This window comes from Bos taurus, chromosome 28 (genome assembly GCF_002263795.3).
Source record: "Bos taurus isolate L1 Dominette 01449 registration number 42190680 breed Hereford chromosome 28, ARS-UCD2.0, whole genome shotgun sequence".
Taxonomy (NCBI): Eukaryota; Metazoa; Chordata; class Mammalia; order Artiodactyla; family Bovidae; genus Bos; species Bos taurus.
In genome coordinates, this window is record NC_037355.1 from 26640635 (window position 1) to 26764735 (window position 124101).

The 124101-nt window shown below is 51.5% G+C and overlaps 2 protein-coding genes across 11 annotated transcripts in view; one reads left to right on the top strand and one right to left on the bottom strand.

Moving 5' to 3' along the window:
• The window catches only part of NODAL (nodal growth differentiation factor), a 7093-nt gene extending 3844 nt beyond the window's left edge, over positions 1-3249 (bottom strand). Inside the window, exon 1 of the mRNA NM_001205982.1 lies at positions 3054-3249. Coding sequence (NP_001192911.1) covers positions 3054-3249 — 196 coding nt within the window. The remainder of the gene's footprint in view (positions 1-3053) is intronic.
• Positions 3250-36555: 33306 nt separating this feature from the next.
• On the top strand, positions 36556-120669 carry PALD1 (phosphatase domain containing paladin 1). Of its 10 annotated transcripts, none has more exons than XM_024986676.2 (22): positions 36556-36847; positions 42885-42993; positions 43863-43895; positions 79409-79622; positions 82181-82283; positions 83520-83699; positions 84705-84869; positions 85728-85888; positions 86090-86165; positions 86859-87010; positions 87354-87453; positions 87657-87749; positions 89644-89739; positions 90148-90276; positions 90755-90871; positions 90951-91106; positions 91417-91599; positions 92892-93032; positions 93273-93344; positions 97712-97852; positions 116880-117035; positions 118852-120669. In XM_024986676.2, the coding sequence occupies exons 4-22, from the start codon at positions 79438-79440 to the stop codon at positions 119002-119004; spliced, it is 2559 nt and encodes an 852-aa protein (XP_024842444.1). In that variant the 5' UTR covers positions 36556-36847; positions 42885-42993; positions 43863-43895; positions 79409-79437; the 3' UTR covers positions 119005-120669.
• Positions 120670-124101: the final 3432 nt, after the last annotated feature.

The window sequence follows — 124101 nt, forward strand, 5'->3', positions numbered from 1 at the left end:
CTGACATTACCCACTGCCCATCTCAGCACCACCTGGCCACCAGGGGATTAGGTGGGACATGTAGCAACTCCTCTACAACTCCACCTACACCAGGACTTAAAACTTATTATCTCAAGTACCCACAAATGGCTTTCTAGAGGAAGATATTCCAGCTCAGTGTTTAAGAGCAGGGGCCTGGTGTCTCCCATGATGGATTAAATTCTGCCACTTGCTGTTTAAGACTGGGCTGCAATCTTTGGGCCTCTGTTTCCCTCTGGGCAAAAGGGAGATGGTGACAGTATCCACCTCACAGGAGTGTTGAGATTTACTGAGATAATGTGTGTAAAGTGCTCTGCCCAGTGCAACCACCAAAGTGCAATAAATGGCCATCATCAACTGTCTCATTACTCAGGTCCCGGTTAGAAATGAAGATGTCCAGGCAGTGAGGGGCCAGGGCAGGGGAACAGAATCATCTGTTGCTGGGGTGGTAGTGCAGATGCAGGGGTGGGGAGGAGTACATTCCTTCCGCTGGAAGAGTCTGCAACCCCACAACCCTACCCGCAGCCAAGAGCTCCCCAGGATTGGCTTTGGTTCATCTTAGAAGAGTGGGGTGTCTAATCTTTGAGGATCACCAATGCCTGATAAAAGCTAAGAATGCTGTCCCCAGAACAAACTGTATTTCCTACTTACACAATAAATGTGATTGGAGGGTGATTATAAAGAAGGGGTTCATGGACACCCTGAAATTGAACACAGACTTGGCCACACGGGCTCCAATTCCTTGGAATTGGAAATCTTGACCCATTTCCCATTCTAAAGAAAGAAGTGGTTGCGTTCATCACCTTGGGTGTTGAGTTAGACTTAGGGGCTCTGTAGAAAAAGAGGGTGGGTGTGACACCGAGTTCCCACCCTACATTATTATAAATTGTGAGGCCAATTACTATTAACTGCTTCCCTCATGCCAAGTATTTTACAAGCATTGTCTCCTTAAATCCTCCCCACCATTATCACCATTTTGCAGATGAAGAAACTAAGGTCCAAGGTGAAGATGGTTAAACAGTGAAAGATCTAATTTAGTTAGACTCCAACACCCATTTCCTCTTATCCTGTGCAGCTTACAAATAAACCCAAGATGGAAAGGAGCCAGTGTGGGACATCCCTTCTCCATCAGGCTCCCTCCAGGCAGGCTCTTGCTGCTTTTGAAAAACAAGCCAATTCACAACTCTGTGTATATAGTTAAGGTCACTGTACACATAATAAAATTTGTGATTTAACCCTTTTTATGTACTTTACTCCACACTCACACAAATGAGGTAGAAAGAAAGCCAGGCCCTTTATTTTTACAAAAGGATAAACTAGAAAAGTCAACTGATAGGCCAGGAACACAGGGGTAAGTGAGGAAGCAGGGTTTGTGGGACCAGAATCTAGTTTTCTATACTCCCAGACTGTCACATTACTACCAATCTTCTGGAACTCTGGAAGGAGGGAGAGATCGGGTAAAGTGCACCTCTCACTTTGCGGCCACCAACCCCACCCCCACCTTTCTGGCGGGGTGGAACACGCCAGTAATTTTCAGACTGCTCCACCCCCGGGGTGTCCCCAGTCTGGCTGGTCCCCAGACGACCCTTCTAGAGAGGGTCACTGGCCGTCTGACCCCAGACGCGGCAGGCCAGCGAACTAGGAGCCCCCATCCTCGGATCACAGAGGGCCGGCGGGTGGCCGTCAAATCAGATTATCGGATGTGGATTTCGCCGGAACTCTCGGGAGGACCGTCTGGCCCCAGCAGGCAGAGCGAGGTGCAGGGAGGCAGGGGCCACCCCCCGCGCTAGGATGTGGATTGCCCAGCATAGAGGAGCCGCGCGGGAAGGGCTCCCTGTTCTCAACATCTACCTGCATCCAGTGCGCAGAAGGCATGCTGCCCCATCTCCGAGGGGCGTACTCCCAAAGTCACCATGGGAGTGACCTCAATCCCTCCAAATCTAGGCCCTGAGCTCTGTGTCGCCTGGGATACTGACACCTACCTACCAAGCCTGCCTCAGTTCTCGATTTCGGGGCACCTCATCTCTAATCCCTAACTTCTGAAACCTAATCCCTGATGTTCATGCTTGACATCCTGTTTCGAAACTCGGTCTCAGCCTGAGAAACTCTCCACGGCAGACCTAGGGGCGCATTCACCTTCACTAGTGAAAAGGAAAAAAAAAAATTCAACAAAATAATTGTAGCAATAATAAGGACGATTTGTTACTGTGCCTGGTTATGTGTTAAGCATTTTCTGTGCATTGTCAGTAGCCCTTGCACGCCTGTAAATGAAGTGAAGTCGCTCAGTCGTGTCCGACTCTTTGCGACCCCATGGACTGTAGCCTTCGGGCTCCTCTGTCCATGGGATTCTCCAGGCAAGAATACTGGAGTGGGTTGCCATTTCCTTCGCCAGGGGAACTTCCCGACCCAGGGATCGAACCCGGGTCTCCCGCATTATAGGCAGACGCTTTACCGTCTGAGCTAGGAGGCACTCTTGTTCCTATTCTGTGGTCGACGCTTTCGCGACCTGTCAGGCTCCTCTGTCCATGGGATTTCCCAAGCAAGGATACTGGAGAGGGTTGCCATTTCCTCCTCCAGGGGATCTTCCTTACCCAGGGATGTCTCCTGCCTTGGCAGGCGGATTATTTATCTCTGAGCCACATGGGAAGCCCTATCACTGTTCTACAGATGTGCAAACCGAGGTGCCCGGAGATTACAGTAGTTTAAGACCGCAGAGATAAGAAGTGGCACAATCAGGCTCCCAACCTATAGTCCGCACTCTACCCGCCCTAAACAAGACCGGAACGCTGAGCTCTCGGTCCGGGACACACCCCGGATACCACCAACCCTGTGCCTCGAGACAACGTGGACGCCGAGAGACCCTCAAGCCCAGCCCCTGGACGTGCCCTTCAAGCGTGCGGGTACGTCCTCAAATGGCAAGTCCCCGGCACCGAGCCGCAGCCCCTGCTGATCAAGCGCCCTCCCGGAGTCTGGGGGAGGGAGCGCCCGAGGCACCCCGGGTGTTGAAGGGAGCAGGGAGGGGCGGGGCTGCCTACCTTGCGCCTGCAGGCTACGGATGATGTCCGCCCGGGGCAGGGGTTCGCGGTATAGACTCAGCATATAAGCGAGGGGGGATGGCGACGACGGCTGCCCCCACGGTCGAAGGGGCACCGGGGCCACCATCGCGGCGCCCGCCTGGAGGAGAGCCCACCAGGCGTGCAAGAGGAACAACCACAGGCACTGGGCGTGCATGGTAGGCTGGCTGAGCCCCAAAGGCAGCCTCCTCCTCTTATATCCTGGGCCTTCGCAGCCGCCCCGCCCCTGCCCTTCCTCCCTGGGGGAAGCTCTGAGATCATATAACACCCCTACCCCACCCCCCCCCACCCCCCGACACTGTCACCCGGGGTGGCCCCCCACAGGGACCACCTTCTGAGGGCGGGTGAGACCTGAGACTGGTAGGGAGGAGGAGACTCCAAAAGTGTAGGAGCTGTTAGGTTCAGGGTCTGTCTAGTTTGCCTAGTATGGGCACGCTGGCACGGGGCTACTCCAGGCTTTGTTTCCCAGATACAGCAGGCTTGTCCAAACTCCCAGGTCAGAATTATGGCTTCCTTACTCTGCCCCACCTGGGATCCCTGCCCTTTCCTCTTCCTCCGTGTTCCAAATAGACATCTAGCTCAACCAGGAGCAGGTGGAGAAAGGGAGCTGTGGATACCAGCGGCTCTCAGGCAGGGTGCGGCCCCACACTGGCCCAGGAGGCTTCAGCCCAGCCTGGCCCTGTGCAGGCTTCCAGGATACTGTCCAGATGGCCTCTGGGAGCACCCCTGGCCTTATCTGGCAGGGCCTGCCTAGAGAGTTAGCCTCTGAAAAAGTACTGGGTACTGGGAATTGCTGGAACAAAAACGATGAGTGCCAGTGGAAGTCCATGGGGACCTGCTTCAAATACTGAAGCTCCCTCCTGGAGAAGACAGAGGGCAGGAGTGACCAGGATGAAGGATGGAATTCTCCATTGGAAAAGGGAGTGTTTGAAAGCTGGAGCCCAGGGCACAGCTAACAGGGTGATCCTGGCCCCCTCGAGGGGAGTGTCTGTGATGGCATCAGGATCTTCCTTCACAGATGCACTTCACCCCAGGGATTTCAGGAAAAAGGTGTTGCCTGTGTTGTCAATGTCCGCAGTCCCTGCCTCCCCTGGGGACTCAGTTACCCCAGAGACCTGGATTTCAGCTCAGGGACGCTCACTTTTTTCTCTCTGGGCCCTGCTTTCCTCCTCTACACTAGAGTAGTCCTTGTCTGGTCTCCATTCAGCTGAAATTACCTGTAAAGAAATGTAAATCTGCACCCAGCTGTTCTCTACTCCGGAAGCCTTCCCCGCCCTCCCCTCCCCCACCTGCCCTGTGCCCCTGGTCTTTTCCTAGGCCTGATGTGCGTTTATTGAAACTACGTGTGGGCTTCCCTGGTGACTCAGACAGTAAAGGATCCGCCTGCAATTCAGGAGACCTGGGTTTGATCCCTGGGTTGGAAAGATCCCCTGGAAGAGGGCATGGTGACCCACTCCAGTGTTCTTGCCTAGAGAATCCCCAAGGACAGAGGAACCTGGGGGGGCTCTAGTCCCTGGGGTCGCAAAGAGTTGGACACGACTGAGCGACTAAGCACAGCACAGCACACATGCCAGGCACACCTAGGCTTCTTTCACAAGATGCCTCCATCCAAAGAGCCACAGGCTCTGCCCTGACCAGGTGTTAGACAGTGGAAGGAGGCCCAGCAGGCTCAGCCAGGAGTTCTAAACCCAAGTCTGGTGGAAGCCAGCCTAGCCAGCAGGAAAGGGTCTCACCCACGAGAGACGTGGGCTGTAGACCCTTGCTGACTTCGGGATCAGGACAATCTCCTTAACCAGATGCTTGTTAGTTCCTTTCAAAGCTAGAGAATGTCTTGTTCATCATGATCTCCTTATAGTACACGTCATATTTGAGAAAAGAATCTTAGCTGAGTAAATTAATCAGTGAATCGCACTGTGTCCAGACTCTCCTGAAGATAAGTATCACCTGGGGTGTGTGTAAACTGCTGCTTCCTGAGTCCCAACTAGGCCTTCAGAATTAGAAGTTGGAGAGAGACCTTGGTAACCTACGTATTTAAGAAACACCCCCTTGATTCTTACCAGACAACTTTGAGAACCTGGATGAGTCCAGGATCTTGTTGCAGTTTGGAACCAACCTCTCTGAATTCAGTTTCCTCATCTATAAACTATGACTGGAGACACCTCCTTCCATGAAGATTCAATAAAGCAAATGGTAAAATCCTTTGCAAGCCCTTAAAACCTGGTGTTTTTGTAAAGCCTTAAGCATACAGGTATTATGGGTGCTCTGTGGTTGTCATTCAACTTCCCCAGCCTGGGGGCTTGCAGGATGGGGATTGTCTGTCCTGTCCCTCTGCATCAGACCTGTCCCCAGAGAGAAAAGATGCCCTCACCCAAGTGATGAATACATAAAAAGCAATGAGGGACTTTCTGGTGCAGAGGGCACAGGTTCTATCCCTGCTCGGGGAACTAAGATCCTGCATGGCTGGAGAAAAAAAGAGAGAGATTGTGGTTACATAAAGGTATAGCGGTCAGCCTGCCTCAAAACCCATGTGTCCTAGAATCCAGGTGGTCCCTGTTTAAACAGGGGCATTCAGCACCAGGACTGGGAAGGAACAAAACAGATGATCTCTTTATTAAGCTTTATTCATTCCGTGTCCCCTCATACTATGTGGTACCTAGTAGGTGCTCAGTAAATATTTCAGTTAAAATAAATGATAATAATAATAGCTAACACTTACTGAGCACCAAATACAGTAGGCACCCCGATAAACACTGCATTGATTTTATTCTCATCCTCACTTCAGAGAGGAGAAAATGGAGGCTCAGAGGGAACCAGGTGACTTGCTCAAGGCTACACATTTACAAATGAAAACAGCCAGTCTGTGAAGGGCAGCTCTGCTGGTTACACAAACCCATGCTTTTAGCCCTCTGGCTTCTTCAAAGATGACAAGGTGGACATGGGTGTGTGTGTGTGTGTGTGTGTGTGTGTGTGTGTGTGTGTGCTCAGTCACTTCAGTCCTGTCTGACTCTTTGCGACATAACCTGCTAGGCTCCTCTGTCCATGGAATTCTCCAGGCAAGAATACTGGAATGGGTTGCCCTGCCCTCCTCGGGCCTTTGTACTAAGACTTAAAAAGAAAGAAAACCTCTCAAAGTTTTGTTTTTCCCAGGGTCTGGGAGCTGCAGACAGAGCTCATTTCTAATGTGTATTGGCCCAAAGCCGTGTGGGGACCTGCAAGAGGGATTCTGTCAAAGCCCGTTCATCACTGGATTTTTCCAGCTGGGGCACTCTTCAGGACAGAGGTTAACAGTCATTCTCATTTGTAAGAGGTATTTGTTCATCCAGAACCTGTTTCCTGCAAGAAGGGCCAGAAGCGCCTTCTTCCCAGGAGGGGAATGACACCTTCTCGCTTCCCCTGCCCCAGACGAACTGACCGGCAGATCACCTGACCTGGGAGATAACCTTTGAGGGTCAGCCCAGCTAGCTGGAGGGTGAAGAGCCAAGACCTCAAAGTTCTCGAATGCTTTCCATCGGGCCTTCTGGACCCTTCCTCCCTGTGAGCAACAGTGTGCCGGGTTAAGTGCTGGAGCTTTGAGGTCAGGCCTCCAGAAGGCAAAATCCTGGACATATTAGATCGTTACCATCTTGAAGATTTTGCTCATCAGCTGTAAAATGGAAACAAAGAATAGTATTTACTCTACAGGAATGCTGTAAGCAGTAAATGTGTGTAAAGTGGCGATTGGTCATTTGTTTATTCATTCATTGAACAAACCTGCTTATCTAGGAGTCTCAGCAAGATAACTGCAGGTGTTAGGTTCTCAGGAAGTCAGGACAGAAAGACATTTCGGTTCTGCACATATTTTTTCCCTATTTATTTTTGGCTGCGCTGGGTCTTCATTGCTGCACGTGGGCTTTCTCTAGTTGCCGTGAGTAGGGACTACTCCCTTGTTGCAGAGCACAGGCTCTAGGGTGCAGGCTTCAGTAGCTGTGGGACATGGGCTTAGTTGTCTGCAGCGTGTGGGATCTTCCTAGACTAGAGATTGAACCCAGGTCCCCTGCATTGGAAGGCAGATTCTTATTCACTGCGCCACCAGGGGAGTCCCTCTGCACATATTTAATGAGCATTTCCTATATGCCAGTATGACCCTGACTGTCTTGGCATATATGTAGCCTACAGAAGCCCATGTAATCCTAATCACCCCTCCCTGAAGCTCTGAGGGATATAAGGTTATTTCAGAGATGGGGAAACTGAAGTATAGAGGAATTAAAGTACAGAGGAATTAAAAATGATGATCAAAATCATCATTTTGAAGGTGGAGGGTGTCTGCTTTATTATGCACCTCCCATACCAGGCGCAGCCCCTGCTACACAGAAATCAGTAAGGATTTGTCATTTGATTGAAGGAGGTCCAGATTCCCGAAACAGGTTCCCAAATCACACCTCTGCCTTTCATTTGCTCCTTCTCCATGCAACCTCCTGCTGTTTCCATTGTTATCTCCCCTATAAACTCCTTCTCACCTATCAAGACACGGCTTAAACATTGTCACCTCCTTTACAAACCTGTCACTAGCTCCCCAGGTTTTGGCAGAGTCCTCTTCTAACTTCATGGAGCAGTTGTCCAAGCTCTCGTGAGTAGCTGCCACCAGGCTGTGAGCTTCTGTGAGCAGGATGACTCCTGACTCTCTGAAGCTCCGGTTCCTGGTTCCTGATTGACCATTGCTTGCTGTGATCCTCGGCTTAAATGAATGGATGGAGTCCTGCAAATGGTGGAGTTGGGACTAAGCACAGATGCCTGGCCTCCACCCCTAGTACTTGTCTCTGGTACTTTCTGGACCCCACACTGCTGGTCTTGGAGGGACAGTCTAGGTGCCTCTGTGGGCACACTTGGCTGTCTCTCTGTGATCTGAAGACCTCAGCTCTCTGCTACAATTCCCTTGTACCCCAAGAGCACCCTGCTGCTGCTGCTAAGTTGCTTCAGTCGTGTCCAACTCTGTGCGACCCCATAGACGGCAGACCACCAGGCTCCCCTGTCCCTGGGATTCTCCAGGCAAGAACACTGGAGTTGGTTGCCATTTCCTTGGCCCCATGGAAATGCCTGCCCTTCTCCTGAGTTCAAAGCTGTTCTTCCTCTGCCCAGGATGCTTCTACCTCCTCTTCCTTCACACAAGGTACACCTAGTTACCCTAGAGAATCCAGCTCAAGGATCTCCTCTTCTACATGGTCTCCTTCCCCCTTTAGGCTCTGGTTCCTGGAGGCCCTAGGAGTTTTCCACCAGGAACCTGCTGTAAGCTGGCTCTGTATTCTGCAGTGCTCAGCCAAGGGCCTGGCCTTGGTAGACGGAGCTTGTAAATCTGCCACCAAACCACCTTGGCTGATCTGCAGTGTTTTACCTGCTCATAAGAGTGTTTTGAAAGGTTTTTATTTAGTTTTAAAATTTTATTTAATTTTTGGCCGTGGTGGATCTTCATTGCTACATGTGGGCTTTCTCTAGTTGTGGCAAGCAGGGGCTACTCTTCATTGCAATGTGCAGGCTCCTCGTTGTGGTGGCACCTCTTGTTGCAGAGCACAGGCTATAGGTGTGAGGGCTTCAGTAGTTGTGGCATAATGGGCTTAGTTGCTATAGGATGTGGGACCTTCCCAGACCAGGGATTGAACCAATGTCCCTTGTATTGCAAGGTGGATTCTTAACTACTGGACCACCAGGGAAGCCCTGAAAAGTTTTTTATTTAAATCACCAATGCTGAAAGTTCATCAGTTCAGTTCAGTTGCTCAGTTGTCTCCGACTCTTTGTGACCCCATGAATTGCAGCATGCCAGGGCTCCCACCAACTCCCGGAGTTCACTCAAACTCACGTCCATCCAGTCGGTGATGCCATCCAGCCATTTCATCCTGTCGTCCCCTTCTCCTCTTGCCCCCAATCCCTCCCAGCATCAGAGTCTTTTCCAATGAGTCAACTCTTCGCATGAGATGGCCAAAGTACTGGAGTTTCAGCTTTAGCATCATTCCTTCCAAAGAAATCCCAGGGCTGATCTCCTTCAGAATGGACTGGTTGGATCTCCTTGCGGTCCAAGGGACTCTGAAGAGTCTTCTCCAACACCACAGTTCAAAAGCACCAATTCTTCAGCACTCAGCTTTCTTCACAGTCCAACTCTCACATCCATACATGTTCATAAGATTTTGCAAAAAATATTGAGTTAGCCAAAAAGTTTGTTCGAGTTTGTCCATTACATCTTAGGGAAAAACCCAAACGAGTTTTTTGATGAACCCAATAGTTTGTTTTCATCATTTAAAAAATGGAAAGGTCTAGGCTCATTTTATCAAGGCAAGTATTCCCTTAAGTAGAATAGGAGCTACTTCATTTAGGCAGGGTCTGTTCTCTAAAGAGTTCCACAGTCCCCACCACGCCTGTTTTCTTTTCTTTTCTTATCATTTCATTTATTTATTTAGGCTGTGCTGGGTCTTCATTGCCGTGTGCAGAGAGCACATGGGCTTCAGTACTTGTGGCACATGGGCTGAGTTGCCCCATGGCATGTGGAATCTTCCTGGACTAGGGATCAAACCCATGTCTGCATTGGCAGGCAGATTCTTCACCACTGGACCACCAGGGAAGTCCCCCCACCATTCCTTAACATACCGCACCCATGTGCCTGACCTAAAGACAAATTACTTTGAGACCCCTGCTATATGTTGGATGAGAGAAAGACAGTCCAGAATCAGTTTGGAATTTCAGACTCGGGAGTAGTCCACCTCATTGTCCTTTTCCACAGGGACTAACCCATGGATCATGGATTGGGTTTTATCCCAAGCTGGATGAAATAGAAATAATCTATTATTTAAAAATATTTCCCATAATTGTTTAATTATCTAATTTACCCTTCCTATCACTCCCACTAAGCAGATTGGATATTTACTCCCATTTTACAGGTGTGAAAACTGAGGCTCTGAGGAGCTCGGCACCTTGCCCAGGATGGAGTGCCTTGCAAATGGTAAGGCTGGGGTGGAAACTAAGTCAGTCTTACTTTGGAAGCCACACCGGATATTACCATGTCCCAACATGGTCGTTTATCACCTCCCTCTCACTGTGAGGCCTTTCCCCTGTCTAAATGGACCTCCTGCCCTCTGTCACGTCACCGCACTCATTTCCTTCACAGCACTTCCATGGCTGGAAATTACATTGTTTACTTTGGTACTGTTTGTTGATTTTTTTGTCTGTTCCCCTCCCCCAGGGCTGGGCTTTCAGCCAGACTCCTGTCTGTTCAGTTCAACACTGAATTCCCAATGCTTAGCTCAGTTCTCAATACAAGAACTCGGTATGTATCTGTTGAATGAATACTTTTAACCCAGTCCCTGGACTGGGGGACATGGAGGTACGAAGGAGAGTTCTTTCTCCATTCAGTGGCCACCAAGACAATGTGAGCCCTGCGGGTTACCAGCTTTCTCTGGTTTCAAGTTCTTCACCCTCCTGTATGCATGTGGGGTACATAGTAGGTGCTCAATAAGTGCTCAGTCCACCTGCTCTGGCATGCAGGTGTCTTGACATCAGCGAGAGAACGCTTCCCTAGCGCTCCGGGCTCCTTATGAGCGCAACTCACATCATCACACCCTTTTTGTACGTTGCTCATGCTGCCCTTTGGCCTCCATCCTTTCCCCTGATCCTTGCAGGCTGGTCTAACCCTCTGAGAGAGTGACTGGCTGTAGATGGTGGAGCTGGTAGGGGCCAGGCCTGAATCTTCTGCTCCCTTCAGCTCCCGTGACCAGACTCTCGTCCCTGGCCCCTTCCTGGAGGCCCCTTCCTGGGTGGAGCCCAGGCCCAACTTGTGCTTCCCACAGGGTCAGGAGGTGAAGGCTCAGCCTGCCCTGGGAAACAAACAGAGAGACCACCAGGAGCTTCTCAGAGATTCCCACAGCACAGTCCACCGCCCACTCTGCCTTCCCACCGCCCGATTGCCCTTCCATGGACACTCAAGGCTACTGACTTTGCTGACCCAGCTGAGCCTGTGCTGGGAGAAGGCTCTGTGCCTATGTGCACACATGTGTGTGTGTATGTGTGTATAGAGGGCAAGGAAAAGAATCCCAACTAAGAACAAACAGGGAGTGCTTACTGTGGGAGTAAGGAGTGCTTGGGGAGTACTTAGAGCTGCCCAAGTACTGATTCTGCTCAAGCATGTATGTGCACTATGAGCTCAGTGTCTCTCCAAATCGCTTGGCCTTAATAATCCCCTGGGGCACTTATTAAAAGTAAAGGGAGTCCAAAAGGCATCATGTACTATTTTTAGTGCTCTTTTAAGCTGTAATAGCCTCAAAAGTCTAAATGATAGAAACTAACAAAAATCATCGATTAATAGTTTAATTTAAAAAATTCCTTTTACACTTTAGTTTTGTGAATTTAGTGATATATTTTTAATTAAAACAATTCCAATCATATAATCATCATCTTGATTAGAGTGGTAGTTGTATATACAACTGGGTATAAGGAATCATTTAGCCACTGACCTCAGGGTTGGAGGGATCCAAGGCTGGTCCATCCCCCATTCACATCAAAGAACCCCAGACTTCAAAGGCAGCTTGGAGGGAGATGCACATACCTGGCTGGGCATGCAGGGGAGCCCCAGAGAGCTAATATGATTAACTAGAGACCCAATGGGGCAGGATGAGTTTTCACGAAGCAGATAATTCAATGGAAGCAGTTTGAATCCATTCTCACCCTCAAGCCTTTCATTCTATGGCTACTGACAGAACCTCCAGACACCTAGGAATTGGGGGTGAGTTGGGGACTGTGCCAGATTATGTGTCCATTTCACAGAGGGAAAACCACGTCAAAAGCCAGCTGTTACCTTTGTTCCTGGCATAGTGCTAAATGCTGTGGACCCATGCCTGATGCACAGCTCTAAGGAATTCTTTTCACACTGTGTTCTGTAGGTATGGTGGTAGTTTAGTATCTAAGTCGTATCCAACTCTTGCAACCCCATGGACTGTAGCCCGCCGGGCTCCTCTGTCCATGGAATTCTCCAGGCAAGAATACTGGACTAGGTTGCCATTTCCTTTTCCAGGGGATCTTCCTGACCCAGGGATCAAACCCAAGTCTCTTATGTCTCCTGCATTGGCAGGCAGGTTCTTTACCACCAGTGCCACCTGGGAAGCCCAGCTTACACACTTGCCCAGGGTCAAGTTGGTGCCAAGCAGCTGAGCTGGAATTGGAGTCCAGATCTGTTTTGACTTTAACCTTCATTCTCCTCCCTGTCCTTCAGAGGAGAACAAATAGCTGCGGCCCCAGGTGTTCTTCTCATCTTTCCTCCACAGGAGGTGTAGAGAGTGCTCTTGGTTTGCCCACTTACCACACTCACATCTTGAGAACAGGGACTGACTGGGCAATCCAGTGCTGAGAGAGTGTGCCCATGATTTGAGATGTTATGTCCACAAGCTCCCCGATCCCCCCTATGCCACTACCTTATCCTGTGGCTCTTCTCTCCATCCTCCATACCCCAGTCACCCTCGACAGAGAGCTGACAACTCCCCCCACCCGCTGCTGTTTCAGAGCCTGAGGACCAGGGCCATGTGGCTTAGGAGAGGCTCTGCCTCCCCAGATCCAGTCTTGGCCACACTGATTCCCCTCCCAGGAAGACCCTGGCCCAATGCCCCTTCCCAGCCTACTCCTGGATCCCAGCACTTTGCCCTCCCCACTCCCACCCCAGCCCTCAGCTCCCCTTTTCCATCCTCCCTGTGGACTGTACCTCTCAGAACTGTGTTCCTTCTCACTGGTAAGAGGGCCCTGCCCAGACTGGAAGATCAGTCAAGAAAACTCCCAAAGAGCAGGGTGGGAGGGGGAGAGGTTGTTGGTCTAAGTCAGTACCAGTTAGACTTGACAGGAGCGGGTGTGTGTGTGTGTGTGTGGAGGGGGGCACTAGGTCCTCCTCTCAGCTCAAGCAGGACCAGCATGTGACCCTGGCCACGCCACATGGCCAGGTGGCCTCACTGAGCCTCAGTTTCTACATCTGGGATGGCCCCTGGCTCTGTCCCCCACTTGGCCATCCTGGACCTGGTGGAGCTTTGAGCCCAGTGGGTGAAAGTGTTTCCTGACATTCAGGTCCTGCCCAGGTGGGCTTTGCAGCTTCTTCCTCCTGTCTTCATCCTAACCGGTTGATGAAATGTTAACAAAAATTTTCCCCTTAGTTCTTATATATGCTTATATATAGTTCTTATATATGCTTGTAATATACATTAATATAATGTATATTCACTAAAGAAAATGTACATAACAGTACATAGAGAAAAAGAAAAATCCTCTCTTATCCTGCAATCCGCATGTAACCCTGGTTAGTATTCTGGGTATATCCTTCCTGTCCTGCTCCACCCCACCCCCACCTCAGGCGTTTATGTACACATACATCTTTTACTTAGAACAATCCACTGTGTGAACTATTCTGTTCTGTAAACAGCTTCTTTCATGTAACCTGAACGTCTTTTTAGGCCAATAGGCATCCTTCACCACTATCTAGAAATAAATATTGCTTATTTTAAAAGACTGCCTCCACCAAGAAGCCAGCTGAGATTTCTCCAGTCCTATCAGCCCTCTCTCGGGACCCTCATATCATGGCCCCTATTACCCACCTCCTCTTAGATTATGAGCTTCTTGGAGAAGGAAATGGCAACCCACTCCAGTGTTCTTGCCTGGAGAATCCCAGGGACGGGGGAGCCTGGTGGGCTGCCGTCTATGGGGTCCCACAGAGTCGGACCCGACTGAAACACGACTGAAACGACTTAGCAGCAGCAGCAGCAGGGGACAGAAGTCTCCTCTGGACCCCTGCGTTCAGTGCCCGGTGTTCAACAGGTGCTAATAGATGGGACTGAAAAACAGTACTTTTCTTAACAGAACTTGCTTTCCCAGACAGGTTGCTTGCTGTCACTGGGAGGTGGCTGAGGCAAAGGAAAGGAGCACTGGACTTGGGTTCGAAGCCGTGCCCTTTACCGTGGGTGCCTGCCTCTGGTTTTGCTCTCTTGTTCGTGGAGGACAGTCCTAAAGGGATGTGTGCGGGGCGGTGCCCAGTCTTGCCGGCGAGTCTGGCCGCTGCGCCTGCCCTCGTGGGAAAGCCAGCGGAGGCGCCTGGGAGGAGGGCTCGGCAGCCAGTGAGCAGCGCGGCAGAGGAGGCTGTGGCTTGAGGGAAGAGAAAGGAGACCGCGGGCAGCGGTGAGTGAGCGGAAGTGAGCCGAGCAGCGGGGCGCCCCCTCCCTAGGCCCGGATCTGAGCGCCTCGGGTCCACCACTTGGCGCCGCTTCTCCGGCAGCTCCGCGGCTCTGTGCATCCTGGGGTCCCGGACAGGAGCCCCGCGAAAGGGTGAGCCCGGACAGTGAGCCCGGACAGGAGCCCCTCCGGAGTGAGCCCCGACCTGGGCCTAGTGGTCGAGGCTCGAGGGTCAGCGGGATGTGTCCTCTTCCCATCTATCCCGTCCCTTCTCTGGGCCTAATTCTCCTGCTTTGGGGGTGGGGGTGGGGGTTGGGGGGCGGCATGTGCCCACTCTCTAAGCTGGGGGCCCTGGAAGGAAGTTATGGCTCAGCGACGTCTGCACAGCCCCTACTTGGTGCCAGGCTGGCTCTGGGGTGGGAGTGAGACCAGTGGGGTGGGTCGCCACCACCGTCTTGTCCCTCACAGTGTGTCTGAGACTCCCGACCCCAGGGGAGCCCAGTTAACAGCAGCTACCACCACAGTTTGTCAGAGCGCACCTGGAGACCCACCAACAGAACACTTTGCACGGTTACCTCATTTAGTGCAGGGCAGGTACTGGTGCTGAGAGGGGAAGGCAGCTGGAGTTGAGTTACCTTGAAACTAAGGAAGAGTAAGTCGCACACGCTTCCAAGGTCCCCAGGCCTCAGCTGTATTTGTATTTTTGTGTTCTTTCCATCAAAACCCCGTCCCCTGACCGTTTAAGGTTCAGGCCCCATAACAAGTGGTCTTTCCTGGGTACCTGGTCTGTCTGCTTCCTCTGCCACACTGCCCAGGGCGGTGGGGGTGGAGGATTGGGCTCATCTCTCACCTGGGCCTCCTGGATGGTTCCCACGGTCCACTCCTCCCCGGAGCGGCAGAGGTGCGCACAGGACTGCAGCTCCCTCAATAAAATCCCCAGAGCCCCCGCTGCCTTGGGATCAGATACAAGCTCCTGAAGCCTGGGTCTCAGGCCCCCTTGCCCTCAACCTGAGCTGCCTTCAGCCCTCTTTGAGTTGCTAGAATCTGATGAGCCTTTGCCCTCACCATCCCCTCTGCCCTAATGTCCTTTCTCCCACTCTTCCTGGCAAACACCGAATAGCCTTCAAGTCTTTGCTTAAATATAACCTCCTTGGAGAAACCTTCCCCTGCCATCCTATCTAAAGGTGACCTCCTCACACTTCCTCAGAGCGCCCTGTATTTTTCCTTCAGGGTGCTTATTGTCAGTTATGGTTACACCTTTACTTGGGGGGTTGTTGGTTCATGTCTGCCTCTCTCAGAAGACTGAAAGCACCACCAAGGGTGTTGGGTTTAACATCTGGGTTATTCTGCATCCCTGCGCTTAGCATGGTGCTAGAGAAATAACTGTTGTGAAGAAAAGAGGCCAGTGCGGAGGCTGTCCTGCTGCCATATTTCCAGCAGGTGGCGTTCCAGGGCCGAACTTCATCAGTCCCCTGACTCCAGGAGGGCTCCCCGCCTTCCATTCTCCAACCTCCTCCCACCCCCTGCCTCGGAGCCCTCTGCACTCTGCTCACGTCTTTGAGTCTTGAGGTTGCACATCATGGTTATGTTTGCCCTCATCTCCTACAGGGGGCTAGTGGCAACTCTCCTGCAGAGACCTCTCCTGCAGAGGCCAGTCAAACCCCTTTCTTTTTCCATGGTGCCTATGCAGAACTCAGAAAACTTAATGACCAGTGGGAAAGACAATGACTCAGTCTCATGGAGAGAGGGGGCCCCTGGAGGTGAACATTAAGGCTTGGAGCCTGACTCGTGCCGTTCCAGATTGCTTCAGTTGGCCCTGTGGGCTGTAGCCTGCCAGGCTCCTCTGTCCATGGGATTCTCCAGGCAAGAATAATGGGGCAGGTTGTCGTGCCTTCCTCCAGGGGATCTTCCTGACTTAGGAAACGAACCCACGTCTCTTATGCCTCCTGCACTGGCAGGCTGGTTCTTTACCACTAGTGCCACCTGGGAAGTTAAGGTTTTGGCACCTGATTTCTGGATTCCAGTGCTTGCTCTACTGCTTACTAATGTGAGACTTTGGGTGGACTACTTAACCACTTTGTGCCTTATTTTCTTCCTCTGTAAAAATGGGACTAGGTCCTGCCTCATAGGGTGTTTTGAGACTAGAATGAGGAAATACATGGCAAGTATTTAGGATGGTACCTGTGTGTAGTAAATGATCAGTGAATGACAGTTTTTACTATTGAACAATTCTTTACCCACTATAGAATCCCCATTCCAGATGTGGGAGAGACTGCCTGTGCTTGTGCATAGCGCACACACACACACACACATATATGCAGGGAAAAACACAACAACACCACACACCTCTTCCAGCTGTGGGCTCAGGCAGGCCACGGAGCCTCCTTTGCCAGGACAGGGGAGCCCAGCAGATGCCCTGTCACCTTCCTGGCACTCTGCCTCCTGCATTCAGTGCCAGTGGCTTGGCAGGACAGTTGCCATGGCAGCAGGTGACCAGGCCTGCAGTCAGGGACAGTGGCTGGGCCCTGGCTGAGCTCTCTGGCTTTTTAAAGGGGGGTGGCTTCCTGCCAAAGCACAGGCTCTCCTGCTGCTCAGACGTTCAGCTGGCATGAGCAGCCATGGCCACATCCAGAGCCCACCAGTCTGCTTGCCCTGGGAACTGGAGGCTAAGCCAGTCGCTCACTCTGGGTCTTCCCTCAGAAGCCCTGGAGGGTCGTGCCAGCACCTCATTGGCTTCTCTCTGTTTGTGGGGTGAAACAAAACACACAAAAGTGAATTCCCTCTCACCACCTTGAAGGGTAAAATTTTGAGACATAATCTGACCCTCTCTAAAAATGGCCTGTTCATCCCACAAATTTTAGTACCTACTGTGTGCCAGCCATTGCTCTGGATGGAACCAAGATTTGAACCCAGATAGACACGTTCTTACTGTCAGGCACTGACATCCTAGTCGGGAAAGAAAGCCAATAAACAAACAGCCAGAACAGGGAAAGTATCAGTGATGGGTGCTGTGCTGAGAATTTTAACAGGGGGATGAAATAGCAAGAGAATGAGAGGTTGCTCTAGGTGCAGGCGACAGGGGCGGCCTTTCCAAAGAGATGATAGGTGAGCAAAGACCTAAGTGGAAGGAAGGAAGACTGGGAGGAAGAATCCTAGGAAGAGGGATCAGTGAGTGCAAAAATCCAGAGGAGGGACCACAGCTGGCTAGTCTGAGGAACTGAAAGAAGTTAGGCTGGAACTTAGTGGGTGAAGGGGATGATGAAACATAATACTTAAAGTGCGCTGATTTGAAGTCATAACTGGATGAGTTTTCACAGATGTACACATCTGTGTAACCCCTATCCAGATCAAGACATGGAACATTCCCAGCGCCCCAGAAGGTTCCCGCAGGCCGCCACCCAGACACTGCTGACCTTTACCCAGAGGTGGCCACCCCTCTGCCCTTGATCATCATAGGCTAGTTTTGCCTGTCCTAGGAGTTTGTCCAAACAATGGAATCTCATGCTACGTTTTTCATTTGATCTAGCTCCTTTCACTCTCAAGTCTGATGTTCGTTCATGCTGCTGCTGTATCAGGAGATCATTCATTTTATTTGTTAGAAGTCTTCATTATGCCATCACACCACAATTCATCCACTCTTCTCTTGATGGACATTGGAGTTGTTTACATATGAATATTTTGGGCTATCCTGAATAATGCTGCTGAGAACATTCTTGTAAATGGCATGCCCAACCAGGTATTATATACATCTTTTCGGGATGTCATATACACTGGCGAAGGGTCAGCGAGCTCTTTCATTTTTGCTGGTGGAGAAACAGGCCCAGAGAAGGGAATGGACTTGCCAGGTTACCCAGGCAATCAGTGTGAGGGTGGGTGGGTGGGGAATGCTGCTCGCTATTTTTTTTGTTTAAGGGTAGCTTTGTTTATTTTTAAAATATTTATTTAGCCACACTGGATCTTAGTTGCAGTGTGTAAACTCTTAGTTGCAGCATGTGGAATCTAGTTCTCTAACCAGGGATTGAACCCAGGCTCCCTGCACTGACAGCACAGAGTCTTAGCCACTGGACCACCAGGGAAGTCCTACTGCTGACTGTTTTTGTACCACTTGTTCTAAGCAGAAGGTTCTGGGCCCCTGGTGGGGAAGAGGAGAGAAAAAATATTTTTTAAGCACCTACTGTGTTTTCAGTTCAGTCGCTCAGTCGTGTCTGACTCTTCGTGACCCCATGAATTGCAGCACACCAGGCCTCCCTGTCCATCACCAACTCCCAGAGTTCACTCAAACTCATGTCCATCCAGTCGGTGATGCCATCCAGCCATTTCATCCTCGGTCTTCCCCTTCTCCTCCTGCCCCCAATCCCTCACAGCATCAGAGTCTTTTCCAACGAGTCAACTCTTCGCATGAGGTAGCCAAAGTACTGGAGTTTCAGCTTTAGCATCATTCCTTCCAAAGAACACCCAGGGCTGATCTCCTTCAGAATGGACTGGTTGGATCTCCTTGCAGTCCAAGGGACTCTGAAGAGTCTTCTCCAACACCACAGTTCAAAAGCATCAATTCTTCTGTGCTCAGCTTTCTTCACACTCCAACTCTCACATCCATACATGACCACTGGAAAAACCATAGCCTTGACTAGACGGACCTTTGTTGGCAAAGTAATGTCTCTGCTTTTGAATATGCTGTCGAGGGTGGTCATAGCTTTTCTTCCAAGGAGTAAGCATCTTTTAATTTCATGGCTGCAATCACCATCTGCAGTGATTTTGAAGCCCCCAAAAATAAAGTCTGCCACTGTTTCCACTGTTTCCCCATCTACTTCCCATGAAGTGATGGGACTAGATGCCATGATCTTTGTTTTCTAAATGTTGAGCTTTAAGCCAACTTTTTCACTCTCCTCTTTCACTTTCATCAAGAGGCTTTTTAGTTCCTCTTCACTTTCTGCCATAAGGGTGGTATCATCTGCATATCTGAGGTTATTGATATTTCTCCCGGCAATCTTGATTCCAGCTTGTTCCTCTTCCAGCCCTCTTCCTCTTCCAGTTCTCATGATGTACTCTGCATAGAACTTAAGTAAGCAGGGTGACAATATAAAGCCTTGACGAACTCCTTTTCCTATTTGGAACCAGTCTGTTGTTCCATGTCCAGTTCTAACTGTTGCTTCCTGACCTGCATACAGGTTTCTCAAGAGGCACATCAGGTGGTCTGGTATTCCCATCTCTTTCAGAATTTTCCACAGTTTATTGTGATTCACACAGTCAAACGCTTTGGCATAGTCAGTAAAGCAGAAATAGATGTTTTTCTGGAACTCTCTTGCTTTTTCCATGATCCAGCGGATGTTGGCAATTTGATCTCTGGTTCCTCTGCCTTTTCTAAAACCAGCTTGAACATCTGGAAGTTCACGGTTCACGTATTGCTGAAGCCTGGCTTGGAGAATTTTGAGCATTACTTTACTAGCGTGTGAGATGAGTGCAATTGTGTGGTAGTTTGAGCATTCTTTGGCATTGCCTTTCTTTGGGATTGGAATGAAAACTGACCTTTTCCAGTCCTGTGGCCACTGCTGAGTTTTCCAAATTTGCTGGCATATTGAGTGCAGCACTTTCACAGCATCATCTTTCAGGATTTGAAATAGCTCAACTGGAATTCCATCACCTCCACTAGCTTTGTTCGTAGTGGTGCTTTCTAAGGCCCAATTAACTTCACATTCCAGGATGTCTGGCTCTAGGTGAGTGATCGCACCATCGTGATTATCTGGGTCGTGAAGATCTTTTTTGTACAGTTCTGTGTATTCTTGCCACCTCTTCTTAATATCTTCTGCTTCTGTTAGGTCCATACCATTTCTGTCCTTTATCGAGCCCATCTTTGCATGAAATGTTCCCTTGGTATCTCTAATTTTCTTGAAGAGATCTCTAGTCTTTCCCATTCTGTTGTTTTCCTCTATTTCTTTGCATTGATCGCTAAGGAAGGCTTTCTTATCTCTCCTTGCTATTCTTTGGAACTCTGCATTCAGATGCTTATATCTTTCCTTTTCTCCTCTGGTTTTTTCTTTTTTTTTTTAGTACAAATAATGTTCAAACATTTAAAAAAATATTTGGAAAAAATTAAGAAGCAAACATTACTGTCTCATTACATATTCTATTCTCTTTAGCAAATGAAAACAATACAGACACACAGTCAAAGCAGTTTCAGCAGCCGTGCTGGATGTTCACTTCCATTTCTATTCTCACCAAAAGACAAGCTGACCTAAAAGGACACATGACCTGACATGCAGTCAAATAACTGGCATTCACAGACGTAGTTTGGGACTAGTAAAAATTAGCAGTCCAATAGCTGTGAAAAGAAGAGAAGTGAAAAACAAAGGAGAAAAGGAAAGATATAAGCATCTGAATGCAGAGTTCCAAAGAATCGCAAGGAGAGCTAAAAAAGCCTTCCTCAGGGATCAATGCAAAGAAATAGAGGAAAACAACAGAATGGGAAAGACTAGAGATCTCTTCAAGAAAATTAGAGATACCAAGGGAACATTTCATGCAAAGATGGGCTCGATAAAGGACAGAAATGGTATGGACCTAACAGAAGCAGAAGATATTAAGAAGAGGTGGCAAGAATACTATGTTTTAGGCCCTTCAAATGTATTATATCATCTATTCTAATTCTCAAAAGAACCTCACAAATTAGACATTATTGTGCCGTTTTACAGATGAGGGGCCTAGTCTAGAAGCATATATATATAGAGGTAGAATCAGGACTCGGGCAGGTTTGTCTGATGCTGAAGCCCTAATCCTCCATGGCATCCCACCACCCAGGGTGGTGAAAGCTCTATGTGCCAGGCAGGGCTGCAAAGGCTAAGTGCAGAACCTGCTGAAATGAGAAGCTTGGGGAGCTCCTCACATCAGCAGGACGTGCCAGGCAGGATGGGAAGCAGTGGGGAGAAATAGCCTAGGGCCTTCTGTTTTAAAGCCCCTCCAGGCCCCAGCTGGCCCGCATTTCCTGCTGAGGACAGCTCAGGGTTAGGGCAGATCCCCGGACCTCAAGGCCCAACTTCATGGTTATCTTGCCGTGTGACCTTGGGCCAGGCACTGCCTCTTGGTGCCTCTGGCAACTTCCAACCCTGCCCGGGGGTTGGGACTCAGGGTTTCCAGGCTTTCACTGGCCTGACAGGTGCCCTTTTTCCCAGGGGGTCTCTGTCTCCACACAGTGGTCTTCCTACTCAGATCATGACCTCGAGCTTCTTGGGGAGCCCTTTTGTGTGTGTGTCGGGGGAAGGGGTGGGATGGGGCAATTATTTTCCCCATTCTGTGTTTATTATTATTGTGGTAAAGTATACATAACATAACATTAACCATTTTAACCACTGTTTTTTGGCCACGCTGCATGTGGGATCTTAGTTCCCTGACCAGGGACGGAACACAACATTTTCTTGTATATTGATATGGCAGGAGAGATGTTCATTTCACAGAAGCACGGAGTCTGATGGGCTATAGTTCATGGAGTCGCAAAGAATCGGACACAACAGATCGACTAATACCTCACTTTCAAGTGAAATTCTGTACTCGTTAAACACTAACATTTTGAATAGTGGTTTTTGGAGGGGAGTTGGGAGGTCAGCGTCTCTGAGTGACCAGGGAGAAGCTGTGAGAGGAAGAAAGAGAACGTGGAACGAATGAGTGGGGAAGGCAGGGATTTGTGGCAGAAGCTGGGGCGCCTGCCTGAGCAGACCCTGCCCTGCCTGCCCTGATCCTGCCGTCCTGTTCCCACCAGCGTCTAGCTGCTTGCACCACCCCCATCCTGGCCTCTCCCTCTCTCTCTACAGACAGTGGGCATTTTTAACTGCTTCACTGCTTCCTGGCAGCAGCAGCTCAGGCTGCACCCCCTTCAGAGATTTGAAGGAGAGGGCGGTCACAGGCTGGGAGGTGCGGGGAAGGGGAGGCTCCAGAAGGAGACTTGTCCACAGGTTTCTGGCCGCAGATGTCAGCTTGGTGTGAAGTCAGAGCAGGGAGACCAGCTTTGGGGTAGGGGGGGGATGGGTGGGAGCTGCTGAGGGATGAGAGAGAGAGAGAAGGGTTTCATTTTCTTCTGGACTCCCTTGGGAAAAAGCCCTGGGGTGGGGGATGGAGATAGAATAATAGCCAAGGCCTTTTTGGGTCTCAGAAGTTCCCACGGACCTTTGGAAGCCCTGGGGTTGTTTAGCTGGAGAAGTCTGTGATCAGGGTCTGAGATGGCATTTCTCAAATATTTGAAAGGAAGAGCCATGTACCTGTGTACTGGTGTCCCAGGGTTGGGGAGACAGGACCAGCTGGGGACTGGCTGAGAGGTGGAGGTCAGATTCATGTTAGGAGGAGGAGGAGGGATGCTCTAAGGTCAGCATAGCTCTGCAGAGAAGTCTCCCTAGAGAATGAGCTCCCATCCCTGGGACAATTAAAGTCAGGCAGTACTTGGGAGGCTGAATTCAAGGGCTTTGGAGTCAGAGATGACTAGGGGACACTGGGCCTCAGCCTCTCTGTGCCTCAGTTGCTACATTCAAAAAATGAGGATGGTAGTGGAATATGCTTTTCCAAAGTGAGGCATGGGATTGTGGCTCTGAAGTCCAATACAGGACCTAGCACTTAGCAGCCAGTGAAGGACTGGAGTATTGTGGGGAGCACTTGTGGGTGAGGTGGGGAGTTGGGTTAATCCCTACAAAGAGCCCATCAGCCCTGCTTTGCTGTGGAAGGAGGACCGTGGGGTTCCTTCTGTCAGTGCCCGAGAGCTGTCTGAGGTTTGTCACTTGCCACTAAATGGGCAATTTGCCTCACCACAGATGGGGTCTGAGATGAGTACCTGTGTTTATGTGCCGGGAAGAATTATTTATCTCATTTTACAGATGAGGAGACTGAGGTCCAGAGAGGCTCCTTGACTTGGTAAAGCAGTATCTCGATTAGGGCTTGAATCTCCAGAAGCCTGGTCGGGGGCCCCGTCCACCCCACGTGCCCGGTCATGGCCCTTACCAAGCCTGGCCTCTAGGCGTTCCACTCAGTTGGAGGGGTCGCCTGCCTGTCTTGCTGGAAAGAAGGTGGGGTGAGGGGTACCAGGCAAGGTTAAGGAACTTTTTTTTCCCCAAGGCCCAAGTGTGGACTCCCCTTTCCCTGCTCTTGCTCCCAGAGGGGTCCCTGCCCAGGGCTTCTTGTGGACTTGTTGCAGGGGACGGGGCACAGCAGGCTTTGGGATCAGGAGAGCCACCCTGGGAGGGAGTGACATCACCACTCCGAGTGCCTGAAAATAGCCAGCACCGTGATTCTGAGTATGCCCTTTGTAACCCAGAGCAGACTTGAGTCCAAGCATGGTGTGGTACAGAGGACTGGACTTTCTTGCTTCCTCTGCCCAGGACCACCTCTCACAGTGGAAGCAGCTGCCCTGAAGTGTTTGGAGGGTTGGCCTGGCCAGTTATACAAGCACTTATTAAGCTCCCAGCATATGCCGTGCCCTGGGCTGGAATGCAGGGGCGTTCCTCTGCCCTCTGGAAGCTCACTGCCTAGTGATGGAGGGGACAGGCACGCCGATGGGCCATGCAGGTGTGGCAGCCTCGAGGTGTGCCACGCTGAGCTCCTTGCAGCGAACTTGCTGCAGGATGCAGTTAGCTGACTGCCCTCAGCTTGCCTCCCCACCCCCGGCTTTTGGGATCCACGGCTGCTCTCACATGGAGGCCACCACCTCCCTGGGCTCCTGGTCAGTGGCTGAGCCCAGTGGGGTCCCAGAGCTTTTGTTGTGGTTAGGAAAGGGGAGCTTCATTTTTTAAAATGTTTATTGGGGTGTATGTGTGTATGTTAGTCACTCAGTCATGTCCAACTCTTTGCAACCTCATGGACTGTGCGATGCTAGTGGTAAAGAACTTGCCTGGCAATGCAGGAGACACAGGAGATGCGGATTCAGTCCCTGGGTTAGGAAGATCTCCTGGAAGGGGAAATGACAACCCACCCCAGTATTCTTGCTTGGAGAATCCCATGGACAGAGGAGCCTAGTGGGCTACAGTCCATTGGATCTCAAAGAGTCGGACATGACTGAAGTGACTTAGCACATAGTTGATTTGCAGTGTTGTTAGTTTCTGCTGTACAGCAAAGCAGATCAGTTAGTCATATAAACATCTCCACTTAGAAAGGGGAGCTTTGAAGTCAGGTTGCCTGTTGTGAATCCCCACTCGGTCGCTTACCAGCCATGTGCCCTGGGGCAGATCATTGCCTCTCCCGGAGCCTGCATCTGCTTACCTGCTAAGGAGGAGGTAAGGAAGGAGGAGGAGAAGATGCCTGCTGCCTCATGGGGCGGGGTGAGGCTGCAGCGGGTTCGTGCATGTGAACTATGGCACGAAGGAAACACTCAGTGTTTCCCTTCCCCTGCAGGGGACAGACCATGCAGGGAGGGTGGCGACTGCCATCTCTGAATCTGTGCTTCTGGATTGGGGGATTGTCTGTGCCCCTCTGCGCCTTGGTCAGCACACTCTTGAGAGTGGATGGCATCGCCTAGTCCCCTGCCATATTCAGGTGGGAACACTACACCCTGGCTTGGTCAGGGGGCAGGCCAGAATCTCAGTACAAAGGCAGGCTGCTAAGAGTTGGATTGGCCCATGGAAGTGGAAGAAAGCCTAGGAGTCATTTGTCCCAGTAGTTCCCAAACACCAGACGGTTGACTGTTGCCTTAGAACCACTCAGGGGGCTTTCCCAGGCCCCAGCCCTGGTCACCCTGGCTTAGGAGGGCGGGAGTGGTGCCTGGGAATCTGTGGTCGAGCCCCTCCCGCAGGTGACTCAAACGCACACGTATGCTGGCTGGGAACAACTGCCTGGTTCTGGTCTCAGCTTTACTCCTGACTGCCCGGACGGTGAATGTCTGTCTCAGATGGCCTGGTGGGGGCGGTTGTTTGGGGGGAGGGTGTCCGGAGAGGGCTTCTAAACCAGCAGGTCTTCAGTGGCCTCCAGTTAACGGGACTGTGCATAGCATGCCATTATGCTTCTGAGTTTGTTTTGGAAAGGAAGGGACTCTAATGAGCTGGGCTATTACTCTGTGGCTTCGAGCTGCTCCTGCTCATGGCTGGGTGCCTCCCAGACAACAAAGGGAGTGTGGAGTGGGGAGGTGTCTGCCACTTCTGAGAAGCCTAACTCTAGGCCATCAGGACAAAGAAGGAAACTGGGTCAGGAGTGAGCTCCTCGTCTCTGGGGACAGTCAAGCAGAGACAGGGACCACTAGCCCTCAGAGATCTTGTACAGGGGGTCCCTCTAGGTCTGGCCTCTGAGACTTCATGGCTTTAAGATGTGTTTATTACATCCATCATATTCTGATGGAAGTTGGAGTGAAATTGTGTGATATTTGGGGGTTGCTTTAAAATACTCCAGAAAGAAAACCAAAAGAGGAAAAAAAAAAAAACTAATGGTAAATGAAGCAAGTGTGGCAAAATCTTGATAACTGTCATATGTGATAGTGGGTATATAGAGTTGATTATGCTGTTTTCTACTTTTGTGCATATATAAAGTGTTCAAAATGAAAATTTAAAATGACATTTATGAGGAAATTCCCTGGTGATCTAGTGGTTAGAACTCTGTACTCTCACTGCCAAGGTCCCGGGTTTGATCCCTGGTCTTGGAACTAAGATCCCACTAGCTGCATGGCACATACAGAAAAAATTTATGAAAATGACAGTTATTAGACTTTATCATAGATGCCCAGGGTTTAAAAAAAAACAAAAACAACTGTACAAAAGAATAGTGAGTGGAGGGCAGGTCTGATTCTCCTCCCCAAGCCTCCTGCTTCCCTTCCCCAGGCCTCAACTATCCTACGAGGGCTGAGCCTTCTTCCCAGCATCTTTGGTAGCTGTCCAGAGATTAACCCCATGTATACAAGCCTATCAGCTGAGAATTCTCATCATTATTTAAAAGTAGGATAACACATCCATGTGGAACAAAATTCAAAAGCACAAGAAGGTGTGCAGTGAAAAGTTTCCCTCCAGCCACCCAGTTCCCTGGAAAGAAAGTGAAGTTCGCTCGGTTGTGTCCGACTCTTTGCAACCCATAGACTACACAATCCATGAAATTCTCCAGGCCAAAATACTGGAGTGGGTAGCCTTTCCCTTCTTCAGGGGATCTTCCCAACCCAGGGATTGAACCCAGGTCTCCTGCATTGCAGGCAGATTCTTTACCAGCTGAGCCACAAGGGAAGCTCTGCAATACTGGAGTGGGTAGCCTATCCCTTCTCCAGCAGATCTTCCCGACCCAGGAATTTAACTGGGTCTCCTGAACTGCAGGCTGATTCTTTACCAACTGAGCTATCTGGGAAGCCCCAGATCCCTGGAGGTGACTAAAATCACCAATTTCTTATCTGTCCTTCAGAGACATTTAATGTGCAGTTGACTCTTGAACATTGCAGAGGTTAGGAGGGCCCACCTCCGTGCAGTCAAAAATCTCAAAAATTGTAATGTCATGTAATTTATAGCCAGCCCCTAGTGCTATCCCCTGTTCTCCATCTCCAGATTCAACCAACCATGAATCTTGTAGTATGTATTCATGGAAAAAAATCTGCATGTAAGTGGTGCCCTGCAGTTCAGACCCCTGTTTCAATGGTCAACTGTAGTTCATGTCTGTATGTATATATAGGCAACCCTCTGTATCCACATGAGCTGATGCTACTGTATGTACAGCTGATAGGGCTATTACTATATAAGGGACTTGAGCATCTGCAGATTTTGATACCCAATGGGTCCTGGAACCAATCCCAGTGGACCTTGAGGGACAATATCTATACGGCTCCTTAAGTGCTAGAATATGAGAGACTCTGTCCTTCAATTTTCTCTCCTCCCTCCCCCCTTCTCTCCTTCCTTCTCACCTCAGCTGCAGAGCTGAGTAAATAAATTTCCTTAAAATATCATCACCAGTACACGCAAGGCCTTTCTCTTACATTGTCCTCTTTGCTTTATTTCCCCTTCATCGCATTCCTTTTTCTCATAGGCACCTGTGGTAGTGTGTCTGATAAATGTTTTTGCATAATGCACTCATTCTCATTAAAAAAAACTATGGTGATTTTTCTGTGTATGACTGTGGTTACTTTACATCAATGGGTATTGTATGGCTAATCCAGCTCTATTATTTTATCACAGGATACTGTTTTCAAGCTCGTTCCACATTTCTGTGTGTGCACCTGGATTGTTGGGTGTTTCTGTTGAACGGGATTCCGTGGCTGGAATCCGTGTGACTTATCTATTCCCTTAGAGATGGGTGCCAGGGCTGGCTCCGGCACCACTGTCCAGACCACAGTGCCCCCCACTGTGTCTGTCAGTGTTCACTCCCAAACTTCGCTCCCAGCCCTTGAGATCGTTTTCTGTTAGCCCACATACATCTGCCTCGTGTTTTCAAATATCTGTATGGCATTTCCAGTTTCTTGGGTGTTCCAGAGTTTATCTAGCCTATCATCTCTCTGTCCACAGACTTATCGCTTGTTTCCAATCTTACACCGTCTCAAACAAGGAATAACTCTATGCGGTTGTTAATCTGTCAGTTGTGTGGGCACATCTCTAGGCTAAATTCCTAGAAATGGAATTGCTGAGGCGAAGAGTCTGTGCATGTGTCATGTGGACAGATGCCATCAAAAAGTGTGAACGCATCCCTTTCCTATCCTCTTTTGGCATGAAGATTTCTTTGAGGCTCAGAGAGGGTGGGCAACCTGGTTGGAAAAACACAGCCTGTGAATGTTGGCACCAAGACTAGACCTCAGAAGGCTGGGCCTGGGCAGTTATCTTGCCAAGGCACTTCACTGGTTCCCATGTGTCCCAAGCTTTAGGGAGTCTGGGATCTTCCCTGTAAGTCCGGGAAGGTCTTGGGCTCTTCTGGAATGTTTCTGGTACGCAAGACACCTCCCTGCCCACCGATCTGATGAGGGGTCAGCCCAGGAGCTCTGTTCCTGGGGACCAGGGTCTCGTCGCCATACGAAGGCCTTGGGAAGATGCTGCTGGGCCGCTGTGGCTCCCTTGACCCCTGCCCTGTCCCTCCTCCCCTGCAGCATCTTCATAAATGGCTCTGTCAGAGTGAGACATCCTTGGGAGCCTGAGTGGTGTTGCTTGGATACAACTGGGCAACAGATCTGGGTTATTTAAGGGAGAGGGAGAGTGGGAGGGAAGGGGTGACAGCCTGTTTATTCAGGGATGGATGGTCTTCCTGCTGCAAGATTTGGCAGACCCCCTCGCGCCGCCCCCATCCCACCCTGCCTCTTTAGTTTCAGTGTCCAGGGCCTGGGATTCTGCAGTGAGACCCAGCAGAAGGCCACTGGGCACTTCTTACTGATAGCAGTGGGGGAGGGGATTTTCTGTGCGTTTGGGAGGCACTATGCAAATAGGGGAGGGGGAGAAGGGAGGAGGTGAAGGCAGAGGGAGACACCTCAGAGGGGGTCTTCTTTTCTCCCTCTCTCTTTTAATATTTATTTTTTATTTACTTGGCTATGCTAGGTTTTAGTTGCAGCATATGAGATCTAGTTCCCTGACCAGGGATCAAACCTGAGCCCCCTGCCTTGGGAGCTCAGAGTCTTAACCACTGGACCATCAGGGAAGTCCTTGGAGGGGATCTTCTGATGATGCTAGCAGCCATAACTACTGTTATGTTACTGAGCTTCTTCTTGGACAGCAAATATGGGCTTTGAATTTGTTAGTTCACCTAATCTTAAGTGAAGTTGCTTAGTCATGTCTGACTCTTTGCGACCCCATGGACTGTAATCTACCAGAGGAACCTGGTGTGGGGTTTTCCAGGCGAGAGTACTGGAGTGGGTGGCCATTTCCTTCTCCAACCTAATCTCAAAATCTTATCGAAGTGTGTGTGACTATCCTGATTTTATAAGATTTTTTTTTGGCCTCACCATGCAACATGCAGCATCTTAGTTCCCTATTGTTTAGCCGCTAAGTCATGGCTGACCCTTTGCAACCCCATGGACTGTAGTCCATCAGGCGCCTCTGTCCATGGGCTTTTCCAGGCTAGAATACTGGAGTGGGTTGTCATTTCCTTCTCTAGGGGATCTTCCTAATCAAGGGATCTAACCAGAGTCTCCTGCAGTGGATGTGTGGAGTCTCAAATATTGGACTGCCAGGGAAGTCCCAAACATTGGACTGCCAGGGAAGTCCCAATCCTCATTTTCTAGATATGGAAACAGAGGCTCAGAAAAGCTCAGAAACTTGCCTGAGTTCATATAGCTCAGAAGTGGCAGAAGTGGAATTCAAACTCAAGTCTGTCTGATGCCAAAGTCAAAACAGATCTCTTTACATCACTGAGCTGGTGGGACATCCACTTCCACTCAGAGCTAACTTGATCCCCCAGTACCCCAGTTCCCACTCCACCCTGCAGGAAACACATCATTTTGAAATATCAGTTTACTGGTCTGCCTGCCCCAGACCTGTGAGCACTTTTGGCAAAGTGGGGTCTTCTCCCTGAGCCCAGGTTCAGGCACATAGTAGGTACTCAACATTGCTGCTTGGAGCTCAGATGCTTGAGCAGCTCACCTGAGGCAAATCCTCTCTCTCTCCCTGATAGCCCTGCGGGGACCAGAAGACAGTGTTCTGCCACTGAGCCTTCTCTGCTCCCACTGAGCAGACCCAGAGCCTTCAGCATTTCCTGGGCTGGGCTCCAGATCTCTACTCCTGTGCTGTCTTGCTGGGAGTCAGCACCCATGTTCCCTGGGCAGGTGTGACCTGATCAGCAGGAGTCTACAGAGGTGTAGGGTAGGGTGATGAAGGCTGCTAGGTATCTGTCCCTGTGTGGCTTGGGAAGGAAAGAAGTTAACTCCTTCAGTGCCCCAACTTTTAGAGGTTATAGCTCCAACTGGGCTGGGCTGAACTGTGTGGGGAGGTGGAAGTAGGGAGCTGTGGCTTGGGAAATGGGGAGAGACAAGCCAGCTGAGCTGTGCAGAGGGACAGGTCAACACATGCGTGGGTCCTGGGCTTGTGCTGTAGTCAGCACTGTCCCCTCTTCCTCCTCTGAACCCCAGTACAACCTTACACTTTGCGGAACATTATCACAGCCTGCCTTCAACCACGGTTATCCATCTAATAATGATAAGCATAAAAGCCGTTCTGTGCCAGGACAGTGCCAAGTACTTTGAAGTCATCATCCCATTTAGGTCCCTCAACCAACCACCAGCTCAGGTGAGTGAGGTGTGCATCTAACCTGAGGGTTAGAGACTCCCATCATTTCCAAAGTGGCCCACCAGTACACTTTTCTTTACTATTCTATTGTATTATTTTCTTCCTAGCTAAGTCACTTAGGAATGATCTTGCTTCTGTTGTTATTAATATTTGCTTCTTTATTGTATCCCCCGCCCCCACTCTACTAAAATGTCAGCCTCATGAAGGCAGGACCTTGTCTGCCTCATTCACTGCTCAAGGCCAAGGTTTTGGACTATAGAAGGGGCTCTGTAAATGTTTGTTGATTGACAGTGAATGAATGGGATATCTGTTGAATGGATGAACCAAGATTCCTTCTCTCATTTTCTTCTGATGGAGCACTCTCCTTGTAGTACTTGAGGAATGTTCTGGAGGTAGAATCACCCTCCTTCCACTTGTCCTGGGCACTCTTTAGTCATGCTCTGAGTGGTGCTGGGGTAGGCCTCTAGGTTCTCTTGCCCTCGGGACCTCACTGTTCTTTGAAGCATTTTCGAACTGCAGGTCACAGATAAAATCAGTTTTGTGCACTGCAATCAGTAAAAACAAAAAGAAATAGGATAGGATACATTAGAAAGTATCAGCGTGCATCACATGTAGTAAAGCTAAGCATTTTTTATATATTTATGTCTCTGTATAGCTGGTGGTCCCAAAGTAAAAAATATATATATATAGTACATAGATATGTGTATATATATTTGTATGTGTATATATATATATATGTATTGCTTGGAAAATCCCATGGACGGAGGAGCTTGGTGGGCTGCAGTCCATGGGGTCTCTGGGAGTCGGACACGACTGAGCGACTTCACTTTGACTTTTCACTTTCATGCATTGGAGAAGGAAATGGCAACCCACTCCAGTGGTCTTGCCCGGAAAATCCCATGGACGGGGAGCCTGGTGGGCTGCAGTCCATGGGGTCTCTGGGAGTTGGACACGACTGAGCGACTTCACTTTGACTTTTCACGTTCATGCATTGGAGAAGGAAATGGCAACCCACTCCAGTGTTCTTGCCTGGAGAATCCCAGGGACGGGGGAGCCTGGTGGGCTGCCATCTATGGGGTCGCACAGAGTCGGACACGACTGAAGCGACTTAGCAGTAGCAGCAGCATATATATGTATAATTGATTTACAATATTGTGTTGGTTATAGGCCACGATAATCTTATGTTAATACAGCAAAGTGATTCAGCTATATATATATTTTTTTCAGATTCTATTCCACTATAGCTTATAAGATGTTGAATATAGTAGATCTTGTTGCTCATCTATTTTATGTATAGTAGTTTGAATTTGTTAAGCCCGTATGCTTAACGTGTCCCTCTCTCCCTCCCGCTTTGGTCACCATAAGTTTGTTTTCAATGTCTGTGAGTCTGTTTCTGTTTTGCATATGGGTTCACTTGTGTCATAGTTCAGATTCCATGTATAAGTGGTATTACACAGTATCTGTCTTTTTCTGACTTCACTTAGTATAACATTCCATCCACATCGCTGCAAGTGGCAATTATTCATTCTGTTTTACGGCTGAGTAATACTCCATCGTATAAGTGTACATCTTCTTAAGCCAAATGTTTGTTTAAAAAAATTTTTTTTAGTTTATTTTATGACTGTGCTAGGTCTTTGTCGAGCTTCCCAGGTGGCTCAACAGTAAAGAATCTTCCTGCCCAAGCAAGAGATGCAGAAGATTCTGGTTCAATCTCTTGGTCAGGAAGAGGGATTCCTCCAGAGGAGGAAATGGCAACCCACTGCAGGATTCTTGCCTGAAAAATTCCATGGACAGAGGAGCCTTGTGGGTTACAGTCTCCTGCTTCTGCTGCTGCTGCTAAGTCGTTTCAGTTGTGTCCGACTCTATGCGACCCCATAGACGGCAGCCCATCAGGGTCTACCGTCCCTGGGATTCTCCAGGCAAGAACACTGGAGCAGGTTGCCATTTCCTTCTCCAATGCATGAAAGTAAAAAGTGAAAGTGAAGTCGCTCAGTCGTGTCCGACTCTTAGCGACCCCATGGACTGCAGCCTACCAGGCTCCTCCGTCCATGGGATTTTCCAGGCAAGAGTACTGGAGTGGGGTGCCATTGCCTTCTCCGGGGTTACAGTCTACGGGGTTGCAAAAAGTCAGACATGACTGAGCGACTGAGCACACACATACGGGTCTTCATTGTTGTAGTGAGCTGGGGCTTCTCTACCCATGGTGCAAGGGCTTAGTTGTGCCACAACTTGTGGGATCTTCCTGTACCAGAGATTGAACCCATGTCCTCATATTGGCAGGCGGATTCTTAATCACTGGACCACGAGGGAAGTCCCTAAATGTTTGTTGATGGGCACTTGAGTTGGTTCCATGTCTTGGCTATTGTAAACAGTGCTGCTGTGCACCTTGGGGTGTATGTATCTTTTCAAATTAGAGTTTTGATTTTTCTGGATTTATACCCTAAAATGTATTTTTTACGTTGAATCTCTGTCAAAAAAGTTTGAACCTCGTGTGTGAATTTGGGAGGTAGGAGATGCTATCCTTGGACCTAGACCCAAATGAAAGCCAACCAATGAAATTAATAATCCTGCTGATAATTATTAATATAATGTCAATTACTGGCCATGTATCCTGTGCCAAGCAGGAGTGCTCAGGCCCCAGCTTCCTGCATAGAGGTGATGGGGAAGGAGTCCGGAGCAAACTGAGATCCTGGAAACAAGGAAGGCTGCCTGGAGGAGGAAGACCCTGAACTCAGCCTCGAAGAACCCCTTGGCCCTGGCAGGTTTGGGACTGGGTCAGAGTGTGAGTTCAGGTGGCAATAACAATAATGGTAACAATAGCTTCAGTCAGTGAGCTCCGGCTGAGTGCGAGCACCGGCTGAGTGCCAGGCACTCCTTTAATCTTCCAGACATTTTCTGGAGGCATGAATAGCTCTTCATACCATTTTGCAAACAAGGAAAAGAAGACTTGGTGAAATATGGTGACTTTTAGGGTAGGGGTCTCATAGTGGTAAAACTGCCAAGGTTAGGTCCAGGGCAAGTCAGCCCTCCTCAGAGCCTGGGTCTTTCAGCCCTGACGGCAGAGGGAAGGGCCTGGACAACGGAGGGCTCCTGGATGCTGGTGGTGGGACACTGGGCCTGGAGGAGCAGCCAGGGCAAAGGGGAATGGTTCTGTGTTGGGGCTCAGAGACCACGTGGCTCTCAGGGAAGAATGCAGGTTCCAAGACACCTGTCCTGGAGGGCCCACATGGGTCCCAGTCTTGGCAATAAGGGGGAGCAGAGCCAGGACAGCACCCTCCCTGAATTTGTTCATTCCCTGGGCCCAGTGTCCCCCAGCCTGTGGCAGGCTTGGCACGCAGTGAGGAGCAGAAAGAGCAGTAGGGCCTGTTTCTCATCTTTTGTCAAGTCTCATCTCTGTTGATTTGAACCCAGCTCCTCTGCTTTCCAGTGAATTGTTTCTGCCTGTCAGGAAATAATTCTTGGCTTGAGTGTTCCCACAAGGGAACTGGATGTTTGCACAACTTATGGTTCTTCGAAGGGACTGAATTTGGGACTTGCTTGCCTGGGCAGAGGGGCTGTGGATGGCCACTGGTGATTCTCTTGGAAGCGTGAGTAATGGGGTGGTTTACTATCCTTTGCAGTAGCAGCTTGCCTGGTTTTGGATGGTGGTGGGTGAGTCTGTGTGTGTGCTACACTTGCCCACATACACACGCATGCTCACTTGGACATACACACTCATGCCCACTAGACATACCCACACAAACATGCACATTCTCATTCACATCTCTGCAAACATACATGAGCAACACAAGTCCGTATGTGTGGATACATGTGTTTACACGCAAGCACACGGTTGTTGCAGGGCCCCCACTTTAGATGATAAAGGGGTGTTCTGGGTGTTTGTGCATCTGGGGGTGGGTGGTGGCAGTGCTGGTTGGGGTGGCGGGTGAGTAAGGGCGGGTCTTGAGCCATCCAGTTTCTGAGATCCTGTTCTGGGACCATTGATCCTTTATCTGGGAACTTTTGGGCTTCTGCTCTGAGTGTCCAGACCACTCCAGGGTCTGCACTGAGAGTATTGGCTGAATTGATTCTTCCCTTCTGCCTCGGGTTGGAGAGCAAAGGCAGAGTGGCTTCTTCTGGGTATACCTAGGGCTGCTGTGTCCTTTCCTTTTTCTCTTCTTCAACATTCAGTCCCCGTCCCCCTCCCAGGTGCCAGGGGTAGGGGGTGGGGAAGGAAGACAGCCTGCAGGCTCTCTTGTGGTTGGGGGGAACCCCTAGGATGCTGCTCTGAGCAGGGACTTGGCAGAAGCTTAGAGGCTGAGGGTGGCTTGCTGAGGCTGGACACTGTGGACTGGACACCATCTGTACTTGTCTCTGAGATAACCTTGAAACCCTCATCCCTTTACTTCTGGGGTCTATCAGCTGAGCCCAGAGGCTGTCCATAGGAGCCAGAAGGGCTGTGATTCTGGCTTTTCTGGAGACATCTCTGTCCTGGGCTTTTTGTTTGATTCAACAAGAACACCTACTGTGTGCATGGTGAACACAAAGAAATGAATGTGCCGGGCACTGTGCTAGGGACCGAAAGACAGTTCAGACATGGACTTTTATCCTCCAGGAGCTCAGTCTCGAGAGGCAGCCAGCCATGGATCCCAGCACCTGAGGGAGGAGGAGGGATGCGTGTGCATGTGTGTATGTGTAAAGGTGTGCGCTTAAGCACAGCCTTAGTACACATGCGCACCCCTACCATGGTCCTTGCCGCAAGGGCACATTATCCTGGAACTCAGCACGCTCTGCCTGATGCAAAATCTGGAAAAGACTTAGATGCTGGGAAAGACTGAAGGCAGGAGGAGAAGTGGGCAACAGAGGATGAGATGGTTGGATGGCATCACCGACTCAATGGACATGGGTTTGAGCAAACTCCAGGAGATAGTGAAGGACAGGGAAGCCTGGCGCGCTGCAGTCCATGGGGTCATAAAGAGTCAGATATGACTTAACCACTGAACAACAGGAACAGCACCCTCAGTATGGCAGGGCATCAGAGGGGAATCTGCAGGGGCGGGGGGTGGGGGTTGTGAGGTTGTGCAGAAGAGTTAGGAAGGGAGCAGTGCCTAAGGATGGAGCCACAGTGTGCCATGCGCCACACCAGGGCATCACAGGCCCCAGCTCCCTGACTTGTCAACACTTTGAAGGAGGACAGGCTGTCCTCTGGCTGAGGGACTTGAAGACAGATTATGTCACAGACTATACAGGCAGTAAGGTATGTATCAGCCTGAGCCTTGCTCTACTGGTCTCTGAAGGTAGATCTGCTTCCCAAGGCCACTCCTGGGCTTCCTCTGCTCCTCTCCTCTTCACACACCTTGGATGGGACAGGAGGAAGCCCACACATTAAAAGAGGGGTAATAAAAGTAGTCATCTCATAGAATCACCCAGTGAAGTACTTGAGACCTAGGTGCTGGAGGCCTGGTAAGAGCACCATAAACAACAGCCATTCCTCCTGTCTTTCTTTGTTCCTGGGCTCACAGGGGCTGCAGGGCCTGCATGTCCCTCCCCTAGCCCAGTGCCTTCTGGCCTGACTTTGGAGAGAGGGCAGGCCTGCACTGCCTTCATCACCGGGCAAACTTGGACTTCACTGACTCCCGCTCCATCCCTGCTTGTGGGCAAGGCAGGCAGCGACAGGTGAGGAAGACGCAGGTCCCCAGTGCAGGGCAGAGAGAAGGGGCAAGTGACTCACTAACCACAACCAATTTCGTCTCCCTCAGAAAAACAGTGGTGAGAGAGTGAACGCACCAGCGTTCACTTGGAGGCGCGCACCCGCCGAGGGCTGGCAGGGACTGCTGGGCGTTCCGGGGGGCCAGGCTGGACTGCTTCCCCCTGTCAGGGGAGCCGGGGACAGGCCCTCCTGGGGGTTAGGATTGTGCCTGTCACTGCAGGGAGCCATGGGTGGGGACAAAGGGACCTCTCCCCTTCCGAAGTGTCTGCCTGGTTCTTCCCTTTTTGTCTCCGGGTTCTGAGGGTGTCCAAGGTTTGGGAGAAGCCCACCACTGAGCGGACAGTCTGCTCTTAAAGGGCTCAACCGTTGACTCCTGTGGTGGCGAGGTCCAGGGAGAGCAGTCGCCTAGCCCAGGTTGCACAGCAAGGGAGGATTCTTCCGGCGCCCGCCGAGGCTTGGCTTGGCTTTAAAAAGCAGAGAGCGGCGAGGGCCCGCCGATCTCCCGGGGAGCTGGAGTCTGGGCGGGGGTGTGGCGCCGAGAGCTTTTGCTTCTTTCTCCTGCCAGGGAGGCTGGATGTAGGGTTTGGGCTTCTTCCAGAAAGAGCCGAACTCATGACAAGGGAAGCGGAACTGGTTTCCCAAGCGGTCTCCCCCGCCCCAAACTTTTCCTCCTAGGCGGAGGGTGGGCTGGGGGAGGGAGGAAGAGGGGCCGAGAAAGGTGGGGCCAGCCGTTCCCTCTCCCCCAGGCAACAGCTGCTCTGGAATGCCAATCCGGACGCTGCTTGGTGAGTGTGTCTTTAAATCCGAGACCCCCGCCCCCCTCGGCGGCTGGGGCCCGGGCTCTGGCTGGCTGGACTACGGCGGGCGCGGTGATTGGCGGCCCCGCCCGGTCCGCCCTCGGCGTGGGGGTCGCGGGGCACCGGGAGCCGAGCGGCGCGCTCCTGCTGGGGTGCGCGGCTCTCTACTCAGGCGAGCGCGGCCTCCTGCGCTTGTGCCCTCGCCTCGTCGCGCCCGGCCTGCCAGCCTCCGGAGCCGCCTCTGCCCACGGATGGGCTGGGGAAGTTGGGAGGAGCGAGCCGGAGCCAGTACCCGGCGCGACCCGCCGCTGCCTAACTCGGCGCCCGCAGCTCGGGCGCCGCGCGTCTGCCGCAGGAGCGCGGATGCCCCCCGGAGCCACGGGCTGGCAGGTACCGACGCGTCAGGACCCGGGGCGGGCGAGCGAGGGCTGATGAGGGACTCTTCTCGGCACTCCCGGGCCGGGGCTGCTCCGACCATCCACTCCCCATCCCCTAGATCACAAGCCTCCCTGGGCTCTGTGGAGAGGAGAGATCCTGGCCCCCACAACGAAACCCGCACGGGATCGGTGCCTGGGAGAGAAGCGGAACCACACATTAAACAGGAGTTACTGAGTCGTTCTATCTGTCCGATTCTGGGCTACGCACTTTCTCCAGGAGCTTTCTCTCCGACTAGGGTAGGTGTGGGATGACGACACCTCCACCCTTGATGGCTGGTCCTCGGGCGAGACCTGAGAGCTGGGCTTCCCGTGCAGCTGCGGCGAGGCAAGCAGCCTCATGTTCCACACCTGAGGTCCCTGGGTTCCTCTTTAGGCACTTGAGGTCCATGGAACTGGGAAGAGTCCAGAGATCCCAGTGGGTGCAAGCTTTGATGTTGGGCCCCATCTGGTTCTTTCCTTCTGTAGGCCTGGGTCTCCCAGGGGAACCCTTTTTTCATCTTCAGAGGTTTTTCTTGAAGGGGCAGGCGGCCTGTCAGAAAGCAGAGTGCAGTGTCAGGGAGACTGCTGCCCTGGACTCTTAAAAGCATCCAGGACCTCTTAGGGAGTCAGAAATGGAAGAAAAGCTCCCCTGACTTCAGGAAGCTTCCAGCTTCTCGCTCTCTCCACCAGAGTTCCAAGCAACAACTCCTTGGCTTCCTGAAGAGCAGCCTGGACCCAGTGACAGCATCTCTTAAATGCCAGGCACTGGGCTCTGCCAAGGAGGATGGGAGTGGTGGAAGGAGTTGGAGGGTTCTTCCCTTAGGTGGCTTAGCCCCACTGTGCAGCCAGGTGGGGGCGGTGATAGGGGTGGGACACAAGGCATAAACACAGAGAAATATCGTTAGTATAGGGTTTCCATACCAGTCCTGGACTAATAGTAACTGGAAATACCAAGAGAATACACATGATTACTTGCTGAATGAGGGACACAGGCTGTAATTGCCAGGGAAGCTGGGATGCAATTCTCATGCAGCCAAGCAAATATGTTTGAAATATTCTTGTTCTGCCTCCGTACCCCTTCTTTCTGATTACCCTGCTGCTTAGGACCTCTCACCACCTCCAGGGACAGGGAGCAGCAGAAGTGTGCCCCAGCCCCACTCCCAGTTTTTTTTTTTTTTCCTGCCGACTGAAGCTATTCTGGACTTCAGGAGAATTACGTTTGGTTTCTGGGGTCAGGCTGACCATAGGACCTTCCTAGCTTCCCTGGGGCTTCTGAGGTTTGGGGTCTAGATCCAGCCTTACAGGAGGAAGTCCTCACTTCCTTTCTGAAGAGCCTCTGTCTGTGGCGGCTGGAGATGAGCTTGGCAGGCTGGAGCCAGACACTGTTTCCTGTGAGCGCAGACGGACAGTCTTCCTCTCCTTGGCCATTGGGGTTGGAATTGGGGTGTTGGAAGTGGACAGGCCCGGCAGAACTGGCTTGAGGTTAGTGGTACCTGGGGCATCTCTGACCTCACCTCTGAGGTTCTGCTGTGCCTTGGGCTCTGCTCCCTCCCCCATCATCCCTGGCAAGATGTCCTGGAACACTTTGTAGAGGTGGCAGTGAACTCATGCCTGTGGCCTTGGACACTGTTCTGGGAGTGGGAGTTGCTGAGCTTACTCTTTAGCCCTTGGCCGGCACTGTGAGTACTTGGGTGAACACATACCCACCTGCTTCCAAACAGGTGGCGCCCACAGGGTCACCCAGGAACAGGTGGGGAATGCTGGTGTGGGCAGAGATGTGTGCCAACGTGCTCAGGTTTATGGCTGCGTGGGCTTGGCCGGTGAGGAACTGGATACAGTGGACATGAGAGCAGACCCAGGAAGACAGTGGAGGTGGGCAAGCAACTCAGGGCACAGACATGTGCAGGGGCAGACGGTGTGAACACACAAGTGGGGACAACGGATGGGCTGCAGGTACTGTACAGACAGATCTGTGCCATCGTGGAGACTTGGCTGGCAGAAGTGGACAGATGTATTGGTGGGCCCAGACGAGCACAGACAGGGATGTCAGCTGACATTCACTGTCGAGAGACAGGGAGCCACATGGATGTGACTTGAATCCCTGGGCAGACATGGAGTTGGCTGTGAGCACCTGAAACACAGACACTTAGACCTGCTGAGTCACCGGGCAGCAGACGGCAGAACACAATCAGAGGTGGTACCGAGAGCTGTGGTGCTGGAGAAGACTCTTGAGAGTCTCTTGGACAGCAAGGAGATCAAACCAGCTAATCCTAAAGGAGATCAACTGATACTGAAGCTGAAACTCCACTACTTTGGCCACCTGATATGAAGAGCTGACTCATTGGAAAAGACCCTGATGCTGGGAAAGATTGAGGACGGGGAGAAGGGAGTGACAGAGGATGAGATGGTTAATGGCATCATTGACTCAATGGACATGAGTTAGAGCAAACTCCAGGAGATAGTGAAGGACAGGGAAGCCTGGCGTGCTGCAGTCCATGGGGTCACAACGAGTTGAACAGAACTTAGTAACCAAACAGCAGCAACCAAGATGTAGTCCAAGGCAGGCGTTGTTGAGTTTTTCCTGTGACTCTGTGGCAGCGGTGCCTGAAAGTTGACTTGTTTGGGATAGTGGCTGTGCAGGTGCTGAGTGGTGTGGCTTCATTTCTAGACTCCTGCTTTGGGGTTTGGAGACCCCAAAGAGCTCAGGAGCCTCTGTTTAAACCTGAGAATTCTTTGACCTCCCTATTCTCTAAGGGCTGGGCGCATGCCTTAAGCACCGGCAGAGGCTCCTTGAACTTTGAGGTTCATCTCCTCTAGGTTTGTACAACTTCCTGAAGTGAGACTGTAGGGCCAGGGTAGGGGAGGAACCTGCTGGGGACTCCCCTTCTTAGCCCAAACCTGAGGGTTTCTTGCAGGGAAGGGACAGTCCGGGGGTGGGAGGGGGGGGAGGGGAGAGAAAGAGTAGACTTGCAGTTGGATCTTTGGTGAGACCTTTGCTCTCTAGTGTGGACTGCCCCTCCCCCAAACCTTGGACTTGGATGGGGAAGGGCCCCGCCCCACCATTTGGCTCTGGCCCAACCTGGAGATGGGAAATAAAGTTGACACTAACTCACTGTGTTACCTGGGCAAGCTACTCAATGTCTTAACTCATCTTTAAAGTGCAACCCCTCATCTTTAAATGGGGCCAGTAATCCTTCACCCTTGGGATGTGGCGAGGGTTTAATGTGAATGGAAAGTGTGTGGCCCAGGGTCTGGCACAAAGCAAGCCCTGTTGGTGGAACTTTGGTGACGGGACTTGCTCTGTGGCCAGGACCCCCCAGAGCTGGTCAGCAGCCAGGTGGCCAAGCCCTGGGAAGGTGAGCAGCCCAGCACCTCTGATTTGAAAGCTCGAGGGCTTTGTTCTCACCTCTCACCCCGCAGTTGCTCCTTAGCCCCTGTGGGACCTCTCCATGCTTGCAGGAGGCTGTATGAAGCTTGGGCCTGGCCTGCTGGCCTCTGGGAGGGGAGCCAGTGGTTTCCTAAGAATAGCCCCAAATTATGGCTCTGCCTCCCAGCGGACAGCTGTGTACCTCCCCAGTCTGGGCCAAGGGGCTGGCAGATGGGCCTTTTGTGTTTCTTGTAACTGGCACTCAGCACAGGGTCGAGCTTGGGAGCAGCAGGCTGGATCTGGGCAGAGGCCTTGCTGTTCTTCCTAAGTCTTCTGCTGGGACCAGGGAAAGAGAAGGCCCAGGGAGAACTAGCATTTAAAACCTCCGAGTTCCTCTTCCACTCAGAGCTTGTCCTGACAACTGACCATCTTCATACCTGCAATACATCTTAGTGATTAAGATTACTGGGTCCAGAACCAGATCACTAGGGTCTGAATTTTAGCTTCCTTCCTCACTGGCTCTGTGGCATTGGGCAACTCACTTAACCTCTCTGTGCCTGATTCCCTGTGTAACAGGATTAATAATAGTAACTCCCTTGGAAGAATGTCACAAAGATGAAAGGAGGTAGCCTATGGAGTGCCCTCGCAGTAACGTGTGGCTCATAGTAAGTGCTCAGTAAACATTCGGTGCTGCTCTTACCATGATTACAGTGATCTCAGCAGAGCCACAGGCCTGTGAAACCACAGAGGCCAGGCTGTTTGCACAGTGCCTCAAGGTGAGAGGGCCCCGGGATGCTATCTTGGCTCCAATTCCTGGCCTTTCATGCCCCAGGTTCAGTGTGAGGTGCAGGGGACCCAAGGTGAGTGAGACTTGGTCCCTGCCAGGTGAGGGAGGCACCTGTGTACATTCTACTTGGTACCTGCTGGGGGCCGTGTCTGCTATGGTCAGAGCTGAAGGGAGGGAAGGGCTTGCCTGGGCACGAGGTGATGCTTCGGGGGGCTTTGAAGGATGGCCTAGAGTTTGCAAGGATGAAAAGGGCTTCCCAAACAGAATGAGCAACCCATGCAGAGATGTGGCCTCTTGGCATGTCTAGGGAACATGAGCAGATCCACAGACCTGGGGTGGGGCCCAGGCTCAGCATTCCCGGCCTGTGATCTGCTGTTCCTCCTACACTGGGCTCAGAGGCAGTCCTGGCCTCCCTCTTAGGACATGAGACGCCTAGAGGCCCCTCCTTTTACTTTAAGGAATCGCTTTCGCTGTCTGTCTCCCCATTCTCCAGGGGACCTCCCTGCCCTCTTATGAAGGCCTGCCAGCCCTCTCTGTGTGTTAGTTGTTGTGTCTGGTTGTGTCCAACTCTGCGACCTCATGGACTGTAGCCTTCCAGGCTCCTGTGTCCATGGGATTCTTCAGGCAAGAATACTGGCGTGGGTGGCCATTCCCTTCTTCAGGAGATCTTCTTGACCCAGGGATTGAACCCGGGTCTCCTGCATTGCAGGTGGATTCTTTACCATTTAAGCCACCAGGGAAGCCCTGCCAGCCCTCCCTGGGACCCCTCATTTTTGAGCTGGGGGCTCCAGACTGCCCCCATTGCAGCATCAACATGCCTATTTTTGCTCTTAGCTGAGATACCTATAGGTTAACAGATCCCCTTTCTCAGGAATGAACTGAGGCCTTTGAAACCTCTCCTAAGGAGAGAATGTCTAATAGTGGAATTCCTGGACCTTGGAAGCTGTTTTATTTTCTGTACCTGACGTGTACTGGATTTTCAGCCCCTGCTTGGGCTGGAGCTGAAGCATGCTGATGAAGGAGAGACATGGGGCATCTGGGGTTACCTTCATGCCCATGGCAGGCAATAGGGAGCATCTGGGAACTGGGTGTGCCGCTCCTGACCCTGTGGGCTCCCAGGGAGCAGGGCTTTTGGAAATTCCAGGCAGAGGGAGGGTGTGGTGCTAGGACGGCTGTGGGTCCATGGCTGGGCTTCCCGCCCTCGCCCATGAGAAACAGGCCCCACTGCCAAGAGGCTGGTGCAGGGGCATTTAGGGGGGAGAGAAGTGGGTGCCCTCAGACGACCCTGGGCTTTGCCGGCCTCTACATGCTGCTGGGCCCTAGGCTCTGCTGTCTGCAGGCGGTGGCCTCTGTCCGGGCCCTCCCCAGAGTGGAGACAGGGCCAGTGGGTGTTTTTGAAGATTCTGTTTAGAAAGCACAGAGGGGAACCTCTCCTCCTCTCTTCTTTTCCTGCAGAGCTCAGGAAGACGTGAATCCCTCTCCTGCCAGTCACAAAGAGGCTGGTGGATGTGTCTACTCTGACTGCCGTCCTGTAGTTGCTGAGGCCTTCTCCTTGGTCCCTGAGGTTGGTGCTGACCCCTCGTTTCCCTAGGGCCCTGATTGGCAGGGCCCAGAAGACCTCATCTAGCCTGGATCTGATTGGGCTCATCCCCATCCCCATCCTGGCTTTAGCCTTAGTTTGACCACTTTCTTGCTGATGCTCGGTCCCTGCCACGGATGCAGCCCTGTCGGTTGATGGAGTTCACAGCCTTCAGGAGTCCCTGCAGGTGCCGCTCTGCTGGCTCACTCTGGGGTTTGTGGGGAAGCTCTGATTTTCAAATACCCTAGAGAAAAAGACCCAGAGCCCTCCCTGGAGGTAGAGGCCCAGCATTGCAGAGCCTTCTGGGGAAGTCTGGAGCAACTCTCTCGCCTCTCCTGGGCTCTAAATCAGGTCTAAGGTGCAGGTGGATAAACCCGGGACTAGCAGTTGACTGCTTCCTCTGAGCCCAGATTTCCATCTGCAAAATGGGCATAATAATGTTTCCCTTGTCTGCTTAAAAATTTAAAAAAAATGAGGTGAAATTGACTTGATATAAAATTAACCATTTTGAAGTACAGCTACAAGTGGCATTGAGTTTATTCACAATGTTGTGGCACCACCTCCGTCAAGTTCCAGAACATTTTCATCACCCCAAGGGAGACCCCCTTCCCCATTAAGTGCTGGCTCCCTTCCTCCTGCCTTTATTGAGGTGTGTGCACCATAACATCCACCCAGCCTACAGGTGCAGCTGGCTGAGTGTTGGTGAATCCATGGGCATGCAGCCCCCACCCCATCCATGTGGGCACACTTCTGTCACCCAGAAGTTTCCTGGGGCTCCCCTGCAGTCCGTGGTTGCTCCCGTGCCTGGCCCCAGGCCGCTTATCCCCTGTCACTCTGCTTTTGCTTTTTTCTAGATTTTCACATAAGTGGACTCATCCAGTTATCAGGTATTTTTTATTTCTGCCTAGTTTATTCAACATGATGTTCTTTTTTTTTTCCAATGTATTTTTGGCTGCACTGGGTCGTCTTTGCTGTGTGTGGGCTTTCTCTAGTTACAGTAAGTGCAGACTTCTCTCTAGCTGTGGTGCATGGGCTTCTCATCACAGTGACTTCTCTTATTGTGGAGCGCGGCCTCAAGGTTTGAGGGCTTCAGTAGTTGTGATGCTGGAGCCTAGGTGCCCCAAGGCGTATGGGATCTTCCCAGACCGGTGTTGAATCCTTATCCCTTGCACTGGCAGGCAGATTCTTTTTTTAAATTAATTTATTTTTTATTGAAGGATAATTGCTTTACAGAATTTTGCTGTTTTCTGTCAAACCTCAACATGAATCAGCCATAGGTATACATATATCCCCTCTCTTTTGAAACTCCCTCCCATCTCCCTCCCCATCCCACCACTCTAGATTGACGCAGAGCCCCTTTGAGTTTCCTGAGCCTTACAGCAAATTCCCGTTGGCTGTCTATTTTACATATGGTAATGTAAGTTACCACCTTACATACACCCTCTCCTCCCCTCTCCCCCTGTCTGTAAGTCTATTCTCTATGGCAGGCAGATTCTTAATCAGTGGGCCGCCAGAGAAGTCCTCAACGTGATGTTCTCGAGTGTCATGTCATGTGTTCTGGGAGTGTATTCCTTTTTTCGTTGCTGGATATGTATCCCAGTGTGTGTAGGACCCATAGCTTGCTTACCGAGTTCCCAATTGATGGATGTCTACCCTGCTTTTGAAAATGTTTTCAGTTAAAAAAAAATTAAGTAGTTATCTTTACAAAGGATTCAGGTAGTAGCTTCCTAGAGAGAGGGAGTGAAATGTGAAAGCCCTTCCATTCCTTACTTCCTCTCTTGGCCCGAGGTGTCCCTGTCAGCCGTTCGTGGACATCCCCCAGTCATCTTTCCTGTGCCTCTGTGTGCATTTGTGTAGTTTTAATTTGGGGACAGAGAATTGTACTTGGCCCATGACTCTGGCTCTGGGCCCACTTCACTTAGCGCTTTGTCTTGGGGGTGTTGCCAGCACAGTTATCCAAGTTCTCCACCTTCCCTGGGAGCCATCCCTGAGCTGAGGGCCCAGAGGTGGGGGTCCTGGGCCAGGCAAACAGGTGTCTACTCCTCCCCCGCCTCTGGCTCCAAGCTGGGGCTCAATGAGCCTTTGCCGGAGACAGAATGAAGGCTTTGTGGAGGTGGTCAATTCCAGGCAGGTTTCTAGAGAAGGAAGGCATTGGGACAAAAGGGGTCAGCCTGTTATGGGTAGACGTGCACTCCGGCTGGCTTTACCAGCGCCTCCTACGCAGCAGCTGCCAGCAGGGGCTTCCTCTTCCTGTCTCTGTGAAGTGTCGCTGGAAGGGCCGAAGGAGAGGGAGGTTTGCTGGGTGGACAGAAGATGGACTGAGGCCTCCCTTCTTGTTGCAGCAGAGTTGCCCCTTGCTGAGGCTGGCTGCAGGCAGCATGCTGGGATGGGGACCCTCTCCTGCGCTGCAGGCTGTGCTGGGCATGTGTGGGTGGAGGGCGGGGATGGCAGCTGCCTCCCCAGGAAGCGGGGCTGCCTGTGCTCAGTTTCGGAGTGCTCCTGCCTCTACCCAAATCCCAGCCAGTTGGGTCACTGGGGTGCTGAATCTTTATTGTCATGCATCCTCCCTTGCCGCTGCCTTTGAAGTATACAAGAATCACATTCCCTGCTTACTTACTGATTGGTTGTATTCATTGTTTTTAAGTTTTTCCCAGTTTAATAATTCAAAACAGTGCCTTAATACTGTTCAGGAGATAGGAATCCTGAGTTGTGATGTCCCAGGGTAGCCACCTGCTCACCCCGGGAGGGCTTAGCTTGTGACTTAGGGTTCCCTCTTAGCCTCTTCTGGCTCCAGAGCCCTTGGGGACAGTACAGGGGAAGGGAGATGTGGAGTGGGCCTGGCAGGGAAGCCATGAATAGGTGGGTTTGTTCATTTCTCTGTGATTTCTCTAGCTTAATGCTGTTCAAACCTGGGTAATAGGTCGACTCCCCTTCCCCCACTCTTAAAAACAGCTTTATGGAGGTTTAACTCACATGCTGTACAATCAGGCATTTAAGGTTTACAATTCAGTAGCTTTCAATGTATTCACAGAGGGGTACATCTGTCACTACAGTCTCATTTTATAATATTTTCATCAGCTCAGAAAGATACCTCGTACCCATTAGTCATCACTCCCCACCCTCCAAGTTTACTGTTTGTCTCTATAGATTTGCTTATTCTGGACATTTCGTATAAATGGAATCATAAGTATGTGGGTTTTTTGTGGCTCTTTAAAGGAAAAAAAGCCTCACTTGTTTATTTGAATTTTCTTAGAATATAACTTAAAGGTACAAATATAAAACTAAGTGTAAATGCCCTAGACATGTTTACATGGTTTTCACATAACTATAAAGCGAGCGTGAAATGAAACCAGAGTAAAACTAGTAAAACCAGAAAGCCAGCGCATTTCAAATGAACAATGTTAATTTAATTGGAAGGATGTGAACTGAAACGAAATTGCCATTGTTGGGTTGATGGCAGAGAGCTGGCGCCTTCTGTTTGCCCCGCTTCTGTCTCTTGTGCCTGCTGCGCAGAGGGGCCTTAAAAAAGGGGCTGGCTGGCTGGTTTGGGGTAATTCTGATTACAGTTGTCCCTCCGCAGCATCTTTGGCGGTGGCAATGGTTTCAGAACCCCCACGGATTCCAAAGTTGGATTCTGAAGTCAAAGAAGCTGAAGCCCTTATGTAAAATGGCATAGATCGTATTTGCATATGACCTATACATATCCTCCCCTGGCTTTTAAATCTTCTCTAGATTACTTATAATACCTAATATAATGTAAATGTTATGTAAATAGTTGTAAATACCATGTAAATACTATGTAAAAAGTTGTCAGCACACAGCAAATTCAAATTTTGTTCTTGTAACTTTCAGGAGTTTTTTTTTTTCCCCCAAATATTTTCCTTGGATGCAGAACTCAAAGATGTGGCTGGCTGACTGTACTAACATTTGAGCCTGAACTGCCAATGAGTAATCCCCAACTGTCTGTTCTAATAGAACATCACTTGATAACCTGGAGCTCTGGCTTGTTTGATCAAAGATAAGGCTGAAATAATGGTGTTATCAAAATCTGCATGTTGTGGCTCTTCAACCCACTTCTTGTGGGAATTTGGCACAGAGGTGGGCTTTGCTCTTTTCACGTGGATGAACATAGTCCTGACTGCTAAGAGACCAGGCTTTTGCACTGGGCATGTCCAGGCTGCTATGGTGGCTCAGTTCTCCACCCTACACCCCTTCTCTTATTTGAACCACAACCTTTGTTTGTGCAGTGATGTCATTTGGCATTCACAAAGAAGGAACTGAATCGTGAATGCAGGAGTGGGCTCAAGCCCTAGATTGCACTGTAGCACTTGCTTGGGAGAGAGAGTCATTTGGATGCATGGACATGCTCTCAGTACTTTTTTTATGAGGTGAAATTCATATAACATAAAGTCGACTATTTCAGAGTGTGCAGTTCAGTGGTATTTTGTATATTCACAAAATTGTGCAAATGTCATGTCTACCTAACTCCGAAACATTGAAAAAAATCTCTTATTTTATTGTGGTAAGAATACTTAACATGAGAACTACCCTCTTAACAAATTTTTCAGTGTATAATATCATTTTTGACTATAAAGGTAATGTTGTGTAGCCGATCTCTAGAGCTTATTCTCCTTGCTTAACCAGAACTTCGTGCCTGTTCGTTAGTAACTTCCCATTTCCGCCTCTGTCCAGTGCCTGGCAACCACCGTTCCACTCTGAGTTTATGAATTTGACTATTTTAAAACAATTTTATTTTATTTATTTATTTTTGGCTGGGCTGAGTCTTTGTGGCTGGGCGGGGGCTTTCTCCATTGAGGTGAGCAGGGACTACCCTTCTGCGCACAGGCTTCTCATTGTCGTGGCTCCTCTTGTTGTGGAGCAGGGGCTCAGTAGTTGTGGCTCGAGGGCTTAATTGCCCCATGGCATGTGGAATCTTCCCCGACTAGGGATCGAACCCGTGTCCCCTGCATTGACAGGCAGGTTCTTATCCACTGTACCACCCCTGGAAGTCCTGAATTTGACTATTTTAGATACCTCACATAAGCGAAATCATGTAGTATTTGTCTTTCTATGACTAGCTTATTTTACTTAGCATAACAACCTCAAGGTTTGTCCACGTAGCATACTGCAGAATTTCCTTCTTTTTAAAGATTGAATAATATTCCATTGGGAAGCACCAACTGGCTTTGGTAAAGTGGTAAAGAACTCGCCTGCCAGTGCAGGAGATGTAAGAGACGCAGGTTTGATCCCTGGATTGGGGAGATCCCCTGGAGCGGGGCATGGCAACACACTCCGGTATTCTAGCCTAGAGAATTCCATCCACAGAGGAGCCTTGGAGGCTACAGTCCATGGGGTCACAAAGAGTCGGTCGTAACTGAAGCGACTTTGCACACACGAACAATATTCTGTTGTGCGTATGCACCACATTTTCTTTATCCACTCCTCCAACAATGGACATTTGGGCTGCTTCCACCTCTTGGCTGTTGTGTCTGGTGCTGAAGTGAGCATGAGTGTTGTGCTGATACCTCTTTTGAGATTCTGATTCAGTTCTTTTGGATAAATACCCAGAAGTGGGATTGCTGGATCATCTGGAAGTTCCATTAATATTTTTAATTTTTAGGAACCTCTGTGCTATTTTCCATTCCCACCGACAGTGTGCAAGGGTTCCAATTTCTCCACATCCTTGCCAACGTTTTGTTGTCTCTTTTTTTGATAATAGCCATCCTGACAGGTGTGAGGTGATATCTCACTGTGCTTTTGATCTGCATTTCCTGGATGATTAGTAATGTTCAACATCTGAGACATATTCATCACCTCAAAGGAAACTCTGTATCTATAAAGCAGTCACTCCTGATGACCCGCTTCCCCCAGCCCCTGGCACCACTAATCTGCATTCTCTCTCTATGGCTTTATCTATTTTGGACTTTTCATACGAGTAGAATCGTACAGTATGCAACTCTTTGCGTTTGGATTGTAATGTATGGATATACCATGCTTTGTTTATCAGTTATTATTTGATGGACATTTGGATTGCTCCTACCTTTCAGCTGTTGTAACCAGAACATTTGTGTACAAGTATTTGTTTGGATACCTGTTTTCAGTTCTTTTGGGTATGTGCCTAGGAATGGAATTGCTGGGTCATATGATAATTGTATGTTTAACTTTTTGGGTTTGATATTCCTGAATTGGGGCTTCCTTGCTTGCTCAGACAATAAAGAATCTGCCTGCAGTACGGGAGACCTGGGTTCAGTCCTTGGGTCAGGAAGGGACCCTGGAGAAGGGAATGGCAACCCACTCCAGTATTCTTGCCTGGAGAATCCCGTGGACAGAAGAGCCTGGTGGGTCACAAAGAGTCAGACATGACTGAGCGACTAACACTTTCACTGTTCTGGGATTAGGTAGCCGTGATGGTGGCACAATAATGTGAGTGTATTAAATACCACTGAGTGGTATAATTCATTTATTTGTTTTAATATTTTTATTTATTTATCTGGCTATGCCAGGGCTTCCCTGGTGACTCAGTGGTAAAGAATCCGCCTGCAATGCAGGAGACCTGGGTTTGATCCCTGGGTTGGGAAGATCCCCTGGAGGAGGGCATGTCAAGCCACTCCAATATTCTTGCCTGGAGAATCGCTATGGACAGAGGAGCCAGGTTGGCTACAGTCCACGGGGTCTGAGAGAGTTGGACACGACGAGCGACTGAGTGCGTGCCAGGTCTCACTTGTGGCACGGGGGTCTTTGTTGTCATTGCAGCATGTGGGATCTTTCAGTTGTGTCCTGCGAACTCTTAGCTGTGGTGTGTGGGATCTAGTTCCCTGACCAGGAACTGAACCCCTGCATTGTGCGCACAGAGTCTTAGCTACTAGACCACCGGGGCAGTTCCTGAGTTGTATATTTTGTAAGGGTGAACTTTATGGGGCATGAATTAAATTCTGATGAGGGAGTGGGTGAAGGAGGGAAGAGCTCCTGACTCCCAAAGCAGATATCCTTGGAATCTGGATTTGAGTCCTAGTCTCAACTCTGAGAAACCCAGAGTCCTCATCACCTCTCGGGATCCTGTAGACTTCCTGGTTGGTGGGGACACTGGGTTCAGCCCCCTGGTCCCTGATTGGGATGGTGGGTGTGAGCTGCCTGCCACCCCGCCATACCTCATCCTGACCCTTTCCAGCTTCTAAAAGAGAGGTACTCACTGTGAAACTCAGTTCCCTCAGTTTCCCCACCTGTGAAATGGGTCCGTGAGCAGCCAGTCATGGCTGTGGCCCAGGCTCTGTGGGCAGCAAGGCCTGTAGCGGGTCATACATGCTGCTGTGATTTCCCTCTGGCCTCCTTTCCCCTCTCTGACTTTCATACTGCTTCCCAGAGGGAGCCACACAGGCCTCTGGATCAGCTCTTCTTTCTTTTCAGGTCCCTGTGGCTTCCTTCTGAGACTGAAGTAGAGACTGCAGCCCCCCACCCTTATCTGTCCGCTCACTCCTCACTGCCCGTGGTTTCCCTTTGTCTCGTCTTAGGGAGTGGCAGGTCTGTCCTGTAGTTGTCCAGGCCAAACCTGAAGTGGCCCATGGTTCCTTTGTTTCTGTCACACCTCAGTAAGCCCTCTTGGCTTCACCTTCAGAATAGGTCCAGAGCCACACTGCTGGTCTGAGCCATCAGGATCTCCCGCGTGGTTGTGGTGGACTCCTAATAGGCTGTTGGGTTCTGCCTTTCTCTTCTGCCCTGTCTGTGGAAAAGACTCTTCTAATACAGCCCCGGGGTGACCTTGCTGAAATGTCAAAGTCTGATCAGAACAGTTCTCTGCCCCAAGGCCCCCAGTAGTTCCTCATTTACCTGCAGTGAAGGCCACTGTTCTTACTGTGGCCTCCATCTAGTACTCACATGCTCGCTCCCACCTGGCTCCAGCCGACTGGCTGCCCCATGGCTTCTTCAACACAATGGGAACCCCAACCGCAGGGCATCTGCATGGCTGACCCTGAGCAGGGATGCTTGTCCTCCCCAGAGTCACAAAGCTTGCCTTGTCACTTCCTTCTCCTCTTTACTCAAATGTGAAGCCTGCCCTGGATGCACTAAAATTTCATACCTCATCCACAGAGCCTTTTTTTTAAAATCACTCATCGCCCCCTGATATGCCATATATTTGACTAATTTATAGTTTATTTCTGTGTGTTAAGCTAGCATGTATGAAGCAGAAATTTTATTCTGTATTGTTAACTCCTAGAACAATGCCCTTCATATTGTAGCTGTTGTTCGGTCACTCAGTCCTGTCTGACTCTTTGTGACCCCATGCACTGCAGCACGCCAGGCTTCCCTGTCCTTCACCTTCTCCTGGAGCTTGTTCAAACTCATGTCCATTGAATTGGTTATACCATCCAACCATCTCATCCTCTGTCGTCCCCTTCTCTTCCTGCCTTCAGTCTTTCCCAGCATCAGGGTCTTTTCCAGCACCAGCTGGCCGAAGTATTGGATCTTCAGCTTCAGCATCAATCCTTCAATGAACATTCAGGTTGATTTTCTTGAGGACTGACTGGTTTGATCTCCTTGCAGTCTAAGGGACTCTCAAGAGTCTTCTCCAATATCACAGTTCAGAAACATCAATTCTTTGGCGCTCAGCCTTCTTTATGGTTCAGCTCTCACATCCATACATGACTACTGGAAAAACCATAGCTTTGACTATAATACGGACCTTTGTTGACAAAGCAATGTCTTTGCTTTTGTAATATACTGTCTAGGTTTGTCATAGCTTTTCTTTCTTGGAGCAAGCATCTTTTAATTTCATGGCTGCAGTCACCATTTGCAGTGATTTCAAAGCCCAAGAAAATAAAGTCTTTCACTGTTTCCATTGTTTCTCCATCTATTTGCCATAAAGTGATGGGACTGGATGCCATGATCTTCGTTTTTTGAATGTTGAGTTTTAAGCCAACTTTTTCACTCTCCTTTTTCACTTTCATCAAGAGGCTGTTTAGTTCCTCTTCACTTTCTGCCATAAGGGTGGTGTCATCTGCATATCTGAGGTTATTGATATTTCTCCCGGCAATCTTGATTCCAGCTTGTGCTTCATCCAGCCTAGCATTTCGCATGTTGTACTCTGCATATAAGTTAAATAAGCAGGGTGACAATATACAGCCTTGACGTACTCCTTTCCCAGTTTTGAACCAGTCCGTTGTTCTGTGTCCATTTCTAACTGTTGCTTCTTGACCTGCATACAGGTTTCTCGGGAGGCAGGTAAGGTGGCCTGGTATTCCCATTTCTTTAAGAATTTTCCATAGTTTGTTGTGATTCACACAGTCAAAGGCTTTAGTGTAGTCATTGAAACAGAAGTAGATGTTTTTCTGGAATTCTCTTGCTTTTTCGTTGATCCAGCAGATGTAGGCAGTTTAATCTCTGGTTCGTCTGCCTTTTCTGAATCCAGCTTGAGCATCTGGAAGTTCTCGGTTCACATACTATTAAAGCCTAGCTTGGAGAATTTTAAGCATTACTTTGCTAGCATGTGAGATGAGTGCAATTGTGTGGTAGTTTGAACATTCTTTGGCATTGCCTTTCTTTGGGATTGGAATGCAAACTGACCTTTTCCAGTCCTGTGGCCACTGCTGAGTTTTCCAAATTTGCTGGCATATTGAGTGCAGCACTTTCACAGCATCATCTTTTAGGATTTGAAATAGTTAAGCTGGAATTCCATCACCTCCACTAGCTTTGTTTGTAGTGATGCTTCCTAAGGCCCACTTCGCATTTCAGGATGTCTGTCTGGCTCTGGTTGAGTGATCACACCATGGTGGTTATCTGGTTCATAAAGATCTTTTTGTACAGTTCTTCTGTGTATTCTTGCCATCTTTTCTTAACATCTGCTTCTGTTAGGTCCATACCATTTCTGTCTTTTATTGTGCCCATCTTTGCATGAAATGTTCCCTTGGTATCTCTAATTTTCTTGAAGAGATCTCTAGTCTTTCCCATCCTATTATTTTTTTCTCTTTCTTTGCATTGATCACTTAGAAAGGCTTTCTTATCTCTCCTTGCTATTCTTTGGAACTCTGCATTCAAATGGGTATATCTTTCCATTGCCTTTCGCTTCTCTTCTTTCCTCAGACAACCATCTTGTGTTTCTTTTTCTTGGGAATGGTTTTGACCACCACCTCTTGTACAGTGTTACAAATCTCCGTCCATAGTTCTTCAGGCATTCTGTCTATCCTGTCTAATCCCTTGAATCTATTTGTTACTTCCACTGTATTTGTCACTTGTATTTGTGGCTGTAGTTGTATTTGTCACTTGTATTTGTATTTGTCACTTCCACTGTAAGGAGTTTGATTTAGGTCATACCTGAATAGTCTAGTGATTTTCCTACTTTCTTCAATTTAAGTCTGAATTTGGCAATAAGGATTTCATGATCACAGTCAGCTCCCAGTCTTGTGGTTGGTGACTGTATAGAGCTTCTCCATCTTCAGCTGCAAAGAACATAATCAATCTGATTTTGGTGTTGACTATCTGATGATGTCTATGGGTAGAGTCTTCTCTTGTAGATGCCCCAGAAACGTTGGTAGAATGGCTACATCAAGAGAGAGTGATTTGGCCCATTTTATAGATGAGGAAGCTGAGTCTCAGAAAGGTTGACTTGAACCTAGTCTCTTGACTCCCAGCCCAGTGCTCTTTTGCTGAGCCATAATTCCACCTCCTTCTCCCTGTAGCCCTGTTTCCAGGGACAGCCATGCCAAGCCTCTGGGGTTTGAGGCGTCCAGGCTCCCCATAGAAGCTCCCTGTGTTAGCATGGTGACTATGGAGTTGGCATTCGTGTAGGTGATGGAACAGCAGGCCCCATTTGTTGAGTGCTCACTCTGTGCTAGGCACTGGGCTTAGCAGGTTGGTGGATTTATTTCTCAGTTAAACCTCACAGCATCCTGAGGAGGAGGGTTTGTCGTTTACCTTCTTGTGAATTGGGCCTGGAGAGTTTTCCTGTGGAAGTAGAGAGCTTTCCTGTGGGCGAAAATGAAGAGGATCTGTAACTTTTTGAACCAGTGAGGCTGTGGGGAAACTGGCCCTCTTAAATGATCCTGGTTGCTATATGGAGTCCTACAACCTTATGGAAAAGTAATATGGCAGTATCTACTCTAGTTTTTAAAATTCACATGCCTTTTCATCAGAGCAGTCTAAATTTCGGTAGCCTATCCTAAAGAAGTAGAACAATCAGGATATAAGACTTTGCTCCAGAGACTACACTGCCTCCTTTCACTTCTGTGTCCTCCTCACGGCAGGACCCTTGCACGGGCTGCATCCTCTGCCTGGCCTGGTTTTCACGTGGCCCGAACCTCCCTGTTCTTTGGATGCCAGTGTAGGCCTTCTGTGACCATCATATCTCAAATATAGACGGTCCCCAACTTACGGTGGTTGACTTAGGGTTTTTTGGCTTTATAATGGCATGAAAGCGATGCATCCATGGAAAACTGTATTTGGAATTTTGAGTTCGGATTGTTTTCTGGGCCAGCGATGTGCAGTGCACTCTTCTTGTGATGTTGAGTAGCGGCAGGTCCATCAGCCACGCCCTCAGTTCAGTTCAGTTCAGTCGCTCAGTCGTGTCCGACTCTTTGCCACCCCATGAATCGCAGCACGCCAGGCCTCCCTGTCCATCACCAACTCCCGGAGTTCACCCAGACTCACGTCCATCAAGTCAGTGATGCCATCCAGCCATCTCATCCTCTGTCATCCCCTTCTCCTCCTGCCCCCAATCCCTCCCAGCATCAGAGTCTTTTCCAATGAGTCAACTCTTTGCATGAAGTGGCCAAAGTATTGGAGTTTCAGCTTTGGCATCAGTCCTTCCAAAGAACACCCAGGACTGATCTCCTTTAGAATGGACTGGTTGGATCTCCTTGCAGTCCAACGGACTGTCAAGAGTCTTCTCCAACACCACAGTTCAAAAGCATCAATTCTTCGGCGCTCAGCTTTCTTCACACTCCAACTCTCACATCCATACATGACCACAGGAAAAACCATAGCCTTGACTAGACGGACCTTTGTTGGCAAAGTAATGTCTCTGCTTTTCAATATGCTATCTAGGTTGGTCATAACTTTCCTTCCAAGGAGTAAGCGTCTTTTAATTTCATGGCTGCAATCACCATCTGCAGTGATTTTGGAGCCCCCCCAAAATAAAGTCTGACACTGTTTCCACGGTTTCCCCATCTATTTCCCATGAAGGGATGGGACCAGATGCCATGATCTTAGTTTTCTGAATGATGAGTAGCGGCAGGTCCATCAGCCATGCCCTCAGGAGGGTGAATAATCAATACGTATGTTACCTGCATGTAACATCATTCTGCATCCACACAACCCTTCTGCTTTTCACGTTCAGTGCCCTATTAAATAAATTACATGAGGGAGTTGGGATTCGACATTGTTATAAAATGTATAGGCTTTGTGTTAGATGATTTTGCCCAGCTGTAGGCTGATGTAAATGTTCTGAGCATATTTAAGGTAGGTTCGGCTAAGCTACGATGTGTAGTGGCTAGGTGTGTTTAAGCGTGTTTTTGATTTGTGATAGTTTCAACTTTTGATGGGTTTATTGGGACATAATCCTGTTGTAAGTTGAAGCTCTATATATCTTTTCCTATCTTATTTTCTAGCTGAGCATCTCAGCCTTCGGAGCCCTCATAGTGTACACAGCGTGTCATTATTGTATTTATTTGTCAATTTCCTCCCTTCCATCCTTTTTCTCTGTTGTGGGAATGTCTGTTCTCAGATGCCTATCTGGTTGACAGGGTCAATAGTAGCTATCTGCTGAATGAGTAGTGATACAATGAAATGGCATGTCACCATTAAACAGACAACAGAGTTGGAGATCTGTGCAGTTAATTGGAGGGGTTTCTGTGTTGTGATGTTAAGGGAAAAAGTCTTGTTATAGAAGGATGCTTAAGTGCTGGGCTTAGAAGGGGATGGGAAGGGCATAGACTTTTTCTTTACGTGTTCTTGTTTGACTTGTGGCATTAAGTACAAATTTCATGATGAAAAGTTTGGCCAACAACAACAAAATCACAAAAGAAAAAAATCATATTCAGTCAGAGGGAGCATCAGCACTTGAACCCCGGTCCTTCTGACTCCCAGCCGTGTTCTTACGCACCACGCAATACTTCTATAACCTTCCCACATCTGGCTTCTCAGAGTCACCTCACTGCAGTTCTCAAGACAGAGTATGAGTTACTAGCTGTTTGTATTTTATTTTGTAAATTGAGATATAATTTTCAGACAGTAAATCAGGGTGTAGTTTGATGAATTGTTACAGGTGTATCTCCTGTGCAACCGGGATCAAGATGTGGAACATTGTCAGTGGCCTGGAAGGTTCCTGGATTCCTTTCCCAGCCAGTTACTGGACCCTCCCCTCCTCTCAAGTGGCCACGCTTCTGAGTGCCTTTCAAGGATTGGTCTTGTGTGTTCTTGAACTTTATGTGAATGGAATCATAGGGTATGAGGTATTTTTATCTGGCTTCTTCTGACTTCTTCCTTTCAATGTGAGCCCTGTGATTCATCAGTGATGCTGCAGCTTGTTCCTTTACACTGCTGTGTAGTATTCCATCATATGGCTGTATCACTATATATACATATATATATATATTTTTTTTTTTTTTCTGTAGCTGGACTTTTGTCTTGTTTCCAGTTTCGGAGGGATTCTGAGAAAAACTGCTGAACACTCTTGCCATCTCTTGGTGGACAGAAACACTCGCTTCTCTAGGATGTAGATTCAGGGGTGCTTGTAGGGTAGAATCCTGGTTTTACAAGGAAGGCAGTGAAGGAGATTTCAGAAGATCCAGAAGGGGAAATGACTTGCTCAAGGTCACACGGTGACTTATGGGGGAAGTTCAGTCTACCCACCCATCCCACCAAGGCCTCTCACCTGTGGTCTTACCCACTTTCGACCCTTGGCCTGCTTCTTCCCAGCGTTGGTGCGTGTTGGTCAGTTTATATAGGAAGGGGCCTGGCTGGGGCTGCCTCCTCACAGCCCTCCCAGGCAGCCTTTCGTCTCTTTGTTTAGCTTCCTCCACTCAGGTTGGTGCTACCAACTTCCTGGCAGGTGGTGCCTTTAGCTTTTCACATACCTGTTCCAGCTCTCGATCCTGAGCTCTCCAAGGAATATGAACATTCACAAAAAATGTTCTTAATGGGTCTTAAATTTTTTATTGAGGTGAAATATACAGACCATAAAATGTACCCTTCTAACCGTTTCAAAGTGTGCAATTCACATTGTTGTGTAACCCTCATCACCATCCAGAACTTCTTAGGCTCCAGAACTTCTTAATTTTCCCAAACAGAAACTGCGCTTATGAAACACTAACTCCCCATCCCCTGCGGCTCCTTGCTGTTTTCTGTCTCAGCGAATTTGACTTCTCTAGGTACCTCATACAAGTGGAATCATTGTAATTGTCCTTTTGTGTCTGGCTTTTTATGCACTTAGCATGTCTTCAAGGTTCATCCAGGTTGGAGCATGTGTCAAAATTTCATTCCTTGTGAAGGCTTTAATTGTTCTTTTGAGCACATTTTAAAGGCACCTCAGATCTTCAGGATTGAGTCAGGGGATCAACTTGACGGTGCGAGTGAGGAATAAATAACATTTATTCACATCTACTAGGCGCCAGCCCTTCCCTTATGCTGTCTCATGTAATCCTCACCATATCCTTATGGAATAGGTACTAATATTATCCTCAATCTACAGATAAGGGTATTAGGCTCAGAGAAGCTCACTAGCTTGGCCAAGGTCACACAGCAGGCCATTGGTTAGCTGGGATTGGATGCTGAGTCTGCCTGCCTGCACAGCCTATGATCTGAGTCCCCACCACCACCCAGGGCAGTGCCCAGCCCAGGCTTAGAGTCGTTCCCTTGAATCCTTCTCATCAGCTGATGGGAGCTGAGTATGGAGCCAACAGGTGCCAGCTGGCGCTGAGGAGGCAGTGGCCGCGGCCCCTCCTCCTTGGCCTGGGTCCCTCTTCCTGGGCCCTGGCTTCTGTTGAAAGTCCCTTTGTGAAGCAGCGTTCTTGGGCCAGATGGAGCTGCAGGGGTGGGTGTGGGCCTCAGTGTCCCCTGCACTTCATCCGGCACAAGCCTGGCTGGGCAGTCACCAGCAGGATGTCTCTCTTGGCAGACCTTGCTCTGGACGAATGGCTACCAGGAGCTCTGGGTTTGAGAGGATAGATAAACAGGAAGAGGGAGAAGCTTAGAAATATTTTTTTCCCCTTCTGTGCCCTGGTGTTTGCTCCCTGCTCTTTCTTTGGCCGCTGGAAATTTGAGGTGGTAGAGTTGTTCACCTGTCAGAAACCACGCTGAGGCTGGGGAGCCGAGGCCGGCAAGCTTTAGGTCTTAGGGTTTCAGGTTTTTGTTTTGCCTGATGGGCTGGGCTAAGCCTGGGTCTGGCCTGGGTTTGAATCTTGGCTCTGCTATGTCTTTGGCATGTGATCTAAGCTAACTCACTCTGCCTCACTGTGGGTCAGAATGGAGAGAAAACAAACTGCTGCTGCTGCTGCTGCTGCTGCTAAGTCGCTTCAGTCGTGTCCGACTCTGTGCGACCCCAGAGACGGCAGCCCACCAGGCTCCCCCGTCTCTGGGATTCTCCAGGCAAGAACACTGGAGTGGGTTGCCATTTCCTTCTCCAATGCATGAAAGTGAAAAGTGAAAGGGAAGTCGTTCAGTTGTGTCCGACTCCTAGCGACCGCATGGACTGCAGCCCACCAGGCCCCTCCGTCCATGGGATTTTCCAGGCAAGAGTACTGCAGTGGGGTGCCATTGCCTTCTCCGAGATAACAAACTGAATATGCATTGAACACGGGCTGTGGGTGCTCAAGTGGCGTGTACAAGGATTATCATCTCGGTTAATCCTCACAGTCCTCAAAGTGGGGCAGGGGTTTGTCTTTGTGTGACAGCTGTTGAAGCAGAGAGGTCAAGTGTTTCTGTCAAGGTCACACAGGTGGGGGTGGTGGAGCTCACAGGAACCTAAGTGGCTGTGTATGTAGGGCCCTGCTGTTTTATCAGTTTGGCATCTGGTGCAGACCTGGGCACACTGGACTATCAGTTCAGATCAGTTCAGTCGCTCAGTCGTGTCTGACTCTTTGCGACCCCATGAATCGCAGCACACCAGGCCTCCCTGTCCATCACCAACTCCCGGAGTTCACCCAGACTCACATCCATCGAGTCAGTGATGCCATCCAGCCATCTCATCCTCTGTCGTCCCCTTCTCCTCCTGCCCCCAATCCCTCCCAGCATCAGTCTTTTCCAATGAGTCAACACTGGACTATAGGTAGTATGAATACCTTTCCCTTCTCTTTTACAGAGAAATCAAGTTGAACTGGGTGTGATGGCATGGTGGAGTAAAGCCAGCTGAGTTCTAGGCCCCAGACTTCCCCCTCGCTAAGTTGGCTCCCTTTAGGTTGCCTCCTCCATGCAGCCATTTTGGGTTGACACAGGGCATTGTCATGGCTCTCTCCTATTGCCTTGGCCTGGACAACACATCTCACCACACAGAGCAATATTCTAACTCTCTGGCATGGTCCTCAAGACACTTGGGACTTAAATCAACCTTACCTTATCCTGTATTCTGGCCTCACAAGGCCAGAATAATATTACTTCCTAGAGGCTCTGCACAGTGCCAGGCATCTCTCTCTCTATGCTGTTCCCTCTGTGCTGAATGACTTTCTTATCTGTCATGTGTTGCTCATCATTCAAGGCCCAGCTCAGTGGCCTCCTCTTGCAGGAAGTCTTCCCGGAGTTCCCAACTCTGAATTAGCATCTCCCTCCTCTATGCAGCTCAGGGTAGTGGGAAAGGTCTCAGAGCCTCTGCTCTGTTGTCAGCCTCTCCGAGCCTCACTTTGCATCTGTGGGTTGGGGATCCAAGGACAGAGGGAGAGGAGAAAGCCTTCATTCTCATGCCCTGGCCTTTGTAAAGGTGGCTGGGGCCAGTGAAGCGTGGCCACCTCAGGGTTAACTCCTTGCCCTGCCAGGGGCGGAAGCGAGGAGGACTGAATGTGAAATGAAGTCACTTCCCTGCCTGGGGGTCTGCCGTGTGCCTGGCTTTCCGCCGTAAATCCTGTTTCCTCCTGGACTTCTGAGTGCCCACCCACTCCTGGCTCCCATGACCCTGAAGGTCATCAGCAGGTGGGGCTCCCCATGGAATGTTCGGCCTGTCATTCATCCGGCGAGGTCACTTCCTGTCTGGATAAGCCAGCCACTTTTCCTGCCACAGCCTTGCATGTGGGGGTTTCACAGGAATCATGGGTGTGGGGCCCAAGGGAGGCTACCTGAGGTCAAGTTCAATGTCCAGCTGATGCCTTTTATTCTGGGGGCACTGAGACCCAGGGAGGGCAGGGCACTTCCTGAGGTCAGGACTCTGGAGCACACTGCAATTGTAGGGCCTCTGTGGGTTTCCCCTGGGGTCGCAGGCCTGCAGGGTAAAGGGAGGAGGTCGCTTGGCCTCCCTGGGCCTCCTTTTCTTCTTCTGTGGAAGCTGGGGGAGCTTGCTGTCAGATCTGCCTCTAGAACTGATCTGGTCAGCCCTGGACATCCTTGACCTTGTTTAGCCCTCTCTTCGCTGCAGGACCCTGAGTCTCATGGAGGTTCAGGAACTGACCTGGGTCTCTGTCGGGAATGGTGCTGAGGGTCTAGCCAGGTCTTTCTGACTCTAAAATCCTGGTTTCTTCCATCTTCCAGGGAAGGTATTTAGCTTTTCCTCAATGACGACTCAGGAACAGCCTCACTCTTCTGACCTTTTCCTGTGGATCGTGGTCTTCTTGGGCTGTCGAGTTGACATGGAACCCTGGTTCCTGGCATCAGTGTAGTGTGAATATTCTTTTATCCCCCCTCTTTTTTTTTTTTCTCTGTAAATAGTCTCTGTTCACATAGGAAAATCAGAGAAATAAAAGATATGCAGAAAGGTTAGGAAAATCATCCATGGCCCCACTTCCCGGTGATAACGACAGTGATAACCATTCATGTTTGGAGATTTGTTCTTCCAGACATTTTTCGTTGTGTAGTGTGAGTGCGTGTGCTTGTGTACAGGATTCCTCTCTCCTTTTTAATAGGGCAAAGCTCTAAATTGCTGTTTAGTGTCTCCCCCCCCAACTGAACATACAGTAGATATTTTCCTATCAGTAAATAAGGGGCTCCTTCTTTCTTTGGAAACTCTTACATTGGAGCTTAACAACACATCACAGATGTACAGCTTGAATTGAGCACAGCCTTCGGAGCCTTACCAGGTCAAAGAACATAATTCCTCCAGCACCCTGGCCCTGTACCCCATCGCCACCCCCTCCTTCCTGCTCCAGACGTGACTTCCAGCACCATGCACCAGTTTGGCTTGATTTTGAGTTTTAGACAAATGGAATCATATCGTGTTTGCTTAGTTTGGCTTCTTTGGCTCCACAGTCTGTTAGCGACGGTCATCTGAGGTTCCATCTGTTTGAATGATGATGTGATGACGTCTGTGGTATGTTCAACTTCGACCACTGTTGATGTGAGAGATGTTTCCAGTCTTTGACTAATGTAAACAAAGCTGTACCCAACACCTTTGTGGCCATATCTTTGAGTATTTCCTGTGACTTGATTGAAACTTTGCTGATTGCAAAATTTAGAATGATTGCCAGTTTGTCCTCCAGGGAGCCATGCCAGTTTACACCTTGCCCCGCCCTTAGGAGGGCGCCCATCCCTGGCACCCTTGCAGAGACCAGGTGTTTTCACCCTGCTGAACCTGTGAGGCCATGAAAGGCAACACGTGGCAGCCGCTCCCAGTTTTAAAATTACAGCTTAGGGTGAATATCTTTTCTCACATTTATCAGTCATTTGTATTTCTTTGTTGTGTCTTTGGGTTTTTTTTTTGTATGCTTTACTTTTAATATATACTTGTTTTCTCATTTTAAAAAAATCCCTCTATATAAAATGATAAATAATAAAAATATGTTGAAAATATTTTTATCCATTTGTCAGTTGTCATACAACTGTGGTTTTTCTGTGTTAGATGAAACCTGACCATTAAAAAAATAATTTTTAATTGGAGGATAATTGTGTTCCAGCGTTGTGTGGTTTCTGTTCTACAGCAGTGCAAATCAGCCGTAAGTATATGTATATATCCCCTCCCCCCTTGAGTCTCCCTCCCCACCCCCAGTTCCACCCTGTAGTCATCACAGAGCTCCAAACTGAGCTCCCTGCCTTCTACAGCGGCCTCCCACCTGTTACCTGTTTCACCTTGGTAACGCGTCTCTCAATTCGTCCCGCTCTCTCCTTCCTCTGCTGTGCCCACAAGTCCATTCTCTATGTCTCCGTCTCTATTCCTCCCCTGCAGATAGGTTCATCAGTGCCGTTTTTCTAGATTCCATATATACGCACTAACATATTTGTTTTTCTCTTAGGTCTGTCCACCTTGGTTCAACTGACTCAAATTTGTTGAAAAGCTGACTATTTTATAATGTAGTCTGCTCCATCAATATTTTACTATATTTATCCCCTAGCATTTTGCATAGAAAGTCCTTTTCTGCCCCAAGAGTATATACGTATTAACTTACGTTCTCTTTTTCCGCTTCCGGGTTCCCTTTGTAGTATGCTGTTGTTCATCCCTCTCTGCTTACCTCGGAGCCTGACGTTAGCTGAGGGACAGCTTGGTGGTTAACAGCCTGTATGCGCGTGGAGGCTTTTGGCCGCCTGTGTGCCCTTAGGCAGATTATGCAGTCTCTCTGTGCCTCCGTGTCTGTACCTGCAAAAAATGGGATGCTAGGCCACAATAACCACTGGGTTATGGTGGGGGTGAAACCATGGCTATTTGCAAACTTTTTAGTCTCAATACTGCTTCCTTTATACTCTTTATACCCTTCTTTAATACCCTTTTTATACTCTTAAAAATTGAAGCCTCTTGTTTATGTGGGTGATATATATTTATAAATTGATATTGACCATGTTAAGAATTAAAACAGTATACTTAAAGACATATTTATACATTCATTTCAAAATAACAATAGCAAACCCATTATATGTTACACATAAATAATTTTTTTTTTCTGAAAAATAACTATGTTTTAAATATAGTGGGATAAGTGGCATTGTTTGGCCAATCTATAAATCTCTTTAATGTCTGGTTGAATAGAAGACAGCTGGATTCTGATATCTGTTCCTGCGTTTGGTCTGTCATGATATGTTGATCAGTTGAAGTATAGGAAGAAAATCTAGCTTCACACAGGTAAGTCATTGGAAAGGGCAGGAATATTTTGTTAGCCTGAGGATGTTTTCCTTTGATGCTGCATAAAAGTAATAATTTCTTAAAGGGAATGTAGAATCTGAAAACACATTGATGAACTTTTCATATTTTGTTACATATTTTGTTACAATGGCTTTTTGACCAGGTGTGGTTTGGTAACATATATCAGTGATTGGGAAAATACTGGTTCAGTGAGTTTGGATCTTCCAAATGTGGGACAGTTCATTTCATCATATCCCACAATTGCATGTGTTCGCATCATCAATCATATCATTGCAAAATCTTTATGTTTTAGGAAGCTTTCAGATTCACAGTGACTGATTCAGGATTTCCAGAATTCTGATTTTTCTTTAAATGTTCAAACTTATCACTGGCAACAAATGCTGTCGGTTATTTTCCTTGAAGGGACAGGCTCACTCTGTTCGTTTTGGAGAAAATGTCTACCAGATATCCAGTTCTGAATAACATTTTTTTGGTCTGTCAGCCATTCTTTTGCATAAAAGGGATGCTCCACGGACGAAGGGGCTGCTTCAGCCGACAGTGCAGACCAGTTCACGAGGGTTTATCTTGCAGACAGCTGTCGTGTGCTGGAAACTAGTCCATGTGCTTCTTCCCAGGTTATTACCCGCATTATTGAAAAGACATGTACTCCACTGCTCTATCAAGGACGTCCTTAAGCGACACTGGTGTATTTTGTCATCGCAATTGACGACCAGCCCAGTCTGGGGCCACTGCTGAGCCTCCTGCTGAGTGTCTAGCACTTCCACCCACTGTGGCCTTTGCTCCTCATGGTGAGAAGGGCAGTGATGGCTTAGTACCTGAGATCACTTTGACCCTGTGCTTCATTCGTTGGAGCAAAAGAGCTCTTCCTGGTCAGGGTCTTCCCTGCTCAGAAAAGTGAAGCAGATGTACAGGGAGGTGAGGGAGAAGGGTAGGAGGCCCCCGGTCCTGGCTCTTTCTTCCACTGTCTCTGTGACTGAGCAGGTCTCTGGACCTCAGTGTGCTCTTCTGTAAAATGAGAGGGACAGACTGGACTCTCAGAGGTGGGTGTGACTCTAACTTAAGATACATGTTGGTGCTTAAGGGGAATTTAGACCCTGTCCCATGTCTGCATGTGTGTGTGTGCTGGATGTTGGGGGATGAGCCCCAGGGCCGGGGGTGGGCTGGTGTGAGCCCCTGCCCTGGGCCCAGGCTGAAAATCTGAAACCCTGCTCTCTCCCCTCCTCCCCAGCTCTCCCCTGGCCCCACCCACAGTAGGGGAATCCTGGAGCATGGTGACTTCCTCTGTGTTTGTTCTGTGGCTGAGACAGATGTTTCCTGCAGCTGGCCACTCAGCCTCCTGCCCTATTTTTAGCTCCATTGTTACCCGCCCCAGGCATCTGGCTGCCAGCGGTCCGTGAGAGGCTGTGGCCCTGGAAGGGGTGCTCTTCCCTGGGTCCAGCTTGTTCTCTGCCTGCTGCAGGTCCCTGGGTTAAGCTTCCCAGTGTCTTTGGGGAAAGTGAGGCTGGCTTCAGGAGAAATGGGAGAGTGATGGGTGGACAGTTCAGTGGAAAGGGCCCAGGCTGCGGAACCAGAGGCCTGGCTCTGTTATGTTGTGTAGTGAACTCTCTGAGCCTCAGTTTTTCCATCTGTTAAATGGCACAAAAGCGTGTGCGTCTGCCTTTCTCATAGAGTTGTTCTGAAGCTGAAATGATGGTAGATGTGCAATTTGTTTAGCACAGTGACATTTGGAACCTACAACTACTGGGGATTCTACCCTGGGCGGGGGGTTGGAGTGGGGGCGGTGCGGAGGAGCATCAGATCCAGAGTGGGGAGATGAGGCGTCTACTTACCAAATGCCAGTCCAGTGGGTTCAAGGTCAGGGTCGTTTGGGGTCCAGCCTGTGTGTTAGAAGATTTGGAGGGGACAGGGACATTTCCACTGCATGGTAATGGATGGGATGAAGGCGTGAGGGTAGGGATGGCATTCCTGGTTGTAGGACCAGGAGGGCAGAGGCGTCGAGACAGGGAAGGGCCAGATGCATCCTGGGAGATTCCAGCAGTCAAGGGCCTTGAGCATCTCTGGCTAGCAGCTCTGGCGGTGCTCCTCCCTAGGAGGGGCCCCACAGTGGGTCTGGGGACCAAAAGCTTGGCAGCCCTCTTCCTGGGCTAGCGGTCAGCACGGCAGCTCTGCTTCTAGTTGTTTTATACATTGAACTTCTGTGAAAGATTGATTTTGCGCAGAGGGTTGAGCTGCTAAAATCTCCTCCTACTAATCTTGACCAGGCCTCCTACTTCCTAGGTGGACATCAAGTGTGACCCACAGAGGGCTAGGTTGAATTTGAGGCTTCTCAGAGAACCTGTGCTGGAGGGGAACATCTCTTGGAGCTTGACTTGCTCCATCCCATGGGGCAGCTGAGAATTTGGCTTTGCCTGGAGTGGCAGGGGTGTGGAGGGTAAATAGGGGATGCTGAGGGTGGGAACGGGAGGCTTGAAGGCCAGGCAAGGGAGTCTAGACTGGAGGCCACAGGGCTGGGATGGATGGGGACAAACTGCAGAATTGGGTCATCGTTCTTCCCAGCTCCTTAAAATGATGCTTCAGGTCCCTATGGCATTGCTGGAGGTCAGGAATGGGGTTCAAGTGTAAGTTCCCAGTGGCCCTTTGGAGCCCAGTCCCTGGAAGCAGCCAGCAGAGTGTTGGCAGGGTCAGGGCTCTAGGTGTGGTGTCAGGAGACTGTAGGCTCTGCTGGCCTAGAAAAGCCCCAATGGCCAGCTACTTGGAGCACCGTCACTGGGCGTGGGGGTGTCCAGGTGCTTCTAACCCTGCTCTCTCTGAGGCCCTCCCACTATTCCTAATCCTAGATGGAGAGGAGCTTCAGCCTCTTTCAGGCACAGAAGGAATGTCCTTCCCAGAGTTGACTGACACCTCCCTAGGGATGTTGATACTCCCCTCCTGTTCGACAGAACCTATAGGCAGAGTCCCTCCCAGCCAGATTATACCTTCTTGTTTTCTGCAGAGTTCTCAGAAAGGCCTCGAGAGGGACTCGGAGAGACTCCAGATGGGGAGACTTGTGGTCTCTCTCTTCCATTTCGGAGGAATGGAGCCCAAGCCTCTATCTATAGGGTAGAACAAACATTTAGCAGCTTGGAACCTTCTAGATTTCTGCAGCTGACTTGGAGAAGGCTTCTGCATCACATGGTCTGTCAGTCAATCGTGGCGTGACATTTGTGCATATCCTTAGCTACCCCTTGGGCCCTGGTGGCTGTGGACAGTGTCTTCTGTATTCCGTGAGCCGCTGTGGCTCCAGCGTGGGCTGGACTCACGGGATCCTGGTGTTGTTGACCTGCCGGAGCACGACCAGAAGGAACTTGATGTTCTGAGAAAGGAGGAAGAAGGAAGTTGTGCCTTGCAGCTTGTGGTCATTGAGGGCCATCCCTAAAAATAACAGAGTGCATTCGTCAGGATTAGATTTGGCTGCGAGTAGTAGGAAAAGCCAAATGACAGCGGTTTACACAAGATGGAAGTTTATTTCTGTGTCCTGTCCGAGCCCGGAGCTCTGCAGTCCAGGCCACGATATGGTGATTCTGCTATACAGATTCCCGGGGTGTGGCTTCATGTGCTCACAGCTCAAGACGGCTGCAAAATGTCAGCCATCATGCCTGTGTTCCAGGCAGCAGGCTGGAGGAAAGGAGTAAAGGGGGCTCATAGGGAAGGATCCGGAATTTGCCAAGGACACTGCCCCTCATGTTTCATTAGCTAGGATTAGTCACCTGGCCCAAGTAGCTTCGGGGGAGATCAGGAGTTTGGGCCTGGCTGTAGGCAGTCACATGCTCAGCTAGCTGCCCTGTCCCTCGTCCGGTTTGTTTAATACAGATGAAGGGAGGGAGTGGGGCTGAAGGGGATGTGGGCCTTCCTTTTTTTGGGGGGGGCTGCTATGCATCTTATGGGATCTTAGTTCCCCAGCCTGGAATTGAGCCTGTGCCCCTTGCAGTGAAAGCACAGAATCTTAACCAAAGGACCACTGGGGAAGTCCCCACTGTGGGCATTTACCGGAGGTTTTTCTCAGGCTGAGAAGCTGAGCCAGTGGTTCAAAGGTGGCAGAATCTCCACCAGGGAGATTTCTATGGAGGAGGCCAGTCCTGCCTTGGGACCAGAAAGCCACATGCTCCAGGACAGGAGTGGAAGCAGGGGCTGAGCCCAAGACAGAAAGGCTTTCCAGGGGCTGGAGCCAGCCCCATGGAGTGGTCACAGTGAGGGAAGTGGGCCACCCTATTCTCAGAGGGTTGGTGTGTGCTGAGACAGTGTGGGCCTGTCTGGGCTGCTAGGACCTGGGGGAAGAGGACACGCTTGGGAAAGATGGAAGACCCACAGGGGCGGGGACACAGGTGGACTGGATACGGTGCTTGTGGGGCTGGCCCAGGACGAGGGCTCTACTTGAGCACTGTCCCCACCTGGCCCACAGGCCTGGGGGGTGGCAGGGGCCCCTCCAGGGGCGTCCCACAGCACCCTGTTGCTGGGCATATTTGGGTTCTCTGGAGATCTGGAGTTGTATTTGAAATTCCTTGACTTTCAGGTCCTAGCAGCTAATGAGAATGGAAAGAAACAAAACCACAGGGCTCAAGCACTTTGCCTGTGTGGACTGAAGACTTTCTCCTTCCAGATGAGCTGCCTTCTCTGAGGCTTCAGTGAGGGGAATGTTTGGGAAAGTAGCTTCTTATAAGGCACAGTACAGTTCAGTTCAGTCGCTCAGTCGTGTCTGACTCTTTGCGACCCCATGAATCGCAGCATGCCAGGCCTCCCTGTCCATCACCAACTCCCAGAGTTCACCCAGACTCACGTCCATCGAGTCAGTGATGCCATCCAGCCATCTCATCCTCTGTCGTCCCCTTCTCCTCCTGCCCCCAATCCCTCCCAGCATCAGAGTCTTTTCCAATGAGTCAACTCTTCGCATGAGGTGGCCAAAGTACTGGAGTTTCAGCGTTAGCATCATTCCTTCCAAAGAAATCCCAGGGCTGATCTCCTTCAGAATGGACTGGTTGGACCTCCTTGCAGTCCAAGGGACTCTCAAGAGTCTTCTCCAACACCACAGTTCAAAGGCATCAATTCTTGGGTGCTCAGCTTTCTTCACAGTCCAACTCTCACATCCATACATGACCACAGGAAAAACCATAGCCTTGACTAGACAAACCTTTGTTGGCAAAGTAATGTCTCTGCTTTTAAATATGCTATCTAGGTTGGTCATAACTTTTCCTTCCAAGGAGTAAGCGTCTTTTAATTTCATGGCTGCAGTCACCATCTGTACTGATTTTGGAGCCCCCCCAAAATAAAGTCTGCCACTGTTTCCCCATCTATTTCCCATGAGGTGATGGGAAGGGTAGCTAAATTTTAAACATTTTTTAATTTTAAAAATACTTTAAATACCAATTTTTTATTTTGAAAGATTTCAAACCTACTGAAAAGTTGAAAGAAGAGAACGCAAGTCCCTCCTCACCAGTTGCTAGTATTTGTTCCCTCTGCCCCCTACTCCCTAAACCATATGAAATTCATAGATGTTAGGATCCTGCACCTGTAAACCCTTCAGCTTGTATCTCCTAAGAATGAGGACATTCTCCTTGTTTCCACATTTCATTATGGCATCCAAGGAAGTTGAGCTTATTTATCCAACAAAATATAATCTGTGTTCAGATTTTCTGACTTTAACTCAAAATGTCCATTGTAGCCCCCTGCCCCCATCTCCAATCTAAGGTCCCACCACATAGGCAGAGTTCCTCTCAGGACAGCTGAGCCACCATGGGGAGCTCCTGAGGTAGGGAGCTCCCTAAACCTGGAGGCAGACAACGAGGGGTGCTGGAAAGGACCCTTTTCCTTCCTGAGGGTCCCAGATTCCAGGAGCCTGCAGGCCCCACTGGAGCATCTGGTGACATGTGCCAGGGTCTTTGCTGGCTGCAGAGCAGGCAGGAGTCCCCTCTCTGTTCTCCACCTGTCAGGTGAGCTGAGAAGGAGGCTCCTTTACCCTTCAATGAGAGTGGGGGCCTGCTGTTCCACCTGCAGCTTCTCCCAGCCCAGGGGTCCACCTGCAGGGTGATCCCCTTACTCTGACCTTGGCTCCCACTCACTGCAGTTCCTCAGCTGGCTGCCCAGTCGCTCTGCCCCGCCTGCCTTTGTCCCACCTCCAGTTCCATCTCTTGGGGCTCCCCGTTGTTTGCAGGCCGAAGTCTGGAACTCAAGGCCTGCCACACAGAGGGAGCCCACTGCTGAACACAGGGCATTATTTCTAAACATGCATTCACCTTCTGATTTTAATTTTTAACCTTTTTTTTTTTCAGTTTAGAAAAAATGGAAACATTTCAGAAAGATATTCAGCTGATGAAGGTCTCCTGCAATCTCAGATCCCAGATAGCTTCATTTAATTTTATTAAAATATTTATTTTTTTATTTGGCTGCACTGGGTCTAGTTGCAGCAGTGGGATCTTTAGTTGGGGCACGCAGGAGCTAGTTTCCTGATTAGGGATTGAAACTCGGCCTCTTGCATTGGGAGTGCGGAGTCTTTGTCACTGGATCAGGGAAGCCCCTTTTACTTTTTTTTAAAATTGACCTCATCCTAGTTTTAAAGAGGCTAAGGAGCAGAGATTGTGTGAAGGGGTGGGTCTGTGTGACCCGTCAAAGACAGGAGGTGATGGGCCATGCAGCAGAAACCGGAATTCTGCCTCTACCAAGCCATATAGCCTGGGGAAATTCACATAGCTGGCCCTGCTTAGCAGTTTTCTTTCTGCAAAGTGGGAGCCATACACCCTATTCACCTCCCTTGAGGGTTGTTGTCAGGAGCAAAGATAAACAACAAAGGCAGAAAACCCCACCAGGCTGTAGGAATGGAATGATTATTATGGGAACATGAACGACCACAGGCAGAGGGCACAGGGTGGCACAGGCACCAAGCTGAGGGTGTACTGGGGGGTTAGCGGTGGGTGAGGGGGGGTACGCTGGGTGGGGAGCTGTGGCCGCTGTCCAACTTTGAAACTACTGCAAATAACCATACTTAAAAACATTCCCAAAGTAATAATGTTTGTTGTAGGAGATTTAGAAGTGGTGAATAAGCAAAAAAGAAGATGAATAACCATATTCAGTCCCCCAGCTCAGAAATAAATACTATAATGTTTAGACGTCTTTCCACCTTCTGTGCCTGCTTGGGGAGTATCATCCTTGGTCCCATCAGCAAGGAGCTGGCCAGGGTGAGAGGGTGAAGTGATGGAGCTGATTTGTTCCCTCAGCAAGTGTGTATCTGGCTTTTCCCTGGAGCCAGGCAGCAGGACCCAGGACGTAGGATACCCACTGCTGGGAACAGCATGCAGTGGAAGAGAATGGAGAGTCCCATTTTGTGATGCTCACAGTGGGCAGTGGGAGCTGAGAGATGGGGGTGGGTGTGTAGTCAGGGAGAGCTTCCTGGAGGAGCTGGCAGGTAGGATGTGGAAGGGTGGGGAGGAGGGCAGTCCTGGTGAGAGAGTCTAGGGTGGGAGCATCTTTCCCCATACCCTCTTGTGTGGGCTGAGACTGGTCCTTGATGCCAGGCGCTCTTCTGTGGTCCTGAAAGATGCCCCCAAGTCGTCACATGGTCATCTCAGAAACGTTTCCTGAGCATCTGCTGGGACCCATGTGCAATTTGGTGCTGGGGCCAAGCTATGGTCACTTTAGGCACTGACCAGCTCTTGGGAAGTTGGAGAGGCTGCTGCTGTAGACATAATCCCATCCGTGAGGCAACTGAAAAGTAAAAGGAGGTCGTGAGCAAGAGAAGTGCTGAGGGCTGGGGTGTTGACAGCCAGTATTGCCAGGACCTCAGAGAGGCTTCTGAGGCGGGACATTTGAGCCACGACCAGGGGAAGGGGCAGCCGCGTGAACAAGCTAGAGGGTGTCCCAGGCAGAGGAGTGGTGGGTGCTCGTGAGAAGGGGGCCTGTGGTGTTGGAAGGAGGAGGTGGACTTGGCCTGTGGCTGGAGCGTCAGAGCAAGGGGAGGGGGCGGGGGCCTGTCCGCTGGGGTGAGGGCTTTGCATGTCACAGCATGATGGACGGAAATGACATGACCTCCGCCTGAGTTTCCTCTGCCTGTGGTCGTCCGTGTTCCCATGGTAATCATTCCTTTCCTGCAGACTACTGGGGCCTTTCTGTGTCTTTGTGGCTTTTCTATCTGTGCTACTGACAACAACCCTTAAGGGAGGCGAGACAGGGTTTATGACTCCCACTTTACAGAAGAGGAAGCAGCTAAGTAGGGCGGACGATGTGATTTAGGGCTTTAAAGATCCTTGTGGCTGCTGCTTGGAGGATGGGTCGCAGGGGGACAGAGAGAAGGAGGAAGCCTTCTTTCCTGGAGGCTGCTGTTGTTGGACTAGTCAGGGGCCAGTGACCAGCCATGGCAGAGCAGTTGGACCGACGAAGGATATGGGTGGGTTTTCAGAGCAAAGAGAGGACTTGCCCAAGGCTCCAGAGAAGAGCTAGACTGTCTTTGTTCTTTTCTCTCTTTTTTTTTTAATAACTTTTTTATTTGAAAAATTTATTGGTTGTGCTGGGTCTGAATTGCTGCACGTGGGCTCTCTCTAGTTGCACCGAGTGAGGGCTGCTCTGTAGTTGTGGTGTGCAGGCTTCTCATTGCAGTGGCTTCTCTGATTGCAGAGCACAGGCACCAGGGCGTGTGGGCTTCAGTAGGCGCGGCTCCTGGGCTCTAGAATAATGGCTTGAGTTGAACACGACCGAAGTGACTGAGCAGCAGCAGCAGCAGCAGCAGGTGTGGTGCGCAGGCTTAGCTGCCCCACAGCTTGTGGACTACTCCTGGACCAGGGATCAAACCCATGTCTCCTGTGTTGGCCGGCAGATTCTTTACCACTAAGCCTCCAGGGAATCCCCTCTCTTGGTTTCTTACCAAGACCAGAAGCAGATTGAAGCTTTCCTAGGTGGCTTAACAAAGCAGTGAAACGAGGAGACTTACCATTGTGTGTTTCTACAGCAGGGCAGCTGCTGTGGCCCAGCCCCGCTGGGCCCTGTTGTTTGCCCAGGATGACAGCCAGGGGACTACTGAGCCCACTTATTCCTCCAGACTTTCCTTTGATAGGCAGTGTCTAGATGTGGCCCTGGTCCTGGCCTGGGAGGGTTAGATCTGGTACCAGTCTGTGGTTACAGGGAGGGGATATGGAGAAGGTAGGGAGAGAGTACAGGGAGCCTGGGATCTGGGGTGATGTGAAGGGCAGCTAGTGAGCTGTGCCCTTGCTGTGTGTTGAGCTGGGTAGGTGTCACCTTAAACACATTCACTTACTTCATCCCCAGATGATCCAGTTAGGGAGGCAGAGTTGTAATTGGGGTTATAGAGTTTATAGTTGGGGAAACTGAGGCTCAGAGAAGTTAAGCCATGTGCCACATGACTAGTACGCAGTAGGGATGGGAATTTCGGCCCCAGAGTCCACCTTTCACACCAAGTTATCTGTCTGTGTCTGTGCTTAGTCGCTCAGCTGTGTCCGACTCTTTGCGACCCCAAGGACCGTAGCCCACAAGGCTGCTCTGTCCATGGAATTCTCCAGGCAAGAATACTGGAGTGGGCTGCTGTGCCCTCCTCCAGGGGATCTTCCCGACCCAGGGATCAAACCCAGGTCTCCCACCTTGCAAGTGGATTCTTTACCGTCTGAGCCATCACACTGAGTTGAAATCACTGTTTCTCCAACTAGGTGTGAGGATACTGGGGAGTTCTCACTTTTCTGTCTGTTGAATGGATATGCTAGCACTGCCTTCCTGGGTTTTTCTCATGCCCCACACAGAAGGTTATAAATTCATACCTGCCGCAGTCACTGGGCTCAGCTCTGAGGAATCTGAGCTGACCGAGGGGGACCTTCAGGGACCATGGAGGACTTGAGACTCAGCAGCACTGTCCAACAGGAATATGGATTTCCCTGCTATCCAAAAGTAGAATGTTCTATGAAAGTTTTTTTAGCTGAAATGGCGTTAAGCGGAGACAGAATTACCTTAGGACACCTCTTGCTGATGAATGCACAAAATGAATGGATTTAAAGCACAGATGCTGATGCTGAGATGCAGAGAGTGGTTCTGGGAAGGATTTTGGCAGGGCCACTCTTCCTGCATGGGGTGCACTGCCTCTGTCGTGTCTCCTGCAAGACAAATGCTCAATGCTATTTTTATCTTCCACTTTTTTTTTTTTTGGTAAAAGCAAAATCCTCTGGATTTCCTTTGGTTAGTGAAAACAGTTATTAACGTAGGTCTTTTGGAAGAGCAAAGTGGCATAAAGCGAACTTTCAAAAAGATGGGGGATACCTGTATAAAGTGAGCCACATGTTTTTTCAATTAATGGTTTATAATGCTGTGATAGTTTCATCATATGTGTCATTTTTTTTAATTGATTAAGTTTTTGGCTGTGCCATGCAGCATATGGGGGTCTTAGTTCCCTGACCAGGGATTAAACCCATGGCCCCTGCAGTGAAAGCACGAAGTTATAACCATTGGACTACCAGGGAAATCCCACATGTCATTTTAAATAGCCACATAAAAAAGTAAAACTAAATAGATGAACTTAATTGTAGTAACATATGTTATTTAACCCCAATATCAAAATACTGTAATTTTGACATATAATCAACTGAACTAACCATATCATCAACGATACTAACTTGTTTGAGATGTTTCACGTTTTTGGTGCTAAGTCTTTGAACCCAGTGTTTATTTTGCACTTGCCGTGCATCCCAGTTGGCAGCTACTGTATTGCACAGCGCAGCTCCAGAGTCTGATTGATGCGTGTTAGTCTGACATGCATGCTAGCAGCTGATTTTTATGGAGCACTCACCGACCAGGCCCTGTTCTGCAGGCTTGTCTAATTACACGGTGGAGCCTTGACCCCACAGGTTTGAACTGCGAGGTTCACGTATGTGTGAGTTTTTGTCATAGATCCCTGCTGCGTGGCCTGTGGTTGGTTGGATCCTATACTCGGAACTGCCGGTGCACACCGTGGATGGCACGGAGGGTCAACGTTGCTAACCCTCGTGTAGTTCAGGGATCAGCTCTGTTGTTTACCCGTCACGGCAGCCCCATTTCACAGACATGGCGACTAAGGTCCAGAGAGGTAGCTCTGAGGTTTCACAGTGGGTGAGTTCTGGAGTTAAGGAGGAAGAGGTGATGGGAAGGAGCAAGCTCCTCTTTGTTTCTAACAGATTTATTTAGGTAAACTTCATACAACAGGATTCACCCATGTTAAGTGTACAGTTCAGCACTGGCTAATGTATGTAGTTATGTAACCACCACATTCAATACATGGAGTAATTCCCTCTCCCAAAGGTGCCCTCAAGCCCCTGCGTATTGGACTCCCCTGTCCCTGACAACTATCCGTCTGCTTTCTGCCCCTAGAGTTTTACCTTTGCTTGATGTCATACAAATGTCAAACTGTATAGTTTGAAGTCTCTGAGGCTTGGTGTGTTTCTCTTAGTATGATGTTTTCAAGGTTCATCCCATGTCATGTGTGTATCAGTTACTTTTTCCTTTTTAAAAATTGCTGCATCGTATTCCATTGTGGGCTTTCCTGGTGGCTCAGTGGTAAAGAATCTGCCCGCCAGTGCAGGAGACGTGGGTTCAGTCCATAGGTTGAGAAGATATCCTGGAGAAGGAAATGGCACCCCACTCCAGTATTCTTGACTGGGAAATCCTGTGGACAGAGGAGCCTGGTGGGCTACTCTATGGGGTTGCAAAAGTGTCACACACAACTTAGCGACTGAACAGCAATTTCATTCTATAAAAGTGCACGTTTTTTTCATCTGTTCACCAGTTGATGGACTTGTGGGTTGATTTCTGTTGGGGCTATAATGAATCATGCTGACATGGTTTCACTTCTCTTGGGTACTTAGCTACCTGAGAGTAGAAAGTGCTGAGTTGCATGGTAAATGTTTGTTTAAATTTGTAAGAAACTCCAAAGCTGTCTTCCAAACGTCTGCGACGTTACACCTAAGCACCATGTCTCCGGTTCTTCCACAGCTTTATCAATACTTGGTATTGTTGGTCTTTTCATGTTCGTCATTCTAGTGCATTTTGCTAATGATGTAAGATGCTGAACAACTTATATATGCTTATTTGGCATCCGTATGTACCTTCAAATCCTTTGCCATTTTAAATTGGATATTTTGTTAACTTAATATTGAGTTGTAAGAGTTGGCACCTCTTTTTTGTTGCTGCTGTTGTTCAGTCGCTAAGTCATGTCTGACTCTTTGTGACTCCATGGACTGCAGCATGTCAGGCTTCCCTGTCCTTCACTGTCTCCTGGACTTTGCTCAAGCATCCAACCATCTCATTCTCTGTCATCCCCTTCTTTTCCTGCTTTCAATCCTTCCCAGCATCAGGGTCTTTTCCAATGAGTCGGCTCTTTGTATCGGGTTGGGAATAAATGAGATATATTAGATGCTTTGCCGTCAGAGGTCCACCCGTTGGTCTTCCTGGCATGCCCCTGGGTGAGTACTCAAGATCACTGGCTATCTCGGGTACCTGTTAAGCCCTCCCCTTTCTGTTCACCCCAGGTAGGCTTGGGAATCACATACTTATCAACAACCCCTGACTTGGCCAGCAGTATAGTGTCTGCTCAGTACAGTCTCCCTGTGCTCACAACAAAGGCTCTGCTTTGCCTCAGGCTAGAGTCAGCACGCCCAACCAGGGGACTTGGGATAGGGGCTAGGAGCCTTGGGTCCCCCTTCTTTTCTTATGACCTCTTCCCTTTTGGGCAGGAAAGGCAAAGAAAGGAATGGGGCAGGGTGATGGCTGCCTCAGGAGCAGATGTCCAGCTTTCTGCTTCAGTTGCGAGGGCCAGACTCTGCTTTGGAATAGCCACCATTCATCTTTTCTGAGCTCACAGGGTTTGACAAGCTGGAGATCATGGTTTCTGTATCATGTCTAGGACAAAGGATAGAGGGGAGGTGGTGGTTTGAATTAGAGATGGAGAAACTGAGACCAGAGTGGTCCTGGGTCTGATCATTATGTGGTGATATGAAGGGAGTGATGAGTGCAAGCCACGTTTCCAGATACCTGCAGAGCCACTGTGTGATGTGAAAATGTCTCTGAGTTCAATGGTGACCGTGTCCTGGGCTCCGAGACATGACAGGGGCAGCCTTCACTCGTGACTGAAGGAAATGCTTGCTTTTAGTCAGAAGTTAGGAAAACAAGGCATAAATGTTTGCAAACCATCCGGGCTCATAGACCCTCCTATCTTACTGTCCAGTCTCATCCTAGTCTACCCCTGATTCTCCTTCTAGCAGAGGGTTGAGCAGTAGGGACCTGCCCCACTCTGCCCTTGCTGGCCCCTGGCCCTGGCCGTGGATAGCAGTGGTGTCACCGCCGGGACTGCCAATCGTAAGAGCCAAGCCCATGTGGGAGTGGCCTGCAGACTATCTCACCCTCACTGTCACTTTATGACGGGGAAACTGAGGCCCAGAGGGGAAAAGTAAGTTGCTGACGGCCCCAGAGCATGGGGCCTGCAGGATGAAGGGCCCTGTACTGGCGAGGCTCACTGTAGCCCGAGGTGAAAGAGATTTTGGGGGAGAGTTGCAGAGTGAGAAACCTGGGAAGCCTGGGGTTTCCCCCTGCTGTCGACATTGCGGAGACAGGTCAACTTTCAGAGGCGGCGGTCCTTCCCCCACTCCTGCAGCCTACAGCTGTGCGCATCTGTACTGTCTCTGGGCTGTCCTCTCAGGGACCGGCTGGGGCCTGTCATCGCCTCTGAAGCCTTTGAGACACTAGAGCTGGAGCTGTGGGGGCGGCGAGGTGGAGGTGTCAGGCCCGGCCTCACCCCGTGGGAGCAGGGCTCGGCTTTGGCCTGGCAGCTGAAGCCAGCTGTTGCCTCCTGCAGGTCTTTCTCATGTCCCGTCCGTCACTCCCTCCTTTGGGACAGCCGCCGAGCCCATTCTTGGAGGCGGCTGTTCCTGCCTTCACCCCCACCCACCCTGCCCAATGCCTCCTTGGCCCAGGCTGCTGAGAGAGGTCTGGGGAACGTTGGGGAGCCATGGAGAGAAGGTTCTGGCTCTGCTGACAGTCAGCAGGAGATCCACTGTGGAGCCCCTCACCTTCTCTGAGTGCCTGAGTTTCTGTTTGGAAATAAAGGCTTAGTCCTTCCACCTTCTACCAAGAAAAAGAAGAAAAGAGAGAAAAAAGAGAGAGATTGGCCCGGGTGTGGAGAGCTGTGACGAGGCTCTTATAAACACAAGGTGTACGTGTTAGCAGAGCTGTCACATGCCTGCTGGGAGTTGTCAAGGATGACAAGGCTGAGCTGGAGAGAGAGGGGACCCTTCCCAGACTGGGAAAGGAGAGGCAGTGGTTTGGGGTGCTGGGGGGGACGGAATGAACAGTCATTCTGTCTGGGTGACTCTGGGAAGGGGAGCTTGAGGGCATCGCCCTGGAATGCTGGGGGAGCATTGCCTGGGAACTCTGACCCCTGGGGGAGGGAGGGCGTGGTGAGCTCAGCCTTCAGAGTGACCTGCTTCCCAGGCTTCGTGCTGACTCCTGGCCCCACCATCCACTTCCTGAGATGCTGCTGCTGCTTATGAGAGGGCAGGGCTGGGAGTGTGTGGATGGTGGGGAGCAGCTCATGCCCAGATTAGGGCAGCTTGGGCAGGGGAGCAGAGGGGAGTCATCAGGTTCTAAAGACTGTATCGTCCCTGTGCTTTCAGAATGGAGGGCTTCCCTAGTGGCTCAGATGGTAAAGAATTTGCCTGTCAATGCAGAAGACCCAGGCTCAGTCTCTAGGTTGGGAAGATCCCCTAGAGAAGGGAATGGCTACCCACTCCAGTATTCTTGCCTGGAGAATCCCATGGACAGAGGAGCCTGGCAGGCTATAGTCCATGGGGTTGCAAAGAGTTGGACCCAACTGAGCGACTGATGCTCTCAGGGTGCAGGTGGGAGTGGGAACCAGCGGGCAGGGAACTCTCTCCCCTTCCTGATCCTGGGCCATCAGTGCCGTGGGGAGCAGCTGCCACTGGGCTCTGAGAAAGTTCTGTGAGCCTCTGTCTCCCGTGTCTGTCACCCTCTTCTTGAGTGTGTGGAATTCCCAGCCCCTTCTCAGGTTCCTGAACCCGTCGCAGGGTTCTCAGACCCCTGAGCCAGTCTTCCCCACACCCTCTGCCAGCTGTTAGTGGCTCTCCTGGCCTGCTTCTCCAGCCATTCTTTTGTTTTAAGTAGGTTTTACTACCCAGTGTTCAGAAAATGCACATAAGGAAAAAGGAGAAAGTAAAAACTGTCTGTAATCTCATCACCAGCTGATGGCAGGTTAGCGTCTTGGTGTGTGCCCTCCCAGACTTTTCTCCTGATTTGTGCTCACGTATTAAAATGGATTATATCCTGTGCTTGCTTTGCAGCCTGTTCCTCTTCCCTTCTGGTTGCCTAGCTATCTTTCCACATCAGTCAATATATTTTTAAGGCTGTTTAACATTCCACCTTAGAGATGCCCCATAATTTATTCAACAAATCCCCTGTTGCAGGCTGTTTCCAGTGTTTTGTTACTATAAATAGCATTGTGATCAACAAAACACCCTTGTAGCCCACTCTTTGCACACATCCTTCACTACTTCCCTAGGAGAGAGCCCTGCAGTGGGAATTGTGAGACCACAAGGATGCCTGGCGTGCCGGATGTCGGGCAAAAGCTTTGGCTGTTGAGATGTTATTGGTGATGTAGATGTTGTTGATGTAGAGTTCAGGGGCCTTGATCTGCTGAGAACGCCCCCAGTCTGGACTTCCCTGGCCTCTTTTGTGACATTCACAGCTATGTTCTGTTCCCATCCAAACCCTTCAAAGCCATCTCCAGACTTCCCTCTGCCTCTGGTTCTCCCTCTGGTGACAGCCTTCCCTTTCTCCGGGTCTGGAAGGCCTGATCTCCATGTGGCCTGACCTAGGTACTTGGAGCCTTGGGTCCTGACCTGGTGGGGATGGCTGGCTCTTTTCTGACTGTCGTATGTTCGCTAGGGAGGGGTAAACTGTAAGGGATCAGGGCTGTATCTTCTTATCTGCCCATGTCCATAACTCTCCCCAGAGCAGTGGCAGAGGGCCAGGCATAGCGGTAGGCTTGTTGACGTGCTTTGCTGAGCGACAGCTGCAGGCAGAGTAGGCGCTCTCTGGGCCTCAGAACTTTGTTCACAGGGCAGAGGTGAGGGGTGGGCTGGGTCCCTTCCTGCTGTGACTTTTCCCACCCCCTCCTTGATCGCATCTCCTCTTACCCCACAGGTCTTGGGTCCTGAGGCTGCCAGCAGACTATGGGTACAACAGCCAGCACGGCCCAGCAGACGGTCTCGGCAAGCGCCCCCTTTGAGGGCCTCCAGGACGGTGGCTCGATGGATGGTCGGCACTCACTCAGCGTCCACTCCTTCCAGACCACGGGCTTGCACAACAGTAAGGCCAAGTCCATCATCCCCAACAAGGTGGCCCCCGTCGTGATCACGTGAGTGGCAGGACAAGTATGACCCTGTCCCCAGAAGACATGGCTGGGGGGAGCTGCCTGGAGGGGTGGTGGCATACAGCACTTAACGTCTCCAATCTGCTTCCATTGAGGAAGACACTGAGGCCAAGAGAGGTTAAGCAGTGTGTCTGGAGTCACACAGCAAGTGGGTGGCAGAGCTGCTGTCTTTTGGGGTTCTCTTAGCTCATATTACGTTTCATGTCGCGGTTGTCAAGGAGTGTAGGAATGGGAGGAGCGGCTGGCCGGGGGGAGGTTGGGACACTCTTTTGAGAGTAATTTTTTGCTGAACTTTTTAAAAGGAAGTTTATGTACTTAGATACATAAAATTTAGATTTTTCCCCCCCCACAATCTGTAATTATGGTTCAAAACTGAGGTTGACACCAGGCTGTTAAAGGGCCTTGGGCTGAAAAAGCTGGAAGCTGTTGGTCAACTTTCCTAATTGGGCCCTTCAGGGACTTTTCTGGAGATTACTGAGGGTTTGTTCTGGCCCCATCCTTTGAGAGACCTGGATACCCTGCATGTGTCCTGTGGGCCCAGGGGAGGAGCGGGTGCCGAGAGCTTGAGGCCAGGGAGCCAGAGGGACATTGGCTCCGTCTCCTGGTGATTGGGAAGCCTTGTTTTTCCTCGCATCCACCCACTGAGCTCCCTGCCTTGGGACCCCTCAGGATGGAGGAAGGTAGACATGATTAGCTAAGAACTGGATGTGTTTCCTGGAGTGACGTTTGGCGGAGGCCTAGCAGATGGGGCCTCTGTGTAAGGAAACTGAAGGAGTGATAAATCCGGCCTGCTGGCTTTGGGGCCTGACAGGAAAACTGGAATCATAATACATTACTTTGCTCATAAGGGGAGGAAGGAGATGTTAAATGAAAGGGACCTGATATGTAGTTTTTTGACTAGCGCACGACAGAACTTGCTTTGGATCTTGAGCACAGTGTTGGGAATCCTGGGCCCAGCTCTGCCTGTCCCCTGCTCTGTGACCTTGGGCAAATCCTTTTCCCTCTCATAAGGGCTTAGTTTCCTTATCAGGATCTGTGGGGATGAGGTTCAAAAAATTTAAGCATGGCACGGCTCAGAACATTCTCTGGCTTGCTGTAAAAACCCACCTCAGTGGCATCCTGCATGCCTCCTAGAGCCGACTGTGACCTAGCGCTCCTTGCGTTGCAGCTTGTTTGTGGTAGGAGGGACCTTAGAAGATCATCCAAAACGGGCTGGCAAACTGTATCCTTCAGGCCAAATCAGGTCACCACGTGTTTTGGTAAATAAGTCTTTGTTGTGACACAGCCACGCCCCTCATTTGCATATCACCAAAGGATGCTTAAGGCTGCAGTGGTAGAGTTGAGTAGTTGTGGCAGACTGCGGGGCCCACAAAGCCTGGAGTGTTTGCTATCTGGTCCTTAATAGAAAAGGTTTTCTGACTCCTGATCTAATCAATAGCTTTTTTAGATCAGATATGAAACCTGACCTAGATATAGAAACTGAGTTCTGGGAAGGCAGGATTTGCCCTTCACGGGTCATGTGTGAGAGGGAGACAGAGCTGGCTGAGGGACCCCAGGTCTCACGACTCCTGTCTAGTGCTCCCCACCCTACTCATTCCATCACCCTTATCCTTTGGTAAAGAGATGTCAGACCCCAGATCATGAGCCCTGGGAGGCTGTGTCAGATTCTTTGCTATAATCAGCACAGACGCGTTTTGGGTCTGTAATGCACAGCCGTCCCTCAGGTTGAGCGTCTTCAGAAATCTGTGTGTTTTGTTTGAAACGGCCCTGGGTGGAGGTAGAACTTTACTAGTAATTAGATTACTAGATGATTAGAGTCCCTGAGGCACTGTGCACTTACTTCATGAGTGCTTTGTCTTCTCACAGCAGCCCTTAGGAGGTGGGAGTGACTGGAGACACTACAGACCATGTAACTTCAAAGCCGTGGAGTCCAAGTCATACCCTGGCCCCAAGGCCTGTGTCCTGAACCACTACACTGTGCTGTGGGATTGTCAGTGTGGGGGTTCTTAGACACATCTGATGGAGGGACCATCTGGGGCCAACGTAAGCCTTGTTTAAGGAGGCCTTAAACAAGACGGCAGCTTCTCTCTACACAAAAGTCCAGGAGGTATTCCAGGCTGGAATGACTGCTCCATAATCGGCCAGGCTCCTCCTTTTGTTGCCCTGCCATCATCAGCATCTACCTCCTGCCGTCACTTTTGGGTGCTTGCCAGAGAGAAGGAAGGAATACGTCTTCTTTCCTTTAAGGGAATGGCCCAGAAGTTGCATACTTCTCCTCACATCCCATTGGGCAGAACTGAATCACATGATCACACTAGGTGCAAGGGAGGCTGGGACTTAGAGTCTTCAGCTGGATGGCCCCGTCACAAATTCAGGGAACTGTTGCTGAGGAAGAAGGGGAGTGTGGATACTGGGGGACAGCAGGCAGCGTCTGTCATAAATGCATGTGTGGGATGGGGTGGCCCTGCTGTGGGCCGGGTGAGGGTGGAGTGTATCCTGGCCACTGTGCTTGCCTGAGGCCAGCTGCATCCTGCCCCTGGCAGGTACAACTGCAAGGAGGAGTTCCAGATCCACGATGAGCTGCTGAAAGCCCATTACACCCTGGGCCGGCTCTCTGATGCCACCCCCGAGCACTACCTGGTGCAGGTGAGGTCAGGCCTGCCTCTCTCTCCCTTCCTGCCTCCCACCGCTCCAGCCCTCCTTCCTCGCAGGCTCCCTCCCTAATCTCCCCCTGCTTCCCCTGTGGCCTCCTTCTCTGCCTCACCCCATCCTCTGGGACCCTGATCCCACTTGCTCTCCCTCTCTGATACCCTAGGGCCTGTTCTTGCTGCCCTGTGGGGACCCTGCTCTTCTGTCCCCATGTGGCCCCTGCCTGGCTCTGAGCACCAAGGAAGACGCACATGGGAACCTGAAGGGCTTGGGGCCCCAGACTGCTCTTCTCAGGCTAGGAATCGTCATCCCATTGTCTTTTGAAGTTTTAGGACTTCTTTAGTGCATAGATAGAGATGTAGACATAGATGTATATCTATCTAGATCTATCTTTTTTTTTAACCTTAAAATATCCCCTGGAAAGTAAAGTCTCCAAGGGCAGATGAGTTTTCATGTGTCTTGGTGACTGCTATAGTCCCAGCTCCTAGAACAGTGCTTGGGTAATCATGTAGGTGTTCAAAAACAGTCAGTGAATGAATTAATGGTAGTCATGATGATTAAACTGTATTTGTTGAAAGAGGGTCTGGGTGGGAGGTAGTGGTCGATGGGGAGGTGGGTGAACGGGTGGATGAGATGACTTCATGGTTTCTTTTTGCCCGGGAATAAATCTCCTAGTTCCTCCTGCTCTCACCTGACCCCTCTTTTCTCTGGTCTGCATCCCCAGCTGGGGAAGGGAGAGACCTGCCCATACGCATAACTGCAGGCCCCTGGGAAGTGGCTCACACTTTTCTCCTAGTTGGTTGCTGGTGTCCCAGCTGTAATTCCCTGTTGAACCCCTTCTCCATGGGCTTCGCCTCTGGGTGAGAGATGTTTGTTTTCTGCCCTGGGGGCTGTAGGTGCGCCCTGCAGGTGGCTTTGGTCTCCATTCCCGGTCCCTGTAATGCTTCTCCCTGCTCTGCTTCCTCAAGTCCTGGCTCAGGTGCCACTTCCAGCCTGAAGCCTTCTTTGATTCTCCTTCAGGAAGAGTTGTCTTCTCTCTTCCCACACTATATGACACCCCTCCTGGCATCACAAGTATTCTCTCTGCTTTTCCCACGAGTCTGTAGACAACCTGAGGATCATGTTCCCCACCCCGTCTCCCTGCGCCCCATCCTCTGGGGCCTGGGATAGAGCCTTGTCTGTAGAAGATGTCCCTGCGTCATCTGAGTGACCCCTGTGGCTCTCCCCTGCCAGGGCCGCTACTTCCTGGTGCGGGATGTTACTGAGAAGATGGACACGCTGGGCACCCTGCAGAGCTGTGGGGCCCCCAACTTCCGGCAGGTGCAGGGCGGGCTCGCTGTGTTCGGCATGGGACAGCCCAGCCTCTCGGGGTTTAGGCAGGTCCTCCAGAAACTCCAGAAGGATGGACACCGGGTAAGCATGGCCATTTCCCAGGCAGGGGCCAGTCCCCCAAATCTGGGGAAATGGGAGGGGCAACTGCAGAGGCTCTGGAAGGGCCTGGGCATATTATGGGGGAGGTGGTGACTGGTGACCAGGGCCTGGCCCTGAAAGTCGATGGTCATTGTGCTCAGCATGACTGGGAAATTCTGGGCAAATGTTTGTTGCATTGTCCTGTATGGACATGGGAGCCCCGAGGTTAGCAGCCCCTCTATACACCCATAGGATGATGATTACAGCTAAGACTTACATCCTCATGTTGATCCTACATGGGTGGGGCAGCTATTGTCCCATTTTACAGAGGAGAAAACTGAGGCCCGGACAGGATAAGAGGCCCCTGAGTGGTGTCCCAAGACCCAAACCCAGACCTCTGGACTCCATGTGTCTGCTTGACATGACTCCTCTCTCCGCCTGCTGTGGAGACGGGGTTTTGAGTGTCTCCAGGACAGAGGTGGAGGGTCCACTGTTATTGCAGGCTCGTAGCGGGCAGTCTGATTTAACCTGGGTGAAGATGGAGAGGCTTTAGTGAACCAGAGTGAAGAGGGGGTGTTAGCTGAGCATGGATCCCATTCCATCATCCCAGCAAGTTCTCTAGGGCGGAGCCTGCCTACCAGCTCCCTCTGTCTGTATGGTGCTCAGTGAGTGATTGCATGGTGGCGGTGGGCATTCATGTCTTAAGCTGATGTTTATCAGCCCTTGATGTACTCAGGGATCTATGCTAGGCTTTGTGGGGACATGAAAATGACCAGGACATGATTCTACCTGCAAGGACCCTGTAGTCCACAAAGGGAGAAAGATGTAGAGAGGAAGGAGGGTCAGGAGCTGGTGGCATTTGGCCTGAGCTTTGTGTCTGGGGTAAGATTCAGGTTGCAGGGGCAGAGTGGGGTGATGGGCCCTCGAGGGGGTCCGGGGAAAGGGCGGTGGAGCGGGTGTCCACGCCAGATAGTGGTGATGGCTCCTTCCTCCTTGGATGCCCGACAGGAATGTGTCATCTTCTGTGTGCGGGAGGAACCTGTGCTGTTTCTGCGAGCTGCTGAGGACTTTATACCCTACACGCCTCGAGACAAGCAGAATCTTCATGAGAACCTCCAGGGCCTTGGACCCGGGGTCCAGGCGGAGCGCTTGGAGCTGGCCATCCGGAAGGAGGTGAGGGCCACCTGTGTGGGTGGGAGGCTGCCCTTCTGGTAGCCTCAGGCACCTGAGCTGAGCCCCAGCCCGCTCTGCTCTCACCGGCTCATGCTTGCCCACTAAGCTGTCCCACTTGGGCCAGTGGCTGCTGCAAGGCCAGCTCACGGGGCACCAGGGTGAGGACTTCTCTTCTCAGCTCTGTTTGCCTCTGGTCTTTCCCCACCCTGCTTTTCTCCTCCAAACTCAGCATTCTTATTTAGAAAAGGGTCTGGTGGAGGGCAGAGAGTACTTAGCTGAAAGTCCCAAGACCAGGTTCAGCCTTCGTGAGCTGTGAGGCCTGGGCTGGGCCACTTCTCTCCCTGGGCCTCTGTTTCTGAGGTTCCTCTGACCTCCTCCTTCACAGCATGGGGACTTGTCCAGGTCTCTGGGGCTGTTCACACACCACAGAGCTGTGTAAACAGTGTGTAGGGGTCATTGTGTTCCCCCTCCTCTGAGACACCCCCAGGCAGGAGCAGAGGTCGCACTGGCTGTGGTCGTCTCCCCGTCTCCTTCTCAGGCCTCGTCCCCTCCAGCTCCCAGCTGACCAGCTTCCTCCTGTCCTTCAGTCTGGTGGTTTGGCCAATTCCTGCTGCCCACCGGGCAGAGCCTTCCCAGCCTGGCCGCGGTGTGGGACGCAGCAGCTGAGGCACAGGTGGCTGCCCTTGGGCCAGCGGTCACCCCGGGCCCTCCAGCACTGCCAGGGCACAGAAAGCACCTCTGGCTGTAGTTCTCCCTGGAGGGCAAGCAGCCTGTCCATGGCCTCCGTGTGGCTTAGGTGCCTCCAGAGCTCAGCCAGCAAGGTCCATCATGGCCCTCTGGCCCCTGGCCTCCATCTAGATCCACGACTTTGCCCAGCTGAGCGAGAACAAGTACTACGTGTACCACAACACTGAGGACCTGCGGGGGGAGCCCCACGCCGTGGCCATCCGGGGCGAGGACGATGTGCACGTGACTGAGGAGGTGTTTAAGAGGCCCCTCTTCCTGCAGCCCTCCTACAGGTACCGGGGGCCAGGCCTGCGCAGAGGCCCCAGCGTGCTGGCCGTGGGTGCTCGCTGGGCCTGCTCTCCTGGTGCGGGCTCAGTCTCACCATCTGCAGGTTGGGCTGAGTCCCCCATGCCTGTGTCTCCCCCGGGAATGGTGGATGTCTGGGGTATGGGGTGTGTGGCTTACCTGATGGGCTGTTCCCTGTCACCCGGCAGGTACCACCGTCTGCCCCTGCCAGAGCAAGGGGCCCCCCTGGAAACCCAGTTCGATGCCTTTGTCAGTGTCCTCCGGGTGAGTGGGGACTGGAGGAGTGGTGGGAGCTTGGTGGGATGCGCAGGTGCTTGGAGAGTGGGTCTATGTCAAGGCCGTGTCTCCTTGGAGATGCTTGGGTGGTGTGTCTCCTGGAGGAAGGCAGAGGGGGTTGTGTGTGTCTGTGTGGGTGTGTACTTGTATACTGTCTAATGGCAGAGCCCAGCACGGGGCGTCTGGAGGACTGGGCTCTCTGGCTGTGGCTCGGCTCCTCACTTCGTTGTGTGATCCTGGGTGAATCTCCTAACTTTTCTAGGTCTCAGGTTCCTCATTTCTTTATTAGAACTAAAATTTCTTACCCGTGGGTCTCCAGCTGATATTTCCTGAGAACCCGTGTTGCGGTCTGTACTCCCCCGGGAGGTCGCCGTATTGAGTCTGCAGTGTAAACTGCATAGCAGTGTAGCTGTGGCCCTGTGTCCCCTCTGAGTAGTTCTCACCTCCAGGGCCTCGCTGAGCCCCCTGGAGTGTGGGAAGGGGGCAGGGCCTGTGCTCCTGGGGCCGGTGGAGCAGACCGAGCTGTGGGATTGCTCCAGAGGCTGCTGGTCTGTCTCCATCTTGCCACAGACCAGGGGGAGGCATCAATGCCATGATGCCCCTCCACCCGCATCCTAATTTGGTCCTCAACTGAGGGCTCTCCGGTCACACCATTCCCTGCTCTTCACGGTCCTTTCCCAGGAGACCCCCAGCCTGCTGCTGCTCCAAGATGCCCACGGGCCTCCCCCTGCTCTCCTCTTCAGCTGCCAGACGGGTGTGGGCAGGGCCAGCCTGGGCATGGTTCTGGGCACACTCCTCCTGTTTCACCGTGGTGGGACCGCCTTGCGGCCAGAGTGAGTGGCATTAGAGCCAGTGCCCCAAGGGGCCTCGGGGATCAGGGGAGGAGGGGGCGGGCTACCCCAGGAGGCTGGGGACACATCAGAAACCCAGAGCTCCAGTTGGATATTGGGCATCGGCAGCTCCTTTCCTGGTTTGCACAGACTTCCCTGGGTGACCTGGAGAAATTCACTTGACCTTTCTGGCCTCGGTTTCCCCAGCAGGGCAAAGGCCTGTTGTTTCCCCTACCTGATTTGGAAGGGAAACTTGAGCTTGTAGTCCAGTGCAGTCCAGGTGAATGGGAGGGTGTTGACGGCAGCCTTCGGGAGTGCTGATTATGCTGTTGTCCCTGCCTGTCAGGGCTGCCCCTATGAAGACCAAGCCATTGTCCATGGAGCAGCTCGAGGTGGTCCAGAGCTTTCTCCACATGGTGCCCGAGGGGAGGAGGATGGTGGAAGAGGTGAGCATGGGGACTGGGTGAAGAGCTGGGGGTGGGGGCAGTGGGGAGCACTCGCTGCCCTTGCTGAGGAGCTCTCCTCCCCAGCCCTCCCTTCCTAACCAGTTTTTCTCTTTGTCCTTCTCTTCTGCCTCCTGCCATCTTTCCTTGGCCCTGCTCCTTCCCTGCCTCTGTCCTCTCTCCCCTGCCCCGGTCCCTGACACCAGGTGGACAGAGCCATTGCCGCCTGTGCAGAGTTGCACGACCTGAAGGAAGTAGTCCTGGGAAGCCAGAGGGAGCTGGAAGGCAGCCGGGCACAGGTGAGGCGCGGAGAGCTGCTACTTTGGCTGGAGCTCGGCAGCCTCGTTGGGTGAGGCCTGTTGACTGGCCCCTTTCAGCCTGGCTTTTCTTGATTGCTGCTGCTGCTTCCATGAGTAGAGAGCAGTTTTCAGAGGAAGGGGAGATAGGGAGCTGGGCCTGCAGGAAGGGAGGAAGTTTACTTTCCCTGATTAGGACCCCTCACTGCAGAATAAACAGGATGGAGGAAGGGGCTGCTGGCGAGGTGCTGGAGGCCTCTGACTGCAGATGCTTTCCAGGCTGCTCCGGGCCCCCTCTGCAGTTGAAACGCTTGCTGTTTCGTTGGGAAGGCTGGGGTTAGGTCCAGCCCATCTTCTGGAAGAGCTATGCGCTCTGGGCTGTCTCAGCAGGCCCGTCCCCGTGCTCTGGAGAGAGGAGGCTGGCTTGACAGTATTTGCACACAGCTCATGGAAAGAATCTAAAGCCCACAGAGCCTTTTTCTGCTTTAATGCTTAAAGAAATATCTTTTAAAAGCAATATTATGGAAAATTGAGAAATTAGAGAAGTAAAACTGCCCGTCACCCAAGCACAGCTGCTATGAGCGTTCTGGGCTGGCTTGCTTCAGTTTTCGTGCTTCTGAGGTTCTTCTGCAGCTTGTCCAGGGCATGTTTGCATCCTGTTTGTTTCATGTAGCCCTGTCTTTTCCGTGTCATACCTGCTTGTCATCGTTGAGATTTATTGCTGTGGAACCAAAGCCATTGTGAGGCTCAGCTTTCCCTGGCCTGTAGGTTAGGAGCAGGTCTCTGGCCTGATTACCGGGCTTCTGTTTTCTAGCTCGGCCACCTACAGGCATGTGGGCCTGGCCAACCTCCTTCACTGCTCTGTGCCTCAGTTTCCCCACATATACAATAACTCTCCGTAGGGTTGTTGTGAGTTAGGGGAGCTCAGGCCATAAGGTCTCAGAAGGGAGCCCGACAGAGCAGCTGTTCCTGGGCATCCCCTGCTGTCATGTACAGGCCCCTTCCTATTGCACAGTGGGGTCACCAGTGAACCTACTTTGCATTGAACTGCTTCATGCAAATGAGGCTGTTTTGTATTTAGGATTTTCCGCCTTATAAGGTCTGGATTAGGACTGGACAGACTATGGCCCACAGGCCAAATCTAGCCCACCACCTGTTTTGATAAATAAGTTTTGTTGACAGGAGATCTCGCCCATCCATTTATGTGCAGGCTACGGTGGTCGCGTGCTGCCTTGGCAGTGTCGAGCTGTCGCAACACAGATCTGGTAGCCTGCAAACCTAGAATATTTACTGTCTGGACTTCTATAGAGATAAGTGTGCTGACCTCAGGTCTAGATTCCCAGAGGTGGGATTAAACTTCATCCAAGGGCATGGCCTCTTTTTCCGGGCCTATACAAATCTCACTTGACCTCCAGAAGGTGATGCTGACCCAGAAGGAGAAGCCTGAGATCCACAGGTGAAGAGAAGGACCCTTGGAATTCTTTGTGACAGCCCCCCTGCCCAGTGGATGCTGGGGCGGGGAAGGTTACAGCTCTTAGGCCGGGCCTTTGGCTCAGGGATGGGTGTTTGTACACTTGCTGCTTCAGCATGGATTGTGTGGGTGGCACTGGGGCCATGCAGCGAGGCCCAGCCTCTCTGGGCACAGCCTCATCGAGAACTGGAATGCTTGGTCCAGCAGCAGCTCTGTTCACCAGCAGCTCTCCCTGAACGCGGATAAACCACAGCAGATGGGATAGAGTTAGATGCTTGCAGGAACTTCCAGCCTGGCAAAACAGTGTTATGAAGGGCAGGTAGATTGCCCTCTGGGAATTTCTGAGGCTTAACTTCCAGGGATGAGGTTGGGTGACCTGAGCTGCCCGATCTTTACCGCTGGCCCTTCTGGGTCCCTCCCTCTCAGGGAAGCAGCAGCCAGCACGGTGTCCAGCAGAGGGCGCTTCAGAGCCTGGAGCGGTACTTCTACCTGATCCTGTTTAACTACTATCTCCATGAGCAGGTGGGGCTGGGGGATGAGCGGACACACACCTCTTCTCCTGGGGCCCCTCTAGTCTCCCCACTCGGTGACTGGCATGGGGTCGGTGGGGACCTCTGTGGAGCTGGGGAGGGGAGTGGGGACGTTTGTTGCTTTCAGAGGAAGGGGGGAATGGAGGAAGTAAGGAGAGACCCAGATAGAGGGACAGTCCCTGAGCAGGGCCGCCAAGGAGAGGCCCCATCTCTCTTTCCTCTGGGTCCATCTCTGTATCCTTAGCCAGGGCATCAGGGCCTGTTACTCTCTCTCCACCCCCTTGCCCCTGCTCTGGGCTGTGATGGGTGTCTCCCGGGTCCCCCACTACAGGGTAGGCAGGAAGAGTTTGGGATGGCTCCGTGCCCCTGAAATCCCGTCTCTCTCTGCCTCGGGCTGCAGTACCCGCTGGCTTTTGCCCTCAGTTTCAGCCGCTGGCTGTGTGTCCATCCTGAACTGTACCGCCTGCCTGTGATACTAAGCTCAGCGGGGCCTGTGGCCCCCAAGGACCTCATCGCCCTGGGCTCCCTGGTGAGTGTACCTGACTGACTGGGGAAGTGGGAGTGGGTGTGGGCTGGCCCTGGGATTGGTTACAGCCCTGATTCCTGTGGGGTTGGGCTAAGCATTGCCCTCAGTGATGATGGGTGATGGAATCTGCCTGTGAACAAAATGGGGCCATTCTCAGGCCTTAAGAAGTGCTTACAGCTCTGGTTACTGTTCAGTACCTGCTCTTCATTCTCAAACCCAAGTGCTCTGGGCAGGGAGTGAGGAGAACTGTTTCTGGTAGCTTTGCCTCCAGTGTTGCATCTTTGAGTCTCCGCTTCCTTATCCGAAGATTGGGCACCATCGTTCTTGTCCATGCCGGGGTGGTTATAAGGCTCCAAGTGTGCAAAAGTGCTTTGTAAACTGTCAAGTGCTGGTCTTATCCCCCGTCCCCCACGCCCACCTGGGGCCAGGCTCTGAACCTCAGTGGCTGCTGTGGGTCCCAGGCTTGCTCCTGTCCCGACAGGTGGCAGATGACCTCGTCTCCCCGGATGCACTCAGCACCATCAGGGAGATGGACGTGGCCAACTTCCGTCGGGTGCCCCGTTTGCCCATCTATGGCATGGCCCAGCCCAGTGCCAAGGTGACCACCCTGGGGGCACACTTGTGGGGCAGAGGGAGGGTGATTGAGCCCTTTCGCTGATGGCCTTCCTGTCCCCCAGGCCCTGGGGAGTGTCCTGGCCTACCTGACCGACTCCAAGAGGAAACTGCAGCAAGTCATGTGGGTCAACCTGAGGGAGGAGGCTGTGCTGGAGTGTGACGGGCGAACCCACAGTCTGCGGTGGCCTGGGCCCCCCATGGCCCCTGACCAGCTGGAGGTGGGGCTCTCCTGCCTTGTACCACCCCTCCGTTGGAGGCCTTCTGGGGAGCTGGCCTGAAAGGGTCTTCAGAAGCTTGTATGCTCCTGTTGTACAGTTGCAGAAACGGGCCCCGAGAGGAGCATCTCAGGGAATGACTGATTCAAGACTGTCATGCTAGCCCCGGGTCTGGTTAGAAACCTGGAGGCTCCAGAAGGGGCAGTGATAGGCCCCAAAGCCAGGACTGGCCTGGCCATAGCCGGCTCTGGTCTTTCAGGGCTGGCCTGGGGGTTGCCTTGTGGCCTGAGCCCTCTGTCCCACCCTCCCCTAGAACCTGGAGACCCAGCTGAAGGCCCACCTGACCAGGCCTCCCCCCGATGCCGACGGCCCGCAGACCCACAGGTTCCAGACATGCCTCACCATGCAGGAGGTCTTCAGCCAGCACCACGGGGCCTGCCCCGGCCTCACCTACCACCGCATCCCCGTCCCAGACTTCTGCGCCCCTCGCGAGGAGGTGAGGGCCGAGCGGCTGAGGCCTCCGGGGAGGGGAGGACGCCCTAGCTGTCTCCCTCGGGCCTGGGTCTTGGCTGTGGGCACAGCTCCCCAGGGGGACTAAGAGCTTGTTCTGCACGGTTTCAGAGCGGCCTCCATGGTTTATTCACGTGCCTTCCAGGCTTTGCGTTCATGTGTGTGCACGCCTGTGTGTTTTGTGTGATGTGTTTGTCGGGTGGGTGAGTATGTCTGTGCTCTTGGTGGAGTCTGTGTGTGTTCAGAGTAGTTGTGAGTGTGATTGTGGAGTGTGTGTGTGTATGTGGTGGGTCTGTGTCTGGCGGCTGTGAGGTCCCGCTTGTCTTTACTAGGGGACGTATAGAGAGCACGTTTTGGGGAGTGCTGTGAGGTGGTGTGTGTATGGAGTTTGTGGAGGGGATGCTGCAGGATGCTTTGTGTGACGGAGGGGGTTTGTGCGTCCGTGTGTTATCTATAGGTTTGTGCATGTGTGTGTCTTGTGTGGTCTGTGTCTCTAAGGTTTGTGTGGAGTGTGTGCCTGGCATGTATTGTGTGGGGGTCACTGTGTGATGTGTCGGTTGTTTGGGGGCATGTCTGTGTCTGCACCTGGCCTGTTGTGTGGGGGTCACTGTGTGATGTGTCGGTTGTTTGGGGGCATGTCTGTGTCTGCACCTGGCCTGTTGTGTGGGGGTCACTGTGTGATGTGTCGGTTGTTTGGGGGCATGTCTGTGTCTGCACCTGGCCTGTTGTGTGGGGGTCACTGTGTGATGTGTCGGTTGTTTGGGGGCATGTCTGTGTCTGCACCTGGCCTGTTGTGTGCCGGGTGTGATGAGTGGTGATGGGCTTGTTTCCCCCTCACTTGGCTCTGTGGTCTGGTTGCCTGTGGTTTGTTGCCCCCTAGTGGTCATGTGCTGCAGTGCTTGGCTGAGGTCCAAACTGCCCTGAAGCTGGGGCCTGGGTTGGGTCCACCTCGGGTGGGCAGTAGGGCTGGGGGTCCACAGGTAGCCTGGGGACACAGCATATGGGAATATGTATGTTCTCCCTGGCAAGTGGTAGCAGCTGGGGCCTCAGGTGTGTGCTTGTGTTCGCTCACCCGTCCAATGCAGGGTTATATGGTGGTATGGCTATTTACACGCACAAGGTCTTGTGTGTACCTCAGTGAGCTGAGTGTGTGCATACCAGGTTATGAGCCTGACACGACCGGGGTGGACAGGCACTCCCAGGGCAGCCACCTGGGCCGCCTTGGGAATCGGTGCGGCAGGGGCACCCACTGACTCCGACCTCGGTTTCCGTGTGCAGGACTTCGACCGGCTGCTGGGGGCCCTGCAGGCCGCCCTTGCCAAGGACCCGGGGACTGGCTTCGTGTTCAGCTGCCTCAGCGGCCAGGGCCGGACCACGACCGCCATGGTGGTGGCTGTGCTTGCCTTCTGGCACATCAGAGTATGTGAGGACAGGGGTCTGCCCAGGCAGGGGGCCAGCTGGTCCCTGGGGACCCCGGCGAAGGCAGGAGGGTCTGGGGGGCTGAGCTGGTGCCTGGTGTGGTCCCAGAGGCCCCTCCCGTTAGCCCTGCGCAGATAGCGTGTGGGCTGGCAGACCCCCAGCATGGGCTCTAGGTGCGGGGCTGGGGGAGGGTGCAGTCTGGTAGCTGGGCTCCCAGTCCCAGCAGCTGTCTTCTCTCAGGGGTTCCCCGAGGTGGGCGAGGAAGAGCTCGTGAGCGTGCCTGATGCCAAGTTCACCAAGGGCGAGTTTGAGGTGAGTGTGCCCCCTAGGGTCCCCAGGGGACACCTGGGGGAAGAGAGAGGGTGAGTCTCCCTGGCAGTCCTGGAGGGATGTTCAAAGCTCCTCCCAAAGCCATCACCTTCTTCCACCTCCTTGTACCAGCACTTCCCTGTCTCCATTTCACAGATGAGCAAACTAGGGCACAGGGTAGCTTGGCTCTGGGCCCTGGCAGATGTCTGTGAGAAGTGAGGGCTGGACCCCTCCCCATTCTTCCTGCTCCTGCTGCTGGGTGGCTGTGTGCCCTTGTGAGGCCATTGGCCACTGTCTTGTCCGGGCAACATTGAGGACCACCTCACAGGCGCCTGGGGCCCAGCTGTGGCTGGTGGCCTGGTGCAGGGCCATACTCCACCCCACCCCCATTTCAGGCCAGGGTCCTGGATGGACTGCACTAACCGTGCACATTTAGCCACCCAGGTACTGTACCCTGCCACGTGTCATCTTCCCTGACACCCCGCAGGTAGGTGGCAGTGTCCCTCCCTGTCTGACGGACGGGGCATGTGAACTCAGGAGTTGGCGTGGGCTGCCCAGGGTCAGCGTCGTGCTCAGCTCCTGCCGACCTGGCCAGCCTCGCCCCTGCCCCTCTCCCGCCCTGCCCCTCCCTGCCGTCCTGACACCCGGGCCTCGGTGCAGCACCTCAAGCTCACCAGGCGCTTTTGGCCTCTGGGCGTTTGCATATGCTTTTCCCTTGCCCTGGACCGCTTCTCTCTTCTTTCTCCTGGCTGATTCACAGATTCTTTTCCTTTTATTTTTTTATTGTGGTAAAATATACTTAGCATAGAATCTGCCTTCTTAACCATTTTTCAGTGTGTGGTTCTCTGGAGTTAAGTACATTCACGCTATTGTATGGCCTTCACCACCGTCTCCAGAACTTTTTCCTCAGGCCAAATTCACCATATCCCCTCACTCCCCATCATCCCTCCTCTAGCCTCTGGGAGCCACCATTCTACTTTCTCTCTCTATGAATTTGACTGTTTAACGTGCTTTCTATCAGGAGAATCATGCAGCTTTTGTCCTTCTGTGGTTGGCTTATTTCACTCGACATGATATCTTCAAAGTTCACTCATGTTGTAGCTTGTGTCACGATTTCCTATTTTAAAAGGCCACATAACATTCCATCGTAAGTACTGACCGTGTTTCATTTATCTGCTTTATCTGTCTGTGGAGACCTACGTTGTCCTCTCCTTTCGGTTATTGTGAGTAACGCTGCTGTGAGCATGGGTGTACACATATCTGTTTGAGTCTCTGCTTTCAATTCCAGAAGAGGAATTGCTGAATCAATTGGTAACTCACTGCTCAAGTGTTGAGGAACTGTATTATTTTCCACAGCAGCTGCAGATGTACATTCCCACCAGCAAAGTACAGGGTTCCGGTTCCTCCACATTCTTTCCAACACTTGTTGTTTTCTGTTTTCTGTGTGTGTTTTTTTTTAATAGCCTTCCGAGTAGGTGTGAAGCGATACTTCACTGTAGTGTTGGTTTGTTTTTCCCCAGTGATTAGTGATGTCGGATGTTGTCTCATTTAAGGCCGTTGGCTCATCTTCTTCATAGAAATGTCTGTTCAACCCATTTTTGATTTAAGTTGTTTTGTTGGTGTTGAGTTGTAGGAACTCTTTTTCTATTCTGGATATCAGTTCCTTCTTAGACATGTGATGGTTTGGTGGATTGCCTTTTTGCTCTGTTGATAGTATCCTTTCATGCAAAAGTTTTCAGTTTTCTTTTTTTTCCCACATCACGCAGCATGAGGGATCCTAGTTCCCCAACCAAGGGTCAAATCCGCACCCTACCCCTGCGGTGGAAGTGTAGAGCCTTAACCACTGGGCCGCCAAGGAAGTCCCAAAAGTTTTTAATTTTGATGAAATTAGTAGATTTTTTTCTTGTTTTCTGTGCTTTTGATGTCATGTCCAAGAAGTCATTGCTAAGTGCAGTACTATGAAGCTTTTCTTCTAAGAATTTTATGGCTTTAGCTCTTAAGTTTAGGCCTTTGATCCATTTTGAATTAATTTTTGTATATAGTATACAGTTAAGGGTCCAAGTTTATTCTTTTGCATGTGGATATCCAGTATGCTCAGCACCACTTGTTGAATAGAATGTCCTTTCCCCATCAACGGTTTGGCAAAGATTTTTGACCGTATACATGATGGTTTATTTCCAAGTCTGCCAGTCCTTCAGATGTGATAGCTAGAACTCTCTCCATTCACACCCAGTCCTGTGCCAGGAGCTCTGTATGTGCTTCCTTCTCCACCCTTCACAGCTCCCAAGGGTTAGGTGCCCTGACTACTCCCAGCTGATGCAGGGAGCCAAGCTCATCACCCTAGAACCACATCAGAGATGGGATGGGACCAGAGCACAGCCAGGAAGTCAGCCTCTGAGTCTGTGTTCTAACGTTACATCCTGTGACCCAAGAATACTCTATACCCACATCCTCACCTTCTCTAGATCCTCATGTCTAGACCAGCTTCCTCTGTGATTACTTCAGATCTGGTCAAGCCCACAGTCCAGTGGGGAGCATTTAATATAGAGTATGAAGAGGGCTGAAATAGACATTGGTGCTGAGGGCTGTCAAGCTTGGGGGAGTCCAGGAGGGCTTCGTGGAGAAGGTGACATTTGAGTGCATTTTTAGGACAAATGAGTCTGCCTGGGGCTGTGGGGAGGGGTATGCAGAGAGGATCAAGTGTGCAGAGGAGGGAGTCTGGAAAGGGCAGGAGCTAAGGGAGGCTGCAGTTGGGCAGAATGAAGGGTTTGAGGTGGGGGCCGCTGGTTGTGAGAACCTTGGAGGGCCATAGTGTGTGTTTGATCTTAACCTTGAGGCCAGTAGGGAAGTAGGGGAGGTTGGGATCAGAGTCTTATGCTGGAGGGCCAGTGTGTGGAGGAAGGCATGGAGAGGGGAAGCTGGGGCCTACGTGAGGATGGGCCTGCCCAGTGAACAGGAGCCCAGTCCCCACTGGTCGGTCTGGGGGACCATTAGTGTTGGGGCAAAGAGGGAAGACCGCAGGATGACCTTGGGTTTCTGGCTGGTGCTGCTGACAGCCGAGGAGAGGAAGGGGAAGAACGATTTACCAGGAGAGGCTAAGAGTTTGGTGCCTTGCATTTGAAAAAGCTGCAGCCCTCTGCTGGGGAGCTGCCCCTGGGTCATGCTTGGACCTGCAGGTGGTCCATACTCCTCTCCAGTGAGGTGTCAGAGCTTGGAATCCAGGCGTGGATTAGCCCAGGGTCTCCCAGGTGATGAGCCCTCTCCTCCCACTGGGCTGTAGCTCCACTTCTGCCAGTGTGCCACCTCAGGGCCGTTCTTCTGAGAAACACAGGGGTGAGGGAGACCTACCTCCCCACCCAACCACCACCGTGATCCCGCTAGGACGCAGCTGTGGAGATGGGTCAGATTGAGAGGAGAGCTGAGTTAGTCGGGTTTTGGTCTTTTGTTCATTTAGCATCATCCCACGGAATGCCTCCTAGGTGGAAAATCTCTTGCTCTTGGGGGTCAGGGAGCTCCTCGTCTGGTGGGGAATGGATGTGAACAGGTGAACATGTGGGTGCGTGAGATGGATGAGTAGGTGGCGGTCAACCTCGGGGCTCTGAAAGGACTATGTGGGCTTTTGGGGTGGGTAGACTGAGAGGGCTCCAGGAAGGCATTGGGCCCATAGGAGGAGTTCTGAGTGAGGCTGGGAGGCAGGCGGGGTCAGACACTGGGTGGCCTTGTAGACATGCGGAAGCTTTCGGTTTTTATGTTGAGTGTAAGGGAGCCAGGAAGAGACTGAAGTTACCCAAATAGGAAACACTCACATTTATACTCTTGTAAGGCCTCTCTGGCTACCAGTGGGTTGGGGGTGCTGGAGGCCTGGATCGCTGCTGGTGCAGGGTAGACTGAGTCAGAGCGAGATCCACAGCAAGTGACTGGGAGGGTGGGAGGAGCCCTGCACTGCAGAGTGACCGTAACTGGCCTCAGTCTCCCCAGGTAAAGGGAAGGCTGTCTACACTGGGTTTCCCAGAGCTGGGTGTCCCTGAAGTGCCTGCAGGGTGGACGAAGAGCCAGTGGGGCCCCACCTGAGGCTTATCATACACCCGCTGCTCACCCCGCCAGCTCCAGTTACACTACAACTATCCGTTTTATGGATTAGAGTCCTGGATAAGGTTCCATTTGAAGCAAGGTTCCTATTGCTTGAAAAAATAAGCCCCTAGGGAGCCGTGGCCTCTGAGATATCCGGGAACGCGCTTGGGTCCCGTCCCTGTCTGAGAAGTGAGGGGCCATCAGGGCCAGCGCGGCCCTTAGTGTTGGCGAGCCAGTTGCTGGCGCTGGAGGCCCCCAACTTGGTTTTTGTTCGGCTCATCCCCTGCCTCTGGCCCCAGGTGGTGATGAAGGTGGTGCAGCTGCTGCCCGATGGGCACCGGGTGAAGAGGGAGGTGGACGCGGCGCTGGACACGGTCAGCGAGACCATGACGCCCATGCACTACCACCTGCGGGAGATCATCATCTGCACCTTCCGCCAGGTGAGCCCCGGCCCACGTGCCGTCCCCGCGTGCACAGCCCAGGAGGGGGCTGACCTGGGTGTGAGGCGGCTAGGGCGCCCCACAGGACCCTCAGGGGCTCTCAGTCCCTTCTATGCCTCCTGGAAGTCAAGGTGATCCCTGCCATGGAAGCACGCCCAGCCCTGACTTTCCCCGGCTGGATTCTGCAGTGCTTGGTGGGGTGTGCAGGGGTGAGGTTCAGAGGATTCGGCAGCTGCTGTGGCCCTGGGACCCATCAAGGATGTGACTGCTCAGATGAACACCCTGTCCTCGATCCCTGTGGTGCCAGGCATTCACCCTCCAGTTTCTGGGCCACGGGAGGCCCTGGGGGTACTGGGCAGGAGGCAGGTGGGTGGATGGGTCCTGGGGAGCGGCTGTTTAATATCCGGCAGGAAAGCCATCCAGTGTTTTCACAGCTGATGCTGCCTGAGGGACTAAGCATTCAATTATACACATCAGAAGTTTTCTATAAAAGTCCAGATTTCATATAAAAATTCAGAATTTTATCCGATCTAGAAAAAACAAGCCCTTTAGTCAGCCATGGTCCCAGGCACTCTGTTGCACGTGGCCCAGCTGGTGGAGTCACATAACCCACGGGGGCTGCTCTGGCCATCAGACTCGGGGGCCTCTGGTCTCTGTGTGGAGCATCAGTTCAGTTCAATTCAGTTCAGTCGCTCAGTTGTGTCCGACTTTTTGTGACCCCATGAATCGCAGCCCGTCAGGCCTCCCTGTCCATCACCAACTCCCGGAGTTCACTCAGACTCACATCCATCAAGTCAGTGATGCCATCCAGCCATCTCATCCTCTGTCGTCCCCTTCTCCTCCTGCTCCCAATCCCTCCCAGCATCAGAGTCTTTTCCAATGAGTCAACTCTTTGCATGAGGTGGCCAAAGTACTGGAGTTTCAGCTTCAGCATCATTCCCTCCAAAGAAATCCCAGGGCTGATCTCCTTCAGAATGGACGGGTTGGATCTCCTTGCAGTCCAAGGGACTCTGAAGAGTCTTCTCCAACACCACAGTTCAAAAGCATCAATTCTTCGGCGCTCAGCTTTCTTCACACTCCAACTCTCACATCCATACATGACCATTGGAAAAACCATAGCCTTGACTAGACGGACCTTTGTTGGCAAAGTAATGTCTCTGCTTTTCAATATGCTATCTAGGTTGGTCATAACTTTACTTCCAAGGAGTAAGCGTCTTTTAATTTCACGGCTGCAATCACCATCTGCAGTGATTTTGGAGCCCAAAAAATAAAGTCTGACACTGTTTCCACTGTTTCCCCATCTATTTCCCATGAAGTGATGGGACCAGATGCCATGATCTTCGTTTTCTGAATGTTGAGCTTTAAGCCAACTTTTTCACTCTCCTCTTTCACTTTTATCAAGAGGCTTTTTTGTTCCTCTTCACTTTCTGCCATAAGGGTGGTGTCATCTGCATATCTGAGGTTATTGATATTTCTCCTAGCAATCTTGATTCCAGCTTGTGCTTCTTCCAGCCCAGCGTTTCTCATGATGTACTCTGCATATAAGTTAAATAAGCAGGGCGACAATATACAGCCTTGACGTACTCCTTTTCCTATTTGGAACCAGTCTGTTGTTCCATGTCCAGTTCTAACTGTTGCTTCCTGACCTGCATATAGGTTTCTGAAGAGGCAGGTCAGGTGGTGTGGTATTCCCATCTCTTTCAGAATTTTCCACAGTTTATTGTGATCCACACAGTCCGACCTGTCTAATTCTGTTCCTCTCTGACCCAGTGAACTTGACTGTCTGCTGGGCAGAGGAGGGTGCTGGCGTGGGAGGGGACAGTTGTGAAGGGAGCGGGAGCTTTGAGAAGACTGTGCCCCAAGTGAGTGAGCACCCCCCTGGGTGCTGACCTGCAGTGGGGCAGCGGTCCCCAAGAAGGGGCGGCTCCGAGCCAGCCCCGCTCGGCCTGCACTGGGCATGCGTTGTGAATGGCTGATCCAGGCCAACCTTTGCTCAGGGTCACAGATCAGATCACGGTTGGGGGAAAGGGTGTTTGGTTGGAGGCAGGCCACCTGGGTTATGCCCGGGGTCAGCGGTCAGTTGGAAGGGATACCAAATTTGGGGTGGGGAAAGTGGTTAAGGAGTTTCAGACTTTGCTGAGCTTTGAAAGATGGAGTAGTTTCCCCACGGCCAGCAGCTCCCTTTGAGTTGCCTGTGGGTCTCCCACATGGCTATCTGGTATTCTGCCACCAGGTGGCAGCAGTGAACCGAGAGCCTGAGCGCCTCCTGCTCGGGAGACATTGAGAGCGCAGAGAACCACGCTTCCACTTCTCTCTGTAGCTAGAGGCCTGAGTAGTAGGAAAGGAATGCCTAGCTCTGCTTCAAAGTACCGCAGGTCCCCTCCCGACGCTGACCACACTCAGTCAGAGTACCCCTCTTCACAGCCCCTTCCTTCTGGTCCTGCTGGCTCTTCGCTGCTTTCAGGCAATCCAGGGGTCTCCCCACCCCACCAAAGCTGATGGACCCTCCCTTCCTCTGAGCTCTGCAGCCATGGATGTTCACTGTGGGACACACAGAGGGTGCAGCAGGGGACATCAGGGGAGCATGAGCCTCGGGGAGAGAGGAAAGGTCCCACAGAGCAGCCCTTGAACCGTCCTGATGTAATGAGAGCCAGGGGGAGTTGCTTCAGATGGGAGGGACTGCATGGGCAAAGGCCAGGAGCTGGAAAAGTGCAGAGAGAGTTCAGAGGTGGTGAAGGTGCTTCGGTGCCCACGAACACAGTTGTGTTGGAAATTGTCAGAGATGAGCCTGGATGGGTAAGCTGGCTCTGCTCTGTTGGCAGTGGGAGGGGAGGGTGGGGTGGCTGGGACTAAGAGCAGTAGATGCTCAGGCTGCCTTTGGAGTTTGGCGTGTTTTAATGGAAACAGAACCAGCAGAGGACTCTCGTTCCCTCCCCATAAGATCTGGCCACTTACCCCTATTCCAAAGGCCAGGATTGTGCCAACCTCTGCTGTGGGAAGAACCCCTGAACCCCATCCCTGGTTTTGGTGATTGGGGGAATAAGGGTCTGGGACAGAAGCAGGGTCCAGAGTCATTCCCCAATGTGGCCACCAGGTGGCCCCAGTGAGCTGCGCTTGGGCTAAACTGAAAAGAGCTGAAGAACTGAGGGGCCTGAGACACCCTCCAATTCAATTCTCACCCTGGCTGTACAATAGATTCACCTGGGAGCTTTAAAACAGGCCCATGCCTGAGCTCCATGCCCAGAGAGTCTGATTCCATTGGTCTACTAGGGATGGGGGTGGCCAGGGCATGGATCTTTTCCTAAAGTAACTTAGGTAATTCCGAAGAGCGGTTAAGGTTGAACACTACATACTCTAAGCCAGGGCCCCCAGCTTTAGGAGGTTCCGGAGTACCTGGAGGGTGTTAGATCCATGTTTCTGGGCCCAGCCTGACCTTTGCTTCTGTAGGTCCGGGTGCCTAGCAAGCTCCTAGATGCTGCTGCTACTCCTGGGCGGGGGCCACACGGGGGGTCTAACATGTCGTGTCTTGCCCTCTTGCTCTCTCCTTTGCTTTAAAAAAAAAAAAAAAATATATATATATATATATTTTATTGAAGTATAGTTCACTTAAAGCATTTCAGGTGCCTAGCAAGGTGATTCAGTTTTACATGTATGTATATATTATTTTTCCGGAGAAGGCAATGGCAACCCACTCCAGTACTCTTGCCTGGCAAATCCCATGGACAGAGGAGCCTGGTAGGCTGCAGTCCATGGGGTCGCTAAGAGTCAGACATGACTGAGCGACTTCACTTTCACTTTTCCCTTTCATGCATTGGAGTTTCCTTGCTCTCTCCTCATTTTCATGGGTTAGAAGAGTAACTATTGTTAAGATGGCAGTACTCCCCAAACTGATTCCCTGCCTCTTCCCAATTGACTCTGTCAGCAAGTGCACCCCACCTCCCCTTCCTCTTGGATCTGCTTGACCCCCACTCAGGGACCTTAGGGAAACCCATCACTCCACACTCTGCCAGAGCACCCAGCCACTGCCTCCTAGAGGGGCAGTGAGATACACAGTCTCCCATACAGGAGGCAAGGACCTCAGGTCCTATTTCACCCACAGAAGTCCTCAGTGACCAGGTAAGAAGCCACCTAATCATTTGGACCACAGCTATCATGGGTGGCTAGACTCAAAAAGGACAATTTCCAGGGAATTTCCTGGTAGTCCAGTGGTTAGGGCTTCATGTTTTTCCTGCAGAACGTGTGGGTTCAGTCCCTGATCGGGGACCTAAGATCCCACAAGCCATGCAGTATGGCCAAATAAATAAATTTTTTAATTAAAAAAAGAAGGCCAATCACCAGTAATAGTGAGGATGTTTATTGCTACTGTATAGAAACACAACTGGTATTTATATATGGATCTTCTATTTCACAATCTTGTAGAACTCATTTATTAGTTTTAATACTTTTTATTAGTGAATTTCCTCCAATTTTATGTATACAAGATCATGTCATCAGCAAATAGAGATAGATACTTTTGTCTTTCCAATATGCATGCTTTTTATTAAATTTTCCCTGGCAAGGTCTTCATGGACAATGTTGACTAGAAGTGGCAAGAACAGACATCTTTGTCTTGTTCCTGATCTTAAGAGGAAAGCTTTCTGTCTCTCACCATTAAGTATGATGTCAGCTGTGGGTTTTTCATAGAAATCCTTTGTCAGACTGAAGAAGTTCCTCCACATTCTTAGTTTATTGAGTGTGTTTTTTTAATGAAGAGATGTTAAATTTTATCAAATGCCTTTTCTCTTTCCATTGAGATGATTCTTTGGCTTTTGCCCTTATTCTGTTGGTAGAGTGTATTATTGGAATTGATTTTTGGGTGTTAAACCGAGCTTGCATCTGTGGGATAAATCCTTCTTCGTCATGATGTATGATCTGCTTATGTATTGCTGCGTTTAGTTTGTTGAGGATTTTTGCATCAAATTCATAAAAGCTACTGATCTGTAGTTTTCTTTTTCTATGATGTGTTTGTGTGGTTTGGTATCAGGGTGATGCTGGCCTCATACAATGGTGTGTGTGTGTGTGTGTGTGTGTGTGTGTGTGTGTTAGTTGCTTAGTCACGTCCGACTCTGCGACTCCATGGACTGTAGCCTGCCAGTCTCCTCAGTCTGTGGAATTCTCTAGACAAGACTACTGGAGTGGGTTGCCATTTCCTTCTCCAGGGGATCTTCCTGACTCAGGGATCGAACCCAGGTCTCCCTCATTGCAGGCAGACTCTTTACCATCTGAGCCACCAGGGAAGCCACCCATACAGTGTTACCCTCTGACTTTTACAGAGAGGGATACAGAAGCCTAAAGAGGGAGAGAGGGTATCCCGAGTGTGTTAGTCAGCTCGGGCTGGCATACCAGAATCCCACAGACGGCATGGCGTAACCAAGAGAAATTTCCTGTCTCACAGTACTGGCGGCTGGCAAGTTCAAGACCAAGATTCTGGCTGATTGGGTTTCTAGTGGGGGCTCTCATCCTGGTTTCCATTCAGCTGCCTTCTCACTGTGTCCTCACATGGCCTGTGTGTGTGTGTGTGTGTGTACAGAGATGGGGGAAGGCAGGAGGCTCTCTGGTCTCCTTTCTTATGAGGACACTAATCTCAGAGGCCATCTAATCATAGACTCCCAGAAGTGCTGTTATAGAACAAAGACGGGACCTGAAGACCTCATTCCTTATTTCACACACCAGATTAAACAAAGGGAAGGACCTTTCAAGGGTTGCCAATATGTGATGTTGTTAAATGTGTTCATTTTAAAGGAAGAAAGGAAGGAAAGGAGCAAAACTGAAAAAACCCAACTACTATCTAACATGGTTGGTGTTTTATAAAAGAAAGGTTATTTTAATACCAGAAAAGTAGAGTGAGTGTTCTCAGAATAAAGGATAGGCCTTGAAGAGATTTGTATGTCTAAATGCCTGTGGACTTGGGGAACTGGTTATGAACCTAGATTTGGGACTTGCAGCTTTTGGCAACGTGGCTGCTGTTTACTTCGAAAGGCAGCATGCCTCCTCCAGGGTCACCCTGTACCTGCCCTGTACCTGGGCCCTGTACCTGGACCCAGAGTCCCTGTCCTGCCTGGGAGCAGGGTGACCTGAGCTGTCCCAGCGGCTTCCAGACTTGAAGGAGCATCTGGCCTCCTGCTCGTCTGTGTGTGTGTGCGTGCGTGCGTGCGTGCACCCTGGAATGGACTTAATTATGATCGTCAATCCCTGTGTGGATGGGAAGGAAGCAAGTTAGGTTGTCCTGGGTGGACTGGCGCAAGGAGTGAGGATGTGGGAGCTGGAGGGAGCTGGGTTCTGACAGGGCCACCTTCATCCTCTTTGGCCACCTGTGTCCCCCACCTGCCAGACTGGACTCTTGCAGCTTCCTGGTAGGGCTGTGTGTGGGAATGGCAAGGGGACTGGAAGCACAGGGCTTGGCTGGTACAAAGTGAATGCTCCAGAAAGGGAGCCCCAAGGATCTTTGTGGGGCAGCGTATCCTGTGATGTTCTTCCTAGCTTTAACCCCCTGAACAGACTCTCAGAATTTAGTGCCCAGGGGACTTAGAGAGCATCTGACCGCTTTGTTTACAGATGAATAGAGGAATGGGATGCCCAGGCTCCCACATGAGTTGTCATAGGCAGAGCAGAGGTGAGAGGCAAAGACCCTCCCTCCCAGCCCTGAGCCCCTCCCCTGATGCCCTTGACCTCAGGTCTCGGTCCTTGTTGCCCTGGTGGGCTGCGGGGGGCTTGCTGAGGCTCCAGAAGGCAGCTGTTCCCTCTCCCGTTTCCCTCGATGGACTGACTCCTCTGGAATTTGGCAGCTGTGTCTCACTTCTGGTACATGGCTGTGTTTGTAGATCCCTGCCCTCTGGTTTCAAGCCAGAAGCCCTGAGGTGCTCTCCAATGGAGACTGCAGCGTCTGCTCAGAGCAGGCCAGAGTGCTGCACGTATACGCTTGTTTGCCCAGCTAGAGCCCCAGAACCTCTGCCTGGCAGTGGGTGTACCACCTACATCAGCTGTCCACTTGCCTGGCAACATTCCATATCCAGTCCGCACTCTGTTCACCTCAAGGTTTCCTCCCAGGAGCCCACCGCCTTGGGATTCTGAAACCCTCTGCAGCACATGGCTCCTCGGCTTCCTGCCCTGCACCCCAGAACCCTCAAACAGTGCATTTCCCTTCCCGGCCAGGTCCAACAGTCAGCTTACACCCTGATCACAAGCAAGTAAGAAAACAACTCCTGGAACTCGGCGAGTGCACTTCTGCCGGCAGTAGAACCATTTCAGGGCCCTCGGTGGAGACGAGCGGGAGGGTGTGGAGGTCGCTGCTCTGTTGAGGATCAGGAGGGAGGGCTCAGAGCGTGTGTGAGTCTCCATCTGCACCGTGAGGCCACACAACAGTGATGAGGACTGTTTGTTGCTTTTTTTGTGGTTATGGGAACGATATCAGACCATTACCCAGTCTCCCAGGAATGGTTTCAGCTTGCCTTCTCTTTCTAGTCTGTGTGCCTGTGCACATATGTCCTCTAACAGGAGGATCGTGATAGGTGCCCGGGCTGTCCTGTGTGTTCACCTGGATGATGTTCTTGGATTGAAACGTGTACTCAGTTAGCACATTGCTTGCTGAGTGCCTGTCCTGTGTCTGGGGATGGAATAGTGAGTGACGCTTCACTGAGATTACTTTCTAGGAGAATGAGGAGAGGCTCATAAATAAATAGTTGGGGCTCGTGGACTTTTTAGCCTGTCTGTTGAATACCCTTTATATCCCCAGATGTAATGTTGGCATGATAACATGGTGGAGTGGGCACGTCCCAGCGTCCCCTGCTCTTCCTGTGGAGGTGGCCCATGAGATTGCTTCCTGTTGTTCTCTGAGCAGGTGATGGTACCGTGGATCTCACGGTGTGTGCTGCTCTTTCATCCACGTGGCTTGGTTCTGTAGGCTGATTCTTAGAAGTAGGCTTATTGACTGAATTGAAAAGTAGGAACTTATTTTTTGTAATTATTTTGGAAAATGTCAAAGTAGGGAGAATAATTCCATGAACCCTTGTGTTCCCAGCTTCAGGAATCAAGACCAGTCTTCTCTCATCTGAAGCCCTGCCAGTGCTGCCCACCACCCTCTCTGGATTATTCTGAAGCAAGTCCTAGACTGAATATTACTTTCTCTGAAATATTTCAGCATATACATTAGAGAAGGGATCTTTTAAAAAAGACAATCGTAATGCCATTATCACACCTAAAACAATAGTGATTTCTCACCCTGCAATACCTAGTTGGTGTTAGATTTTCTTACTGGTCTCCCAGGGTCTTTCTGCAGTTGTATAAGAACCCAAAAGATCCACATGTGGCATTTATCTGATGAGACTTTAAGTCTCAATGAACATAGAACATTCGCCCTCCTTTCCTCCCCTGAAGTGAGTGTGATGAGGTAACCGGTTATCTTCCTGGGCGCCCGGTAGTCCAGATCTTGCTGATTGCACCACAGGGTTTGTCGAGCCTGTGTCGCAGTCCCTGTGCTCCCTGTAAACCTAGAGCCCTGGCTCCATCAGGTTTGGCTTGGTGTTTGGCCGGCACAGTTGTGGGTGATGCTGTGTGCTGCTGCGGGGCCCTGGAAGGTCCTGTGGTCTCTCTTGTGAGCTGGCAGCCTCTGGTGCTCATCTTCTGGATTCCTTATTTTATTCAGGGTTTACAAAACGGTGATATCTTGGCTCTCTCATTCCCTCTGCATTAATTGATTGCAGTGCTTCCAGAAAGGGACTCCCCCTACATGCTGTGAGGACACGAAGGCAGGGCCAGTGCTTGCTTTCCCCTAGATTTGCCATTCCCAGAGGAGCTTTGGGAGATGCTTCCCTGAAGCCGAAGGGAGGGACTTGGTGAGCCCTAATGTTCCTGCAGACCCGGATGGCACTGGAGTCTGTGTTGAGGGTCTGGGGCTGACTAGGTGGGGGTGGTCTGAGAGAGGGGAGGTGGATGGAAGGCTGGGAGTTGCTGGAGGTGGGAGGACCCAGGCCCCATGTGTCCTTGGCCAACTGGGAGGTATCCTTGCCAAGCTGACTGTACATTTTCACATCCATGGTCTGGCCCAGTCTTCACTGTGTGCCCATGCCCGACCAAGGCAGCCTGTAACATTACCTCCAGTTGAGGAGGGGAGGCACCGGGCTTGCCCAAGAACACACAGCTGGTAGATGACAGCGGGAGGAGGGCGGGACCCCAGCCCCTGACTCCCAGGTCAGGCCCTGGCTGCTGTGCCACACTGCTGCTGAGGAGGAGAAGCACCATTTCCCCTCCCTTGCCCACCTCCAGCCCCACTGGGAGAACAGTACAACCTGGAAACCACGGCCCTGGCCCTTGTATTCCCAGCCTGTGTAGGGGAAGGGGGCCAGAAGACAAGAACCCATTTCAGACTCAGGTCATGGCTATAGAAGGGCGTGGGACCAAATCTGCACACACATTTTCCATAGAGACAGACCTTCCCTGATATAGCAGCCTGGGCACCTCTCTCCACTGAGGCCTGCCTCAGGCTGCCGGGCCTCTGGGCTGCAGCTCATGATGCCTCCTCCATTCCAGACTGTCAGTGAGATTGGGTCTGGGCCTGATCACCCCATGTATGTGAAGGGGCCAGAATGCTCAGGGTGTTTAAGAAAAAATACCTCAAATGGAAAAATGAAAGGGAAAATGCTTTGAACTAAGCCACTCCATGAAGTTGGGGTAGAGGTGAGAAGGCTGGGCCCCTGACTGAGGAGAATCCAAGATGGCCACCAGCCCACCGTGGTGACACCATCTGGTGGATGAGTTGTTTCCTGCTGGGCCTGGAAAGGGAAAATATTTGTGACAGAAACCAAGGTCAGGGCTCCTGCAGGAAGTCCTGTTAGAATCATTAATGCCAGGGGTACTTTTCCTTAGCCTTGGCTAGTGATGTAAATTCTGTATTGGTTCTGTGTTTAAAGCAGTATGGTTGTCTCTCTTCCATCCCTTCAGAAAGAGGTTGAGGAAAATCTGAGGTGAAGGTAGCCACAGAGGGAGATGTAAAACGTCCCTTGGTCTCAAGTTGAGGTTTATTTTATAGACTGATGCTTTAACTTTGAGCTGTTCTTTTTGAGTTTTCTGAGAACTTCCCTCTCTTTCCTTGGGCCCACAGAACAGCTGGGGAGGAGGCGAGGGTGGGTTTTATTAGACCGATTTTCCTGCGGGAGACACTGAGGCCTAATGAAGTTTTGTGACCAGCTGAAGGCAGGATCAGAAGCTGTCTCCCAACTCCTCGGCCCACATTCCTTTCCTCACTGCCACAACCCAGGGAACAGTTCTTTTGTGGCAGAATGAAAGGGTTGGCAAGGAAGCCTGGATGCACCCCCCTGGATTGCTAAGAGGTCAGAGAGGTCTAGCTCAGCGCCCCAAGGACTAAGATTATTTCTTAAGAAAAATGTAGAGAGAGACAGCTCTGGCCCTGACCCCCACATGGGGTCTCTCTCGGTCTCTCCAAGACTCTGGCTTGGCCAGAGTTGTTCCTTGGAGACCTCATCCCGGTAGGTAAAGTGTCTTAGGTCGGCAGTTAGAGCAGTCCTGGAGTGCTGTGAGCTGTCGCGTAAAACACGACAGAGGATCCTTCCTGAGGCTGTTTAACCTCGGCCCAAAATAGAGCAGCTTTCAGATGGGGTGGGTGTCTGTAGGTCTGTGTGTAAGCGTGAATGCATGAATGAGTGTGAGTAGGCTCATGCTTTCAGTCTGAGGCCTCCTTAGCTTTTCCTTCTTTCCCATCATACGGCTGAGCTGGAACTGCTTCCATCCTCCGGGCGTACTTGCCTGGTTTCTTCAACAGCGTCCATCCAGTGAGCACGGATGGTGTGCCAGGCGTGGTTTTCGAGCAGGCACCATCAGACTTGGGGTTTTCAGTGGTTTAGAAGGGGTCCACATCTCAACCCCAGCATATTCCCCCCTCGCCTGATACCCAGCCTGTGTGCTCACAGCTGTTGTTGTCAAGTTTGTGGTTGTCACTGGAGTTGACTCTTTCTGCTGGATCGTCTCTGTTCCATGCACAAGGGCTCATCCTGAAACCCTGACTCAGACCCTGCCTGGCTCGGGCAGGACTCCATGAATGTCTGCCCATGAGTGGATGGAAGGGGGACGAGGGGATAGTCACTGCGTGATTAAACAGGAAACTGGCCCCCAGCATCTCTGTGCCTTTTGGTTCTTTGTCCACATCGTTGGTCTCCAGGAGAGGACGCTCTTCTCCAGTGACTGACAGCCCTAGTGGGGGTTGGTAACCTGGGTGTTAGCCCAGGCTCTGCTGGTAACTTCCGGTGCAGCCGCGGGCCCATCACTTTGACCTGCCTGGATCTCTGTTTTTCCATCTGTCGCTTGGGTTCACTGCTGCTGCCCGGCCTGCTTTGAGGGGTGGTGGTGAGCACCAGCCTGGGTACGGATGACGTGGGAGTGGGCTGTAGGGTAGCTGGGACACCAGGCAGACTCCCTGGGTCGTGTGCTGGGACAGTGGGCTCCTGAGGCTGGCACCGTATCTGGTCGGCCCTGAATCCCAGAGTCTGGCCTATGCGTGACAGTGTTTGTTGAATGAACAGGACACAGAGAAGCCCATGGTGCCAAGTTTAGCTCCTTCATGCTTTGAAAGTGCTGATCAAAATATGACATCTTCGGAAAGCCAGTTACCCACGTCTGGGCTGAGGGCCTAATCCTTCTTGGGGATTAGGTGTGGAAAGCTTCTTTGGGCTTGAGGCCCCTCTTCCCCACAGGCCTGAGGATGGAGTCTGTAGGGACTCATGTGGAGCCCCCAAGGAGAGGGTAGCATTGAACTTTGAGAAGAAGGGTGGGGTCTGAATTTGGGAACCCTGCCCCTTAGGAACTGCCATCTTTTTTTTTTTTTTTAATATTTTGGCTGCATATTTCAGCATGTTGGATCTTAGTACCCTGACCAGGGATTGAACCCATGTCCCCTGCATTGGAAGCTTGGAGTCTTAACCACTGGCCCACCAGGGAAGTCTAGAAACTGACCATCTTTGAGTGCTGTCAATCTCCTGACCAATCTGAACCCTGCTTCAACTGGAGAGCAGTGGTTACCAAAGGAGGGCTTGTTCTTGGGGAGCAGGCAGGGAGAGGGCAGCAGGGGGCTCCAGTAATGGCTCCACGTTCTTGCAGGCTCACACTGGTGCTGTGGGGAGAAGAGACGGCAGGGACGGGGGTGAGGGCAGTGGCAGGGAGGCCGGCAGGAGCTGTCCCTGAGATGTGGTGGCTTTACCGGAACAACTTCTGGGAGTGTGTTGATGTAGAGTCGGTGGGATTCTCTGATTGGTTGGATGTGGGACTGAGACCCACATTAGAAAAGACCCCAGTGCTGGGAAAGATTGAGGGCAGAAGGAGAAGAGGGTGACAGAGGATGAGGTGGTTGTATGGCATCACCAACTCAATGGACATGAACTTGGGCAAACTCTGGGAGATGGTGAGGGACCAGGAAGCCTGGCGTGCGGCTGCCGTCCATGGGGTCTTGAAGAGTCAGACATGACTCGGTGACTGAACTAAACGAAACTGGGGCTGAGAAAGGGAGAGGTCGAGGAGGAATGTCAAGTTCGGGCCTGAGCAGCAGGAAGGATGGAGTTTCCTCTAAGAGGGCAAGTTATGGGCAGGTCAGGTTTGGGGAGGGCTCCCAAGGTCCGTTTGGGGTGCGGGTGGAATTGTGGAGTCTGAACTGTATCCCCGTGGAGCTCATGAGCAGTGGTTGCACGTCTGAGTCCCGATGCAGGTGTGTGTGTGGGAGTCCACAGGGTCCTGCCTGCACTCTCGGTCCCCGGTGACACTGAAAGGGTGACATGACCTAGGAAATGAGTGTCCATTGACTAGTCAGGCGCCCTCTGCACACCGGGTCCTGGTCAGACACTTGGGGCTGTGGTGGGGAGGCAGAGATGGAAACTGCTTATAATCTGACGTCTGCCCCAGCTTATCGTTGTCTTGAGGAGACCAGTCATGCCTTGGAGAAGCAGTCAGAAACCTTCATGATGGGACCTTGCTGGTGGCCCAGTGTTTAAGACTCTGAGCTCCCAATGAAGGGGGCATGGATTCGATCAATCCCTGGTCTGAGAACTAAGATCCCGCATGTTGTATGACATGGCCTAAGAAAAAAAAAGAAACCCTCATGATGGAATGTATTGTAGTAGTTAATGAATTGGTGCAGAGAATGGGAGCCAAGAAGGGCAGGTTGTGGGACTGGATGATTCAGAGCCTTGGGAAAACAAGGGCTTGTCCAGGGCCTGGAGGGACAAGATGAACATCACCTGGCTGGGCGAAGGGAGAGCATTCCAGACAGGAGGAAGAAAGAGGGTAAAAGTACAGCTCCAAGAGTGAGGCAGGGAGTGGTTGAACTCAATGTGGTGAAGGGGGCTAGGGTGCTGGTAGGAAAGCTGGAGTTTTGGAATTCATGTCCCAGCTTAGAACTCTGCGACCTTGCTGAGCTCCATCTGCAACATGAGATGTCCCTCTTCCCTCACGGGGTCGCTGGAGGGCATATCAGAATCTCATCATCAGATCTGCACGAACATGCTCAACCCGGTACCCGCGCTCAGGGGCCCTGTGCACACCTGGGGGGCTTTCCGGCCCTGCCCCTGTGGAGCTCTCCCAGGTGGTCCAGCGAGCAGCAGAGCTTCGGGGGAGCCACTGCAGGCGCCGCGGGGCCCGTGCTGATGCTGGGTCGAATGGAGGCGTGAGAAACCTGACCTCCCCAGCACCTGGGCCACCTTTCCCGGGTCCTGTCTATTTTCGTGCTCAGTCCCCAGTGGATGAGGAAACCTTTGCTCTGCCACAGCTAATGACAGCCTAGCCTGCCAGGCCACTTAAAAACAGCCACTATTTTTATCTACTGGAGGCAGCTGGCCTGTCTTCCTCCCCAGACAGTGCTGACATGGGGTGACTTTGAGGAAACCAGGGCTTTGCTAGGAAGGTGGGTCATTATCTCAAATCATAGACTGCGGTCTGGCAGGATGCACCTAAGGAACCTTCCGGCGGGTGTCAGGCGTCACCTTGACCCGGTGGTCTGAATTTAGAGATAATTCTACCCTACCTTGTCAGTAGGACTCGGAAGGAATCACTTGACCTCTCCACCCCAGATGGTCCTCAGAATCCTTGCTGGAGTTTCAGGGCACGGCAGGATTGTGTCCCCCCAGCCGCAGCGGGTGCCAAGAGGATAAGGGCTGGTGCAGCTGTGCCCCTGGGCTGAGCCCAGAGCTGGGGCCTCTTCACACCCCAGGACCTTACTTCTGAGTTCTCGAAAGTAGTTTGCAGTGGCTCTCGCCTGGTGGGACAGTGGGTGAATTCCTTTCCTTTTCTCTAAGAAACTGTATTGAACTAGGCTCCTGGCCTTTGGATGGAGATTGGGGAGCAGGGTAAGGGATGGGGTGGTGGATGCCCAGTGCTTCTCAGTATGACGTATTCATCCTTAGAGACAGGCAGAATTGTGCTGTGTTGGCCACAGTTTGTATTTAGGTAAAAAAATTTTTTAAATTTTTGGTTCACTGCTTAATTTCTAAACAAAAAAAAAAGTTTTTTTTTTTTTTTTTTTGAGCACTTGGTTGCCTGACTCCTAAAACAACAGGTATCCTGCCCTGACCCTGCCCAGTCATCTAACCCAGGCAGCAGCCATGGGGCTATTCCCACCCTCACATCCACCGGAAACCTTCACCGGCTCCTCTATCTGTAGGGTCCGGGGCTCCCCTGGCTCTAGGTCCCTTGCTGCTACAAACTCCTCCCCACTCCCTCCGTTGAACCCACCTCACTCTTCGACCCTTTCCTCCCCTCTCAGGACACCTTCCTGCCCCCTTCTTCCTAATGCGCCTCAAATCCTCCTTCTCTCAGAGCCCCTTCCTCTTCCAGCTACCCGTCTTGCCTCGATCCCGCCATCTGGCTGCTCTGGGTGTTTGCCGACTGTCCTTTGCCTCCCCCAGACCACAGGCATCTCTGCGGGCAGGGCCTGTGTGTGCCCCACCTTTGTGCCGGGCCCCCACCCCCTGTTCCATGAATGGTTGGACCCGTGTGGCTTCCCAGGACTTATAGGTATTTCCTTGTACCATTCTTTACTGAGCTCTCTGACCCCTGGCGACGTGGGGCTGAGTTTAAATGGCAGAACTGGGACCGGAACCCAGTCCCGTCTCCCAGGGAGTCAAGGCATTGGCCGTGGTCCCCTCACCCCAGTAGGGCCCCGTTCACTGTCCGCCTTCCAGTCCTGCTCCGTTCCCAAGGCTCCAGAGATGCTTCTGGAAGGTAATGGGAGGGGCCAGCTGTGCAAGTGATCGTCCACTCCCGACCCTTGGAGCAATGATGACAGAGGCCCCAAAGGCCGAATCACCCGAGGCAGATGCGGGAGGGGCCACAGGCCCCGCGAGCCTGTCTCCTCCAGCTCGCTGTTCAGGGTGCTGTGGGTTGTGTCACGTCCGGGGTAAGGGCCCGTCTGGGAGCCTTCCCAAAGGAGATGCATGAGACTGACATTGTGTGCCTGCATGGGAAGGCTTCCAGCTGTGGCCCAGCTGTTAGGAGACCGCCCTTCCTGGTTCCTGGGGGCTGGGAGTCATCTGTGCCCTCCCCTGGGTGCTCCCGGTGCCTGAAGGTACAGCCGCTATGCCGCACCCTCTTCCTGGAGCAGAGAGGGCTGCTGTGGGCCCTGGATGGTGGCCAGGCCTGGAACAGTGGCGCGGCAGTGAGAAGAGGGAGGGTGCGAGGTGAGGTGGGGTGTTCAGTCCTCGGGGCTCCCCCTGGTGGCGATCCATCTGTGGTGGGCTTAAGGGGCACACTCAGGTGTTGGGGTGGACACCCTATGGCAGGGAGCTGGCCCTATTTGTCCTGGGCCTGTGCCCCCGGCTGCCCGCTGACCCCCATGCTGAGGAGAAGCTGGAGAGGCCCCCGAGTAAGCCTCCTTCCTCCTGAGCATCAGTCTGCCCTGAGTCCTCCATTAACAGGTCACCCCTACTCTCAGACCTTCAGTGGCCCCCCAGTGCTGAAGTCTCAGCCCAAGCTCTGTAGATGCCCAGGGAACTTTTCACAATCCAAGGCCCAGGCCCAGCCTGTGGAGACGCTCGTCTGGCCTGGGGTGGGGCCCAGGCATCTGCATGCAGGGCAGGTGATTAGAGGGCGGCCGTCTCAGCCCAGGGCAGCTGCCAGTGGGTGCTAACCCATCCCTTTGCACCCTCCTTCCAGCCAAGCTGGCACCTTCCCGATGCCCACCTGCCTCGTACCACCCTCACCTCTGTCTTCCCCTTCTGGTGCTTACTGTCCATCCAAGTCCACGGAAGCCCTCACGGTCCAGCTGCATCCACGCTGTCTGGGAAACTATCTTTAATCCCTTGGCAGTCTCTTTGCCCCTTAGCAGAGACCTTGTGCTCTTCTAGAATATGCTCGGGGATCACTCTTTAAAAGGGTCTGTGTCCCATCCCAGCCTTTTCCTTCCCTGAAGCGCTGCACCTCTTGCTAATTCTGTTTCTGTGGTCTTTCTATGACCTGTCCCCAGCCTTGGAGAGAGTGTGTGTGTGAGAGAGATTGTGTGTGTGTGTGTGTACGTGTGCAGTGTGTGTGTGACTCTGGTTGTGTGGGGTGTGTGAGTGAGGGTGTGTGGTATGTGAGTGAGGTATTTGTGAGTGTATACATACATGTGTATGAGTGTGGGTGTGGTGTGTACAATTGTGAGAGTCTCTGTGTGTGGGATGTGTGTATGTGTGTTGAGTGTGTAGGGTGTGTGATTATGAGAGTCTGAGTGTGTGTGGAGTATGTGAGTGGTGTGTTTGTATATCTGTAGAGTGTGTATAGTGTATATATGATTGTGAGAGTCCGTGAGTGTGTGTGGTATGTGTGACTGGGTGCATGTGGTGTGTAAGAGGGGTGTGTATGTATGAGTGTATGTGTGTTGTGTGTGATTGTGAGGATCTGTGTGTGGTGTGTATATGAGAATGTGGTGTGTGAGTGGGGTGTGTGTGTGAGTGTATGTGTGGTGTGTGTGATTATGAGAGTCTGTGGGTGTGGAGTATGTGAGTGGTGTGTTTGTATATGTGTAGAGTGTGTGTGGAGTGTATGGTATATATGACTGTGAGAGTCTGTGAGTGTGTGTGGGGTGTGTGTGCATGTATGGTGTGTGTGATTGTGAGGCTCTGTGTGTGGTATGTGTGTGAGATTAAGATGTGTGTACATGTGTAGAGTGTGTATGGTATGTGTGTATGAGTGTATGTGGTGTGTGTGATAGTGAGGCTCGTGAGTGTGTGTGGGGTGTGTGACTGAGTTCCTCTGGGGTATGTGTGAGTGTGTGGTGTCTGTGATTGTGTGTGGCGTTTGTGAGGATGGGGTGTGTGTACATGTGTAGAGTGTGTGGTGTGTGTGTGAGAACGGGGCATGTGTACATGTAGTAGTGTGTGTGTGTGAGGATAGGGCATGTGTACATGTGTATGGTGTGTGTGGTGGGGCATATGTACATGTGTAGAGCATGTGTGAGTGGGGCGTGTGCACATGTGTAGAGCGTGTGTGGTGTGTGTATGTGAGTGTGGGGCATGTGTGCCTGTGTGGAGCGTGTGTGGTGTGTGTGAGTGGGGGGCTTGTGTTTCTGTGTGGAGCATGTGTGGTGTGTGTGTGAGTGTGGGGCATGTGTGCCTGTGTGGAGCGTGTGTTGTGTGTGTGTTGTGTGTGTATGGTGTGTGTGTGCCTGTGTGGAGCATGTGTGATGTGTGTGAGTGGGGGGCGTGTGTGCCTGTGTGGGGCATGTGTGGTGTGTGTGTGTGAGTTTGGGGCATGTGTGCCTGTGTGCAGCGTGTGTGGTGTGAGTGGGGGGCGTGTGTGCCTGTGTAGAGCATGTGTGGTGTGTGTGCAAGTGGGGGGGCATGTGTGTCTATGTGGAGTGTGTGTGGTGTGTGTGTGAGTTTGGGGCATGTGTGCCTGTGTGGAGCGTGTGTGGTGTGAATGGGGGCATGTGTGCCTGTGTGGAGCGTGTGTGGTATGTGTAGCATGTATGTGAGTATGGGGCGTGTGTGCCTGTGTGGAGCGTGTGTGGTGTGAATGGGGGCGTGTGTGCCTGTGTAGAGTGTGTGTGGTTTGTGTGGTGTGTATGTGAGTGTGGTGCGTGTGTGCCCTGTGTGGAGCGTGTGTGGTGTGTGTCGTGTGTGTGTGGTGCGTGTGTGCCTGTGTGGGGGCGTGTGTGGTGTGAGTGGAGGCATGTGTGCCTGTGTAGAGCATGTGTGGTGTGTGTGCAAGTGTGGGACGTGTGTGCCTGTGTAGAGTATGTGTGGTGTGTGTGTGAGTGGGGGGCGTATGTGCGTAGAGCGTGTGTGGTGTGTGTGGTGTGTGTGGTGTGTATGTGAGTGTGGGGCGTGTGTGCCTGTGTGGAGCGTGTGTGGTGTGTGTCGTGTGTGTGTGGTTCATGTGTGCCTATGTGGAGCATGTGTGGTGTGTGTGAGTGTGGGGCATGTTGCCTGTGTGGGGCGTGTGTGGTGTGTGTGTGTGAGTGTGGGGCGTGTGTGCCTGTGTAGAGCATGTGTGGTGTGTGTGTGACTGGGGGGGCGTGTGTGCCTGTGTGGAGCATGTGTGGTGTGTGTGTGAGTGTGGGGCATGTGTGCCTGTGTGGAGCGTGTGTTGTGTGTGTGGTGTGTGTGTATGGTGTGTGTGTGTCTGTGTGGAGCATGTGTGATGTGTGTGAGTGGGGGGCGTGTGTGCCTGTGTGCAGCGTGTGTGGTGTGAGTGTGGGGCGTGTGTGCCTGTGTGGAGCGTGTGTGGTATGTGTGTGAGTGGGGGGCGTGTGTGCCTGTGTAGAGCATGTGTGGTGTGTGTGTGACTGGGGGGGGCGTGTGTGCCTGTGTGGTGTATGTGGTGTGTGTGTGAGTATGGGGCGTGTGTGCCTGTGTAGAGCGTGTGTGGTGTGTGTGTGAGTGTGGGGCGTGTGTGCCTGTGTGGAGCGTGTGTGGTGTGTGTGGTGCGTGTGTGCCTGTCTGGAGCGTGTGGGTGTGCAGTGTGCTGGGGTGGGGATGAGCTCCAGTCTGACCCCCGTCCCGTGCCGTCCGTCCTGCAGGCGAAAGCGGCCAAGTCGGAGCAGGAGGCCCGGAGGCTGCGGCTGCGGAGCCTGCAGTACCTGGAGCGCTACATCTGCCTGGTGCTCTTCAGCGCCTACCTGCACCTGGAGAAGGCCGGCTCCTGGCAGAGGCCCTTCAGCGCCTGGATGCGGGAGGTGAGGGCGGGGCCGGGGACAGGCTCCTCCGTGCGGCCGAGGTTGTGTCTCGCTCAGCTCTGGGCCCAGCACGGCGTCTGTGCTCGGCAGGCCGTGAGCTGGGGATGCGAGGAGCAGACAGAGCCTGGTGGGGGCTGGGCTGGGCCCCTGCTCCCTGCGTCCCCAGGCAACGTCGCCTGGGTGCTTCACGCCCCAGGCCGTATTCATCCTTCGCCTGTGCGCTCTGGCTTCCCGCGCCCCTGCCGCCCTCCAGCCACGGGCAAGGCAAGTAGCCGCTCTGGGCCGCTGCCCTCAGAGTTACCACGGAAGTACTCTTGGCTCAGTGGGCGCCACCTCAGGAGGCGTGGCGGGGATTCTGTGAGGTATGTGCACTGCCGTCTGCCCCAGCTCGTGTCAGCAGGGCTGCCTCACGTGGCCGCTGTACGCTCCTGCTCTAGAGGAGGAGTCTGGGCGCAGAGGGATTCAGTGCCGTGTCCATAGTCAGCGCTAGAGCAGTTGGTTGGCTCCAGAGCCCACCATTTCCGGCCTAGGACAGACATGTCTCGGGCCCCCTCCTCCCTCCCCTCCGCTTGGCTCTTCCCGGCTTGGCTAGTTCTGGAGGCAGAGCTGCCGCCTCGGCTCCTCTAGGGTAGGAGAAAGGTCTCCCTTCCTGCTTGGCAGAGTGGCCTGTAATTACCCCTCCGCTGGGACGCTGGCCCCTGCTGACCTCACCGGCTTGTCCTGGTGGTTGGCATCTGGATTCCAGGCTGGAATTAGCTCCCGTGGGCAGGGTGGACGGGAAGGCAGGAGTGATAGGTGTAAGAAGGGTGTGGGGCTTCGGGAGGTGTGCAGGTGGGGTCGGAGCTGTGAGGGGACAGAGGCTGGGAGGCCCCTGCAGGGCCCGGTGCCAGGATGGGTGGCTGCTGGGCGTTTGTGCCGAAGACAGGCCTTCAGGGTGGTCCTGAGGTGCGGGTGGGTCACACCAAGGTCACAGTGGGGCCACCCTCCTGAGCAGGCCTGGGCTCAGCTTCCTCTTGGTGGTAGTAGGGGACTTAGGACACTTCTGCTTGGAGAGCTGAAATAGGGGGAAGGAGTTTGATCCCCTCCGCAGCTGAAGCTGAGTGGTAGGTCGTGGGAGATGTCGAGGTTCTAGCCTCGGGGGATGAGCAGAGGGGCAGGGGGTGAGGGTTGCCTGCGGATGTTAGTTTGGAGTGGAGCCTGCATCCTCCCCATCCCCAGGATGGTGGGGAGAGAAGAAGGCTGGTCGTTGAGTGGTTTGAGTCTAGGGCCAGGGCCTGGGCCCTATGGCTGTATGGAGAATGTCTAGGGAGGCCTCAGTCAACCTGCCTGAGCTGAGGCCCTGGGTGGACCTGCCGGGTCCTCAGTTGGAACTCATAGCAAAAGAGCTCTTGCCGGCTGCTGCTTCCACGCTGGCTTCCCCAGAGCTCCCCGCGGGCCCAGCTGTAACACCAGGAGCAGCTGGGCTTGCGCTCCTGTGTGCGCCCATGGGCGCATTGGGGCTGAAGGCATGGGGCGTGCTTGGCCTCCCCCTCTGCTCTCCGCTTCCTACCTGCCCTTACTGCCTGCCGAGCGCTTTCTGTGCAGCGCAGCCCTCCATGCTGTGCTCTGCCATCACAAGGAAACGGAAGCTCGGAGTAGTTAATAGGAATCAAGATGCAAACTTGTGCAGGTCGCTGAGCTGGTGGGAGGCGGCGCTGGGCCAAACTCACACATGTGTCATGGAGCCCAGTGAGGAGTGTGACAGAGGAGGGCACGGGACCCAAATGACACTCTCCCTTCCCTCGAGCACTGCCCCAGTCTCTCCTGTCCTCCCCAGGTGGCAGCCAAGGCCGGCATCTACGAGATCCTCAACCAGCTGGGCTTCCCCGAGCTCGAGAGCGTGGAGGACCAGCCCTTCTCGAGGCTGCGCTGCAGGTGGCAGGAGCAGAACCGTGGCCCTGAGCTCTCCGCATCAGGGGACTTCCTGTAGGAAGGGGGCTTCCTGTGGGATGCGCTGCCCCTGCTTCTGCTATCACCGCCTCCTGCAGGGCCACCTCCCTCCCCACATAGTCTGGGGGTACCCGATGCTCTTCGGTGGCAGTGGCCCTGAGAAACGACTCCTCGGCTTCCCAGAGACCCGGGTGGGTGGGGATCCCCTTTTTGAAAGAGTTGTTATAGCATAGGTGGCCACTGTGATGTCTCGTGAATGGCTGCTCCTGGAGGGCCTGCAGGAAGGCCCGGTGTGGCATCAGCTCTCCAAGGCACTCACTCCCCAAGTTGCCAAGCCAAACCTCTCACCACTTCCGTCCTCCCCTCTGCCCCGAGCAGTTCTGATGGCCCCTGGCCTAGAGCAGTCCTGGCCAGTGTTGGTTCCTTCTCTCACAGCTCTCCCACATGGCTTCTCCCCTTTTGCTGCCTGGGCGTTGCCCTGGTGGCCCTGGGCTCCCTGGGAGATGGACTTCGCTCTGGCTAGATTTGTTACCTTAAAGGCAGTTTTCTGCAGTGTTCTTGCCTCTCATTCCTTGTCTCAACCTCAAGACATGAAGAAAGACAACCACATTCCCTGTGTGTTCAGTGGAGGCCTCTGCCCCTCCTGCCTTTGCCCCCTCCCCTCCCCTGGGCTGGCAGGACTGTAGAGGTTTCCATGGAGCTGAAAACAAGAGGGAACCCCTCTTGGGGTTGGAGGGGGCAAGAAAGAGCTCCCAGAAGGTGCATGCCACCCTGTGGGAGAGGCCTGCTCCATTTCCCTGGAAGCATGGTGGGGAGGTTTGGGGAAGCACCTCCTCTCTGCTCTGCCTGGCCCCCCAACAGTGGTCTGAGCCCCCACCTGGTGTGGCAGGAGCTGTGGGGACTCCTGGGTGACCCTGAGTGAGCAGTGGGGTGTGTGAGAGTGGGCCAGGGATGGCACGAGGGGGCACTTGGATTGCAGGCCATCCTTGCTGAGCACCCTCGAGTTGCCTTGTGATGGGAGCAGAAGAGGCCAAGGCCTGCCGAGTTGGCAGCTGCTGGGACCAACTGTGTGGATGGTGGGAAGGTTGCTCGGAGACGCAGGCAGGTGTTGAGCTGAGCCTGTGGCGCTCCCTCTGGGGACTGGTCTCCCCCTAAAATGCAGGGGCTGAATGGTATGGACTCTGTCCCCCTGGCCTGGCTCCTTGGGGCCAGGCAGGCCTCTTTTGGTTGGACACCAGCACTTGGGCAGAAAAACAGATGATGTATCACTGGTCGTGGTATTTTGAAGAGGCAGATGAGGCCAAAGTTGTTCACGTCTACCTAGTATTGGAAAATATATGACCATTTTGGCTGAATTCTTTTGCAAATCTACTGTAAGTCTTTTCACTACCTTTTTAGATTTGTTGTTTTTGGTTTTATTTTTGCATGTAGTAAAAAGTGTTAATTTCTCTGCAGACAAGGTCTAGATGAGGGGTCAGAGATCAGGGCTGAACTGGGAGGGATCCTTTGCGTTCTCATGGTTGGCCCTGACTTTCAGCTGTGCTGGGACTACTGGCTGGTCACATCACCTCTCTGCCTCAGTTTCCCCATCTGTAAAATGGGAGAATAATACTTGCCTACCTACCTCACAGGGGTGTTGTGAGGATTCATTTGTGATTTTTTTTTTTAACAGATCTTTTGAGCATTAAAAATGGCTAAATGTGAAGTGTGTTTGGCTGCCAATATCTTTAGTGGGGCAGGTATTACAGAACTGGTGCAAGCTGGGGTCCCTGTTCCCTCAGAGTAAGGGTGGGAGGGCAGGGTGAGCCAAGAGCACCTGCCCTTTGTGCACCTGATTCTCAGAGAAGGTGGGTTTTCCTGGACATCATTCTCTTTCCTTCACATCCCCAATCATGTATGACCATCTCGTTCTGGATGCTCAGGGCTGACGTGCTGAGGAGCCTCTCCTTGAAGAAAGTAATGTAACAGGCTAATTCACACTAAAGTGTGAAGGACTGTTATATTTAGGGAAATGGAGCAAAATTGAATTGCATGGGCTATGAAGCAGAGTGAAAGCAGGGTGGTCCTCAGCCTCTACTTCCTTTTCTCATCCCTGCAGACTCTTCTTGGTCCCTTTAGGCCCCCAAAGGCTCGAACACATTTGTGTTGAGAAATGGATGTGTAAAGAGGCAGGAGGGAGAATGAGGCAGGCAGAGTGCAGACCCAGTCTTCTCCCTAGGCTCTTCCAGGATTAGGGGGAATCAGAACTCTGGGCTGTGCTTCTGAGGTCAGCTGGAATGAAAGTTTCAAGGTCAGAATGGAATCCAGAGCCCCTACTGCGCTAGGATTGGTTTTCTCCCCAGCCTGGGTGAAGGGAGACCTCCTGGGTTACTTCCCAGCACCCTGAGTCCAAGGATGCTCTGTGTGGCTTCTGAATGTGAGTGCAGTGGTGTGTACACCCACGTGTGTGTGTGTAAGTGTGAGGGGTGGTTCTGCACTTCTCTGCCTGGGATGAAGGGATTATAAAAATATGATCAGTACAAAAATCTGGGATCCTTGATAGAGATGCGGCAGGCTCTTGGGACGACCTGGATTGGGAACTGGAAAACTGCCCAGGGAGCCCCAGAAGCCCTCTGCAGCATCCACGGGGTACACTGCTCTGGTCCCCCCCCAGGAGGACCAGCTGCAAGAGCAGTTGGCATAACCTCCAGCCATTGCAGCTTCGATCCTGTACAGCACTCTCCCCACTCGGGCTCTCCCGGATGATGACCGAGCCCAGCAGGACTCTGAGCCACTACCTACACTGTTTCTGTCTGTGGCAGCTTTGCCTGGAGCCTCCCCACTGGTCTGGCTGGGCGTTCCTCAGACCCACCCTGCTATGTGGGGCTCTTCCTTGCCCCTCTCTATTCATGGGTGTCAGACCTGCATCGTGGTTCTGTCGGCTCTTCCTGCCTTCTTCTGCTTCCTCCTTCATCCTTCACAGGGGTTTCCACAAATAAACCTCTTGCAAGTCAAATCCCACCCTAGTGTCTGCTGCTCTAGGATCTCAGTGACACACCCTCACCCTCATCTTTGTCTCTCTGGGCAGCTGCTTGGTCCTTCTTTCTGGTGAAGGCAGCCTTCTCTGGCACTGCTTAGGGAAGCCACCAGCCCGGTTTCCAACTTAATATGTATAGTTCCAGCCAGAATCAGTTGTCTTTCTCTTTCTTTGCATCGCTCTGCCCTTCCATCTTGAGTGTGGGGCCACTGGGCCTGTGGACTGTGGCCGGAAGGGCAGGAAATGATTGCTCATCTTCCGTATAGATGAGGGTGGGGTGGGGAAGGCAGGACTGAGGCACTCAGTGTGATCTGGGTGGATACCCCCAAGTCTGCATGTGGCAGTGCCAACCTCTGATTTTTTCTAAATAAAGGGAATGCCCATTATAAGGGGTTTTCAAGATGTACCTCATTTGTCCTCCAGAAATGTCCTATTTGATGGTCTCAAATAGCAGTTAATGAGCTTAGCGTTTCTCCAGCCTGGCCAGCACTGCTATTACATTTTTTTTTTTAACTTTATTTTATTTTGGGGTTTAGCCAGTTAACAGTGTTGTGATAGTTTCACGTGAACATCAAAGAGGCTCAGCCATACATGAATACATGTGTTTTCATTCTCCCCCAAGCTCCCCTCCCATCCAGGTCTATTACATTTTTTTTAAAAGTTCTTGATAGTTTTGTAGCTCAAAATAGAATTTCATACGTGTTTAATTTTATATTTTGTATATTTACTTATTTTTAAAATTGTATCATTGCTGTACGGTATTATACACTTAAGACATATAGTGATTCATAATTTTTAAAATAAATTTTTACTGAAGTATAGTTGCTTTACAATGTTATATTAGTTTTCATAATTTTTAAAGCTTATACTTCACTTAGAGTTCTTGTACAATATTGGCTATATTCTCTGTGTTGTACGATATACGTTTGTAGCTTTTTCTATACCTAATAGATTGTACCTCTTACTCTCCTACCCTTGTATTCCCCCTCCTCACTTCCCTCTCCCCACTGGCAACACTTGTTTGTTCTCTATGTCCATGAGTCAGCTTTTGTTTTTTTTGTTATATTCACCGGTTTATTGTAATTTTTTAGAGTCTACATATAAATGGTATCATACTCTATTTTTCTTTCTTTATCTGATTTATTTCACAAAGCATAATATTCTCTAGGTCCACCTATGTTTCCGCAAATGGCAGAATTTCATTCGTTTTATGGTTGAGTAATATTTCATTGTGTGTGTGTGTGTGTGTTTATACACACACACACACACACGGACTGCATCTTCTCTATCTGGTTGTCTGTTCATGAGCACTTGGATTGCCTCCACGTATTGGCTGTTGTTGGAGAAGGCAGTGGTACCCCACTCCAGTACTCTTGCCTGGAAAATCCCATGGACGGAGGAGCCTGGTGGGCTGCAGTCGATGGGGTCGCTAGGAGTTGGACACGACTGAGCGACTTCACTTTCACTTTTCACTTTCCTGCATTGGAGAAGGAAATGGCAACCCACTCCAGTGTTCTTGCCTGGAGAATCCCAGGGACGGGGGAGCCTGGTGGGCTGACGTCTATGGGGTTGCACAGAGTCGGACACAACCGAAGCGACTTAGCAGCAGCAGCAGCATTGGCTGTTGTAAATAGTGCTGCAATGAACGTTGGGGTACATTTGTTTGAATTAGTGTTTTTGTTCTTTTTCTGGACATATATTCAGGGGTGGAATTGCTGGATCATATGGTAGTTCTATTTTTAGTTTTTTGAGGACCGTCCATACTGTTATCGAAGAGACTATCTTTTCTCCATTGGATAGTTTTGCTTCCTTTGTTGAAGACTAATTGATCATAAGTGCATGAGCTTATTTCTAGGTTCTCTGTTCTGTTCCACTCATCTGTGTGCCCAGAGAGTATCTGACTCCAAGCCTGCGCTCATTTTAGAGATGGATATTGGTGCCAGCTCTGGGTCCTGGAATCCTCTCTGACATTTTCAGTGATAGGAGAGAAACGTCAGTCCTTCTGGAAGTGTGCCTTTGCTGGGGCGGGTTGGGAGGGGGATGAAGGGAAAGAATGATTTCTTTGAAAACCCTCCCATGAGGTCTTGCGGTTCTCAGACTTGATGCTTTTCAAACCCTGTG

Bases quoted from the DNA above. Each gene is read 5' to 3' on its own strand.
- PALD1 (XM_024986679.2), top strand. From the start codon at position 79,438: ATGGGTACAACAGCCAGCACGGCCCAGCAGACGGTCTCGGCAAGCGCC. The intron at 87,750-89,643 runs GTGAGGCGCGGA...CCTCCCTCTCAG, and splicing joins TGGAAGGCAGCCGGGCACAG to GGAAGCAGCAGCCAGCACGG. The intron at 91,107-91,416 runs GTGGGGCTCTCC...ACCCTCCCCTAG, and splicing joins TGGCCCCTGACCAGCTGGAG to AACCTGGAGACCCAGCTGAA.